This window comes from Barbus barbus, assembly GCF_936440315.1.
Source record: "Barbus barbus genome assembly, chromosome: 25".
Taxonomy (NCBI): domain Eukaryota; kingdom Metazoa; phylum Chordata; class Actinopteri; order Cypriniformes; family Cyprinidae; genus Barbus; species Barbus barbus.
In genome coordinates, this window is record NC_136753.1 from 22,057,613 (window position 1) to 22,172,895 (window position 115,283).

At 36.5% G+C, this 115,283-nt stretch overlaps 6 protein-coding genes and 2 pseudogenes across 13 annotated transcripts in view; 5 read left to right on the forward strand and 3 right to left on the reverse strand.

The window, feature by feature from the left end:
* The first annotated feature begins 11,696 nt into the window (after nt 1-11,696).
* Nucleotides 11,697-20,122, forward strand: LOC306844427 (ectonucleoside triphosphate diphosphohydrolase 8-like). Of its 2 annotated transcripts, XM_079376545.1 has the most exons (10): nt 11,697-11,909; nt 12,182-12,316; nt 14,245-14,362; nt 14,650-14,800; nt 14,973-15,132; nt 16,372-16,602; nt 16,764-17,030; nt 17,963-18,073; nt 18,509-18,643; nt 19,174-20,122. In XM_079376545.1, the coding sequence occupies exons 2-10, from the start codon at nt 12,191-12,193 to the stop codon at nt 19,366-19,368; spliced, it is 1,494 nt and encodes a 497-aa protein (XP_079232671.1). In that variant the 5' UTR covers nt 11,697-11,909; nt 12,182-12,190; the 3' UTR covers nt 19,369-20,122. The 2 variants fall into 2 exon arrangements, with proteins under 2 accessions (XP_079232671.1, XP_079232670.1); XM_079376544.1 differs by lacking the exon at nt 11,697-11,909 and having other exon boundaries at nt 11,980-12,316; nt 19,174-19,798.
* Nucleotides 17,569-47,813, reverse strand: LOC306844412 (uncharacterized protein). 2 transcript variants are annotated; one of them, XM_079376512.1, is made up of 11 exons: nt 47,656-47,813; nt 22,040-46,947; nt 21,863-21,933; nt 21,664-21,773; nt 21,461-21,577; nt 20,996-21,077; nt 20,802-20,916; nt 20,606-20,704; nt 20,437-20,513; nt 20,214-20,336; nt 17,569-18,237 (listed from the first exon to the last, which is right to left on the reverse strand). In XM_079376512.1, exons 2-10 carry the CDS (start codon nt 46,943-46,945, stop codon nt 20,252-20,254), a joined length of 25,662 nt encoding a protein of 8,553 aa, XP_079232638.1. In that variant the 5' UTR covers nt 46,946-46,947; nt 47,656-47,813; the 3' UTR covers nt 17,569-18,237; nt 20,214-20,251. The 2 variants fall into 2 exon arrangements, with proteins under 2 accessions (XP_079232638.1, XP_079232637.1); XM_079376511.1 differs by lacking the exon at nt 17,569-18,237 and having other exon boundaries at nt 19,682-20,336.
* Nucleotides 47,814-47,983: 170 nt separating this feature from the next.
* On the reverse strand, nt 47,984-52,337 carry LOC306844443 (serine/arginine-rich splicing factor 3-like). The gene is made up of 7 exons (XM_079376578.1): nt 52,065-52,337; nt 51,570-51,615; nt 51,226-51,436; nt 50,387-50,521; nt 49,198-49,236; nt 48,931-49,005; nt 47,984-48,845 (listed from the first exon to the last, which is right to left on the reverse strand). The coding sequence occupies exons 2-7, from the start codon at nt 51,574-51,576 to the stop codon at nt 48,818-48,820; spliced, it is 495 nt and encodes a 164-aa protein (XP_079232704.1). The 5' UTR covers nt 51,577-51,615; nt 52,065-52,337; the 3' UTR covers nt 47,984-48,817.
* Nucleotides 52,338-55,132: 2,795 nt separating this feature from the next.
* LOC306844429 (peptidyl-prolyl cis-trans isomerase FKBP5-like) lies at nt 55,133-67,718 on the forward strand. Of its 4 annotated transcripts, none has more exons than XM_079376550.1 (11): nt 55,133-55,290; nt 60,677-60,809; nt 61,322-61,466; nt 62,858-63,000; nt 63,351-63,465; nt 63,583-63,739; nt 63,971-64,061; nt 64,786-64,869; nt 65,198-65,383; nt 65,471-65,710; nt 66,603-67,718. In XM_079376550.1, exons 2-11 carry the CDS (start codon nt 60,693-60,695, stop codon nt 66,693-66,695), a joined length of 1,371 nt encoding a protein of 456 aa, XP_079232676.1. In that variant the 5' UTR covers nt 55,133-55,290; nt 60,677-60,692; the 3' UTR covers nt 66,696-67,718. The 4 variants fall into 4 exon arrangements, with proteins under 4 accessions (XP_079232676.1, XP_079232674.1, XP_079232675.1 ...); XM_079376548.1 differs by lacking the exon at nt 55,133-55,290 and adding an exon at nt 58,074-58,292; XM_079376549.1 differs by lacking the exon at nt 55,133-55,290 and adding an exon at nt 58,109-58,292 and having other exon boundaries at nt 60,677-60,800.
* A 746-nt stretch (nt 67,719-68,464) lies between these two features.
* LOC306844423 (sodium- and chloride-dependent GABA transporter 2-like) lies at nt 68,465-81,847 on the reverse strand. The gene is made up of 16 exons (XM_079376539.1): nt 81,638-81,847; nt 81,402-81,507; nt 77,791-77,990; nt 77,523-77,657; nt 76,334-76,474; nt 76,160-76,247; nt 72,937-73,069; nt 72,622-72,756; nt 71,896-71,999; nt 71,365-71,489; nt 71,167-71,279; nt 70,771-70,908; nt 70,514-70,616; nt 69,987-70,087; nt 69,663-69,833; nt 68,465-69,574 (listed from the first exon to the last, which is right to left on the reverse strand). The coding sequence occupies exons 2-16, from the start codon at nt 81,422-81,424 to the stop codon at nt 69,503-69,505; spliced, it is 1,782 nt and encodes a 593-aa protein (XP_079232665.1). The 5' UTR covers nt 81,425-81,507; nt 81,638-81,847; the 3' UTR covers nt 68,465-69,502.
* A 2,696-nt stretch (nt 81,848-84,543) lies between these two features.
* Nucleotides 84,544-90,093, forward strand: LOC306845282 (sodium- and chloride-dependent GABA transporter 2-like; annotated as a pseudogene). Its single transcript, XR_013785996.1, has 14 exons — nt 84,544-84,733; nt 86,045-86,179; nt 86,656-86,796; nt 86,876-86,957; nt 87,115-87,247; nt 87,532-87,663; nt 87,753-87,856; nt 87,965-88,089; nt 88,380-88,492; nt 88,586-88,723; nt 88,843-88,945; nt 89,172-89,272; nt 89,589-89,759; nt 89,938-90,093. The product of XR_013785996.1 is annotated as a sodium- and chloride-dependent GABA transporter 2-like (transcript).
* A 16,057-nt stretch (nt 90,094-106,150) lies between these two features.
* LOC306845236 (green-sensitive opsin-3-like) lies at nt 106,151-108,028 on the forward strand (annotated as a pseudogene). Its single transcript has 3 exons — nt 106,151-106,994; nt 107,220-107,385; nt 107,470-108,028. The product of its transcript is annotated as a green-sensitive opsin-3-like (transcript).
* A 5,980-nt stretch (nt 108,029-114,008) lies between these two features.
* LOC306845235 (green-sensitive opsin-4) overlaps nt 114,009-115,283 on the forward strand; it is a 2,757-nt gene continuing 1,482 nt past the window's right edge. Inside the window, exons 1-2 of the mRNA XM_079377918.1 lie at nt 114,009-114,476; nt 114,621-114,789. Of these exons, the coding sequence (XP_079234044.1) occupies nt 114,116-114,476; nt 114,621-114,789 (530 nt within the window). The 5' untranslated portion in view covers nt 114,009-114,115. The remainder of the gene's footprint in view (nt 114,477-114,620; nt 114,790-115,283) is intronic.

Below are 115,283 nucleotides of genomic sequence, written 5' to 3' on the forward strand. Positions count from 1 at the left end.
AAATTTTTTTTTTTTACCGGCCATGAAATTCTTTTTTGCAAAAACAGGCAGTTATTACTACTACAATAAATAAACATATTTACAATGTTTTTAATTTGTCCTTCACTTTACTTACAAGAAAAAAACAACAAACAGATTTATTGATTTATCTTTTTTTTTGTCCTAAAAAAGTTGAGTTTCTTGTCCATGTTTTCGGCAAACGGAGCAGTCAGTTGTGTTACTCCTGTTTCAGACATATGTACTCAGTTTGCAGTGCGTATGTGATGCATTTTTTTCCCGTCAGCCATGTTAACGGATTAGGGCAGGGCTATTCGATTAGCCTCATTTGAGGGCCGGATTATCAAACTGAAAATTTGAACGGGGCCAAGGGGGTGGGGGCCATCCCGATCTCTTTCTGGGGGACCTATAAAATTAGAAATTAAATTGAAATTTAACATTTAAAATTGATAAAAAGTTAACATTAGTGATCACACATTTCTCTGTAATTAATCATATAATTTCACATAGAACCTCCAAATTAATGTAGAAACAACATAAAGATAGAATATTTTAAATATGTTTTTAATGCCATCTTTTTACAAAGTAGCCTATTATTAATGAAGCATTAATACCAATACTGCTACTGGTGTCAATATAAAAGTCATTTTATATCAATTTTACTTATTAATTATAGCCATTCAACATTACAGTTTAATTGAAAGCCATTATTTTTAACATTTAATAGGCTCTGACATATTAAGTGATTTTAAAACAATCGTCACATAAACTATAAATTGTATATGCATAAACTATACAGATTAATCTTTATTCAGCTACAAAAGTTAATTAACGACTAAAGCAGTCGAGTGATTTCTCTTTTTCTTTTGTTCTTTGATTCACATTAATGACAGACTTCAGCAGGTTTCACTTTAAAAGCAGCATTGTCTCTTTAAAACCTGATGCGCATGACGCGGATCTGACACATTTGCGATTTTCTTTACGGTCATTTAAGACTTTATAACTCATTTAAGACTACGTTTACGAGGTAACGCACAGGTTTCAAACTATAGCCTACTTCACTGCACCGTTCAGGCGGCGTAAGCCCAGGTATGTGTCACCAAATTCTCGGGTTATGAAGAATAAAGAAGGGAAAAGTTAATCTTCCGAAATGAAGCAGTACTATCTTCTCAGGCAAAAGTTATTATAACCGTGACTAGGGACAAGCTGGCCATCACACTGCTCTGGAGCTAGAGCTTTAGAGTTAGAGCTTTTAACAGTTTTTCCCTGTATACAGTATACGGGAACTTACTGTTAACCTTTTAAAAGTTTTTTTTTCCGTAGCGTTTTTACAAAATTTTACATTTAAAATTACACTTATTTTTTACAGTGTAGTTTTTGTAGAAAGACTAATATACTGTATATGCACATACATACTGTTATTTTTTATCATATTATTATCATACACAGTAATGGTCTTTCTTTTCTTCTATTTCATATTGCTTTTGCTCTTTCATTTTTAAATGCCCTCTGTAGCCACAGCAGCTTGAAGTTTTCCACTAAGGAAAATGATTCAACAAAAACATCCAAACTAATTATTCAGTGGAATGGAAATGAAGCTTTGAAATTTTATTTTGTTGGAATAAATGTATTTAAATATGTTCCTGGAAGAGGAAGAAGCTTCTTCCTTATGAAATGTGCTATACAAATAAAACTGCATTGAATTGTTTGAAATGAAAATAAGTATACTGTATATCGTGTGATGTAATACTGTGTACACATACACCAGTTCAACCTTTTCTTCTTGTTTTACCAAATAGGGAACACCGGAGCAAATGCCCTCACAAGAAACTCTTTCAAAGATCTCTTTTTATAATTCTAGAGCTCTAAAAAGAGGTATGCAATTGTTTTCATCCCATTTTTGGCGTACAAATGCATTGAAGTTACATAACAAATCTGTCACCATCCAAAACCACAAATATGTGACAAAGTATAATGACCTTTAATCTGATAATGCCCTTTATTTGCTTAGAATCATTGCATAATATGTCATATAGGGTGGAGAATTTTACAGACCAACTCAGTTGAATTGCTGAATGTGACTAATTAAGAAAATAGTTACAGCAAATAACAAGTCAGAAAAAAGTCACCAGTCATTCTACTTGTGACTGCTGATTTTGCTGCTCATAATGGACTGAAGTGAACATCATGTGGCTCAAGCAATGAGTCTCAATCCTGTGTCACGGTACACACATGATTATCAAACAGATATTTATGTGCCTGCCATTTACTGCTATTACTTATCTCTATTGTTTGCAGGCTTAACTGTTCAAAATGTGAACTTCTGAACACATAAGGGAGTGAACAACAGGTGCGATTGCGTGATTGAGAACAACCTCTTATTGACAGCTGAAGGTATTCATACCAGATTTAAGTGGTGATTTATGATACGCCCTGACCGAACCTTGTCTTTTTTCTCACTAATTTAAAATTGAGCGTGACCATGAGCAATTAGTTTTCTTTGTGTGGAAATACATGGTTAGCTGCAAATCCCTCAATCAGGATGCTGAGGTGATTAAGCTAAAATGACACACGAGAGTGTTTGTCACACGTGTTCTGAATCGAATCGGCCATTTCCATAGCAATGCACAGTTAAAGAGTTTGTTTATGCTAGTAATGTGGTTTCCACTGTAGATTATGCAACACTATTTAGTATTAACAAGTTGTTTATCAGCATGAATATTACCAGCATATTGGTTGTTTATTAGTACAGTTATTATTGAGACATGGGACAAAACATGTCCAGCAAGTGTAACTGCTATTAGGTTTAAAAATATTAAAAAATATTTTCAATTGTAAATATTATGGGGATTAATAATAGAATGTATTTAACACAAGTATCTAAAACAGTGTGTTCACAGAGAAGGGTTCAATCATTCATATGCTATAAAATGGATAAAATTGTTTGTTTTTGTAATGATGAAAAAGAGTTTGTCTTATGAAAAGCAACACTTAATAATGTCTCATATCAAAGCAAGGTAGTTTTTCAGTGACACATGCATGTTTCATAAGGTTTCAAAGTTGTGTCCCCACTTTTTGTCAACACCGTCAGACACTTATTAAAATGTAATAAAATCAGGGAATATCAGGGGCAGCTGTCACTCTAAAGGACCCCTCGCCACAGTCCTCTGCAGAGTAAATAACTGTCAGACAGGCTCTGGTCAGTTTTATAGTTTTAGAATATTTTAAATCCTAATGTTAATATTTCCTGGTCACAATCATGATATGTCAACACCATCTTCTAATTTCTGAGGAAATTATTTGAAATATTTAGATCATTTTATTCTCCTGAAGCAGGTTCCATTAGCATCTAGCGTCAACAGAAAAAACGAAATGGCTACTACATGAACTCTATTTGTTTTGTGAAAGAAATGCCAAATTTGTCAACACCATCAGATGTCACCACCGTCAGATTTTGTGTTCCAAAAATACTTAAATGTGACTCTAGAATAAAAGCTTTATGAACAATAAGATACTCACTGTTTGTTGTGTTTGTTTTAATACAGTAATTGATTGATTCAATGTATTTGATAGTTAAAATGAATAGAAATTCAGGTTTTCATCACCACTGTCAGATGTGTCACCTCCGTCAGAGATTAGATTAGATTAGATTCAACTTTATTGTCATTTATGCAGAGTACAAGTACAGAGCTAATGAAATGCAGTTAGCATCTAACCAGAAGTGCAAGAATATAGTGTTTTATATACATATAAGTGCAGAGTAAGTGAAGATATGATTTACAGAATGTACAGTGGAATTGCTATATACAGTATTGAGCAGAGTATATACAGAATATAAATAGGAATGCAATGTAGGGATTGTATGTACATTATGAACAGAGCAATGTAGATTATATAGATTACAGATTATATATACACATTATGAACAGCAGAAACGTGAGAACAGTGTTAATAAATAAATACAGCTGGATGAGTGTGCAAAGTATTGATAGAACAATGTATTCTATGCAAAATAGCAGTAGTGCAATATTTTATAGAAATAGTTTACTGTGCTTTGTACAGTAACAACTTTAGACAGTTTATATTGTAATAACTTTAACAATGTGCAGTCTGTGCAAAATATGAGTAGTGCAAATGTATGTGTGTAAAGTACTGTGACCAGTGCAGTAATAAGCAGGTGCAGGTTAGATTGGTGGTGTGGCGTTCAGAAGTGTTACAGCCTCGGGGAAGAAGCTCTTCCTGAGCTTACTAGTGCGAGAGAGCGTAGGCACCTGTAACGCCTGCCGGATGGAAGGAGGGTGAAAAGTCCATGGTTGGGGTGAGAGGCATCCTTGATGATGTTTCTTGCCCTGCCCAGACAGCGCTTATGATAAATGTTCTCAATGGAAGTTAACTGGGTGCCGGTGATCCGTTGAGCAGTTTTCACCACCCGCTGGAGTGCTTTGCGGTCAGATGCGGAGCAATTGCTGTACCATACTGAGATGCAGTTCGTGAGTATGCTTTCAATGGTACAGCGGTAGAATTCCACAAGGATCCTGGGATTCAGGTGAACTTTCTTAAGACTCCTTAAGAAGTTCTTTTTGACCAGAGTGGAAGTGTTATGGGACCAGGTGAGGTCATCAGAGATGTGGATGCCAAGGAACTTGAAACTCGACACACGCTCCACTACAGCTCCGTTGATGTAGATGGGTGTGTGCAGGGGCGTAGATTACGCGGGGGACGCGGGGGACGTGTCCCCCCCACTTTTTATAAAAAGTAAATTCGTCCCCCGCAATTTTTCATTGGACAGTTGTGTTCTCGATATGTTGAGGTTTTAATGGAGCAATGTATAGACCATTTCACGGACGTAAACAATAACAAAGGCGTTGGAGCGCTACTGCGCATGTCTGGTCCTGAAGCATTTCCGGTAGCGCCATTTTAAAATCTCAGATCTATAAAAACCTATAACTAGCGCAAGCGCATCCCTTTTAAGCCTAGCGAAAACGCAAGTTAGGTATTTAAAAAAAAGAATAATAATAATTACCCTTTAAATATGACAGAGAACATTAAAAGTACTGTTCCGGACGGCTCTGATTGATGCTGTGTGCGTGTACACGAGAGATGGCGTTAAACGCGTATCGCAGTCTGGATGCTTACAATTAACTCCTCAGAAGTTGGGATCATTTGTTTGTACGATGGATGACATCAGTCTTATGTTCGGTTAAACTGAAGCAAGACAAACAGTGTTACTTACGATCTTATCTTGGTGTGTGCTAAGATGTCAGGGGAGGTTTTTGGTGGACATTGCACTTGCATTGCTGGGTCAGTCTGTATGTCTACGCGTTCATTTTTATTTGTACAGCGCTTTTCACAATACATATCGTTTCACTGCAGCTTTACTGAACATGAATGTTTATTACAATGCTAAATGAATGCTAATAAACTAAGCACTACATCCCATTATTACTGATTTCAATCGTTTTATAATGTGTGCTTAGTGTGGTCAAGTTTGTTGCTGTGGAACAGTGCGAGAATGCTCTATCTGAGCCATCATGTGGTCATAAATAAACAAGATGAATGCAGTTCAGTGCTGACTACCGTGTTTTGCATAAACCTTTATTAGGTTTTTTTTTTTTAGATAAAGTATAGCCTACATGCAGATTAATAAATGCACACACACGAGTTTATATGTGGGTATGTATGTTTTTATGCACATTTACTGTAAACACACATACAGGTAAAAAGTGTGGCCACTATTAATGTTTTTGAAATAAGTCTCCAATGCTCATCAAGCCTGCATTTAATTGATCAAAAATATAGACAAAAACAGTAATATTTTGAAATATTACAAATTAAAATAATGGTTTTCTATTTTAATATGCTTTAAAGTGTAATTTATTTCTGTGATCTGCAGCTGTATTTTCAGCATCATTTCTCCAGTCTTCAGTGTCACATGATCTTCAGAAATCATAATAATATACTGATTTATAATCAATATTGGAAACAGTTGTGCTGCTTAACATGTTTATAAACTGAGATAATTTTAGTATTCTTTGAATAAAAGAACCGCATTTATTTGTAATATAAATGTTTTGTAACAACATGCACTACTGTTCAAAAGTTTGGGGTCAGTATTTATTTTATTTTTTAAGAATATGAATACATTTATTCATAATTTTTTTTATTGATTTTAAAAAGACACTGTTAGAAAAGACTTCTATAATTTTGAAAATTCCTGTCTGGATTTAATTAATCAATCCTGTATAAAGCATCACAGGTTCCAGAAAAAAATATTAAGCAGCACAATTGTTTCCAACACTGACACGAACCAAATATCAAATCAGCACATTAGAATGATCTCTGAAGGATCATGTGACACTTAAGACTGGAGTAAAGGCTGATCAAAATCCAGCTTTGCATCACAGAAATATAATGAATATTAAAACAGAAAACCGTTTGACAATATTACTGATTTTGTCATAATTTCATCATTGTCAACATCATTTTGTTAAAATAATGTGTCCAGACATTTGACCAGTACTGCATATAAACAAAAGACAGAGACTGTTTCCAGCATATTTATTAACATGTGATCAATATCAAAAGCAGCAGGCTGACCATGAGCAGCTTTGAGTACTACATTACATTTCATCCTCAAGTTCTCAAACACATCTGGGTGTTCATATGGTCACATGTGGTTTGGCACTGTCCTGTCTCCCTGTAGCACTCACTGTCTTAGCTGTCTTACATTACAGATGATGGCTTTCCTAAAGACAAAAGTAGAAAAACAATTATTTTATTTAATGCACAACATTTACAAATAATACTATTATTGTTTAATACATCAGTACATGTTGGAATTAACATTAGACAAGCATAAGTGATGACAAATGTTTACCGTTAGCTTTTGTAAACTACTGCAGTTAACCGTTTCACTATTCAACATTCAAGTGTAGAGAATACATTTCTATAATGTGTTACTCACTGCATTTATCTGCTTACAAGATAGCTAGACAACTAATGAGAACTCATATTTATTTTTTATAGCCTACATAACGCTTGCAATAAAACAGAAATAAAAGCTTGGCCTTTTTCACTTAAAAAGAATCAAAACGCCAGGCGCATATGTAAACAATGACGAAAACAAAATGCTGCATCATACTTGAAGAGTTAACGTAAATAAATACAAAGAATTAGATGGAAAAAACAAGAGCTTGTCCTTACCTCAATGGAAATGTGCGCTGTATATCCTAGTTGCTAGTGTCTATTCTGCTTCTTCACTGCTGCAATCCAGGCGCGTTTCTCGGGCATCTAACCCTTTAATTTCCGATTATTTATAAATTAATGTTAGTTCGAGCCCAGCGGGAGCACCCAACCACCGAACTACAAGGATCTAATTTTAATTTCTACATTTTAAACAGCAGGATTAAATAAATTAATCGCAATCCCACTGTGTATCAAGCGCCTGCCGCCATTGTTTTGAACACTAACCGGAAACGTCCGTGGACCAAAGACGTCACTTCCTTATACCGCCGAATATCCGTTGAAATGGTCTATATAAATGCAGAATGATTTAAAATTCAAAGAGACAAGATATACATGACGTTTACGTTTCCATGGCAATCAGTCACTCAGTTTGTGACGTCACGACATACCCAGGCTCGCGCTGTATGCATCATTCATTAGAGGTCGCGATGAGTTCAAAGCGGCAAGAAACTCTTCACTCCTTTTTTACGAAAAAGTGAAGCAGCGTAAGTTGTCATGTGGTATCCGAATAGTGTTGCACAATGTTGAGTGACTCTGCCTATTGATCTTGTTAAATAATTAGCAAGTTTTGATGTTCATTATATGAAAAAAAAGCTGCCTGGACAAACATGCACTTATTTATTTTCAGTGTATTTTTCCGTAACTCTTTTGTAACGTCTTTTATTTTAACACGTATGTATATTATTAGAACCCTTCAAATAAGAATAAAGATAATGTTGAACTGAGATTTTACAGCGTTTGCAGCATTGTGACACTCTGCCAAATCTACATGATGTATTTCAATCAAGTATGCAAGCACTGATCTGATACAGGACCGATTTTAATTTAGGGCTGCTCTGTCATTATTGCACTAATTTTACTTTTTTATGTGTTGTCAAGAATGAACAAGAAACAGTCAGCCTAGGTTTGTTAGCAGAAGCAGGATGACACACAAGAAAAACACACTTCACAGGTGAGAAGAACTGATAGAGTGGCTTTTAACACCTGGCTGGTTTTACATGGTATAAAATATATTAATACGCAAGCGTTTGTAGGATTATATATGGACCAATCATAGAAAACACATAATTAGTCAAATATAGAAAAATAAAAAATAACATTAGTATGATGAACAACTTCTCAGCTATCATTTTTAACTACAGTAGGTAATTATTAGCTTGCATATTGGTTGTTTATTAGCACTTAAGAACATATTAATTCTGTATTCTTCATGACCATATTCTGCATCCCATAATCCTAAACTTAACTACAACAACTACCTTACAAGCTATTAATAAGCAGTAAATGAAGAGTTTATTGAGGCAAAAGTCATAGTTAATAGTGAATATGTGTTTATCATTCTAAAGTGTTAAAATAATTTAGGATACAAATTATTGGTTATTGTCCAGCAGTGTACTTAATGTGTTATTTTCTTCTGTATGTCACTATTCCCTGTATGTAGATGTTTCAAACACTACTTTATTTGCTATAGACAGAGGCAGAAGTGAATTCAGAGTTGAGAGGGAATGAGGCAGAAAGTTTCAGTGACGCTTCAGAGGTAAAGATTATTTACAGCATTGTCTATGATAAGATATTTCTTTTAACATTGGTGGTGATGGCGCAGTGGATAAGACACATGCCTTTGGTGTGAGAGATCTGTGAGACACCAATGTGTCCCTGAGCAAGACACTTAACCCCTAGTTGCTCCAGAGGCGTGCGACCTCTGACATATATAGCAGTTGTAAGTCGCTTTGGATAAAAGCGTCAGAGAAAGAAAAAAAAAAAAAAAAACATAGACTAATCAGACTAATGTATAATAGAACAGAACAGAATAAAGAAGAATGTGAATGTGCAAGTATCCATTACTGTGTGCCATGTACTCTACATACAACACACATAAAATACAATCTGAAATATGTAAACAATAGTACCCTTATAAGGACATCTTTGTAACTTATACTCAAAAAGGTACCAATATGTACCGTAATGTACAACTATGAAAATTTTTGGGGTAAATAAGGTACAAAGATGTGCTTTTAAGCGTACTGTCCCAGTGACAAGCTGTTGTATTTCTTTCTTTCTTTCTTTTTTCTCTCTTTCTTTCCTTCTGTTTTATAATCATATATAATAATATAATCATAAAGCATATTAAGCAAAAAGGTATGATTAAAAATAAAACCTGTCAATTAGACAAGGGTTAATAAAAAAAAAAAAAAAAAACAACAACAAAAAAAACAGGTATAACACTAGACATTCCGCCCCCCCCCACTTTTGAAATGATGGCTACGCCCTTGGGTGTGTGTGCATGACTCCTAGTCCGCCTGAAGTCCACAATGATCTCCTTTGTCTTCTGGGTGTTTAGTTGTAGATTATTGGTGGCACACCACACAGCCAGGTGCTGCACCTCATCCCTGTAGGCTGACTCATCGTCATCCTTGATCAGACCTACCACCGTGGTGTCATCTGCAAATTTGATTATGGTGTTGGAGCCATAAACAGGAACACAGTCATGGGTGAAGAGGGAGTACAAGAGAGGGCTCAGTACGCAGCCCTGTGGCACGCCGGTGTTCAGGGTGATGATGGAGGAGGAGAGGTTATCTAACTTGACGGACTGAGGTCTGTTAGTCAGAAAATCTAGAATCCAATTGCAGATGGGTGTGCTGATTCCAAGCTGGCTGAGCTTGGAGATCAGCTTGGAGGGGATTACAGTATTGAATGCAGAACTGAAATCTATGAACAGCATTCTCACATGTGTGTTTTGACTGTCCAGGTGGGTGAGGGCAGAGTGAAGCGCTGTTGAGATGGCGTCCTCTGTTGACCTATTGTGGCGATAGGCAAATTGGAATGGGTCCAGTGTAGCAGGGAGACAGGATTTTAGGTGGGATGCAACCAGTTTCTCAAAACACTTGGCAATGATGGGGGTGAGTGCAACAGGACGGAAGTCATTAGGGACCGAGGCAGTGGAGTGTTTCGGTACTGGTACGATGGTGGAGGTTTTGAAGATAGTGGGGACAGTTGTTTGGGCCAGGGACAGATTGAAAATGTCCGTGAAGACCCCAGCTAGCTGCTCCGCACAGGCTTTAAGCACACGACCAGGTATTCCGTCAGGGCCAGCTGCCTTCCGTGCATTCACCTTACGCAGAGTGGAGTAAACATCTGATGTGGAGAGAGTGAGAGGCAGTTCACTGGGTTGATGCTCAGCTTTGAGTGAGATCTCCTTATTATTTTGATCAAAACGAGCATAAAAGTGATTGAGCTCGTCTGGGAGGGAGGCAGAGCTGGAGGGGGGCACAGAGTTAGGTGGTTTGTAATTTGTGATAGATTGTATGCCTTGCCACATACGCCGGGGGTCTGAAGAGTTGAAGTGTTCTTCAATCAATAGAGGAATATTTTGGTAATATTTCATTATGATATTTTATATATGTTGAGGAATTGTTGGTCACATGTAAAAGTGTAATCTATCTGCTAACATGAGAATGTGTTTTGAAATGTTAAAAACATATTGAATGCTATTAAAGATAAAGTTGAAATTATATTACACAGTCCAAGGTAAAAAAGCACATTTTGTTAAAAAATTGGGAGGTTGTATCAAAGCATACCTCAGTAGCTTAGTACATTTAAGATACACAAATCCAGTCATATCATCAATCATAAGTCCAGTATTTTATAACATAAAGTTATTTTGAAAATTGTTTCTACTTGTGTGTTTCGAATATCATGAAAATATAATCTTTTGAGCCCTCTTTTGAATAAAGATCTTTATTTTTCTGGTGTTTTCACAGAAAAAAAAATCTTTGGTTTAGCAGTAAAGCACAAAAATAGTTAATAACTAAGTTGAAAAGATGAGGTTTGAAAATAATAAATAATATATATATAACAGATAAACATACTTCATTAGAAATACTGGCTTCATGTTACTGATTTGCAGTGTATGCTGAGTCAATTTGCTTCAACTTCACTCAAGTTTACTCAACTCTCTTGTTATTTTAAATAATTACTTAAACTTTTCTGTTTTAAACATGTTTATTCTAAGTCTAAATATCATATTTTAACCAGATTCCCTAACATTGTGAAAGAGGTTCATCCAGTAACAATATTCTAAAAATGGTAATAGTAAATAAATAAAAAATAATGGTGCTTTTCAGTAAAATCCGTCTGTGTGAATTTGTGAGTGCTCTATCTACACTGTTAAACCAAGGACTTTAACACAACAGAGTCAAAGAGAGATTGGTTATTAAGTAACAGATGTTATTGGTGAATGAGGTTAGTGCATGCTTTCAGTTCTATTCAGATAAAGTTGTTTATCAGTTCCCACGTATCAGAGGACATCCCGTCAAATTCTTGAAGAAAACTTCCTGAAAATGATTCAACTTGTGACGTAAAAATAAGAGAGAAAATTTGGTCCAATGAAGCGTTAAGGTTGTAAACCTCAGGGTGTGTGTGTGTCTGAGTGTAGTGTTGTACCTAGTAACTGTGTGAAAGAGGAAACGTTAGTGGATGTGTTATGAATGTGTGTAATGAGCTGAAGATATGCTGGGGAAGTGGGAGTGTAACTTCAGTTCTCAGAGATCTGGGCTGGAGTGAAGGTGTGGCGGTATCAACATAACTGACTTCTAGATACGGGCACGTATAGCTACAGTGTGTTCAATAAGAAAGTTCATCCGAACAGGTAAAGCAAAGGGAAGAAGGTAAGACACTTGCTTTCTATCTGTTCTGTTACTTTTATGTGTCTCTACCTGCCAATCAGCTTTAAAACGACACAGATTAATTGAAGATCTCGGTTAATAATTGATTCTCTTGAACTTGTATAACTTATAGACTTGAATAAGCATGTGAAGTGTACACAAAGCTATGACAAATTAATGTGTCTATGTGACGGCTTAACTTTGGCATGCATACAATGAACTTCATATATTTGTGGATCATCCTTGTAGTGCTTATTTGTTTTGTTTTTGGACAGATTGCAGATATGGCAATTCAGATGAAAGCTTTATTGCTGGGTGCTGCATTGGCAGCCGTAGCTTGTACAGCCCTCATCGCTTTGGTTCTTTCTCTTGCTGATCATCAGACTTTGGCTGAGCCATACTCAACACAGGTGCAAAGATGTTTAACATGATGTGCTTTTGTATAGATTTTAATGTGAGGAGTGTGTTTGGCTGTAAAAGTTGAAATACTCATGAATATTTTTCATGTCTGATTGCACAGTTTGTTTATTAAAAGTTGACATTTAAACCTGCATCCGTGAATGCATAGTTCCTATGTGTCATCACATGCACTAGTGATAACATTTTGGCTTCACACAATGTGTCTATTTGTAAGATATTCATGAGTAGAATTTAGAATGTTTTAAGGGCGTACATTTAACTCATATTATTAATAATTTACAATAGAAAATGTTTAAAAACAAACATAAAAAATAACAGTAACACTTTACCACTAACTATACATGTTATCATTTTCAAGTTGCTATTAATGTATTAGTATTTGTTGAAATTAGCATGAACCTAAAGTTATAAATTCGGTAACACTTTACAATGAGGTTCCATTTGTTAACATTAGTTAACTATATTTGTTAACATGAACTAACAATCAATGATAAATTATTTTAATGCATTTATTAATCTCAGTTAATGCTAATTTCAACATCCAATGTATCTGTTAATATTAGTTAATTGACATGAACTAACAATAAACCTTTGTCTTTTTATTAATTAATGTTTAACAATAATAAATACTGTAACAAATATATTGTACATTGTAGTTGAAGAATTAACTTAATCATTAACTATTCAGACCTTACTGTAAAGTGTTAGCATAAATTCTGTAAAAGTATTGTTCATTATTACTTATTGATATCTAATGCATTAACTAATGTTAATAAATGAATCCTCATTGTAATGTGTTTCCAAAATAACTATATGAAGTTACTATATGTGACCCTAGATCACAAAACCATTTTTTGAAATTGAGATGTATACATCATCTGAAAGCTGAATAAATAAGCTGTATGAATGGTTTGTTAGGATTGGACAATATTTGGCTGAGATACAAATATTTGAAAATCTGGAATCTGAGGGTGCAAAAAAAAAAAAAATCAAAATACTGAGAAAACTGCCTTTAAAGTTGTTCAAATGAAGTTCTTAGCAATGCATATTACTAATCAAACATTACGTTTTAATATATTTACGGTAGAAAATGTACAAAATATCTTCATGGAACATGATCTATACTTAATATCCTAATGAATTTTGGCATAAAAGAAAAATCTATAATTTTGACCCATACAATGTATTTTTGGTTATTGCTACAAATAAGCACAAAAGCGACTTAAGACTGGTTTTGTGGTCCAGGGTCACATATGAAGTTACTTTAACTATATGAAGAAAATCTCTAATGAGGTATATGTCAAACATCACCTGAATACACCAGAAAACAGATCTCATAGCATTCGATTGTCAAGAAAGTGTTAACAGAATTGTGAACTGATGCCGATATCTATGGACTTTTATGGTGAACTGTTAGTTTTTATTGTTGGCGTTTTATTCAATTTTAAGAAGAAGAAAAAAAATAACATTTAGATATCAATCTACATATGTGATGGACATCGGTTATGATAATCTTTGGTATATCTCCTTTGAATGCATCTTTAGTAAAACAGCTCCATATTTAACAAAACACATACAAAAGACTTGAACCCAAAATGATCTAACCTGTTTTACAGAATAGATTGTTGTGCATAACCCCATTATGTATTTCACACATTATTATGTAGCCTATGTCCCACAAAACAATGGTAAAAAACTTGACAAATATGTACTTATATCATTTAGGACCACAATTATACCAAACAACAAAATAAATTCTATACAATTCCTCAACTCAAACTATTTTCATTAATCCTATGGTATAATATAAATACAATAAAACATTTTCTCTCAGGAAGTGTGTGTTTCTCTCAGCAAAGCACACCCACTAAGTCAAGTTTCGTCTAAATTTATAGAACTCTTTGTTTGACTTCCTCAGTATGGGATTGTGTTTGATGCCGGCTCCACTCATACGGCCCTTTTCCTGTACCAGTGGCTGGGGAACAAAGAGAACAACACTGGAATAGTCTCTCAGAAACAGAGCTGCGATGTGGATGGTGAGTACAGTGCTGGAAACTTGACCAGCTCTCTGTTCTGTAACTTTATAACACTTTACAGTGATTAGATGTTGTATTAGGCATCAAAGCTGAATCTAATGCATTTACTCAATAGTACTGCATTTACTTTAGGTTTTTCAAGGAACACAGCACAGTTTTAACAGGGCCATCACAAAAATTTGGTCTATAAACAGTTTTTTTTTTTAATAGCTGAGACTCCTGCCCTCTGTGCCAAATGAGAACGCTATACTCATGTTTAAACTGTCAAAACACTTTTATGTTTTTAGGTGATGGCATATCTAGCTATGTCCAGAACCCTCCAGCAGCTGGAGAAATTCTTAAGAAATGCTTGGATGTTGCTAAGGCAGCAGTACCCGAAAGACAGCGGAAAACTACACCTGTGTACCTAGGTGCCACTGCTGGCATGCGGCTTCTTAGGTGATTTATCAACAACTGACTGATGTGTCATATAAATGGAACAATATTTGGCTATATTTGCTAAATATATGGCAAATGTTGGCTATATTTTACATAGATTTTGAAATGATCTTCCTAAGTAGTGTTTTGACTGAGACAACATAACTCTATTAAATGAGCATTGGTTTCACAGCTTACAGAACAAAAGTGTAGCAGATAGCATCCTCGTAGAGGTCACCAAAACAATCCAAAGTTATCCATTTGATTTCCGAGGGGCCAGAATACTCTCTGGAATGGAGGAGGGGGCTTATGGCTGGATCACCATCAATTATCTCTTGGAAAGTCTAATTAAGGTGACTAATGGCATTCCAGCATTGATTAAATTGGGATCAACTGCCTGTTAATGCAGAGTTTTCAAACGTAAAGAACAGTTCTTTTTTTTTTTTACACATTTATTAATTTATTCAAAAAACAAATACAATCCTAATAGACCATGAACTTGCTTGTATAATGAATTCATAAGTTCTCATTTCAATATATAATATTTACTAGCATTTCTGTCTATAGTATTTAATATTTACTTATATTTTTCTACTTTTGAAAACATTAAAAAAATTATTATAAGACACACACACACACGCGCGCGCGCACACGCGCGCACACACACACACACGTATGATTGTTTTGCTATACTTGTGAGGACTTTCATAGACTTCTATTGTTTTTATACTGACCTAACAATATTTTATATTGCCCTACACCAACCCTACCCCTAAACTTAGCCCTCACAGGAGACTTTTTGCATTTTTACATTTTAAGATAAACTTAATTTAGTATTTTTAATAATTTATTTCTCGGCCAAATGTTCTCACAAAGTCAAAAGTCTCAGGCTTTACTATCCTTGTGGGGACATCTGGTCCTCACAAGTATAGTAAATCACACACACACACACACACACGTTTGTTTTTGTGAAAAGTGGGGACATCCCATAGGCATAATGGTTTTTATACTGTACAAACTGTATGTGCTATTGTCCTACACCTAAACTTAGCCCTCACAGGAGACTGTGCATTTCTACTTTCCCCCAAAAAACTCACTCTGTATGATTTATAAGCGTTTTTTAAAGTGGGGACATGGGTCAATGTCCTGAAAAGTCACCTTCACCTTGTAATATCTGTGTCATACCTGTGTCATTATACAAATTTATGTCCTCATTTGTCACAAAAATGCGCGCACACACACACACACACACACACATTTACTAATTTAGTTTTAATTTTTGTATCTACTTTTACAAACTGTTAAAAATCATTACAATGTTTATACATGTGTATAGGAAAATAGTTAGTTACTTAAAATAAATAAATCCATACAAAAATAAAACCATCATCAATGCAACATCAATGCCACAAAGTTATTACCTAATCATTTCTTTATTTGTCATTCTTTCAAAGGCTATTGAACGATGGAAGCTGTAATGCTATATTCATTCTTGCCTTGACTCGATTAGTTCAATCAATCAGCAGTAGAAATGATACCTAATCACGCTTAATGACTGTATCCTGTATGTCAACACTTTTTTTCCCTTGCAGCACACATTTGAGGGTCAGTGGATCCACCCTAAAGCAGGAAAGATCATTGGAGCTCTAGATCTTGGTGGCTCATCAACGCAGATCTCATTCACCCCAAAAGACCCAGTGAAAAACCCAGCTTCAGCTTTTAATCTCCAGCTCTATGGGTACAATTATGAGGTGTACACACAGAGCTACTTGTGCTACGGCAAGGACCAGGCTTTGAGGAAACTTCAGGTCTACCTTCACAAGGTTGGTTTTTAAAGGGTTCACTTACATAATTCAATAGATTATAGGTTTTACCATACTAGTTTTAGCACAATGCATTTACTATATGTAGGTTTGAAAAGAAAGTGTCCAGTAAAAATACAGACACAGCTGAATGTCTGATATGGTGTCTTTGCTTTATCTAGACTGCTGGACCATCATCTATTATCAGTCACCCATGCTACTACGTTGGATATAACATCAATGTTACTTTGGGTGACCTCTACAACTCCCCTTGTGTGGTCAAACCAAACAATTTTAACCCCACGTCTATAGTCAATTTCTCAGGAACGGGTAATTCATCCCTCTGTCTTTCTCTAATGGAGAACATTGTTAACCTCACCGACTGTGCATTTTCACCAGAATGTGGCTTCAATGGTGCCTATCAGCCTCCGGTCAATGGCGAATTCTTTGTGAGTGTTTCTTACTTTATCAAATCATTTTTATTAATTACTAGTAGCATTGGATTTCAGTTAGAAGAAAATAGAGAGGGAGATATGCAGTTAGTTAAACAAAAAACATTTTTCTTATGTATTTTACATGGCCCAATGTGGACATGGAAAAACACAAACACTGCAACAAAATTTTATATACATTGCATAATTTCTGCCACACCATAAGAATTAATATTTTACCTAGGTTGTGAATATGAATTAAATATCTTAAAGGGATAGTTCACCCAAAAATGAAAATTTTGGCATCATTTACACAGCCTCATGTCGTTCCATAGTTTTTCATAGTATTTCTTTGCCTACTATGGAAGTAAGTGGGGACCAACAACTATTTGGTTCTTCAAAAGTCTTCAAAATACCTTCTTTTGTGTTCAACATAAGAAAGAAAAATATACGGGTTTGGAACAACACGAGGGCGAGTAAATGATGACAAAATTTTCATTTTTTGGGTAAACTTTTCCTTTAAGTGATGTAATAAAAGTACTGTGCATCATGAAATAATGTCAAGAAATATATTTATACTAGCGGACTGCACACACAAAGAACACAGGTTTCAATGTAACCAGTTTATATCAATTCTCGAACAAATGACTCTTAAGAGTCAGTTCTTTTTTTTTTTTTAATCATGAAAAATAAAGTCTGATTTCTGACAGAATGATTCTTATTAGGTAACTAAATGAATAACTAAAAAAAATGAGTCATCACTCTGACAAATCCTTTACTCGTCTGAATCTATCAGATCGTTTACTGAATCAAAGCATGCTGAAGCAGCCTACAAGTTACTATTTTAAATAATGTTCACATCAAAATCATCCTCTACTATCCTTTTTGTCTTAATTCCTGTTTCCATGTCTCATAATAAGTCTAACAGCTATATTTAATGTCCATCTCAGGCTTTTTCTGCATACTTTTACACCTTTGAGTTCCTTGGACTTGTCCCAAAAGCTCCCCTGACCCGGGTTCTTTCCACTATTGACACTCACTGCAACAAAACCTGGACCACTGTGAGTCCACAATTACTATTACATTTGACATTTTATAGTAACAAGCCTGGTGAGATGAGAAGTGATCAAGTGAATCACAATATGATTACACGTATCCACCTTATTTTTCAACATGGAAGTAAACAGTTTTCTGTGAATGGGCGAGACTTCCAGCCCATTAGCCGCTGTAGGGAAATAATGATAAGAACAATAACATGCATTAAATTAAGATTACACATTAAAATAATATGGTAAGACACACCAGTTTGCAATATCAAGCAGCAAAACCAGCGGTTTTGAACAGATAAAAATAGCTTGAAGCAAAATCAGACACATTTCATTTACAAATGGCCATGCCCACTCTAGGTGGATAGTATATTTGATAATGTTGGTATATTCTTAAATCCATGTTCATGACTTTTTTTCTGCATTTTTCTCCGTTATTTCGTTCTGCAGCTTACTGCTGAAAATCCAAACATCAAGGCAAAATACCTAAAAGATTATTGTGCTTCTGCTCATTATATTATGACTGTTCTCCTGAAAGGATACAAGTTCAACAACACATGGGATCAAATCTCTTTTGAGAAACAGGTAAGGAACAGTTTCATCTCTTTAAATCCTTCCTTTGCCGTAATGAAGCTGTTCAGTAATATGAATATATAAATTTCATGCCTACAGATCAATCACTTCCTTATTTAACAAATTGAATATGGATACTTAGTGATTCATCGAGACTATAATTTAACCCCAGGTTACTTGTATTGCTCAAGAACACAGTGGAAGTAGATCATAAACTGAAATCATGTGCTCAACCTGATATAAATCAATATATCAGACGACCTCTGCTCCAGCAGTATGAGGAAACCTGTTACTTCTGGGAATCTCCCCGTACACTCCCCGTTTTAACTTAAAATAATTTGTTACCCCGCTGACTTAAAATTTTTAGTTTAGGCAACTTGAAATGTTAAGTTACTCAATGTTAATTTAAGGGACAACTGGAATATTTTAGTTGACTAAAGTCAGCAGGGTAACAAATTATTTTAAATTTTTACAGTGTATATGGCTTTTCACTCAGTATGATGTGGGGATTTGTACTCATATTTATTGTATGTTGGTTACAGGTAGCAGACACAGATGTTGGTTGGACATTGGGCTACATGCTGAACCTGACCAACATGATTCCTTCTGAACGGACCAGAGCGGTGACAGGGGTGCCACACAGTCAATGGGCAGCTCAGATTTTCTTCATCGTATTTGCTCTCTTCCTCAGTCTGCTTATTATAGTCACCCTGTCTGTCTGTGATCTAAGCCACTGAGTTGTGTATCATGAGTGTGTGTGTGTATCCGTGAATATTTATTGCTTATATTTCAGACAACAGATATGACGATCGATAAGCAACTCGAGATGAGACCTCACAAACAAGGAAATAATCTATGCATTCTGACATTAGGGTGACAAAATGAGATGGGATCTCCTTTGTTTTTCTATACCATTCTATACAATTTCTAGCTAAATTTAGCTTTTTGTGAGTTATTTAAGTAGTGTCTTGTTTTTAAGGCTGACTAGTACCTCAATGATTTAGTCTGTGCTAACTAATAATTCATGAAACTGAGTTACAGAGATTTTTTCATTCATTCATAAACTCTTAAATTGTAAGAGTATAGTTTGTTTTATTTGTTTGTATTCATTTTCACTTCCACTTAGCACTTAAAGCACTTAACAGACATTAAATAAATGTATAATTATATTATTACGTGTGAAACCATTATTGTATTTTGTACATATTTATAAAATACAGAAATGACATTCTTCTTAAGCAACAATATATAAGCAGCTTATTTTTTGCCTTTGCTTTTTACAAAGTGTTTGTTCATTACCTTCAAAACTGTAGGGTTGGTAAGATTTTTTTTAAATGTAAAGTCACATAAAAAGTCATTTTTATATAAAATAAACATTTTTTAAAGTTTTATTTATTCCTGTAAGGGGAAAGCTTAATTTATGGAAACTGTTTTAAACTATTTTTTTTTTTCAGGATTCCTTGATAAACAGAAAATAAAAAAACACTTATTTATAACAGTTTGTAACTGTTCTTTACTGTCACTTTTGATCAATTTAATGCATACTTGCTGAATAATATCTGCAAAAAAATATCTTACTAACCCAATGGTCATGCATGTTGTGTGTGTGGGAGTGTGTTTTCAACAGCAACCAGATTTCTTCTGTGCTGGTTCTCTTCTCAGCGTTGTGTGTTTCTCCTTCTGTGACTTGCGCTGCACTAACAACCTAGTAGCAACAAAAAATGAGTCTTTGTGCATGGACAGAAAACACACATATTTAACAAATAATAATTGGTGTGATGGGTTTTGTTCATTTTGAGTCTTACTCTGCAAGACTTCTCATGGATTCTGACACATTCGCCCCAGTTGCAGCACTGCACTCCATGAAATGTATGTTATACTCCTAATGAAGGGAAAATACAACCAAACTTTTAGTAGAAATAAACTTAAGCAAAACAATTAGACAGTACTTTTGGGGTCACAATGAACTCTTACTCCGGCTAGATCCACCCCTTCCTGAATCTGGACTTCACGCTTTACTGCATCATTTTTGTTTCCAAGCAACATCATGATGACATCATCAGGGGCCCTTTCCTGTGTAACATTGTCATAATACAATTTAGGGAAGGGGACGTTTCCATATATTTTGACTAAAATATAAGGAAAATGAAGAAATGAAAACATAAGCTACCCGAGCTTGAGAGATCCAATCTCGTACAGAAATAAAACTCTTTGAACATGCGATTTCATACATGAGCAGAATCCCATCAGCCCTGTGAAACACTTGTGTGGTGATGCTGTGAAACCTTAGAAAGATTTTTTGGAATTAAATAACACCAACAAACATCTTTTTCCATCATGTATTATTTTGTTCTGAGGTCTTACCTCTCTTGACCTGCTGTGTCCCATATTTGCAGTTTAACAGTTCTGTCAGGCAGCGCAACAGTCTGTACACAGGTGTCAACACCTAGGTGCAAAAGAGTATTTACTATCTATGATACGCAAGTTTTTAACAAAGTATATAATATAAAATTTAACATATATAATATAGCTTTTAAAAAAACTAGTTATTCTCTTTGATAAATGCACACATTTATACACTTGGAACTGATCATTATAATTAGGCTGCATTTTTTCATCCTAAAAATTATTTCTATACAGTAAATATGTATCTTAACACTTTTTGCACTACTATTCCATTACTGTTAATACTGTGCAGTATTTTTGACCAGAGCATAATTTTGTCCAGTAATTTTCTCAAAAACATAAAAAAATCTTGCTGACCCAAATTTTTGAATGATAGTGTATAGCTGCTTTAGCATACAAGACTGCCTCCATCGCAACACTCACCAATAGTGGAGCAGTAATCCTCAGTGAACTGGCCTTCATGGAAGCGTCTTATGAAGGAAGTCTTTCCCACACAGCTGTTTCCAACCATGACAACATTAAACTGAACTACTTCGGTATCTGAAACCATATGACAGAGTTTGTGTTTAGATGAGTATTAAACTTTTAGGTATAATTACATGACGATATTTTATCACTTTACTCACTCCTGTTCTTTAAATTTACTGTCTGCTTAGCTCCAGTGGTATCATGTTTTATGATATGGTCTAAAGAAACGAGACCAGCACCGGTGCCTTTTGGAGCAGCTTCTTCATTTCTGGAGAAGGAAAAAGAGAAAAATAAAAAAGTTCAATTATTTTCTTATAACAAAGACATAAAGAACTCCTATATAGCTCTGTGTCATACTTGGCTTCCATGTTCCTCTGCTCAGCAGCTGGTTGATTCTCTGGTTGTAAGGTGAGGCACGGATCACAAACCTTAACAAAACAGACATTCGTTAGTGATTTAAAGTAAATACAATTTCCATTAAAAGTACAAAATATACAAAATATAAGGACATTTTCTAAATGAAGAGATACATACTGCTAAGTCATGACTGTGCAGCTTGTCCTTGACCTCAGAGCTGTGATCTCCATCTTCTAAATCATTCCCAAAATCAGAATCAGCCAATCTACCAAGGCCTTGTTTGCCCTTATTAGCACGTCTGGACCCAAACTTCCTTTTAGTTGATGGAGATGTCTTTTCTTGGCTAACAGGGTTAGTGCTCTCTTCCAGCTGATTACTACTTGTGTGTGCACTAGAGACATCGAGATACTCTTTATTCAGTTTGTTTTCAGAAATATTATGCACTACAGACACCTCAACTCTTTCAAGGTTCTTCTTTTCTTGCTTATTTGCCTTTGAGTTCTTATCTATCTCCCCATTTTCTTTGTCTTCAGCCTCTCTTTCTGCTTTGAGCTGCTGTCTGGGATTTTTGCGTGTTGAACCCATTTTTCTTCTTCTTCCCTCTGGTGAGTTGGGTTCACTGTGAGCTGATGGCATTGGCTCAAGAGATTTGATTTCTGAGTTTTCTGGCATATTGAGATCAGGAGCATTGGATAAGTCATCTGGGTTTGGCTCTTTGATGATTAATTCCGAATCACAACTCGATGAACTTTGAGATGTCTTATTTAATGCTCTCTCTATCTCACTGAGAAGTGAATCCTCTGACTGATTAGAGTAACTGTGAGTTATTTGTTGTCCTACATTTTCTCTTACTAAGCTCATTTCAGAGTCCTGTGACATCTGCAGATTTGTGTCTTCAGTTTCTATGACCTCATATCCATCTCTTTTTCTTTGCATTTTTCCTTCTCTGAGATTCTTCCGAGTCGAACCCATCTTTCTTCTCTTCTCAGTGGTCAGAGTCTCTGACTGTGGATGTTTGGTAACATCAGCATTTACTAACTGATTATCACATATCTGAAGGGTATTTTCAGGTGTTTCAGGCACTGTTGGTCTAGAACTGTGAAGATGATCATTTTCAACTTTTAAATGAGTTGCACTAATGATCATTTCTGATTCAAGACCTGTGGTACTGACTGAAGACACTTCCTTGGACTGACTGATGCTTAATGCTTCTTCCAAATCATCTGCTGCTTTCGTAGACTCTCTATCCTCTGCCACACCAAGTACATCTTCATTATCGGACATATTTTTCCCATGCATTGCTTGAGGATTTCTCCGGGTTGAGCCCATCTTTCGCCTCTTTTCTTGGGTGGCAGGTATTTTTTGAGAGTTGTTTTCATGAACATCATCCTGAGTGGCTCTTAGTTCTTGTGTGTTTTCAGTTTGTTCAGGCTCTGACACGATCTGATGAGCATTTTCGTGACTAACTGTCAAGAAAAAACTGTCGTTTGTCTCCTTATGGAGATGAATTGCCTCACTCAGACTATTACTGTCATTTCCAGTATTGTCCATCCCATTTTCCTCACTCACCTTAGATAGGTCATGGATATTCTGAGAAAGTTCTTTCACTCCATTTTCTGGTTCAGGGAACATGTTTGAAGGAGCCATTGGATGAGAAAATTCAACTGGGAAGTTTTGTTCAACCTCTTCATCAAATTCAGTTTTTCTTGCACTAGTTTCTAAATGTCGTTCTGTATCCTGTTCCTGTGTCATTCCTTCACTATCTCCATCCATCTTTTTGAATTCTGCAATTCTTCCCTGCCCTTTGTTCCCTCTGAGCGTCTTACGTGTTGACCCCATTTTTCGTTTTTGAACAACTGGATTCAAGTTTGGTTGATCTTCTCTATGAGACTCTTTAGGAATGACACTTTGTTTAGGATGTAAGTATGTGTCAACATCTCCCAGTAGAAGGTCTGAAACCATTTCAGCAGCAATATTTGAAGAACATTCAAATTCTATCGACAGTTCGTGATTTATAGTAGAGTTTGGATCGTTTTGTTCTGAGTTTTCTGCCTGCAAATCTGATTTACAAACAATATCCTGAATGTCATGGCCTTCTTTATCAGCAGATGAACTGAACAGTTGCTGATGTATAAGAGATCCTGTAATGGCTTCTTCAAGTGTTAATTTCTCCTCTGACTTTGTGGTCTCATCATCAATTGTTGTATTTTCAGTTTCTCCCTCTTTCTCTTCAACCTCCTCTTCATTTACCATCCTCTTCCCTCTCTTCCGAGTTGATCCCATTTTTCTCTTCTGCTTAGACTTTTTGGAGACTGGATTCATTTCAACCACCTCTGTTGGAGGAACATCATTAGATGACACATGAATCTGGGTTTCCTCCATAAACAGAGCATCAGACACGACCACATCAGAAAGATTATTACTATATCTCACAAAATCTGCAGTTCTTTCTTGGAACTCTAATAAATGTGAGGCAGTGTAATCCTGTGATGGACCAGTTTGTGTTTGAGATGCATCTGATCTTTGTTCCAAATCATCACATAGCTCCTGCACTGGCATGTCCACTGTCTTCGTGGTCTTTCTCTCCTCATCTTCAACATCTCTTATATTAATAATTTCTTGTGTCACATTGTGATCAACCACTTTATCCCGGTTTTGAATTTCTGAGTGTGTTTCTGTGTCTTCCTCTTCTGACACTCCTTCACTATCTTCATTATTTTCCTTGGATTCTACTCTCTCTTTTCTTTGTTCTTTGTTCCCTCTGAGAGGTCTACGAGTTGAGCCCATTTTCCGCTTATGAACGTTAAGACTCAATTTTGAGTGTACTTCGTCTCCATGAAGATTTTCAGGAATGATGTTGGGAACACTTTGTTTGGAAATTGTGTCTGTTTTTCCTGAAATTTCATTCTCAGCAATTTCAGATATCAGTGCTTCCGGTTTTGCATCAGTGGAAGTGTAATTTTGAATAAAATCTGACTCTGGAGTCATATTACTCTCCACTATAACTGCATCTCCAATAAACTGTCTGTCTAAAGCACTAGCTGCACAGAAGTTCTCTTCTGTTGATTCTCCTTCAAATGTTGGCGAGTAAATTGTTTTGTTTTCTGAGTGTGATTCTGTGTCTGCCTCTTCTGGTGCTCTTTCAACATCTCCAGTATTTTCCTGGGACCCTGCATGGATTTTTGTGATGGTTTGAGATTCTGAAATGTCACCGATACTCACTTCAGTATATCTGGATTCATCTGGACTGGGTTCATTATCCAAATTGAAGATTTCTTTTTCATCATGACCTTTTCTAAGTCCTTTATTCCCTTTGAGAGGTCTACGTGTTGAACCCATTTTTCTCTTGTGAATAACTGGACTTGATTTTGAGTGTGTCTCTTCTCTGTGAGAATCTGCAGAAATGATGCTGATGTCACTTTGTTCAGGAATTGTGTCTGTTTCTCCTGAAACTTCTTTCTCAGCATTTTTAGATACTTTCAGTGCTTCCATGTGTGCATCAGGAGACGTTTGAAGAAAATCAGACTCAGTAGTCATATGACTCTCCACTGTATCTGTATCTCCAATTACTTCTACTTCTCTAATTAACATCACACTAACATCCTGGATGTTCTCTTCTGTTCCTTCTGCTTCACTGGTTGCTAAGTCAAATGTTTTGTTCTGTGAGTCAATTTCTAATTGTAAGTCTTTGTCTTCCTCTGCTGCCACTCTTTCAGCATCTCCAGTATTTTCCTGGGACCCTTCATCAATTTTTGTGAGGGTTTGTGATTCTGTGATGTGACAGATACTTATTGCAGTGGATTCCTCAGACACTAAATCTGAACTACATGATGACTGCAGGAGAGCAGATTCAGACCCTTCAACAAGACCAACATCATTCTTCTCACATATTTCCATCTCCTGTTCTTTAACTCCATCTTTTGTGCTTTGTAATGTAGATTCATCTGGACTGGGTTCATCCTCCAAACTAATTGTTTCTTTCTCTGCATTGATCACACTGTCACTATCAAGTGTCTCAATTGCACCATGATGTTCTATTTCTTTTCTTTGTCCTTTGTTCCCTCTGAGAGGTCTACGTGTTGAGCCCATTTTTCTCTTGTGAGTAACTGTGAATTTTGAGTGTGCCTCCTCTTTCTGAGTATCTTCAGGAATGATTTTGGTGTCACTTTGCTTGGGAATTTCATCTGTTTCTTCTAGAACGTCATGCACAGGATTGTCAGATACTTTTATTGCTTCCAGTTTTGCTTCAGAGGAAGTGTTATTTTGAATCAAATCTGACTCAGTAGTCATATTACTCTCCACTATAATTGCATCTCCAATAAACTCGACTTCTCTGACTAAAACGCTAGTTTTACACATGTTTTCTTCTGTTGCTTCTCCTTCAAATACTGAGTCAAACGTTTTGTTTTCTGAGTGTGATTCTGTGTCTCCCTCTGCTGGCACTCTTTCAACATCTCCAGTATTTTCCTGGTACCCTGCATGGATTTTTGTGAGGGTTTGAGATTCTGAAATGTCACCGATACTCACTTCAGTATATCTGGATTCATCTGGACTGGGTTCATTATCCAAATTGAAGATTTCTTTTTCATCATCTTTTCTTCGTCCTTTATTCCCTTTGAGAGGTCTACGAGTTGAGCCCATTTTTCTCTTGTGAATAACTGGACTTGATTTTGAGTGTGTCTCTTCTCTGTGAGAATCTGCAGGAATGATGCTGATGTCACTTTGTTCAGGAATTGTGTCTGTTTCTCCTGAAACTTCTTTCTCTGCATCTTTAGATACTTTCAGTGCTTCCATGTGTGCATCAGGAGACGTTTGAAGGAAATCAGACTCAGTAGTCATATTAGTCTCCACTGTATCTGTATCTCCAATAACTTCTACTTCTCTAATTAATGTCACACTAAGATCCTGGATGTTATCTTCTGTTCCTTCTGCTTCACTGGTTGCTAAGTCAAATGTTTTGTTCTGTGAGTCAATTTCTAATTTTAAGTCTTTGTCTTCCTCTGCTGCCACTCTTTCAGCATCTCCAGTATTTTCATGGGACTCTTCATCAATTTTTGTGAGGGTTTGAGATTCTGAAATGTCACCGATACTCACTTCAGTATATCTAGATTCATCTGGACTGGGTTCATTATCCAAATTGAAGATTTCTTTTTCATCATCTTTTCTTTGTCCTGTATTCCCTTTGAGAGGTCTACGAGTTGAACCCATTTTTCTCTTGTGAATAACTGGACTTGATTTTGAGTGTGTCTCTTCTCTGTGAGAATCTGCAGGAATGATGCTGATGTCACTTTGTTCAGGAATTGTGTCTGTCTGTCTTGATCCTTCAGTGACATCATCTTGCACAAGAAGGACAGAATCCATCACAGCAGAAACACTCGCTGTGTTTTTAGCATCATTTAAAGTGTCATTTTGAAGCAAATCTGACTCTATAGTCATATTACTGTCCGCTATAACCGTATCTACAGTAAACTCATCTTCTCTGACTGAAACACTAGCTTCACAGATGGTATCTTCTGTTCTTTCTGCTTCAGATGTTAAGTCAGTCATTTTGTTTTGTGGTTGAATTTCTGATTGCGAATTTGTGAGTGCATCACTTAAATATTCACTATCAGAATTTTCAGATACTTTCAACGTTTCTTTGTTTGCATCAGAAGTCTGATGAAAATCTGATTCAGTAGTCATATTACTGCCCACAGTATCTCCAATAACTTCAACTTCTCTGACTTCAACTTCTCCTTCAAATGCTGTTGAGTCAAACACTTTGTTTTCTGAGTGTGATTCTGTGTCTGCCTCTTCTGGTGCTCTTTCAACATCTCCAGTATTTTCCTGGTACCCTGCATGGATTTTTGTGATGGTTTGAGATTCTGAAATGTCACAGATACTCACTTCAGTATATCTGGATTCATCTGGACTGGGTTCATTATCCAAATTGAAGATTTCTTTTTCATCATGACCTTTTCTAAGTCCTTTATTCCCTTTGAGAGGTCTACGAGTTGAGCCCATTTTTCTCTTGTGAATAACTGGACTTGATTTTGAGTGTGTCTCTTCTCTGTGAGAATCTGCAGGAATGATGCTGATGCCACTTTGTTCAGGAATTGTGTCTGTTTCTCCTGAAACTTCTTTCTCTGCATTTTTAGATACTTTCAGTGCTTCCATGTGTGCATCAGGAGACATTTGAAGAAAATCAGACTCAGTAGTCATATTAGTCTCCACTGTATCTGTATCTCCAATAACTTCAGCTTCTCTGATCAACGTCACACTAACATCCTGGATGTTCTCTTCTGTTCCTTCTGCTTCACTGGTTGCTAAGTCAAATGTTTTGTTCTGTGAGTCAATTTCTAATTGTAAGTCTTTGTCTTCCTCTGCTGCCACTCTTTCAGCATCTCCAGTATTTTCCTGGGACCCTTCATCAATTTTTGTGAGGGTTTGTGATTCTGTGATGTGACAGATACTTATTGCAGTGGATTCCTCAGACACTAAATCTGAACTACATGATGACTGCAGGAGAGCAGATTCAGACCCTTCAACAAGACCAACATCATTCTTCTCACATATTTCCATCTCCTGTTCTTTAACTCCATCTTTTGTGCTTTGTAATGTAGATTCATCTGGACTGGGTTCATCCTCCAAACTAATTGTTTCTTTCTCTGCATTGATCACACTGTCACTATCAAGTGTCTCAATTGCACCATGATGTTCTATTTCTTTTCTTTGTCCTTTGTTCCCTCTGAGAGGTCTACGTGTTGAGCCCATTTTTCTCTTGTGAGTAACTGTGAATTTTGAGTGTGCCTCCTCTTTCTGAGTATCTTCAGGAATGATTTTGGTGTCACTTTGCTTGGGAATTTCATCTGTTTCTTCTAGAACGTCATGCACAGGATTGTCAGATACTTTTATTGCTTCCAGTTTTGCTTCAGAGGAAGTGTTATTTTGAATCAAATCTGACTCAGTAGTCATATTACTCTCCATTATAATTGCATCTCCAATAAACTCGACTTCTCTGACTAAAACGCTAGCTTTACATATGTTTTCTTCTGTTGCTTCTCCTTCAAATACTGAGTCAAACGTTTTGTTTTCTGAGTGTGATTCTGTGTCTCCCTCTGCTGGCACTCTTTCAACATCTCCAGTATTTTCCTGGTACCCTGCATGGATTTTTGTGAGGGTTTGAGATTCTGAAATGTCACCGATACTCACTTCAGTATATCTGGATTCATCTGGACTGGGTTCATTATCCAAATTGAAGATTTCTTTTTCATCATCTTTTCTTCGTCCTTTATTCCCTTTGAGAGGTCTACGAGTTGAGCCCATTTTTCTCTTGTGAATAACTGGACTTGATTTTGAGTGTGTCTCTTCTCTGTGTGAATCTGCAGAAATGATGCTGATGTCACTTTGTTCAGGAATTGTGTCTGTTTCTCCTGAAACTTCTTTCTCTGCATCTTTAGATACTTTCAGTGCTTCCATGTGTGCATCAGGAGACATTTGAAGAAAATCAGACTCAGTAGTCATATTAGTCTCCACTGTATCTGTATCTCCAATAACTTCTACTTCTCTAATTAATGTCACACTAACATCCTGGATGTTCTCTTCTGTTCCTTCTGCTTCACTGGTTGCTAAGTCAAATGTTTTGTTCTGTGAGTCAATTTCTAATTGTAAGTCTTTGTCTTCCTCTGCTGCCATTCTTTCAGCATCTCCAGTATTTTCTTGGGATACTTCATCAATTTTTGTGAGGGTTTGTGATTCTGTGATGTGACAGATACTTATTGGAGTGGATTCCTCAGACACTAAATCTGAACTACATGATGACTGCAGGAGAGCAGATTCAGACCCTTCAACAGGACCAACATCATTCTTCTCACATATTTCCATCTCCTGTTCTTTAACTCCATCTTTTGTGCTTTGTAATGTAGATTCATCTGGACTGGGTTCATCCTCCAAACTAATTGTTTCTTTCTCTGCATTGATCACACTGTCACTATCAAGTGTCTCAATTGCACCATGATGTTCTATTTCGTTTCTTTGTCCTTTGTTCGCTCTGAGAGGTCTACGTGTTGAGCCCATTTTTCTCTTGTGAGTAACTGTGAATTTTGAGTGTGCCTCCTCTTTCTGAGTATCTTCAGGAATGATTGTGGTGTCACTTTGCTTGGCAATTTCATCTGTTTCTTCTAGAACATCATGCACAGGATTGTCAGATACTTTTATTGCTTCCAGTTTTGCTTCAGAGGAAGTGTTATTTTGAATCAAATCTGACTCAGTAGTCATATTACTCTCAATTATAATTGCATCTTCAATAAACTCAACTTCTCTGACTAAAACGCTAGCTTTACATATGTTTTCTTCTGTTGCTTCTCCTTCAAATACTGAGTCAAACGTTTTGTTTTCTGAGTGTGATTCTGTGTCTCCCTCTGCTGGCACTCTTTCAACATCTCCAGTATTTTCCTGGTACCCTGCATGGATTTTTGTGAGGGTTTGAGATTCTGAAATGTCACCGATACTCACTTCAGTATATCTAGATTCATCTGGACTGGGTTCATTATCCAAATTGAAGATTTCTTTTTCATCATCTTTTCTTTGTCCTTTATTCCCTTTGAGAGGTCTACGAGTTGAACCCATTTTTCTCTTGTGAATAACTGGACTTGATTTTGAGTGTGTCTCTTCTCTGTGAGAATCTGCAGGAATGATGCTGATGTCACTTTGTTCAGGAATTGTGTCTGTTTCTCCTGAAACTTCTTTCTCTGCATTTTTAGATACTTTCAGTGCTTCCATGTGTGCATCAGGAGACGTTTGAAGAAAATCAGACTCAGTAGTCATATTAGTCTCCACTGTATCTGTATCTCCAATAACTTCAGCTTCTCTGATCAACGTCACACTAACATCCTGGATGTTATCTTCTGTTCCTTCTGCTTCACTGGTTGCTAAGTCAAATGTTTTGTTCTGTGAGTCAATTTCTAATTGTAAGTCTTTGTCTTCCTCTGCTGCCATTCTTTCAGCATCTCCAGTATTTTCTTGGGATACTTCATAAATTTTTGTGAGGGTTTGTGATTCTGTGATGTGACAGATACTTACTGCAGTGGATTCCTCAAACACTAAATCTGAACTACATGGTGACTGCAGAAGAGCAGATTCAGACCCTTCAACAAGACCGACATCATTCTTCTCACATATTTCCATCTCCTGTTCTTTAGCTACATCTTTTAAACTTAGTAATGTAGATTCATCTGAACTGGGTTCATCCTCCAAACTAATTGTTTCTTTCTCTGCATTGATCACACTGTCACTATCAAGTGTCTCATTTTCTTCATGATGTTCTAATTGTTTACTTTGTCCTTTGTTGCCTCTCACAGGTCTACGTGTTGAGCCCATTTTTCGCTTGTGAACAATTGGACTTGATATTGAGTGTGCCTCCTCCCCATGAGAATCTCCAGGAATGATGCTGATGTCACTTTGCTCAGGAAACGTGTCTGTCTGTCTTGATCCTTCAGTGACATCATCTTGCACAAGAAGGACAGAATCCGTCACAGAAGAAACACTCTCTGTGTTTTTAGCATCATTTAAAGTGTCATTTTGAAGCAAATCTGACTCTATAGTCATATTACTGTCCGCTATAACCGTATCTACAGTAAACTCTTCTTCTCTGACTGAAACACTAGCTTCACAGATGGTATCTTCTGTTCTTTCTGCTTCAGATGTTAAGTCAGTCATTTTGTTTTGTGGTTGAATTTCTGATTGCGAATTTGTGAGTGCATCACTTAAATATTCACTATCAGAATTTTCAGATACTTTCAACGTTTCTTTGTTTGCATCAGAAGTCTTATGAAAATCTGATTCAGTAGTCATATTACTGCCCACAGTATCTCCAATAACTTCAACTTCTCCTTCAAATGCTGTTGAGTCAAACACTTTGTTTTCTGAGTGTGATTCTGTGTCTCCCTCTGCTGGCACTCTTTCAACATCTCCAGTATTTTCCTGGTACCCTGCATGGATTTTTGTGAGGGTTTGAGATTCTGAAATGTCACCGATACTCACTTCAGTATATCTGGATTCATCTGGACTGGGTTCATTATCCAAATTGAAGATTTCTTTTTCATCATCTTTTCTTCGTCCTTTATTCCCTTTGAGAGGTCTACGAGTTGAACCCATCTTTCTCTTGTGAATAACTGGACTTGATTTTGAGTGTGTCTCTTCTCTGTGTGAATCTGCAGAAATGATGCTGATGTCACTTTGTTCAGGAATTGTGTCTGTTTCTCCTGAAACTTCTTTCTCTGCATTTTTAGATACTTTCAGTGCTTCCATGTGTGCATCAGGAGACGTTTGAAGAAAATCAGACTCAGTAGTCATATTAGTCTCCACTGTATCTGTATCTCCAATAACTTCTACTTCTCTAATTAACGTCACACTAACATCCTGGATGTTCTCTTCTGTTCCTTCTGCTTCACTGGTTGCTAAGTCAAATGTTTTGTTCTGTGAGTCAGTTTCTAATTGTAAGTCTTTGTCTTCCTCTGCTGCCATTCTTTCAGCATCTCCAGTATTTTCTTGGGATACTTCATCAATTTTTGTGAGGGTTTGTGATTCTGTGATGTGACAGATACTTATTGCAGTGGATTCCTCAGACACTAAATCTGAACTACATGGTGACTGCAGAAGAGCAGATTCAGACCCTTCAACAGGACCAACATCATTCTTCTCACATATTTCCATCTCCTGTTCTTTAGCTACATCTTTTAAACTTAGTAATGTAGATTCATCTGAACTGGGTTCATCCTCCAAACTAATTGTTTCTTTCTCTGCATTGATCACACTGTCACTATCAAGTGTCTCAATTGCACCATGATGTTCTATTTCTTTTCTTTGTCCTTTGTTCCCTCTGAGAGGTCTACGTGTTGAGCCCATTTTTCTCTTGTGAGTAACTGTGAATTTTGAGTGTGCCTCCTCTTTCTGAGTATCTTCAGGAATGATTGTGGTGTCACTTTGCTTGGGAATTTCATCTGTTTCTTCTAGAACGTCATGCACAGGATTGTCAGATACTTTTATTGCTTCCAGTTTTGCTTCAGAGGAAGTGTTATTTTGAATCAAATCTGACTCAGTAGTCATATTACTCTCCACTATAATTGCATCCCCAATAAACTCAACTTCTCTGACTAAAACGCTAGTTTTACACATGTTTTCTTCTGTTGCTTCTCCTTCAAATACTGAGTCAAACGTTTTGTTTTCTGAGTGTGATTCTGTGTCTCCCTCTGCTGGCACTCTTTCAACATCTCCAGTATTTTCCTGGGACCCTGCATGGATTTTTGTGATGGTTTGAGATTCTGAAATGTCACCGATACTCACTTCAGTATATCTGGATTCATCTGGACTGGGTTCATTATCCAAATTGAAGATTTCTTTTTCATCATCTTTTCTTTGTCCTGTATTTCCTTTGAGAGGTCTACGAGTTGAACCCATTTTTCTCTTGTGAATAACTGGACTTGATTTTGAGTGTGTCTCTTCTCTGTGAGAATCTGCAGGAATGATGCTGATGTCACTTTGCTCAGGAAACGTGTCTGTCTGTCTTGATCCTTCAGTGACATCATCTTGCACAAGAAGGACAGAATCCGTCACAGAAGAAACACTCTCTGTGTTTTTAGCATCATTTAAAGTGTCATTTTGAAGCAAATCTGACTCTATAGTCATATTACTGTCCGCTATAACCGTATCTACAGTAAACTCATCTTCTCTGACTGAAACACTAGCTTCACAGATGATATCTTCTGTTCTTTCTGCTTCAGATGTTAAGTCAGTCATTTTGTTTTGTGGTTGAATTTCTGATTGCGAATTTGTGAGTGCATCACTTAAATATTCACTATCAGAATTTTCAGATACTTTCAACGTTTCTTTGTTTGCATCAGAAGTCTTATGAAAATCTGATTCAGTAGTCATATTACTGCCCACAGTATCTCCAATAACTTCAACTTCTCTGACTTCAACTTCTCCTTCAAATGCTGTCGAGTCAAACACTTTGTTTTCTGAGTGTGATTCTGTGTCTCCCTCTGCTGGTGCTATATCAACATCTCCAATATTTTCATGGGACCCTGCATGAATTTTTGTGATGGTTTGAGATTCTGAAATGTCACCGATACTCAATTCATATCTGGATTCATCTGGACTGGGTTCATCATCCAAACTGAAGATTTCTTTTTCATGATGATCTTTTCTTTGTCCTGTATTCCCTTTGAGAGGTCTACGAGTTGAACCCATTTTTCTCTTGTGAATAACTGGACTTGATTTTGAGTGTGTCTCTTCTCTGTGAGAATCTGCAGGAATGATGCTGATGTCACTTTGTTCAGGAATTGTGTCTGTTTCTCCTGAAACTTCTTTCTCTGCATTTTTAGATACTTTCAGTGCTTCCATGTGTGCATCAGGAGACATTTGAAGAAAATCAGACTCAGTAGTCATATTAGTCTCCACTGTATCTGTATCTCCAATAACTTCAGCTTCTCTGATCAACGTCACACTAACATCCTGGATGTTATCTTCTGTTCCTTCTGCTTCACTGGTTGCTAAGTCAAATGTTTTGTTCTGTGAGTCAGTTTCTAATTGTAAGTCTTTGTCTTCCTCTGCTGCCACTCTTTCAGCATCTCCAGTATTTTCCTGGGACCCTTCATCAATTTTTGTGAGGGTTTGTGATTCTGTGATGTGACAGATACTTATTGCAGTGGATTCCTCAGACACTAAATCTGAACTACATGATGACTGCAGGAGAGCAGATTCAGACCCTTCAACAAGACCAACATCATTCTTCTCACATATTTCCATCTCCTGTTCTTTAGCTACATCTTTTAAACTTAGTAATGTAGATTCATCTGGACTGGGTTCATCCTCCAAACTAATTGTTTCTTTCTCTGCATTGATCACACTGTCACTATCAAGTGTCTCATTTTCTTCATGATGTTCTAATTGTTTACTTTGTCCTTTGTTGCCTCTCACAGGTCCACGTGTTGAGCCCATTTTTCGCTTGTGAACAATTGGACTTGATATTGAGTGTGCCTCCTCCCCATGAGAATCTCCAGGAATGATGCTGATGTCACTTTGCTCAGGAAACGTGTCTGTCTGTCTTGATCCTTCAGTGACATCATCTTGCACAAGAAGGACAGAATCCGTCACAGAAGAAACACTCTCTGTGTTTTTAGCATCATTTAAAGTGTAATTTTGAAGCAAATCTGACTCTATAGTCATATTACTGTCCGCTATAACCGTATCTACAGTAAACTCTTCTTCTCTGACTGAAACACTAGCTTCACAGATGGTATCTTCTGTTCTTTCTGCTTCAGATGTTAAGTCAGTCATTTTGTTTTGTGGTTGAATTTCTGATTGCGAATTTGTGAGTGCATCACTTAAATATTCACTATAAGAATTTTCAGATACTTTCAACGTTTCTTTGTTTGCATCAGAAGTCTTATGAAAATCTGATTCAGTAGTCATATTACTGCCCACAGTATCTCCAATAACTTCAACTTCTCTGACTTCAACTTCTCCTTCAAACGCTGTTGAGTCAAACACTTTGTTTTCTGAGTGTGATTCTGTGTCTCCCTCTGCTGGTGCTATATCAACATCTCCAATATTTTCATGGGACCCTGCATGAATTTTTGTGATGGTTTGAGATTCTGAAATGTCACCGATACTCAATTCATATCTGGATTCATCTGGACTGGGTTCATCATCCAAACTGAAGATTTCTTTTTCATTATGATCTTTTCTTCGTCCTTTATTCCCTTTGAGAGGTCTACGAGTTGAGCCCATTTTTCTCTTGTGAATAACTGGACTTGATTTTGAGTGTGTCTCTTCTCTGTGAGAATCTGCAGCAATGATGCTGATGTCACTTTGTTCAGGAATTGTGTCTGTTTCTCCTGAAACTTTTTTCTCGGCATTTTTAGATACTTTCAGTGCTTCCATGTGTGCATCAGGAGGCGTTTGAAGAAAATCAGACTCAGTAGTCATATTAGTCTCCACTGTATCTGTATCTCCAATAACTTCTACTTCTCTAATTAACGTCACACTAAAGTCCTGGATGTTCTCTTCTGTTCCTTCTGCTTCACTGGTTGCTAAGTCAAATGTTTTGTTCTGTGAGTCAGTTTCTAATTGTAAGCCTTTGTTTCCCTCTGCTGCCACTCTTTCAGCATCTCCAGTATTTTCCTGGGACTCTTCATCAATTTTTGTGAGGGTTTGTGATTCTGTGATGTGACAGATACTTATTGCAGTGGATTCCTCAGACACTAAATCTGAACTACATGATGACTGCAGAAGAGCAGATTCAGACCCTTCAACAGGACCAACATCATTCTTCTCACATATTTCCATCTCCTGTTCTTTAACTCCATCTTTTGTGCTTTGTAATGTAGATTCATCTGGACTGGGTTCATCCTCCAAACTAATTGTTTCTTTCTCTGCATTGATCACACTGTCACTATCAAGTGTCTCAATTGCACCATGATGTTCTATTTCTTTTCTTTGTCCTTTGTTCCCTCTGAGAGGTCTACGTGTTGAGCCCATTTTTCTCTTGTGAGTAACTGTGAATTTTGAGTGTGCCTCCTCTTTCTGAGTATCTTCAGGAATGATTTTGGTGTCACTTTGCTTGGGAATTTCATCTGTTTCTTCTAGAACGTCATGCACAGGATTGTCAGATACTTTTATTGCTTCCAGTTTTGCTTCAGAGGAAGTGTTATTTTGAATCAAATCTGACTCAGTAGTCTTATTACTCTCCACTATAATTGCATCTCCAATAAACTCGACTTCTCTGACTAAAACGCTAGTTTTACACATGTTTTCTTCTGTTGCTTCTCCTTCAAATACTGAGTCAAACGTTTTGTTTTCTGAGTGTGATTCTGTGTCTCCCTCTGCTGGCACTCTTTCAACATCTCCAGTATTTTCCTGGTACCCTGCATGGATTTTTGTGAGGGTTTGAGATTCTGAAATGTCACCGATACTCACTTCAGTATATCTGGATTCATCTGGACTGGGTTCATTATCCAAATTGAAGATTTCTTTTTCATCATCTTTTCTTCGTCCTTTATTCCCTTTGAGAGGTCTACGAGTTGAGCCCATTTTTCTCTTGTGAATAACTGGACTTGATTTTGAGTGTGTCTCTTCTCTGTGAGAATCTGCAGGAATGATGCTGATGTCACTTTGTTCAGGAATTGTGTCTGTTTCTCCTGAAACTTCTTTCTCTGCATCTTTAGATACTTTCAGTGCTTCCATGTGTGCATCAGGAGACGTTTGAAGGAAATCAGACTCAGTAGTCATATTAGTCTCCACTGTATCTGTATCTCCAATAACTTCTACTTCTCTAATTAATGTCACACTAACATCCTGGATGTTATCTTCTGTTCCTTCTGCTTCACTGGTTGCTAAGTCAAATGTTTTGTTCTGTGAGTCAATTTCTAATTTTAAGTCTTTGTCTTCCTCTGCTGCCACTCTTTCAGCATCTCCAGTATTTTCCTGGGACTCTTCATCAATTTTTGTGAGGGTTTGAGATTCTGAAATATCACCGATACTCACTTCAGTATATCTAGATTCATCTGGACTGGGTTCATTATCCAAATTGAAGATTTCTTTTTCATCATCTTTTCTTTGTCCTGTATTCCCTTTGAGAGGTCTACGAGTTGAACCCATTTTTCTCTTGTGAATAACTGGACTTGATTTTGAGTGTGTCTCTTCTCTGTGAGAATCTGCAGAAATGATGCTGATGTCACTTTGTTCAGGAATTGTGTCTGTCTGTCTTGATCCTTCAGTGACATCATCTTGCACAAGAAGGACAGAATCCATCACAGAAGAAACACTCTCTGTGTTTTTAGCATCATTTAAAGTGTCATTTTGAAGCAAATCTGACTCTATAGTCATATTACTGTCCGCTATAACCGTATCTACAGTAAACTCATCTTCTCTGACTGAAACACTAGCTTCACAGATGGTATCTTCTGTTCTTTCTGCTTCAGATGTTAAGTCAGTCATTTTGTTTTGTGGTTGAATTTCTGATTGCGAATTTGTGAGTGCATCACTTAAATATTCACTATCAGAATTTTCAGATACTTTCAACGTTTCTTTGTTTGCATCAGAAGTCTGATGAAAATCTGATTCAGTAGTCATATTACTGCCCACAGTATCTCCAATAACTTCAACTTCTCTGACTTCAACTTCTCCTTCAAATGCTGTTGAGTCAAACACTTTGTTTTCTGAGTGTGATTCTGTGTCTGCCTCTTCTGGTGCTCTTTCAACATCTCCAGTATTTTCCTGGTACCCTGCATGGATTTTTGTGATGGTTTGAGATTCTGAAATGTCACCGATACTCACTTCAGTATATCTGGATTCATCTGGACTGGGTTCATTATCCAAATTGAAGATTTCTTTTTCATGATGACCTTTTCTAAGTCCTTTATTCCCTTTGAGAGGTCTACGTGTTGAACCCATTTTTCTCTTGTGAATAACTGGACTTGATTTTGAGTGTGTCTCTTCTCTGTGAGAATCTGCAGGAATGATGCTGATGTCACTTTGTTCAGGAATTGTGTCTGTTTCTCCTGAAACTTCTTTCTCAGCATTTTTAGATACTTTCAGTGCTTCCATGTGTGCATCAGGAGACGTTTGAAGAAAATCAGACTCAGTAGTCATATGACTCTCCACTGTATCTGTATCTCCAATTACTTCTACTTCTCTAATTAATGTCACACTAACATCCTGGATGTTCTCTTCTGTTCCTTCTGCTTCACTGGTTGCTAAGTCAAATGTTTTGTTCTGTGAGTCAATTTCTAATTGTAAGTCTTTGTCTTCCTCTGCTGCCACTCTTTCAGCATCTCCAGTATTTTCCTGGGACCCTTCATCAATTTTTGTGAGGGTTTGTGATTCTGTGATGTGACAGATACTTATTGCAGTGGATTCCTCAGACACTAAATCTGAACTACATGATGACTGCAGGAGAGCAGATTCAGACCCTTCAACAAGACCAACATCATTCTTCTCACATATTTCCATCTCCTGTTCTTTAACTCCATCTTTTGTGCTTTGTAATGTAGATTCATCTGGACTGGGTTCATCCTCCAAACTAATTGTTTCTTTCTCTGCATTGATCACACTGTCACTATCAAGTGTCTCAATTGCACCATGATGTTCTATTTCTTTTCTTTGTCCTTTGTTCCCTCTGAGAGGTCTACGTGTTGAGCCCATTTTTCTCTTGTGAGTAACTGTGAATTTTGAATGTGCCTCCTCTTTCTGAGTATCTTCAGGAATGATTTTGGTGTCACTTTGCTTGGGAATTTCATCTGTTTCTTCTAGAACGTCATGCACAGGATTGTCAGATACTTTTATTGCTTCCAGTTTTGCTTCAGAGGAAGTGTTATTTTGAATCAAATCTGACTCAGTAGTCATATTACTCTCCACTATAATTGCATCTCCAATAAACTCGACTTCTCTGACTAAAACGCTAGCTTTACACATGTTTTCTTCTGTTGCTTCTCCTTCAAATACTGAGTCAAACGTTTTGTTTTCTGAGTGTGATTCTGTGTCTCCCTCTGCTGGCACTCTTTCAACATCTCCAGTATTTTCCTGGTACCCTGCATGGATTTTTGTGAGGGTTTGAGATTCTGAAATGTCACCGATACTCACTTCAGTATATCTGGATTCATCTGGACTGGGTTCATTATCCAAATTGAAGATTTCTTTTTCATCATCTTTTCTTCGTCCTTTATTCCCTTTGAGAGGTCTACGAGTTGAGCCCATTTTTCTCTTGTGAATAACTGGACTTGATTTTGAGTGTGTCTCTTCTCTGTGTGAATCTGCAGAAATGATGCTGATGTCACTTTGTTCAGGAATTGTGTCTGTTTCTCCTGAAACTTCTTTCTCTGCATCTTTAGATACTTTCAGTGCTTCCATGTGTGCATCAGGAGACATTTGAAGAAAATCAGACTCAGTAGTCATATTAGTCTCCACTGTATCTGTATCTCCAATAACTTCTACTTCTCTAATTAATGTCACACTAACATCCTGGATGTTCTCTTCTGTTCCTTCTGCTTCACTGGTTGCTAAGTCAAATGTTTTGTTCTGTGAGTCAATTTCTAATTGTAAGTCTTTGTCTTCCTCTGCTGCCACTCTTTCAGCATCTCCAGTATTTTCCTGGGACCCTTCATCAATTTTTGTGAGGGTTTGTGATTCTGTGATGTGACAGATACTTATTGCAGTGGATTCCTCAGACACTAAATCTGAACTACATGATGACTGCAGGAGAGCAGATTCAGACCCTTCAACAAGACCAACATCATTCTTCTCACATATTTCCATCTCCTGTTCTTTAACTCCATCTTTTGTGCTTTGTAATGTAGATTCATCTGGACTGGGTTCATCCTCCAAACTAATTGTTTCTTTCTCTGCATTGATCACACTGTCACTATCAAGTGTCTCAATTGCACCATGATGTTCTATTTCTTTTCTTTGTCCTTTGTTCCCTCTGAGAGGTCTACGTGTTGAGCCCATTTTTCTCTTGTGAGTAACTGTGAATTTTGAGTGTGCCTCCTCTTTCTGAGTATCTTCAGGAATGATTTTGGTGTCACTTTGCTTGGGAATTTCATCTGTTTCTTCTAGAACGTCATGCACAGGATTGTCAGATACTTTTATTGCTTCCAGTTTTGCTTCAGAGGAAGTGTTATTTTGAATCAAATCTGACTCAGTAGTCATATTACTCTCCACTATAATTGCATCTCCAATAAACTCGACTTCTCTGACTAAAACGCTAGCTTTACACATGTTTTCTTCTGTTGCTTCTCCTTCAAATACTGAGTCAAACGTTTTGTTTTCTGAGTGTGATTCTGTGTCTCCCTCTGCTGGCACTCTTTCAACATCTCCAGTATTTTCCTGGGACCCTGCATGGATTTTTGTGATGGTTTGAGATTCTGAAATGTCACCGATACTCACTTCAGTATATCTGGATTCATCTGGACTGGGTTCATTATCCAAATTGAAGATTTCTTTTTCATCATCTTTTCTTTGTCCTGTATTTCCTTTGAGAGGTCTACGAGTTGAACCCATTTTTCTCTTGTGAATAACTGGACTTGATTTTGAGTGTGTCTCTTCTCTGTGAGAATCTGCAGGAATGATGCTGATGTCACTTTGCTCAGGAAACGTGTCTGTCTGTCTTGATCCTTCAGTGACATCATCTTGCACAAGAAGGACAGAATCCGTCACAGAAGAAACACTCTCTGTGTTTTTAGCATCATTCAAAGTGTAATTTTGAAGCAAATCTGACTCTATAGTCATATTACTGTCCGCTATAACCGTATCTACAGTAAACTCATCTTCTCTGACTGAAACACTAGCTTCACAGATGGTATCTTCTGTTCTTTCTGCTTCAGATGTTAAGTCAGTCATTTTGTTTTGTGGTTGAATTTCTGATTGCGAATTTGTGAGTGCATCACTTAAATATTCACTATCAGAATTTTCAGATACTTTCAACGTTTCTTTGTTTGCATCAGAAGTCTTATGAAAATCTGATTCAGTAGTCATATTACTGCCCACAGTATCTCCAATAACTTCAACTTCTCTGACTTCAACTTCTCCTTCAAATGCTGTCGAGTCAAACACTTTGTTTTCTGAGTGTGATTCTGTGTCTCCCTCTGCTGGTGCTATATCAACATCTCCAATATTTTCATGGGACCCTGCATGAATTTTTGTGATGGTTTGAGATTCTGAAATGTCACCGATACTCAATTCATATCTGGATTCATCTGGACTGGGTTCATCATCCAAACTGAAGATTTCTTTTTCATGATGATCTTTTCTTTGTCCTGTATTCCCTTTGAGAGGTCTACGAGTTGAACCCATTTTTCTCTTGTGAATAACTGGACTTGATTTTGAGTGTGTCTCTTCTCTGTGAGAATCTGCAGGAATGATGCTGATGTCACTTTGTTCAGGAATTGTGTCTGTTTCTCCTGAAACTTCTTTCTCTGCATTTTTAGATACTTTCAGTGCTTCCATGTGTGCATCAGGAGACATTTGAAGAAAATCAGACTCAGTAGTCATATTAGTCTCCACTGTATCTGTATCTCCAATAACTTCAGCTTCTCTGATCAACGTCACACTAACATCCTGGATGTTATCTTCTGTTCCTTCTGCTTCACTGGTTGCTAAGTCAAATGTTTTGTTCTGTGAGTCAGTTTCTAATTGTAAGCCTTTGTCTTCCTCTGCTGCCACTCTTTCAGCATCTCCAGTATTTTCTTGGGATACTTCATCAATTTTTGTGAGGGTTTGTGATTCTGTGATGTGACAGATACTTATTGCAGTGGATTCCTCAGACACTAAATCTGAACTACATGGTGACTGCAGAAGAGCAGATTCAGACCCTTCAACAAGACCAACATCATTCTTCTCACATATTTCCATCTCCTGTTCTTTAGCTACATCTTTTAAACTTAGTAATGTAGATTCATCTGGACTGGGTTCATCCTCCAAACTAATTGTTTCTTTCTCTGCATTGATCACACTGTCACTATCAAGTGTCTCATTTTCTTCATGATGTTCTAATTGTTTACTTTGTCCTTTGTTGCCTCTCACAGGTCTACGTGTTGAGCCCATTTTTCGCTTGTGAACAATTGGACTTGATATTGAGTGTGCCTCCTCCCCATGAGAATCTCCAGGAATGATGCTGATGTCACTTTGCTCAGGAAACGTGTCTGTCTGTCTTGATCCTTCAGTGACATCATCTTGCACAAGAAGGACAGAATCCGTCACAGAAGAAACACTCTCTGTGCTTTTAGCATCATTTAAAGTGTCATTTTGAAGCAAATCTGACTCTATAGTCATATTACTGTCCGCTATAACCGTATCTACAGTAAACTCATCTTCTCTGACTGAAACACTAGCTTCACAGATGGTATCTTCTGTTCTTTCTGCTTCAGATGTTAAGTCAGTCATTTTGTTTTGTGGTTGAATTTCTGATTGCGAATTTGTGAGTGCATCACTTAAATATTCACTATCAGAATTTTCAGATACTTTCAACGTTTCTTTGTTTGCATCAGAAGTCTTATGAAAATCTGATTCAGTAGTCATATTACTGCCCACAGTATCTCCAATAACTTCAACTTCTCTGACTTCAACTTCTCCTTCAAACGCTGTTGAGTCAAACACTTTGTTTTCTGAGTGTGATTCTGTGTCTCCCTCTGCTGGTGCTATATCTCCAATATTTTCATGGGACCTTGCATGAATTTTTGTGATGGTTTGAGATTCTGAAATGTCACCGATACTCAATTCATATCTGGATTCATCTGGACTGGGTTCATCATCCAAACTGAAGATTTCTTTTTCATTATGATCTTTTCTTCGTCCTTTATTCCCTTTGAGAGGTCTACGAGTTGAGCCCATTTTTCTCTTGTGAATAACTGGACTTGATTTTGAGTGTGTCTCTTCTCTGTGAGAATCTGCAGGAATGATGCTGATGTCACTTTGTTCAGGAATTGTGTCTGTTTCTCCTGAAACTTTTTTCTCGGCATTTTTAGATACTTTCAGTGCTTCCATGTGTGCATCAGGAGACGTTTGAAGAAAATCAGACTCAGTAGTCATATTAGTCTCCACTGTATCTGTATCTCCAATAACTTCTACTTCTCTAATTAACGTCACACTAAAGTCCTGGATGTTCTCTTCTGTTCCTTCTGCTTCACTGGTTGCTAAGTCAAATGTTTTGTTCTGTGAGTCAGTTTCTAATTGTAAGCCTTTGTTTCCCTCTGCTGCCACTCTTTCAGCATCTCCAGTATTTTCCTGGGACTCTTCATCAATTTTTGTGAGGGTTTGAGATTCTGAAATGTCACCGATACTCACTTCAGTATATCTGGATTCATCTGGACTGGGTTCATTATCCAAATTGAAGATTTCTTTTTCATCATCTTTTCTTTGTCCTGTATTCCCTTTGAGAGGTCTACGAGTTGAACCCATTTTTCTCTTGTGAATAACTGGACTTGATTTTGAGTGTGTCTCTTCTCTGTGAGAATCTGCAGAAATGATGCTGATGTCACTTTGTTCAGGAATTGTGTCTGTTTCTCCTGAAACTTCTTTCTCTGCATTTTTAGATACTTTCAGTGCTTCTATGTGTGCATCAGGAGACGTTTGAAGGAAATCAGACTCAGTAGTCATATTAGTCTCCACTGTATCTGTATCTCCAATAACTTCTACTTCTCTAATTAATGTCACACTAACATCCTGGATGTTCTCTTCTGTTCCTTCTGCTTCACTGGTTGCTAAGTCAAATGTTTTGTTCTGTGAGTCAGTTTCTAATTGTAAGTCTTTGTTTCCCTCTGCGGTCACTCTTTCAGCATCTCCAGTATTTTCCTGGGACTCTTCATCAATTTTTGTGAGGGTTTGTGATTCTGTGATGTGACAGATACTTATTGCAGTGGATTCCTCAGACACTAAATCTGAACTACATGATGACTGCAGGAGAGCAGATTCAGACCCTTCAACAAGACCAACATCATTCTTCCCACATATTTCCATCTGCTTTTCTTCAGCTCCGTCTTTTAAGCTTTGTAATGTAGATTCATCTGGACTGGGTTCACTCTCCAGTCTGAAAGTTTCTTTCTCTACATTGATCATATCTTCACTGTCAAGTGTCTCATTTTCATCATGATGTTTTATTTCTTTTCTTTGACCTTTTTTCCCTTTGAGAGGTCTTCGAGCTGAGCCCATTTTTCGCTTGTGAACAATTGGACTTGATTTTGCGTGTGCCTCCTCTCCATGAAAAACTTCAGGAACAATGTTGATGTCACTTTGCTTGAGAATTGTTTCTCCTGAAACTTCTTTTTCAGCATTTTCAGATACGTTCAATGCTTCCTTGTGTGCATCAGGAGAACTCTGAAGAAAATCTGACTCAGCAGTCATATTATGCTCCACTGTATTTCCAATAACTTTGTTTTCTCTGACTGAAACACTGGCACTATTGACATTCTCTTCTGTTCCATCTGCTTCACTGTTTGTTGAGTCAAATGTTTTGTTCTGTGCTTCAATTTCTAAATGTAGGTCTGCCTCTCCCACATCTAATGTCAGGACTGGTGCTGCATCCATCTCCTTAATTCCATATGTTGCTTCACTTCTCTCATTGCCTCTATCAAAAGCTGCATTCTCTGATTCTACACTGAAAAGTATTTCTTCCTTTTCACTTTTCTCATCATTTCCATGCAAGTCATATCCTCCTTTATCAGGAGATTGCATAAACAGTTGTTTGTGAGCGTGAGATCCTCTATCTGTTGCTGAGTCTTCAAAACTAATCATTTCCTCTGACTTTGAGGTCACATCATTAACTGCAGTATTCTCAGTCTGTTTTTTGTCTTTTCTAACCTCCTCATTTTCTAGCATCTTCCCAGCATCATCTTGTGGTGGACTGTGTGTTAGAGATATATTTGATGAATAATACTCTTGTCCTTGCTCCTTATTTTCAGTTGAAATATCACATGGTTTCTGGTGTGAAATCCAAATGGTCTCTGTGCTTGTTTCAACATCTTTTTCATTATCTCTTACATCCATTATTATTTGTGTTACATTGTGATCTCTTACTTCACCCTGGTCTGTCATTTCAAATGCATATTCTGTTTCAGATCCTCTTTCATCCCTCATATTCTCATTTTCTCTCGTTGCTAAACTGTGGGTATCTTCATCTTCTTCCGTAATAGACAATAAATCAGTCAGAGTATCACGTGTTACTGAAGCAACATTACAAACATTATTTTCTTGTTTCATTTCTATACGAATCTCTTGCCTTTCTTCAACTGCATCCCTCATCTCATGTGGTAAATTGGTTGTTGTGGGTTCAGCATGGCTAATATTAGACACAGGCATATCAAAACTTCTACTTCCTCCCACTATGTGTTGAACCATAGAGCAATCAGAGTTATTATCTGGAGTAGCTATGTCATGTTGACTTAATGAAGATTCTTGATCCTGCAACGCAAGTTCCTCTAATTGTGGTTCCTCTTTCTGCTTTAGAACCACCTTCTTGGCTTCTTTTCTTGTATCAGACATATGTTGGTCTTTATCACTTAAATGACTTCCTGCTTCTTTCAAAACTTTTAGAACATCAAAATCTTCAGTGTGTGAACCAAAATTAAAATCCAAGTCCTCGTTCAGTAATGGAGTCCTATGGTGGCTAAACGTTTCAGGTAGGGGCTTTTCTGAATCAACAAGGGGAAAAGCAACTGATTGGTTCATAGTTTCAGTTCCAGCCGAAACATCAGGCACCTTCAGCTCAGCTCTATCAGCCAATAGAGACTGACTTAAAAGCAAAGCTGATTTTGTGTGGGACGATGGATCATCTCTTGCCACATCATCCCATGTTTGCGCCATCTCTTCTGACATTTTCAACTTTGCTTCGCCCATGACTTCTTCTTTACTTTCATTCTCTGTCATGTTTCGTGAATGTTCTTGCACACCTACATTTTCAGCTACTGTGACAGCGATAGAATGGACAGATGGCCCCATAGCCTCGTCTATAGGCACATCACTTACTACCTCATATGAATGAGAGGTTATTTCTTGATGGTGGATTGTATCTTTTTCTTTATTTTCTGAAACTGCAAACATAAGAGTTGTTACAGACTCCTTTCCAAAACCAGAACTTTTGGTCTGAAGGGATAAATCAGAAGGAAAACTTGATTGTTCTTCTTCTGTTAGAGAAGCATGTTGTTCCTCAGTGGTTGATGTGCTTGTTTGAGTTACATATTCTTCATCTAACTCTTCAGTGGTCCTCACGTCATGAAGTTTTCCCTCACCTTTAAACGTACCAGTACTCTTGCGAGTTGAACCCATTTTTCTTTTCCGTTCTGGCAGTTCAGTCTTCATGGGTGAATCCTTGTGACCCCTTGCATGTGGAGGACATTCTAAGGCAGATGTTTGTTGTTCAATACTTGAGCTTGGTGGATGATCAAACTGGGTTGCACTGATGGCATGAAATTCATCTCGCCCAACCTCAGACTCTGCAGTTTGCTGAAACCTATCATCATCATCATCATCTTTCTCTGCATTTCTGTTAAGACCTTTAGGACCTCGTCGTGATGAACCAAGCCTCTGGTTCTTCTTGGAATTTCTGCCTGACATGGCTGTTAATGTTCATATGATGAGACAAATAATGGGGATAAGTCATTTTTGACACTTAGGAACATGATTAAAAAGGAAACCAGAGAGTATTAGTGATGCAAAATTTATATGACTCATACTAACTGTCATGCATGTGCTCTCAAATCATTGATTCCATTTGTGATGGTACGTAATGACAGTGAAAATCAGATCACCCTAGCAAGCTGTTTCATACAGGCTACTAATATACTAGATAGATTATAAGGTCAAGAGTTTTATATATATATAGTAAATGTGTTTATCAAAAACATGACACTTGCCATCAAACATTTAATTTGTCATCATGCCACTATACGTTACATCTCCCGTATAGATGTGTAATGACAGCATGCTTCCATCCATCCCAACACGCTGATTATTTATTACAATTACTTAAAACTTTAAAAAAAAAAGTGCAAATACACATTGTTGGACGGATGAAGGTTCTGTTATGACATTATCAGAAGAAAAAAACCCAAAATGATTGCGAGACCAAATCTTTACTCAGATGAACACAATGTTAATCAACGTGACTAAGTAATCCAATGTTAATATGAATAATTTGAGGATGAAACCACATAATTTGCATGTAAAACTTTGCATTTCCAAATGCAAAATGACAGAGCGTAAATGTAAGATGTGCCCCCTACAACTTATGACACTAGGAAAGTACCATGATAAACTGACGTTACCTTCCGGTGCCCCTTTCAAGGATCCTTCCACTTCGCAGTCTTGGGGGTTTTAACAGAGCACAAAGCTGAACAGTTTGAGATGCGTGTTTCTCTTTTGAAGGAGGCTGAGCTCATGTAGCTTCCTTTTCGCTGCTACCCTCAACTTCCTGTGTTGTTGACTCACATTGCATTGTAAGTTAAGTGTGAACGTGAAGTACATATTTCATGAAGAGAGCTGCTAATTGTTCTTGCAGTGCGAAAGACAAACAATTTTTTATCTTTCCAATTTTTTGATAGCACAGTATAAGTGCATGTTTGAACGGAGTAAAAAAAATTATTTTATTTTTTTAGCTTTTTGACAAACATTTCGCAAGCATGCCCAAAACAAAAAACAAAGCCCTCTGCTGGCCCTTTAGTGCACATTTTAAAGCTTACTAATGCAATCCAATAGTCCATGATGTAATTTAAAACACAAAATGCTGTATGAGTCAAGTGAACCAAAATAGGTCCATAGTAAGCAGCATTTTATTTTTTCACCTTGAAATGCCTTTCTTCAAAAAAGCCTTTAGAATAAGGTTTACCATTTGTTAACTCATGAACAGCATTATAGGTTAGTTAATTCATAAATCTATTGTTCATTACTAATTCATGTTTGTTTACAATACATTGTTTATTCAACTAGAAATAAAGCATTAGTGCATGAAAAAAAAAAATCTACATAAAAATGGCTAGTTTATGATACCTAATATCAATACATATGCAAATGAATTTAATCTTACAGTAAAAGGGTTACCAAACTTTTTAATGCAAGTAACATTTGAACTAATCAGTGTGAAATGTAGACAAAAGTCATACAGTGAATACATAAGAAACGTTTAATGGAAGTACAAACAAAAAAAAGTATACAAAATCGGTTTCAAATGACCATCTAAGTCAGACTTGAGTTATTCCAATCTGCCCAAAACCCAAAGAGCATAAAATTACATTCAGGCATTTAGGCAGGATGAAACCATTGCTACCCATTAAGCACAGATATCTTAAGTAAGAAAAGGATACTCAGAACACTATGGGGAAGACACATTTTTTGCCGTTGGGGGCAAAAAAATAAATAAAAAAAATACGGTTTCCAATCATCCTAATTTGTTGAGGAGGAGCGCACAGACATGCTTTCTCTGAACATTCCTCACTTCCGACCATTGGAACGTGAACGACTGAAAAGAAATCAGACAAATTCCATGAGCATTTCTAATTACTCCAGCTGTGCCATTACACAACTACTCACAAATGTAAACCTACCTGCGTGATCTTGAGAAAGACCTTGAAGGTTTATAGTTTCTATCGCGGGACAAAGACCTCTCTCTTTTCCTCTCTCTGGAAAGGGACCAATAAAAACCAAGCAAACATGCATGAATGTGTTATAGATACCTCATTACTAAGGAGCTGTAAGATGAGAGGCAAAGTTACAGTTTATATTCATAAGAACAATAAAAAATGAAAATGGAAATGTGGTTTTGGAGTTGACATTAGTTGCAGAAGGGTTATAAAAACATTTAAGCAACTCACCTGCTCCGACTACGACTAAAGCTCCGCCTCCTAGGAGACCTATATGCAGATGCAAGAAATACTGACAAGTCAGGGGTCAATATGGTCAAAAAAAATTCATGATGCATGAAGCATCACGAAATAGTGATTGTTTTGGAGAAGATACCAATTAGCTTTCAATGAAGGTCTTATGAATCCCAATATGGGTCAAACAATTTTCAAAACAACTATCTATAAGAAGTGCCTGTTCCAGATTCATTTGCCAAATCTTTGAGAATAGATCAAAAAAAGTTTCAGTATGAAAACTACTGAAGGGATGTAAATGTATTGTTTTGAAAAAAACAAAAATGTCACTCTTTGGATTTTGTCTCATACTTATTAACACCACGAAAAAGGTTATATCTAAAATCACCAAATAAACAAAATTCAATGTCATTAAGCGGGAGGAAAAGGCATTAACTTACTATTTTGTTTTCAACAAGCTAGTTATGATGCAGTGAAGCTGAGTGCTGGTCAGGAGGGCATAATTTGCGGGGAGATTTTGCCAGATGGTTGCTAGATGTTAAACAGCTATACAGTAGGTGGCTGAAGATGTCAGTTAGATGAGGATTGCTGAGGACATGTTGTCATGTAGACATTTGGGGAGGGGCATAAGACCCGTTGATTGGTTGTAAGTGTGGCGTGGCTGGTTTTGCCGATCAGGTTAACGTTGGAGGAGGTGAAGGAGCCTGAGAGAGAGGCATGCTCAGGAACCAATGGGCTGGTGGCCATGCTTGGATCATGTGAGCTGATTGGTGTACGCTGGTCACATGATGCTGAAAGAGGGCTAGTTGACTGACTCAGAGGTAGATGAGTAGAGGCTTGGTGATGTCTCTGAAAGGGGGGGTGGGGTGGTCAGCTTCATTAATATAAATAGAAAAATGACATAAAACCCAAACAAAAGAGAAGATTCTTTGGAAATCTACTACAATTCAAGTTAATGAATATCCCTGAGCAACAACTCAATGCACTCGTTGGTTAACCAATCCGAAGGCTGAAAACTGATCAGTGCAAGGAGAGTATGGGGAAGGTTTCAAGCAGCTTGGCCGAATTTATGAAAAGATGCTGGTCTTGTCAGTCTCCACACCTAGGCTCATCGCTCAGCCCATAACTAAGCTGTGAAAGGGTTAAGACATCTAGACTCCCTTGAGAGCAGAACAAGAAACCATACCGGCGTCTAAGGGGTGGGCTGCGGTGTCTATAATCATCACGTGGGCGGCGATTCCAAGAAGGGGGTGGTCCTCGATACCTTGACCGTTTTTCACCACTGGACATTTCAACTTGCACACGACAACCACACAGTGTTCTGAAACAGACAAACATGGGGTTATAATAGTTTACAGAAAGAGCACATTTCTAGAGCATACAGAACAACCACAAACCAAGTACACAAAGTAACAAACAGCTGTTGCGGTTGATGACATTGATTTAAATAGCATATAAAACTCAGTGTTATTTATATAATTTATATACTATTATAGCTTTTTAATACTTTGAATTACATGTTTATTTTTTTAGTTTTCATTTTAATTTGCTACATTAGCGTTTTTGCCATTTATTAGTTAAATTATTACTTTATTACTAAATTATTAATTAGTTGATTGTCTATATAATTTTTTTTATTTAGTTTAGTTCTTTAATATTTAAACTAAATGAACATGAGAAATGTTGCCTTAGCTGAAATAAATTTAAGTTTATTAATATTTCATTGTATTTAAATTATTATATTTTCCATTTTATTTCAAGTAATATTTTCATTCTTCTGTATCAAGACACTAAAATGATCAAAAGTTGCCTTGGCAACTAGATGAATTTTTTTTTTTTTAAATTTCGATGAAACAATTTATGATCTTAGTTTACAATAATAACCCTGATACAACTACTTGCATTTTTGGATAGTTTCCATCAAAAACACAAGATGCAATTCTGCAATCCTTTGCTTAATTAGGATAATCTAATCTGCAGGATAATGGCTGTTCCAGAGGACTGAATTTAAATAGATGTTCTTACCTTCCGTCAAGCTCCCTCACAGCATCGGTTGCATCTCTGGGGTCCTCAAACTCCACAAACGCAAAGCCGGGAGGATTTCTTGCCACCCATACACTCCTCAGTGGACCATAATAGCCAAATGCTCTCTCCAACTCCGTTTTATTACCACTGTTGCCCAAATTGCCAACATAGACCTTACAATCCAGCGGGCAGTCCCGGGTTAGGGAAGGGTCTGTAGGGGAAAAAACTGTTTAGTTTCAAGTATTATCATCACTCTACATTTCCTAGGTCTACCCCACCTCTTTTAACACACTAAAATGGATCATAGCTGGAATGGGTATTAAAAGAATGGAATAAAGACTCACCTCCCATATCTAAACCAATCCCAAACTCAGTTGCACACCTAAAAAGCTGCAAGAAATTAAACATAAGCACAGAGACTATGAATATGCAATTAAACTGGATGATAGAAGCCTAAATTGTCAGTTGAGTTACATTTAAAAGCTGCAATACGTAACAACCAAAACTGTTACTAAAGAGACTTAAAATTGACTTTGGAAACAATGAAAACACTAGCATGCAACACTGGATTACTCAAAGGATTTATAAAATCATTTATTATTTTATAGGAAACATACAAGCGTCAGTAAAACTATTTATAGTACACCAATGTTTAAACATTTAAAGTCTAATTAAAAGTAATACGAGCAGATATTACACACTAACTGTATGTACCAAGCTAACAGGCTAACCACGCAAGAAGAGGCATATCAAACTGATTTAAATAAGCCAATTCGACTCCATTATAAGCTACATGCACATTATACAGTTATTAAATAATGTATGCTTATTTTTATTACCGGTAAATCTGCTGTGTTTGCGTTAGCGAAATCGAAAACGCGCCACTGCAGTTAAACACCGCGATGCTAGCTCGCTAAAACGACGGCAGGGCCTCGCGAGCAAATCTAAATGTAAAGCACTTCCGGTTATCATCAACAACACGGACGTCGAAAGAGAAGAGCCCTTACGCCTAAAAATATCGCAAGGGCGCTACATTTCTGCTCTAAATCAGCCATCACACACATAAGACAAGGATATTTGAAGGCTGTAAATATTTGAATAATTCACATCTCAGTGTCTAAAGGATGAAATTTGACGAATAGGTTCAGCACAGTTATAAATAACACACCTTAGCCTAACTTTTCGTTCCTTCTATAATGAATGAACTTTTCCTTCTATCTCAGGTCTGCTTCGTAGGACACTGAACAATGTTTTCATTAGTTGTTAGCATTAACAAATTAATTATATCTTTTTATTAATACGTTAAATACTTTCGTGTATAGGTAGGCTATGTATAGGCCTGCTACTTGTTTTGATATTTTCTATAGCTTATATTTTACATGTACAATGTATATAATTATATATAATGTATGTATATAAATGTAATATATACATTTTTTGGAAACAATAAAAAAAATGGAATAAAATATAAATGAGGCCTATACAAAAGTAAATTAGTATTACTGTTATTTTGTTACTTTTGGTGATATGAGATGTAATATGCGCAACAAATATCACAACCCCTTTGATTAGCAAAATAAGGGGTCATATATGTGTCAGACCCTCAATAACTATTTTAGGCTAAATCTTGGGGGCAATAGTTCAGCCCTTGTTCTGGGAGTGTTATGTAACACAGTTACCTTGTATTAAAATAAAGAGCATTACGCTGACTGGCTTTATTTTTGTCTCACTGGGCAGATCAGTATGTTTACATCTTCATCAGCCGTATCATACTCCAACTCTTCTGGGGTTTTGTCATTTGTATTAATTGCGGTCTGAACAAAAAGAGCATCCCTCTGAGAAAACAATATATATTTTCCTCATTCTTATGTTAGGCTATTTGTATGCAAGACAATGTGAATTTGTTACCACACACGACACAGAATGTTTTTTTACGCCCAGATTAGTACTGCACATTCTGTTCTGTTTTGCTTCCTGATGACTGGTTAGCCTCCCATGAACCCGCCCTCTCACTCTCTATAAAAGCAAGATATACATATACTCTGAAGCACACACACACACACACACACACACACACACACTTTTTGTGGTTTGTGTGGCTTCATCAAAATGTTGATCAGTTAGGCTTAGACTCACACACAATTAAACGAAACTGATACTAAATTACATGGACTTAATGGAAAGTACATTTTAATACAATTACTGCAAAGTTCATACATCTTACAGTTAGGTGATGTTATACATTTACACATAACCATAAGAACTTTACATTCTAATATCTGTTAAATGTTATTCTTCTGGTCTAGTTTGAAATGCAAACATGCATTGTAGATGATGAATCAGGTTAGCTTTTATAAATCTTTGTGAAAACATTTGAACAGATTAAAGACTGCATTTAAAAAAATCTTACATTGACTTACATTGATAGACCGTATATTGTGAATCAATGAATTGTGATTTATCTCATCTGATTTGCTTACATATCTACTGTATTTAGCATATAGTGCAAAACAGCAAGTGTCAACATGTCAAAATGAATTTTTAGCAGAGTCTTCAGTGTCAGATGATTTAAAATATATTAAAATAGAAAACAGTTCTTTTAAATTGTAATAATATTTCACAATAATACTGTTTTACTGTACTTTTGATCAAATAAATGCAGCTTTGGTATGCATAAGAGACTTATTTTAAAAACATTTAAAAAATCTTATTTTTTTCCAAACTTTTGACTAGTAGTAATCATATTATTTCTATGTATAGTTTGCATAGTACCACTTTTACATTCATAGAATACACAGATGACCTACTAAATTGATCAAAATATGCAATACAACAGAGCACACTGTGTAGAAAACTGTCCCACAATGCAATGCGTGGACTTGGCCTTCCATTTCCTGTGTGACAAATGAACCAGAAATAATATCAGCTCAATATCAGTTGACTCATTTCTAAACTGAAATGATAAAAGTTAATGAAAATTTAATTACAAGCTTAAAACAAATGTAAAGCTCTAGGCATCACTAACATTAATCATGATAAACGTTATCTAAAACGTCAAATAACATCTGTTTTGCATTTATAATTATTATAATTTTTTTTGTTACAGTCTGAGTATAGTTTGAGAGTTTGCAATGCTTTACAGGAGTGAGTGGTCACTGTTGAGCTCTTTTGCCACTAATTACATTTATAATTCAATATAGCAACAAATTCTCTGATTTGTGGATTGCTTCTCTGGATTAGGCACAGTTCTTCACTCGGAATTTGGCAAATAAACATTTTTTTTTCAAATAAAGTTGAAATCACATTTGTGCCCTGTAGAAAAAGATATATCAAGGCTTAATCTCCCAGTTTATGGTATGTGGTTTATTTAAAACCTGTTAGTTTATGGAGAAAATTAATAGGATTTTTACCTCCTGAACTCTTCTATTAGGCTGTATCACACTAAGAAGACAAGACACGTTGTAAAAAGATGCATAATTTAATATACATAGAATCAAAGTAAAAAAATTAAAAGAAAAAGAAATGTTAATTATTTTACCAATTGAAACTACTTCCGTTGGGATATGAACATCTTGTTTTTTTTCTTCTTCGGTTCTTTATTACCCACACTCTCAATGACACACATCAGATTTATTAGTTCTTGCCTACAATGTCCTGTTATTGGCGACATAAATACATGTGGTTCCTTCCTTAGAATGCTGGTACATAGAAGGTCATTACCTCTCGCTTTGTCCTATGCCAAAAAGCAGGTCCGTGTATTCAGGCGAATAAAGACACTGACACATGCCATGTTAATTCCACTTCCCAGACGTTTGTATTAAATGTAAGCTGCATGCTAAAAACAGACGACGCGTGCGCGCAAGACCAGGTTTGTTAAGTTCAGTACCGCTTCTTACCTCCGTTGCGCAGATGAGTCAGTCAACAGAGCCTCTGCCGCACGTGCCACTGTGAACTAGAACATTTAGTTCTTGACGCGCGGACTTATTGATCTGACAAACCTGGGGAAAAACGAGCAGGATTTTTCTCTTGACAGTAACCAAAAAATCGACATTATTTGGCGACAAGGTGATACTACTATAATCACTCCTTATTGCATGCTATTCCTTACAATAGTTTCCATCCACAATAATCCTCATGTCCTGTCTGAAAATATGTTGTTTAATGTTTGGATACCATTGCATAGATTGTGGACCCATAAATGCTTCTTATGATTATGAAAGAGAAAGATGAAAATGAATGTAGAAACTAATGATATGGATGGTCATCTAGATGTAGATTAAATGACAAAATAGGAAAAAATGTGAACAAACTGACCATTGACCATTTGTTTGTGTTTTGCATCACCAAACAGATTATTCATATCCTCTCTTAAACATCTGTTAATGTTGGATGAATCACTTTGCTGTAAGAAATAATCAGTGTGTCCTTTCAGGAAGGGGTGTGAAAAGTATAAGTATAAGTATAAATAATATGACGAAATTTTATTCAATTAAATGGATCTAACTAAAAGTGGTTAGCTTAAACATGTAAGGCCCTAGAACACACCAGATGTTAATTGAAGTGAATTGAAATCAGTATCTTAAGACCTGTTACTCGACATATTTGAAATATTTCTAAAACTATGTGCTCTGCAGATGATGGAAAAGTGCATATAAGTGCATTATACGTATATTTAGAAAAATGTATACATATTTTTGACATACTAGCACATCATTAAATTGTGCCTCTGATATTAAAGTATATAATTTACACTTTTTGATGATTCGACACATTAATTATTTAGCAACTAATTCAAATCTTACATAAGAAACAGGATTTACAGTATGCAAATTACGGTATCAAGTCGTGGTGGTATATTGCTATTCATTACTTGCTCTTTAAATGCTTTTTTTTAACAAATTGAGAGATTTCAAACCACAAACCACAGATGTTCTTGATAGATCTAAACCTTAACCAAAAATATTACTTTAGCACATTAATGAGGTACATTTATTAAAGTACTTTATAACCCTCTGATAACAATTCCAGTACCTGATATTTATTTTATTCAAGCAACTGTTTATGATCCATACTGAAAAAAACCTAGATTTATAAATGTACAAAGTGTTCATTTAAAAGAGTATAAGTTTCTTTTATGTAAATGAAACCATGTCGGCCTGTTCACCCTTTGACAAAAGAATACTTTAATCATATTCTGAATGTCATCACCACTAAGCCCACTTTTAGTAAAGAAAAATTTAATTTCTTTTACAACTTGTCCCCACTTGGACCTTGTTGGCAGTGACATATTGCTCTGAATCCTTGAATGCCCTGCACTTGTTTGCTTGTACCATCCGCACTGAGTAGTTTCACATTATAAGTAAGCTCTGTCGCAGATCCCTGCTGCTAAGATACCAAACTGAGGCAGCGTTTTGTTCTACTCTCTTCCATTCTTGAGTACTCAAGTGTCCTGCCTGGATAAACTTGGAAAAGCTGCAGGCCTGTTGATATGATATTAAAGAAATACAATTTCAATTAATTACATTTTGGGCACATTTGTAAATGTGTGTATTCTAAAATGTATATCAAAATTACCAATCAATCAGATAAATGAACTAAATAGCATTTCTCTGTGTGATTTTGATATACTGAATCTGCAGAATCTTTAATAACTTTAACCTCTTAAACAGATTTCATCATGTTCCTGAATTAACTATCCATCTGAAATTATTATCTAAAAAACAGGCTTGAAAAGGGAAATCAATCCCCTTAAATCCAGACAATCATGCATGCCACCTATTGTGTTCCTGCTGACACCTCTTGTTGCCCTAGTGAGTCAGGAACATTTTGTAACAGTTCCAGTCTATAGACGCTTTTAAGGCAGGTAACATGTTGCCAGTGCTGCTGTTATTTAATATTTGGCATGCTAACTTGAAAGGCTGTGTTTGATTTCAACATATTCACTTGGCATAGAATTATTCTGTGAAGAAATTAAATCTTTAAAACATGATGCATCGAAGATGCTGCTTCGCTTTAAATGTCTAGTTTTACAAACTTAACACAGAATAGACAATGTATCATCTTAAACAGAAAACAGTAAAACCTGTTAACTATAAGTTACCTTACAGTAAAAAATGGATTGCAATAAATGTAATTTTACTGTAAAATGCTATGTAAAATGTATGGAAGCAAAAAGTACTAGTATGTGATTTATCTACAAAAAGTATCATTTACAGTAACATTTTGTTAAAATTACAGTAACAACGTTCCCAGAGGTCCTTGCAGGAGACTTTACATTTTTAAATATTTTATTGAAATAATGAAGTTTCTAATATTATATGTAGGTGATATTTATATTACATTTATGTAATTTCATTAATGTTTAGGCTTCTTGCATTATTTAATGTCATGTATCAAGTGTCACACCCTGATGGTGTTTTGTAGGCATGACAAATGACAAATTCTGATGAGCATTAATTCATTTTCATTTCATCACCTGTAGTATTATGGTGGTTATGTAATCCAAAAATACCATCCAAACGTCTACCTTAAAATTCTTTCAGCTGTCAACTTTATCGCAAACAGATTTTTTTTTTTTAAGAATGCAATGCTTTTGATCATTTTAAACTTCTACGTTTTAAAACATAATTTAGTCGTGTTATTTTTTTCCTGTGGTTGTACATGCTGTTCCAAACTTGAGCTGTTCAGTCAGCACACAACGAGTTACGGGTCAGGGTGTCTACTAGGACACTGTGTTCTCATCAGCGCGAGCTACAGTACAGCCGGAACATTGTGTTACTTAGTGGACAGTTTCCAAGGCCTGCCCTTTATTTTTACACTACACCCCCCGCGTTTACTCCTCCTCCTTTAGTCTCATTGCATTTTCCCCGTCCAAATGTCTCGCAGAGGCGTATCGTGTTGATGATTATTAGTGTGTAGAAGCATAAAATACTGCTCTCGCGCTGAGAGGGTGGGCTCATTCCTCTTTAAGGCACAGGTTGTATTCGCCGGTAAGACAAACTGAAGTTGCATACGGACGGATATATGGTCAAACACATGAGAGGAATGAGCAACAACAGGGAAACATTGTAAGTCTTTATTTTAAGCTTGTTTTGTATTCTTTATCCATCACTTAATCTACCTTTTACATTTAAATCAGCTTTCTAAATGTGGTCACTAGTAAAGAGAAAGGCTGTTTTCTCACGGTGGTGTGCTTTACCTACAAATTCAAGTAAAATAGCGCGCTCAATTTAATTACACACGTCATTTAACTTGCTTTTTGTCTGCAAATAATGAACCACTTGTCCAAAACGTGGCCTTATATTTGAATTAAAATAAAGAGTAAATACTATTGTTGGAAAGAAACTGTAGCTATAATCTTATTTGCATTTGGGTTTCACAGCGTGTTGTTGCATCTGAGATGTATGGAAAATTGTACGAAACAGAGAGTCTGTGAAGCACCGCTTTCAATTACGATACTAGAGAACTCCTTGAATTTATATGCATTTAAATGGCCCTCTTATGTTACATTTTATAATCCTTTATATTGTATACACACTTTTGCTTACTCTTTCACAGACTCTCTTTCTCATTAATCCATCTTAAGGACAGATGTTCTTGGTGTTTATAATGTAGAGATGATAAATATGTTTGTGGATTGAAAATGTGTTTTCTGCCTTTGCCTTCTTTATTTTGAGATGTGCTGGGAATTTAGTCATTTTATGTCATTTCATGACCCTGACTAAGCGTTGTACCACTGGCCAGATGCCGCTCATACATGTTGTGTTTAACTGCGGACGGTATGTTCAAGGATGGAATGAGTCAACTGTCGCTGAACGCTCATCTTTGTTACAGGAATGCCTGTTGCAATCTCACCACACTGCGGACATCTGAGACGGAGCTCCAATAAGGGCTTAGAAAAGTCAAAACGAGTCGGTCACAGGAGAGAAAGACTTAGGGACAGTTGGCTGGAAAAGCATAAATAGATAACCAGGCACTGAGACAAACACAGGTGACAAACAGTCAAAGACAGACTGCTTGGTAGTGGGACAGACTACAAGTGGAGATATAGACAGATGAGTGCGCCTTGAATAAAATGAGTGAAAATCAAGAACAATTTAAGTTATGAAATGCAACAAGTGGTGAAGTACATGCCAAAATCTGGCTTTTATGCAAGCATTCATCATCGTTACATCTTATGGCTGATTTTTAAGGAACATCTATTAGAGGAACTTCATAACATTTGATTCTGAGAAACTGTTAAAAAGGATTGGGGTGATTAATTTACCTAGCCCAAATTTTTAACATTTAAAATGGAAAAATTCATGCCAACAAAACCAGAGAACTTTTTAATTCTAAGATGTTTAACTTACTTACATCCACCTCCTTCATCTTGGGTTTTCAGAATAAATCGTGCTCAAAGAACGATATGTTTCCACAGCAATGATGTGTCAGTCAGGATGGTAGCAGACTATATTAGATGTGTCTTCTGCGAGTCAAATAGCCTGGACTGTCAGTTTTTTCTCTGCTGTATTACCATTCCAAGACATAAGCCCTAAAATGATATGCAGAGAGGTGAATATTTGTATTAATGAATATATTATACTTTCAGTGCTAAAAGATGTTAGTTATTCATTGATCAGTTTGGCACACAGCAGTTCCAAAAAAAAAAAACAGACATAGATTTTTTTTTTTTTTTTATTGTTATCTTTATTTAGGTATGTGCTGCTATATCTGCTGTTATGCATTCATTGGACTTTCCTTGAAATTTATTTGCTTCCTGTAGCCTTCAGCTTGTGTGTGTGTGTGTAGATAAAAATGAATGTCTTTGATTGAAAGCCTTGAGTGATTGTAGTATCTCACCGCCTAAAGTAAAGTGGACTGGACTGAATGTTCCCTTCTCTGTTCTGTTTTGTTTCCCTGTCTTTTTACTAGGTTTACTGACATAAATCTCACAAGACATCCTTCTCTAGAATCTGAATTTGTGCCAGGAATTCTGAATAAAAGGAACATAGTGTTCCGCCACACACGTTCAAAAGCTTTGGTGTACATTTAAATAAAAATACCCCAAAACTCTACATGCATCTGCTTCTATACACACACACACACACACACACATACAGACAGGTAACAACTGACAATTTCTAGAAACAAAAACAAAACAATTAAGGCAATCTTTAAAAAAAATGACACAAACACAAAGATTTGAGCATATGTGCACCCTTGCATTTTAGTTTCTTATGCATATTTGAGTGCATAACTAAAGGTTTCATAACTTTCAAGGTTTGATCATTAATGAAAAAAGAAGCCAGCATCACAAAAGAAGGATTACAAAATATTTTTCTATGAAAATGCCCCCCAAGCAATATGTGGAAATTTGAATGTGAACATTTGCATTTGTCTAAAGATAGCAGTGCCTTATATTATAATTAGCTAAAATTTAAAGGTAAATATTGTGTTTTTATTTTTTTAGGGGAACACGGGTATATATGAGTGGTGAGATGTCATCTTTAGAGGATATATTTTCCACTAACCAGTGCCCAACTGATGTCTTCACCTCCCAAGGCACTGATATCAGTCCAAACGGTGACCATGGAGTATGTAAGGTATTCCAGTCATTAGTAACTCTATCACAGCTGTTTACAAATTCTGCATTTTTCCTGTAGTCATGAATGATACAGTGGGTCCAAAAATCTGCAACCACTAGTGAAATTTTAAAATAAAGTTCAACTGAAAAAAAAACAGGATGTCATTAGAATGTTCCAAAGAACACTGTGTCACTTAAAAATTGCTTATTGTTTATTTGCAGATTTAAATGAAAAAAAGGACTTTAGGCTTCCACTATCATTTGAATCTGCTAAAGTGATACTATCATATAAATTTGATACTATCAAAAGCTTCCATAATTTGCTGATACATTTGACATCCCCTTGTTCATGTATGCTTGTGCTGTTGATTCAAGGAGCATAGTGCTTTATTGAAGTGGACTTGAGAGAGTTAGTAAAAACTTGACTTAAATCAGTGGATTTTGTTTCAGAATGATCTGCCGTTAACTTCAAATAATTATGAGGTTGTGTAATGATGGATTGTTAACGTTTTCTTCCCTGCGTCTCTAAAGATTGTGAAACAGCATGGTGTGGAAGGGGAAAAGCCGATGATTGGGGACAGGGTGTCCGTCCACTACACTGGCAGACTCCTAAATGGCAAGAAGTTTGACTCCAGTCTAGACCGCAAAGAGCCTTTTGTTTTCAATGTGGGAAAAGGTAATATATTTGATAGATTTATTTTTTAGACTCAATTTTATCATTTTACAAATTTAAAGTGTTATTGAAACAAATTCTATGTTGAAAGAGGGCCTTTGCTGAAAGAAATCCAGTGTGACAAATGGATACGCAGAAAGATAATTTTATGTGCTATGCTATTTTATATATATTTCACATTCATTAATCATAATATGGCCCATTATGCAGTGTGTAAATATTTGGCTCAGCTTGATTTAGTTGTGGACGGTGGTTCCACGCATTCGGTTTTTGATGGATTTGCTTAACCTTAAATTAAACTCCCAACTCTACTCAAATAACTTGTTTAGTAGAAAACCGAACTGAACTAAGTAAACCCTAATAAAATTAGACATTAGTCACATTAATCACTCCTGTGGTTAACTGCTAGCTAGCAATAGCGCAGCAATTGCTTTTCCAGTGAAGCAACATGCATCATGCGCTTCATGTAACGGTCCACATTCTAAGTAGATCTCCACTCCTCTCCACATAAGAGGAACTCTTCTAAATATCAACGTTAAAGGACATGAAACATTTTTTCATCTCAAAAACACTTCATTTTAACATTTACCCATCCAGTCCCATGCATCCTTATGCAGTTTTAGCAAGGAAACTTTAAATTAATAATAAACTTTATTTATTATTATTATCACTATACTACTAAAATTCGTTATTATTAAAAAAATTAACTTCAAAATAAATTATTTATGTAGTGCCAACACAAATACATTAAGCTTTTATTTCGCTCTTTAAATTCACTTCAAATAAAAGCTTTAGATGTTTATTTGGATTACGTTAATTGAGAAAGGAGCAAATCAAATATAATTTTAAAGTCTTGTAATAGATCACAGAAGTTTATTTAAAAAGAATAAAAACAGAAAATCTAAACAATATTTTTTATTATTTGAACTGCACATGCAAATAGTTTATATTATACTGACATGTCTGTGATTTTAAATGGAATGATTATACAACCTGCCAGTTTCATTGTACAATTCTCACTAAAGAGCAAGGCTGAAATTCCTGTTTAATGATATTTGCGGTTGCATTTTTAAAGGGGTGTAATTGCTGGTGTTGTTTAGACATGTGGTGCCTCCCTTATTATCTGCTGTTTTATTCTCAGAGAAACTATTTGTATTTGATCTTAAAGGGTATTGACACAAATCATTAACTATGAAAATTAGACAAACATTTTATTTTGAGTGTCTGTGGATTATGAAGTTTTATGAATACAACCGTTTATTTATAATAAGTAATATATTTGCTTATAATTGAACAATATAACAAGTATTGTTATACTTTTATTTAGGCTACTTATAAGTTTTTTCTAGAATGACAAAAGCATTAAATTCATGAAGTCTGGTTGATTCACACAGGTCAGGTCATCAAGGCATGGGACATTGGGGTGTGTTCCATGCAGAAAGGAGAGGTGTGCTTGATGCTCTGTAAGCCTGAATACGCATACGGTTCAGCTGGCAGCCCCTCAAAGGTTCCTCCCAATGCCACACTTGTGTTTGAGGTAGGAACATCAAACACTTAAATAGCCTACACATTCATGGATGAATTGTGAAAATATCTTATGCATATGCATATGCATATATATAAATGCATTATTGTTGTTTCTTCAAACTTTCGGTGGACATTTAAAAAAAAAAACTTTTATTTTTAAATTGACTTTTAATGTGACTTTAAACTGACAAAAAGAAAAAAGGAAATAAAAATCATCCACTGAGACATAAAAGTGTCAGAAACATTGTTATTTTTGTCTCTCTGTGATATATAAAATGCTAGACCCAGAACACAAAAAGCCTCTTTTCGTATAAGCTTGTTATCTTTAAAAGTACAAATGGTTCTGCTTCCCACAATTAGATTGAGCTGCTGAGCTTCAGAGGGGAGGAGCTTACAGAAGATGGTGGGGTCATGAGGAGAATAAAGGTCAAAGGCGAAGGCTATAACAATCCTAACGAAGGGGCCACAGTACATGGTACGTCTTGAGAATTTTGAATGTTCAGAATGTGGTTGTTATTCATAGAAAATGCATTCACATGATCACTGCCCCTTTTGGATACACTATTAATGCTGTCTGGTTTCTGTTCCACAGTACACTTGGAGGGGTGGTGTGGAGGTCGCTTATTTGATTCTCGAGATGTCACCTTTGTAGTGGGTGAATCAGAGGACGTGGGTGTTCCTTTGGGAGTGGACAGGGCCATGGAGAAAATCCAAAAGGGGGAATGCTGTTTATTATACCTAAAGCCCAAGTAAGACTGGCTTTTAATAGTTACTGTATTTACTATATATTGTTTAGTAAGGGTTAATATAATATAATAGCAACCCAGATTCAGCCATGTGTAAACGAATATAAAATATTTCCATGCCCAGTATCTGCATATAACAAAGCCATTAACCAACCATAACGCTGATATCTCACATACTCTTTTCTTTTTATATATAACTATCCCCATCTTACACAGTCTATGTTATGCTTTCAGATACGGCTATGGCAAAGAGGGGAAAAAAGAATATGACATTGGATCAAATGCAGAACTACTGTATGAAGTAACACTGAAAGACTTTGAAAAGGTGAGATATTTAATTTTTTAACCCAAAGTATTTAGTCCAAAAGCTTTCTGTTGTTCAGAATGCAGTGGGGTTCAGAAATTGAAGTCCACTAATAATACTTGAAACAATCCATTACCATTATATATAGCATCCATTGTTTTTCCATTACAACTTATTTTGCATTTCCATTATATAACAAGTTATATAACATCTTTTTGTACAAAGGAGCTCACATAGTCGATGTCAAATTAGCTTATTTTATTAGCAACCAACACATTGCTTATTTTTAAATTCTATTTTCAGGGTTTCGATGTGATTTTAGCACTGTGGTACCTACTGTGTGTGTGTATTTATCTCCTTTAAAGTATTCAATTATTGTTTTATTTTATTAATATGGAATAAAAAAACAGGATTTAAAATATTCATGTTAAAAATTTAGGCTATGTTTTTGAACAATCATATCTTTGAAATACTTAAAATATTTCAGGATTATATATCTTTAAATACTTTTAAACTGCTCATTTTTAACCCACTGTCTGTGTGTGTGTATGACGGATAGATCGATATTTATTTATACATTTATGTAAATGTGCAGTTTTGTTACATTAATATGAAATTTAATAAGCAGGGTTAAAAAATGTAGTTAAAAATCCCAAAATATAGTTAAGGTGCGCCCTCTAATGGTAATGGAGAGAATTAGCAGAAAATCTAGAAAGCCTAACAACACCTCATATTGTTTCCCCAGGCCAAAGAATCCTGGGAAATGGACCTTCAAGAAAAACTGGAACGTGCTGTTTTAGTCAAACAAAAAGGGACACAGTATTTCAAGGTTTGCCTCTATTTTTGTCTTTGGTACAGAGTCGTTACTGAGCTTGCCTTCTGAGTTGTTGTTTTTTATTTGATTGTAGACAAGCATCCTGCATTTTGTTTTTGCTTTTGTAACAGAGAATATATAAAAGCAATAACTAGTTATTAGTAATATTAATATCATATATGGAAAATGACTGACTTGATTTTACTACAAATAAACACTCATTCTAAAAATGTTACAAATTTTATTCTATTGGATATTTTATAGTTTTTCATTTGAGTTCAAAAGCTACGGTCATGTTTTGACAGTCAGGCAATTGACAGTATTCTTTATACTGTGCATTCAGGCTGGACGGTACAACTATGCTGTAATTCAGTATCAGCAGATTGTTAACTGGTTAGAGATGGAGTGTGGTGCAGGAAAAGAGCAGCAACAAGCCATCCAGGACCACCTATTAGTGGCCCATTTGAATCTTGCCCTGTGCTTTCTGCGATTGCACGAGTACTCCCAAACGGTGGAGAACTGCAACAAGGTAGACTCAAATAGCAGTGAACAAAAATATCATCTATGTGTTTCAAAGCAATTTCTCTTACTGTGTCTTACTGGTTGTCATTACTAGGTTATGGAGCTGGACCCAGAAAATGAGAAAGCTCTTTATCGGTGTGGTGAAGCACGCCTGTTGCGCAACGAGTTTAGCATGGCCTTAATGGACTTCAAGCAAGTTTTGCAAGTCAACTCCTTCAACCGCGCTGCCCGCAGCCAGATTGCCGTCTGTCAGCGCAAGATTCGTGAGCACCATGAGCGCGACAAGAAGATTTATGCAAACATGTTCCAGAGGTTTGCTGAACACGATGCTAAGGTATGTCACCTATCACACTGGCCAGATGGAAAAGTTTATTCTTGACAAATTCACTCGTTGCAGTTTCAGGAATGCAGCATTAGGAAGTGCTTAATTCTTCACTTGAAGAAACAATGCCCTTGGTTGTACTCAACAAATCTAAACACATTCAAAAACACTAATACAGCTGAGGCTCAGACATAATCTAAAGCTTATTGACATTTTAACATACAGTATTAGTCAGGTTAACAAATAAAATCAAATGTAATTTTTTGTGTTTGAAGTAATTTGACATTTTTCAAGAAATTAAGCCTCATGTTATGGCATTCCATGAGTTATGGCATATGGCATTTTCATTGCATGCTCTTTTGCATGCAATGAAAGTAATGGTGACCATTTTGTCCAAAAATTATAAAAAAAACATAGAAGGAAATTAAATTATGACAGTATGACTTGTTTTGCTATATTCAGAGTCTTCTGACTATATTCAAAGTTGTTACTGACTAAGAATCTTCCCTTTTTGCTGTAGCTCTTCCTATATGAAATGGTAATTAATAATAATAAATAATCAATCAGTAATAATTATGTGTAAGTGTATAGCAAAATCACCATAGTAAAATTTGTGTACATAATTGTTAATTAAATGTTTTTTATGGTACTTTATATGTATTATTTAACAATATATCAACAATATGTATTATATATATATATATATATATATATAAAAATTGGAAATGAAATGAAAAATGGAAAATGAAAAGTAAGCATTTTATTTTAGAGATTAAATCTAGCTTTGATTATTTTCATTTGTGGGCAAACTACAATTCTTTTTAATAATTGATATCTTTATTGTTTTAACCTCTCTGAAAACACTACTAGTTTCAGCATTTAAAAATGTTGTTTTTGTTTGTAGGTGGGTCAATTAAAAAGGAAAAAAGAAGAGATTGGAATTTCAGATCAGAAGCAGGGACTTAAGAGACCTTGTCTCAGTCAGGACGGCTCCTAAAACTCCAGACGCTATTCAGGAGGCCCAAGCAAGGAGGTCAGGCTGTGGGGATGGCCGGTCCATCTTCGATTGCGTCATGAAAGAGGCAATGGGTAGAGCTGTGGATGAGCCCTATATACACCTTGACCTCGGACCTCATTATCGCTCAGACTGAAAACAAATGCTGGGAAAGATTCACATCATTTATAGACATTGAGGAGCTGCAGACCTTAATAACATTCCTACAACAACAACAACAAAAACCAAAGCGCAGAATTCTATGACCACCTGTAAACCTGTACGGTGCACGCCTCGGCTATCAGAAAGGCATTCATCCGCGGCATTAATGCAAAAGCATTATAGACTTGAATACAACCTAGTACCTTACCATGTACTGTACTGTATTCAGTGTAATTGCATTGACTTTGTGCATTATCAGATTAGGAGTTTAAGTTTGCAGTGGAGGGGTGTGTAATGGGGCTTGATTTTATTTGTACTATATTTGTATAAGTATGTCTGATATTTAGATTCAAGTGACCATAGTGGGTAGCTGGACCTAAAAGTGCAATCCTCCCTTTGGGGAAAAACCTATTTTGCGACTCTGCCAGCTGTATTCTTTGAGGAGTCGCGGCAGGCCCACATTCACAAACACACTTTTGAGAGGCTTGTGCATGCTTCTTTACTGCATCCTGGGAGCGTCCTCGATTTGGGACTGTATTTTACAATATCTGCAGGTTAGTTTGGAACCCGCTAGATATACTTGACTGAAGTTCAATAGCTATATTTTTGAGCTGAGTTTCCATTACAGTTTAAAGCTCAAATGCTTTTTAGATGAAACTTTTGACATGATAGGAATATTTCAAAGAACTGTTGTCTTAAAACCCACTTGTTTATTTGATCAAATACTAACTAGTGTGGTTTGCATGTTTTTTAGTATGTTCCCCATGTTTCAGACAGTTTCAATAATATTAATAATAAATGGTTTGTAAACCTTTTTTCTGTTTACAATTTGATGCATTACAGCAGGCCTGTCAATAAATATTCAAAGAAAAATGTTTAAGTGTTCTGTGTTTTTGTAGTTGTTTGCACTCAATGTCTGACGTTAGACATTTACACACATGAACATGCTTTTCAGAAATATGTACACTTAACCGTTTGAAACTTTTGGGTTAGTAAGATTTTTTTAAAACTTTTTTTTAATACTTTTATTTACAAGGACCCGTTAAATTGACAAAAATATAGGCCGTTAAGACATTACGTTACAAAGATTTCAAATACAGTAAATGCTGTTCTTTCAAACTTTATTTTTATATGAAAAACTATTTAGCAGCTCAACGTTGCTAATAATAATAAAGTTTCTTGAGCACCAAATCAGCATATTAGAATGATTTCTAAAGGATCTTGTGACAGAAGACTGGAATAATGGCTGCTGAAAATTCATCACAGAAGTGAATTAGATTGTAAAACATTAGTATAAAAGTTAATATTACAACATTTAGTTGTAATATTTTTAACTTTTTATTGTGTGTGTGTGTATATATGTATAATGTGTGTATGAAACTTTCTTTATGGTAATAGTAAATGAAGTTTATCATAGAAGCAGCTAGAGGGACCTTTTACGCCACAGCTGGGACAAAGCACCTCTGGAAAAACTGCAAGTGATGTGTAAATCTAGGGGCAATAGTTAAATGTTAAAGAATTGTCACTATATATATATACTTTAAAATTGCTAAATATTTTGTACAATTTAAGTAAAAGACATTTCAAAATAACCACTTTAGCAAACAGTGTAGAAATTTTCTGTTTATTTAATCACTTTAATCACATCCATTCCCCGGAAAACAATGTTTATCAGTGCAAATGGCTTGGATGCTTCCGAACAATCTTTAAAGCACAAACAAGCTGCTGTCACCAACATATTTCAACCAGCAATCATTTTCAGTCATTCGACTGTTGATTTGAACAGAGCATTTATTAGAACATTAACCACTGGCCTTTCTAGAGCATCAATTGTAAAAATGTACATAAGCTTAAATGACCTATAGATATTCCCTTAAATTACACATTTTACCAAAAACACATTGTAGAATATAGAATTGTACAGCAGATTTAAGTAGCAAAATATGGATCTATTACAAATGTTGTAATATTTGTAATATAATAACCCCCAACATAATTTACTTTCTGTAACACTTTTCTTAAAACACCAGCACTCGACTATAGACACAAAACAGCAAGTTTTGCATGATTGACACATAAAAACATAAATAAAAATTTACTATTCTAAAATACTGTTTCAAATTTTGATAGAAATTAACCAAACGTGCCTTGTACTTCTTTTACAAGGCATACAGTTTGTTATAGTGAGCTGCTCTGGTTAGTCTCTCTAACTCCTCATCCAACGTTTTTTAATCATATACCAACTGTAATGAACATTGGTCCATCCAAAATGGGGCTGGTCCACTCATGATAAACTTTTTTTTTTTTTTTTTTTTTAATCTTTTTCAGAAAAACTGATATCTTGTGAATGTTTATGATACAGTAAGTTGCTGACGCGATCACACTTAAGAATGACGTCAAACTGAGTTTTCCTCAGATACAGCTGAACGTGGAAGTTGAGCTTATTTTTCATTTCCAGTTTAATTCCACATTTAGTTGCTTGCATTTGAGGATCTAAACAGTAAAGTACAGTTTGTGCCTTCTTAAGATCTCATGTGTATCTTCAAATGCATTACTGATATCAAAAGTTGTTCAAAATACAGCCCAAGGATGTTCCCCCCCCGATGTTTCTCTATCAGTCATGGGACATGTTGTACTGTCTGTTGGGGTCACAGGGTTTCTTTTTGTCTTCCTAATGTCAAAGGCAGATCGCTTGCTGGAGTGCAAAGGACACGCAGTCTCTAAAAAAATGTGAAAGCATATAGATGCAAGTTCAGTGCTTTGAACATGGCTTAGTGTTGTTTTCTGTTAAATCACACATAGAATTACCTGCTTCAGTGTACCAGGAGTGATAAGGATGACATAGATCATCCATATGGGAACCATCAGTGTCGAGGAGAGGGTGAACCACCAGCCAACAGCATAACCCCACCATGGGTATTCAAATGTGTTGTTAAACTTTAGAGGAGTGAATTTGACCAAAGAGAAGACAAATGTGCCCTAAAGAAGCAAAAGACATGTATTGAATTAATGCTGAACGCATAATAAAGAGCTCTGAGGTTCATAAATAAAATTATGACTTTGGTGGAGAACTAGAATATCACTGCATTATTTGTCTAATGTGACCAGTGAATGAGTAAATCATGCACTTACTATACACACGACAGGAGTGATATATTTCCAACAGTATATCATTAGTGTCAAAGGACGATAACCGATCATGTCTACAATATTTTCATACAGACGATCAGCACCTGAAAAAACCAGAGAGATTGGAATCAGAGGTCTTAGAGGAGATCATACACAAAACAATAAGGATGAAGAGACCAGGTAAATTACCTGCGCATATTAAAAGACTGTTTACCAGTTTTATGCTCAGTTCTTATTGTTTATGACACATGACCAAACTTTACTATAAACACGATGCTGAAGTATGGTGGTGGCTTTGCTAGAAAATCATGGCTAACAACACAAAAGCTGCAGGTTTTACATAAAGGTGACTGTAGCACCACTAGTGTCCTTGAAGAAGACACTTAATGCACCAATTAGTCTGGTAGAGTTGTAGTTTAGCATATTAGAAAAGCTGTGCGATCTTTGAAAAACCTGCATTAAGTTAACAAATGATGATCAAATATTGGATCTTCTGTGTTCTTAAGTGCTGATTCAGTATTATTACTCACCATAAAACCAGCCAATACAGATTGACTGTGCAATGGCAAATAGGAGGAGGGTCATTCCACTGCAGGAATAGTAATCAAATAATTGGAAGATATACAGGCCACCCTATTGAATCAATGCAAAAAAAAGATCACATTGATCAGATTTTTACATTAGTCATTAAGCGGCCTAATTTAGACAGATAAAAACAATGATCAAACATTCAAATTGATTGAAAACAAAATAAATCCACAGAAATGACTAAATTATGAACAATCACCTCGGTTACCATCAGGAGGCCAATGAGGAAGCAGCCCACACAAATGAGGAGGAGGAAGAGTTTACGACGATGTCCTTGGAGGAAGAAGTCGGAGTTCATGTCTGTTATGGCTGTCATGAGAGATTCCAAACCCACAAACTGAAAAAGAGAATGTTTTGTGCAGTGTTTTGTTTTTAATGTAGTATTGCCATGAAAAAGTTACATAACACCTTTACTGCAAATATACTGCATGCACAAAAATCACGAACAAAGAGTATTTTTTAACAGGATATAGTATATAATATATGAATATATCTGCTATGCTAAATAGCTTCATCTAGGCAGTAGTTAATAAAAAAAACTGAAATTTTCACACAGTCAAACACATCATGTACTTGAGAGATGATGTGCTCTCACCTCACTGTCAAGCCCCAGCAGAATAATCATGAGGAAGAAACATACGGACCACAGCTGAGACAGAGGCATCATAGCTACAGCTCGTGGATATGCAATGAAGGCCAAACCAGGACCTGGCAAAACAAGTAAATTGAGACTTAATGTGTTGGAAATGGCATAAAGGACATCGCATAAAGCAGACACTGTTGTTTAAGTTACCTGAATCTGCTACCATTGAGATATCGACCCCCTGTTCGAAGGCCATGAAGCCCAAAACTGAAAAGATGGCAAAGCCAGCTACAAAACTGGTTCCGCTATTCAGGAGGCACAGGTAAATACAATCTCTACAAGCAGAAATGCAAAGCATGCTGTCAAAACCCCATCACAGCGAATGTAATGTTCGACTGCATAATGTACTTCAGTTATTTAATCCTGCATATATACAGATAAGAACTTCGATCGCAGGGATCTCCAACCCTGCTCCTGGAGAGCTACTGTCCTGCAGATTTCAGTTCCAACCCTGCTCCAACACACCTGTCTGAAATGAACAAGTAGCCTTGAAGACCTTGATTAGCTGGTTCGGGTGTGTTTGATTGGGGTTGAAGCTTAAATCTGTAGGACGTAGATCTCCAGGAGCAGGGTTGGAGACAACTGGTTCTATCGCCTCCACAAATACTTCTAAACGCACATATATTGATTTAAATGTAAACTGAATTGAATGCGTTTTCTCATAACAATGGATTTGCTTACTTGTAGCAGTTGTTGTTGTATTTATTGTAGCTTCCCAAAGCTGTAAGGCACCCAATGCAGAGAGCGTAAGAGTAAAAAATTTGTGTTCCAGCATCCATCCATACCTAAAGACAAGAGAAGGAAAGTTCACAACTACGGACCAATCCATTAGGTATTTAGCAATACATGACACATGAAGGGTCTGGTTTGGTAACACTCAGAAACATCCAATTTATGTTTCTGAATGATTTGGTTTCGCTGATGATTCGTTATTTCAAAAGATTGATCAGTTGTCCAAATCATTTTTACTAACTTGTGTTTACTATAAGCTCCAAGTATTTTTGTGTCACTGGCTGATAAAACAATAGTCTTGTACTGTTATAGTGGCACTGACAGATGTGGATGTATCTTCACATAGCTAAAAGAAAGACACTATTCACCAGAAAATCTGTTATTAATTTATTCCTCAACTGAAGATGTCTAATGATAAACTCGCAAAATAGGAAAGGTAAATGAGTAACATTAGACTGTTCGTGTGATCTCAATATTGCGGCAATCATGAAAGGGGAACTAGTTTTTCTAGGCCACTGATTTGACTGGTTTGATGGTCATGTGAGTGTACATCATAGTAAACAAACGTACTGACCAAAGTCCTATTCATTTCTTTAGTTGCAAGTGTCTTTAAGCGGAAAAGTGCTTAATCATCTACTGCCATCACCACTCATATGAGACTTTAGATTTGCCTACCTGTGGGTCTGTAAGGCGTGCTGGGTTTGGGTAAAGGTAGAATGTGATGCCATCAATGGCTCCAGGCAACGTAACACCTCGAATCAGAAGCACCAGCAGCATAACATATGGAAATGTAGCAGTGAAATACACAACCTGAAAAATAAAAGACAAGGGAACTCTCGTTTTGAAATCCAGCGTACCTGATTTAAATCCATGTAAACAGTATTAACTGGACTATGTCAATAATCAAACAGCCTACATGAGAACTGAGGTAACATACAGCCAGGTAACAACTCCACTGAGCCTGAAAGTGCCTTCTCAGTTAGTTCTCACCTTGCCTGTGGACTTCACTCCTTTCCAAACACAGAAGTAGCAAATGATCCAGGCCAGCAGGAGACACAGAGCCAGCTCCCATCTCAAACTGCCCAGCTCATTCACACTTCCAGTTATATTCAATACTCGCCTCCTACAAAATACATTTTATGTAATTCTCATAACTTTTTCCAAATTCATGTATCAACAATAATTACACTTGCATTTAGTATTACAACACTTTTGGTATTTAAAGGGATAGTTCATCCAAAAATGAAAATTACCCCATGATTTACTCATCCTCAAGGCATCCTAGGTGTATATGACTTTCTTTTGTCAGATGAACACAAACGGTGTTATATTAAAAATTGTCCTTGCTCTTCCAAGCTTTATAACGGCAGTGAATAGTGGTTGAAATTTTGAAGCAAAAAGTGCATCCTTCCATCATAAAAAGTGCTAGACAGCTATGGGGGGGGGGGGGGGGGGGGGGGGGGGCCTTCACTTTGGAAGGCGTTCTGAAGTGAATTGATGCATTTGTGTAAGAGAAATATCAACATTTATAACTTATAAACCGTTGTCTCTAGCTTTCGCTAACTGATGTACTCACGTTTGCGAGAGAGTGGCGTTCCAACGGATGACGTAGAATGTAGGCATAGCGCAAGCTCCGGTGAAAAGTGACGAATGCGGAAGCGCAGAGGAAAGAGAGCAAAACAAAACACTGGTTACGAATTAGAAGTACAAAACGAGGATTTGTAAAGAAAAATGTTGGAGGATTTCGATATAAGCCAAGAGGATACTGGTTTTCCTTTGCTGTAAACTAAACTTAGTTCTCGAGAGACTCATATTCTCACCAGAGCTTACGCTACGCCTGCGTCATCCGTTGGAACACCACTCTTTAATGAATGCGCGTACGACAGTTAGCAGGAGCTAGAGATTTCAGTTATAAAATGTTTTAAATATGGATATTTTTTCTTACACAATCACATCATTTCAGAAGGTCTTTATTAAACCCCTCGAGCCATGTGGAGCACTTTTTTTTGATGGAAGGATGCACTTTATTTTGTTTCAAAATCTCAAACACCATTCACTGCCATTATAAAGCTTGGAAGAGCTAGGGCATTTTTAAAATAAATCAGATGGTATTTGTCTGAAAGAAGAAAGTCATATAAACCTAGTATGGCTTGACGGTGAGTAAATGATGGGGTAATTTTAATTTATGGGTGAACTATCACTTTAAATTAATTCTAATTGCACTACTTTAACTTTAAATTATTATAAATGTGATTTTCATATAAGAAGCACATATTGCTCACCATAATAAAAGGGGTCATATGACATTGCTAAAAAGAATATTATCTTGTGTATTTAGTATAATGCAATGTGCTTATGTGGTTTAAGGTAAAAAAAAAAAACATTATTTTCCACATACTGTACATTATTGTTGCTCCTCTATGCTCCGCCTTTCTGAAACACGTCGATTTTTACAAAGCTCATCGTTCTGAGAAGCGAGGTGTGCTCTGATTGGCCAGCTATCCAGTGAGTTGTGATTGGCCGAATACCTCAAGCGTGTGACGGAAATGTTACGCCCCTTACCGTACTCTGATAACGTGTCCCGGCACGATGACACAAAAACAATAAAACCCAAAATAAATGAGGCATTTGTTGCATACATTGGGGAAATAATTACTGATTATGTATTATCGCATTAATGTTTGCCTACAGAACCAACCAACTTAACTAAATTCATTACTTCAGACTTATGTGCCCTAGAATGTGAACGACACATTATTGTGCCATCCCAAAGAGGTACAAAATCACTTTCACAGACTTTTTCATTAACTGTTCCCATCTGGTGGAATGACCTGCCCAACTCAATCCGAGCAGCTGAATCCTTACGCATCTTCAAGAAAAGGCTAAAAACACATCTCTTCCATCTTTACTTGACCCTCTAACTCTAGCACTCTCTATTCTAATCTAATTTTATCTATTGGTCTTCTTTTTATATAACCCCCCCCCCCCCCCCCCCACACACACACACACACATTTTACCCTCTATCAATTGCATATTTATTCTCTAACTGCTAGCTTTTCTTGTAAAACTAACACTAGCTTTCTTTTTCTATTCTATCTACTTGTTTCTTTAAAAAGAAGAAAAAAAAAAAAACTTTCTACATGTACTGCGTTAGGCTAACCAAGACTTGTAATAGCACTTGCATGTTGTTGCTCTTTTGTTGGTTTTGATTGCTTCTATTGTCCTCATTTGTAAGTCGCTTTGGATAAAAGCGTCTGCTAAATGACTAAATGTAATGTAAATGTAAATGATTATAATGACTTATACGGTCTTTTTACGCGTTGTGTTGCATCATGCCACGTAAACATTACCATGTCTGCATTTGTGATCGGAGAAACGACAAACAAGCGCTACTCTACACTGCTCAAAACTCACGTTTGAATCGTCAGTGGCAAATTCTTTAAATAAGAAAACATACTTACAGGCTGTCGGAAGTGCCAGACTGTCCTTGTAAAGTTGGAATTGCCCCACTTTATAGAAACAGTCTTTGTGCAAGCCAGCATTGTAGGCTACTCTTCCAGGTTCAGGAAATAGTCCTCTGTAAAATGTGCTGCACACACTCGAATATTTGGGTTGAACTGTTCTGGAACAGTGTTGTAAATACAACTTATCCACTGATTTCTAGTTGTGTCCTCTTTTGGAAGCACAAACAAAGTAGTTTCGCTTTCACAACGTGTCACACAGTGTCTCCACGACATGGCGCCGGCAGCAGCAACAGTACTACAGGGAGAATAATAGTTCTGCCTTCTTTCTTTGCGTATACATTTGGGCGGTGTTTTGCAAATCTTCCCACACCGTGACGTAGACATGTGGGGGCGTGTTTAAATGAGCCATTTTAGGAGGGCGTGGACAAGTCTTAACTTTTATAAAGAATATCTCTTTGGGTTTGAGACTTTAGTCTTTGCAACTTTAGGGATCTTATCTATGCATGAACAGCTTGTAACACTCCAAAGAGAAAGGAAAACTTGAAATCGCATCATGTGACCCCTTTAATTATTATAGCAGAGCATAAGTGGAAAGTTTTATATTCAATATAGAACCTTCAGTCCTGAACCTCACCGTGAATTCCTGAAAGGCACTAAACGTTTAAGCTTTTATTAATTTAATTAATACTTATTTTAAACAACCAAACAAACTAATACTAACTAACATTTGGGGGTTTTATAAACTTACTCCCAAAATTCTTTAACAGGCGATGATACATTTTCCATAAAGCTCAGGTTTCTTGTTCCTCCAATTCGGTCAAACTCAACACAGTTCTCTGAAAGGATGAAGGGAATAGTTGTTTCTAAAAAGCATGATCTATTGAAAAACTAAAAAGACTTTCACACTAGTTTTAGAACATACCTGAATTCCACCAGTTCCTGCAGCTAGCCCATGGCAGTTCACCACTAAAAGAAGAGAAGAGATAGAAGAAAGCCCAGGCCAAAATGACGATGTAGTAGGCACTGGAATAGAAGACAACCACCTGACTCCCATAACCCAGACCTAAAGAAAAGCAAGCCAAAACAATGAACCCCTTTCAGGATTCTTTTGCTGACAATAACAGATCAGTCGGTGTTTGATGTTTATCTTAAATGTGTTGGAGAGATCCATATTACATACTGTCATGCAAGTAAAAGTTCAATAATTATTTATTTAACAATTTGATTAATTATGAATTAACAAAATCTTTGAACATGAAACTAATTTAATTTATGACTATTGCTTGACTTGGAATTACAAATCACAAAATTACTAAATGAATTATTTATAGGTGACTTATTTTGGGATTTGGGAATAAGATTGAGAAATGAAAGGCAGGAGTGGAGGCTGAGAGCAAAAAGCTTTTTGACCTTATTTGAATGAACAGTTTTTTTGTTTTTGTTCTATTTTTGAAGCTTAACTTTGGATAAGTAATAAAATTTTTTGTGGATTATTATTGTATTTTGTAAAAGAAAAAACCCAAATTTCTCACAAAGTGGGTGCTTTAATTTAGATTTTTTTTGCATAAAACACATAATTTCATACAGGTTTATTACAAGTATTAAATTATTACTAGATTATATATTTATTTTACAAAAAGTAAAAGTAATTGCTTCAGAAAACTACTTAAAACTGGGTAATTCAACAAGACTTTAAGTAATGAGTGCGGTTTTCATCCTGACATTTTCCGTAAATATGGAGTCATGAGATGATACTTCAAGAAACCAAAAGCAAAACAAATTTTGAAAGCATAAATAGAGGATGCTGACCCATTAGAAAAGGAATACGTTCATAAGTTATTTAAACATACTCATATGATGAACTTTATTAAATTGCGGTTAGTACAAAAGTACCTTAATAATTAAAAGTATGCACACAAACAGGAAGCTTCTCACATTTCAGACCAATATTGTTTACTATTGATGTGTGCTGGGTGTCTACTAAACCACTAATCTACACAACATGTTTACTACACAGTACACGAGTCTAATTTTACAGCACTGTGGTGGACATACAACATTTACTCTATTGTAGATTAACAATGACATTAAAGTGAAGAATGAAAACTCACCTTCAAATAGTGGGCAGATCTTCCTCCAACAGGTAACAGAGCCTTGGCTGGTGTACTGACCCAAAGCAGTCTCCATAAGAAAAAGAGGAATGCCGCAGGCAAACAGAAAGACCACATATGGAATGAAAAACACTCCTAAAAACAGAAAAACGTATAATAGTACAGTATAAGACACAAGGCCAAAAAAATAAAAATAGATAAATAAACATTGAACTGGTTCTACTGGATTTTAAATAGAGCAGTAATATAGTAAAACCATAGAACAAACCTCCTCCATTCTTGTAACACAGATATGGAAATCTCCACACATTTCCCAAACCAATGATCTGGCCAGCAACAGCTAAGATAAACTCCACTTTGCTGGACCACTGGCCTCTTACTCGGGTTTTAATGCCTGTGTCGATTCTTTCTGAATCAGGATAAGCCAGTTTAAACTGCAAATCTGGATCATGCTGCATTTCCATGACACTGCAAAAAAAAAAAAAAAAGCAAACATCTGTCAAAACATTGATGGAAGAGAAGCACAAACAAAGTTTAGAACAGAGCTGTTAACTGTGAAACATGCAACGGTAACTCAAAAACAGCAACGAGTCTTTGTTCAGTACCATCTGGTTGTTCCAGCTCTTACACCAGCAGTGAAATAATGATCTTCAAAGTTAGAACAAGTTTCCACTTTTCCAAAGCAGTGTGACAGACATTGACCACAGCTTTGTGGCTTGTCTTCACTTTCTGCATTCACCTTTTAGTGTGATATAGCTAGATACGAACATACTTGCCACAATGGATTTTACTAGAGACATTTATTGAAACAACAGATTCTATTATCGAAACAATAAACGATTTTCCATTTAGATTTTAGATTCCATTTAGATTTTCCATTAAAGTTGGGCATAAACTTTGGAAGAATACACTCAAATGTTCTTATACAGTCAAAATTCACAGCTATATTTAAATGCATTTGTCACTGTTTGTATATTATGTCAAAATAGCTTCTTCAGTTACCTTTGAAGACCATACCATTCTTATTTAATACAAACTAAATGTTGGCCCAGACATATAGCCTTGCGTGTCTATAAACAAAAACGGTCACACTTTAGAATAGTTGTTAACACTTGTTAACTATTAACTGTGGCTTTTCCCTAAATAAATTCTTAAATTGCTGCTTATTAATAGTTAGTATGGTAGTTGTTAAGTTTAGGTATTGGGTAGGATTAGGGATGTAGAATAAGGTCATGTAGAATAAGGCATTAATATTTTTTTATTTTATTTATTTTTTGCATGTTTGTCACACTTTAAGGTTTCAGATCATCAAACAAATTTAAATATTAATCAAAAATAACAAGTAAACACAACATGCAGTTTTTGAATTAAGTTTTTTTATTATGAAGGGAAAACAAAATCCAAACCCACATTGCCCTGTGTGAAAAAGTGCTTGCCCCCTAAACCTAATAACTGGTTGGGCCACCCTTTGCAGCAACTGCAATCAAGCGTTAGCGATAACTTGCAATGAGTCGGTTACAGCGCTGTGGAGGAATTTTGGCCCACTCATCTTGGCAGAATTGTTGTAAATCAGCCACATTGGAGGGTTTTCGAGCATGAACCGCCTTTTTAAGGTCATGCCACAGCATCTCAATAGGATTCAGGTCAGGACTTTGACTAGGCCACTCCAAAGTCTTCCTTTTGTTTTTCTTCAGCCGTTCAGAGGTGGATTTGCTGGTGTGTTTTGGATCATTGTCCTGCTGCAGAACCCAAGTTCGCTGCAGCTTGAGGTCACAAACAGATGGCCGGACATTGTCCTTCAGGATTTTTTGGTAGACAGCTGAATTCATGGTTCCATTTATCACAGTAAGTCTTCCAGGTCCTGAAGCAGCAAAACAGCCCCAGACCATCACACTACCACCACCATATTTTACTGTTGGTATGATGTTCTTTTTCTGAAATGCTGTGTTACTTTTACGCCAGATGTAATGGGACACACACACCTTCCAAAAAGTTCAACTTTTGTCTCGTCAGTCCACAGAGTATTTTCCCAAAAGTCGTGGGGATCATCAAGATGTTTTCTGGCAAAACTGAGACGAGCCTTTATGTTCTTTTTGCTCAGCAGCGGTTTTTGTCTTGGAACTCTGCCATGCAGGCCATTTTTGCCCAGTCTCTTTCTTATGGTGGAGTCATGAACACTGACCTTAACTGAGGCAAGTGAGGCCTGCAGTTCTTTAGATGTTGTTGTGGGGTCTTTTGTGACCTCTTGGATGAGTCGTCGCTGCGCTCTTGGGGTAATTTTGGTCGGCCGGCCACGCCTGGGAAGGTTCACCACTGTTCCATGTTTTCGCCATTTGTGGATAATGGCTCTCACTGTGGTTCGCTGGAGTCCCAAAGCTTTAGAAATGGCTTTATAACCTTTTCCAGACTGTTAGATCTCAATTACTTTCTTTCTTATTATTTCTTTGGATCTCAACATGATGTGTAGATTTTGAGGATCTTTTGGTCTACTTCGCTTTGTCAGGCAAGTCCTATTTAAGTGATTTCTTGTTTGCGAACAGGTGTGGCAGTAATCAGGCCTGGGTGGCTAGAGAAACTGAACTCAGGTGTGATAAACCACAGTTATGTTTTAACTTAAAAAGGGCAAACACTTTTTCACACAGGGCCATGTGGGTTTGGATTTTGTTTTCCCTTCATAAAAAAAAAACCTTTCATTTAAAAACTGCATGTTGTGTTTACTTGTGTTATCTTTGATTAATATTTAAATTTGTTTGATGATCTGAAACATTAAAGTGTGACAAACATGCAATAAAATAAAAAATCAGGAAGGGGGCCAACACTTTTTCACACCACTGTATATATATATAATAAAAAAAGAATGTAAATTTTCAAGACATTTCTCACTATTAACTAGTTTTTGAAATAATCATTTGTTAAGCTAAAATAATGTCACACTGGTGATCTTAATTTTCCGTTATACTGCCAAATGGTCATGTGGATAAAATGTTCTTGGTGAAAAAAAGACAATATAAGTCTTGACAGCCTGTATTAAACACATTTGACATACATGCTCAACATCATTGCAAATTTTATGTGTAAGGTATTGCTCTAAGTAAATTCAAAAGTTTATTAAATTAGCAATTTAAACAAACAACCAAAAAAGCCTTCTATGAAGTCTTTTCGGTCTATGTTTTTATTTGTTTAGGTGGTATAACTGTTTGGAGATTGTAAAAAAAGAAAAGTTGTTTGTATTTGGCACAATTTATTATTTCTTTATGAAAAAAAACAGTGAAACCACTTCGTTTTAAAATATTACTAGTAGAACAAATAATTAATAATAAAAATATCCGCCAAATCAAAGTCAGTAACACAAGCCATGATTTTTTTTGTCATGTGACAAAAGAGGACCCCTTCAGACCCTCAGGACTGTGTTTCAAGGTCATTTATTAATCAATTATTATAATTATTTACCTTTTAAAGAAAAGGCATCTTAGGTCAAATGGAAAAACATTAAAAAATGTCTTGTATGTGACTACAATTTAAAAATAAATATAAAAATGAATGCTTTATTTTTAAATATATTTTGAAAACTAAAAAAAAAACATGAATTTGTAAAAAATTATAAAGTAATAATAAAAAAGTATAAAACCTACATGAATACAAATATTACATTCCTGTGATACAATACTTTCATTTTATTGTGACAGGTAGCATGTTAACTAGGATGAGGCAGGTTAAACAAAAAGTCATACGTATTCATTTGTTAAATAACCTGTCTGTATATGTTTAATTATAACCACAAGCAGTTCCTGAAGCAACATTGACGCACGAACTATAAAATCGTCACGGAGCAGAGACACTGTCCCTGATGATCTGCATACAGAGAAGGAGGAAACTCACTCAGTTATTGCGCTTTTGTTCATGACCTTTGGCCTACATTCAGCAGCCGAACACTAGTGCTCTTCAACCCACGCTGAGGAGACGCCGGGTGCCAAGTGAAATACTTCTATAAACAAAAGCCAGATAGAAAACGGTTCAACTACGCAGTTAATCTCAGCGCTCACTTGCACCTCTTCAGTAAATCAGAAAGCAGTGGAAACAAAGTAGACCGATAACAAAAGCTATAGAGCTGTTACCTGATGGAGGCGACTGGTCAAAAGTTCAGGAAGTCTACCGCATTTACATCGGCCATGAAGTTACGCTTAATTCAGAGTGATTCGGTCGTTATAATACAGTCGCTGAAGCCCACCCCTCTCACACTCTCCTCCTCTCGTAGAGGGAAACGAGTCCATACAGAACCGAGAGTGTAGAATCACATGCGTTTGTATTTGACCGTGTGAGTGTGTGTCTTAAGGCGGGGCTTATATCTCAGAAGCGTGTATAGCAATAAATGACTACGTTTCTAAATACGTTCATCTTGTCATTTTTATTGCCAAATTGCGAAATATCTGTTACTTACATTAAATCATAAGGGGTAACCCTCACTTAACACGAATAAACAACTCTGTTTTATAATCTGTTATCATTTTTATTCATGCATCCAGCAATAATTACGCAATGTTATTCGAGCACGATGTGTTATATATTTTTTGTATATTATTTCTTCCGCAAAAGAAAATAGTTGCAAAAGAAGCAAAGCATCAAACTTTTGGTCACCAAGCAACGCAGAGCTTCATCTGGTCTGGAGCACGGTGTGTGAATGGAACGGAGCGATTGATTTCCTCTCCAACGTTCTGAAAATCAGTCGCAGGAGCTCCACTCCGGGTTTTCCATTTTTCATTTACGGCAGAAACCTGTTTAGACAGAGGTCCACAGTCGTGTCTAGTTAGTAAACCTGGTTCTGGGAAAGGTAGCAGGGAAAAATGCCTATTATAATCAATCATACACATAAACAATACATCTGTAATACAATCATGCAAATAAGCAATACAGTTCTTTCTCTGAACTTGTCATTATTTTGGTTTTCAAGGCTCCTATCAAGCCGGTGGCTAGCTACAAGCGTAAATTTTATGATGTTTTGACAGCAGCAGCAAATAAGTACGAGGGTTACCGGCTAGGTGGAATTTATTTTTAGAAACATGTTGGTTGTTTCTAAACATGTATTATGCAGGAGATCGTCTGCAAACGAGACAACGTGAGTCAGTGTATGTTTGAAAATAGAGAGCTAATTTAGCAAAGGAGTCGATCAAATTTACTGACGAATTTCAATAGCCCCTCACAGCAGGGGGCGGGGTTGGATCCACATCTAGGGGGGTGAAGATGGGTGGGTTTAGGGATCAGGGGGTGGAGATGGGTAGGTTTAGGTAAATGTAAGGTGGGAGCAGTTGGATCTAGATCCAACCACACTCCCTGGATCTTGTGTTCTGCAGTGAGGACCATCTCACGAATTTCGATGGGAAAACGCAATTCTCATAAATCGACCACAAGAGGACACTGTTGCATTTGTAAATGGCGTTTTCACAAACCGTGTACGGCTGCGATGCATTCAAAGTACTGCGTGATACTGAAATATTCCCAGATTTTTACCAATAACAATTCTATTTTTCCTTAATCATTGTTCAAAATGGAACTAATTGTGACCAGTATTCCAGCATCTGTTTTCCACCTAGATTTATTTAGGCCAAAATGTGTTTCATTTTGCTGAGTTCTACAAGCACTCAAATGAGTAGCTCTGGAGGATTATGATGAGAGAATGGCAAATGGACTGTGCAGCAATTACACATTGCTTAATGAAGCACAAACAGGACATTTGATTCAGGTATTTCAGCATTCTTTCTTTTCTGAATGCATTTGACAATGCAAATGGCATGGTGTCCAGTTAGCAGTTATTCAACTTTAGAGGAAACTGTGCTGCACTTATTGCAAAATTGTCAGACAGGCTCAAAGATGGATAGATCTAGAAACAGCCAGAGAGAGTTGTAGGGTGAGAGAAAGAAACCCACTGGTTGTCAGTTACTCCACTGATAAGACATTTCTGTTTTATCTCTGAAAAACAGTATAAAACAGGGGGACACACAAAACACAAACACTTTCTGATCATGGCATAGTCTTGTTTACTTCTGAAAAGCAGAGAACACTAAACCTGGTTTTAGACCAACAGTCCTAGTTCAGGAGCGCTTGAAGCCGGTTTGGCCACTCCTCAGGCATTCTCTTTGAGGACATTATTTTGAACTGCTAACCTAGATACAGACACTACATAAAAGAGACAAGACGGATTCTTAACAAATCAAAGGTATATTTTGATTACTCTTTTGTCACATTATTACATAACACTTTCTTGTAGTGAAACAGCAGATGTACTGTAGTTTTACAAAAAAGAGGCATGGTTTCAGCTGTACATTCAAAGTAAAACCATGCCCACAACAGGTAAGAACTTATGAATTTTCATCCAATTCCATTTTAAGCATATGTGCATCAGTTGTCATTAGCTGTAAGTCAATTGTAGTTTTGAGCTGATTTGCTTTTTAATATACAAATGTGACTTGTTGTATTTTTAAAGATAAGAATAACATGTAACATTTCAGATTTTTAACATCTGATTGTGGTGACAGGTGTAGAAGCACATAATTTCTGAATAATATATTAAAGAAAAAAACTCCATAAAACAGCATACTAATATAAAAGTAATAACAGACTTAAATTCACTGCAGTAAAAATGAAGAAGTGCAAATTTATTTTTTTACTTCAGTATCATACAATGTAGTATGTGCAATTTTAAGGCTGATGAGAGTATTAAAGAGGAAACGTGGACAAAACATTACATTTATGTATAATAAAATATCCAATTGTGGACACATATTCCAATAGACAACACCTGCTCTATCGTTAGTTTGTTGTGAGGTAAAGCATGTGAGAAAAAAACATGTGCCGTCATGCGCAGCTGTTTGCAGAGACTATTGATGTTATCATTTGCTACAGATGAGGTCGTGGGGCCCAAATCTACCCCAGACACATATGGGCCCATTCTTCATTATGCCTTAAATATGTTACATGACAGATATTTGGATATATAATGTATATTTATCAACCCATTATTAGCATCATGGAGCATAGCTCAAGGCCAGGTGTGAAGTTAAACCTCATGAATGGTGCCCTAGTGCAGGCCAGACCTAAACCCCAGGCCAGAGAGCAGTGGGCTAATAAGTTGGAGTTTCTCTTGGCGGTGGTAGGGCACATCATTGGCCTGGGAAATGTGTGGAGGTTTCCTTACTTGTGCTACAAGAATGGAGGGGGTGAGTGCAAATTTATATTTAATCTTGTTTTATGGTGTTTACAGTAAGTTCCTGAGTTATCGTATGTTCTTAATATAAAATAATATTTTATCTTAAAACAGTTCCAAAGTCTCAGATACCCAGAAGATCAAATATACTGCCTTTTAGATATTAGAATGGCTTTTCTGTGGTGGTTTGTTATAATTTAAATATTTTGGGATATGAGTATCAGTGTCTACGGGCTTAAGATCAGGGCCAGACATTCTGTGTTTTTAGTATAAAATATCCACACAAACACTGATCTGGTGCTGTTTCTCTAGGGAAAAAACAGCCCAATGAGGGTATGGACGAAGTTATATAACTGTGAGCTCACATTTGTATGAAGATTTACAAGAACCTCAGTGGTATGAATACATAAACAAGTGTGCTGTTTTAAAAAAAAAATATATATTTTTATATATATATGTATATATTTATATACAGTGTAACACAATGTTAATGGGATGCATCTGGCTTAAAATATGTTGCAGAGTATCTTATTAATGTACACTACTGCTCCGAGTTTAGGGTCAATTTTTTTTTTTATATGAATAATTTTATTCAGCAAAGTCAGAGTAAACTGAGATAATATATACACACATACATATCTCACGGTTTCCACAAACATATTAATCAGCTGTTTTCAACGTAGATAATAATAATAATAATAAATATTTCTCAAGCACCAAATCAGCACATTAAAATTATTATTATTGACACTGAAGACTGGCGTAATAACTTTGAATATATTACATTTTAAAATATATAAATTATTATTTTAATATTTTTACAATATTACCGGTTTTACTGAATTTTTTTGATCAAAAAAAAAAACAAAACATAGTGACCCCAAACCTGTGAACAGTAGTATATGTATATGCATTGTATACATATACTACAATGTTGTCATGCTTACATTGCAAAATTAAATACAAATTTAATTATTAATATAAATAAATAATTAATTAAAATGATCATGGTTGAGGGTCATATTATACTTAAATATACATGCTTTAGAATGGGTTGATATGGTATAATATGTTATTTTTTAACATGTTGTTTTGTCATATGAATTACTTTGAATTCAAACAATAATTTGCTTTGGATCATTTCTTCTTTTTAGACCTTTTTATTTTCTTTATGGGGAGAGCTAATACTGACTGAATACACTTTTCATAGTGTTTTGGTGTGTATTGCTGGAGTTTTGATACGTATATTGTTTATTGTATATTGCATATTGTATTTTGATATGTATAAGATTGCTATGTATTGATAAATCATTCTGTCATATAGGGGCATTTTTTGTGCCATATGTGCTGTTTCTCTTCACCTGTGGGATTCCACTTTTCTTTTTGGAGACCTTGCTCGGTCAGTTCACCAGTCAGGGTGGAATTACGTGCTGGAGGAAGATCTGCCCACTATTTGAAGGTGAACAATGATCTCAGTCTCACACGGTCACACGCATTTCAACCAGTTCACACGCTCACATGCCACAGCTTGTATTTCTCACGCTGAGAAGTAAGGATAACCTGTCCCGTTAATTGCTGTACATTTGGCTCATATGTTTTTTATTTTTGATACATTTGTATCTTTGAAATATATCAAACAATTTATTTTATTTGGATGAATTTGTTTCTTTTATCAGATTTACCAGTTGTTGTCATTTCTATTTGTGTTGTGGTCAATTATGAACAATAGGTCAAATTTAACTGCTAGCAAAAAATTGAGAGAATTGGTGCCGAGGGGCCACTGCTGCAGATATTTGAGTGGCTCCTCCCCAAACAGATGTAATCTCACTCCAAACGTTTGATAGAACTTGAGAGCCCTGAGCTTATATACAGTGACTTTTCAATGTGAATGTATTACAGCTTTAGTACTTTGCTACTTTTTATTCATATTCACAGGTCTCGGTTATGGTAGTCAGGTCGTTGTCCTCTATACTGGAGTCTATTACATCATAATTCTTGCTTGGGCTTTCCTTTACCTCTTTACATCCTTCAGTTCAGAGTTGCCATGGGCGAGCTGCAACAACTACTGGAACACAGGTATCTCACATATAACACAGTGTGAATTATTATAATATTGGGATATGTCATTTGAATAATCATTGCCACCTTTATTTAGACAACTGCAAAGAGTTCAGCAAAAGCAACATCACTGAATATTCTCCAGAGAAAAGCACGTCTCCTGTTATTGAGTTTTGGGAGTAAGTTGTTGAAAATAACACCCCATTAAACTGGATACATGTTTATTAGAATTACGCAATTAAGGCAAAACAGGCTAACAAAAATCATCCAACTAATTAAAATGATTCTCAATAAAGGTTGTAAAACAGAATGTGATTCCATATTTTTTGCCTACAGGAGAAGAATTTTGGGCTTGTCCGAGGGAATAGAACAGATTGGTAATGTCAGATGGGACTTGGCACTCTGTCTCCTGCTGGCCTGGATCATCTGCTACTTCTGTGTGTGGAAGGGAGTGAAGTCCACAGGCAAGGTGAGAAATTTGTTAAACTTTTTAACAATATGTATCACAAAGTGAATGGTAAGTTATGAGCTGGAAGTGGAATGTGTTTACAGTTTTGCTTGTTGCGTGTTGTACTTCATGTCATCTATATGCTAATATCCTTTGTATGTATATGTGTGTGTATATATATATATATATATATATATATGCAATAAGACCCAAGAAGCCATGGTTTACAGTGAATTTATAACAGCTAAGGGGCGTTGTTAGGCACGACATGAAGCGGAGCTGAATGGTCTTCCTCTTATTTTCAGGTGGTCTACTTCACTGCTACTTTTCCCTATTTAATGTTGGTAGTGCTGCTGGTCCGTGGACTTACTCTCCCTGGAGCAAAAAATGGCACATTCTACCTCTACCCTGATCCAACACGTCTCACAGACCCACAGGCACTGAGCTGCTCTCTTTTGCCCTTTATTCACTGAAAATATTGGCATTTTGGGATTTTTTTTTTTTTAAACATTATTTGATGTTTTAGGTTTGGATGGATGCAGGTAGTCAGATATTTTACTCTTATGGAGTTTGTACAGGGGTACTGACTGCTTTGGGAAGCTACAACAAATATGAGAACAACTGTTACAGGTACTTTAGAATATCTAATATCACACTTTCCACATCAATAGTTTATTTATTTCAAATTGCACTAACATAAAAAAAAAAACATGTTGTCTTTTACCATTTGTCTTTCAGAGACTGCGTGTACTTGTGTCTGCTCAACAGCTTAACTAGCTTTGTGGCTGGTTTTGCTATATTTTCAGTCCTGGGCTTCATGGCAGAGGAACAGGGAATGGATATTTCGATGGTTGCAGAGTCAGGTAAAAATTATATGTAAGGCTTAAGGTCTCTTAAAGCAAGTGGAAGTTATTATATCATAAAATAAGCATACAGAAACATAAAAAAATCATGTTATGTCAGAGATCTGGGTATAGTTACTGCAAAATGAAGCAATGCTTTTGGTTACATAGTTGTACTGCTGAAATCATACACAAATAGACTTTTTTTTGTGCACTTTTGTTTTTAAACCCTGCCATTCATATTACATGTAGTGATTAGGTTGTATCACTGGGCAGGGAGGGATTCGTTTAATGAGTTTTGTTTGTGGCAGGTCCTGGTTTGGCGTTCATCGCTTACCCCCGTGCTGTAGCTATGATGCCCTTGCCTCAGTTATGGGCAATCTTCTTCTTTATCATGATCATATTCCTGGGACTGGATAGTGAGGTAAATACAGGAAGCAATACAGAGGATTTTTCTATATTTAATTCATTATATCATAGTATGAATACGCTAAAGCTTTTTCTATTAATGTATCAGTTTGTGGATCATGAAGCCCTGGTAACGGCCATCTCGGATATGTATCCTTCCTTCTTCCAAACTGGACATCGCCGTAAATTTCTGCTCCTCTTCATAAGTGCTGTCAGCTTCCTTGTTGGTCTGCTAATGGTAACAGAGGTGAGAGTCACAAATGAAAACACAAAGATGGTTGTTTGAAAAAAATCCCCCAAACCCCACACATCTGCAGTACCTGTAACTTCTGTCTGCAATTTTTTGTTTTTCTGTTTCACTCTCAGGGTGGCCTGTATGTCTTCCAGCTTTTTGACTATTACGCCTGTAGTGGAATGACTCTTCTTACTTTTGCTATACTTCAGTCCATCTGTGTTGGATGGGTATATGGTAAATCATTTATTTGACTGTAAAGAACAAGCAAAGTGCAGATAAATGTACACAAGTGGTACATGTTTTCATTTGCAACTTGACCCCTGTTGAGATTTTTATAGAACAACAGTGCATGTAAGTCAAAAGTGCACTCAATTCTTAGCACATTAAAAGCGAGTTGAACAGAAAGCAGTGTGATACAATGATTTCCAGTGTAATTTCGAGTTTTTGAGTTTTATTTCAGGTGCAGACCGTCTCTATGATAGCATTGAGGATATGATTGGATATCGGCCCTGGCCCTACATGAAGTGCTGCTGGCAATATCTAACACCAGCAATATGCACAGTGAGTTTCATTTAAATCCCTTGCAATCTATTTCTGTGGCTTTTTAAAACCAACAAATGTGTCATTTTTTATTTTCATATTGTAACCACACACTATCCTCAGAGCAGTACATAGGGGTAGGAGGAGGTTTGCCTGCCACCTGTGAGTCTGTGTCTGACACCTGTCATTTGTGTCTGTCTTTACACTGACAGCACTTCAAAACACAAGAAAGTCCTTCTCCTATTCTGAGACTTTGTGCGTTGATTCAGTGAGTCAAAGCATACCAAACTAACTGATGGCTCCCCATTGCTCATCATTCTCTTTCCCGTCTATTCAGGGAACATTTATCTTCTCCTTAGTTAAATACACCCCTCTGAAGTTCAACAATGTGTATGAGTACCCCTGGTGGGGTTATGCGATTGGTGGCTTCTTCACCCTTTCCTCCACCCTACTAGTTCCACTGTGGATTATTTATTTGGTTGGCATCACTCCAGGGTCTATGCGACAGGTACGCTCGTAAACAATTTCACTGAAATTTATATCGCATATATGCTTTCAGATATACTTTAACATCGCATATATACATTATGTATGCATTTAATTATTTAAAACAATGATCATGTTATTTGTAATTTTCGAAATGATTAACCCTGTGCATCATTTTTAAAAATCATTTCTCATATCAGAGAGTAAGAGCCTTGTGTACTCCTGCTGAAGATCTGCCAGATCCTAAACGCCCAAAAGAGAAGCTAAACACTGTTACGTTTGAGACATTTACAGACCTACTGACTTTATGAACTGTTCATACACCCAACTCATTACCTCACAGAGGCATTGTCTGATTGTCCACCATTTAGCCTTGTTTTTGTCCTCCTGATCTGTGACAAATGTTGTTAACCCATTGTCTTTTGACTGGCATTGTAATGAACCAGGGCTGTAACCACCATAGAGAGTGAGGGGGAAAAGTCTACCCCAATAATTAGAAATGACCACATTGTCCCCTCCCCAGAATTTGAAATTGCACTCCATTACACAGCGCTCTGTTTGTTGTTAGAATGACTAAATGGTATTTAAAAGGTATTTTTGTAACTTAACTGTAAGTTACATTTTTAGTCTTGTCTGCCGCAGCGTTCAACAGTGCTTGTGAGTGTCAGAATGACCAATCAAATTTAAGTGAAACAAACTACAAATTTTTCCCTCAAATTTAACCAGTTTGAATGGAAAATATATCATTTAAATGATTTGAGTAATTCCTAACAGAATGTAACGAGAGCAGAAACATTTTGCATTTTCAAAATATTAGCCATACAAATAAGAGTGAATGTGTGTATAATTACAATTTTCTTCTAATAATGATATTAGAAAATTAGATAATTTTCTAATAATACAAAATGATTACATCTCAACTAGAATTTACTTCACTGTTCTGTTTATATATGGTTACGGCTTTATGATGAACATCATGTGATGCTTAAGTATTGAAATATTCATCAAAGCAACAGTTTTTTAATTGATCATACAGTTACATGATGTAGTTCATATGGAGAATAAATTCATATATATGTGTTTAAAATGAATTGACAGGACAAGGCTTGTTTGCTTTTTATAAATGCATTGAAGTGTTACAACAAAAAGAGCCTTGAAGGCCACTTGTTACGATTTCAGCTTTTCTCTTGAGAGTGGAGTGTGTTTGTCTGACATGTAAACAAATTGTATAAAATGTGAAAATTACAAATGAGAGTTGTTAGTATACAACTGTTCAAAAATGAAGCTCAACTATTGTTATTTCTGTGTTCGTTTATTTTTTACAAGATGAATTTTTTTAAACAATTGTATTATTTTTAGTTTTATGTCAATTTAATTCAGTAAATTAGACAAATTAATGACAAAAGATTTTGAGACACTTTCCTAGACTAACACGCAAGATCGCCATCTGCTGGGTAATGGCATTACAGCAAAGACATTGACTTCTCAATCAACCCACATAGACGTTTAAACATAATGTTTATGTTTAATGTTCATAAGCTCAAACAGAAAAGGTTAATCAAAATCTGACTTCAGATGGAGAGTCATGAACCTTCACATTCCCAGAACACATGAATGGAACTGTTTTCTTTTTTCTTTTGGTTAAAAATAAATAAATTTAAATAAAAAAATAAAATTGTCAGTATAATATTTGCAGAATGTCTACACTACCATTCAAAAGTTTTGGGTCAGTGAGATTTTAATTTATTTTAATTTAATAAAAAAATATTTTAAGAAAAATACATGAATTCAGCAAGGATGCATTCAGTTGATCAAAAATTACAGTAAAGGCTTTTAAATTATAACATATTTGATAAAATATTTTATATAAAATATAAAAATGTATCATGGTTTGCACAAAATATTAAGCAGCACAATATTGGTGTTTTTATTATTTATCAAATAGATGCAGCCTTCATGAGTATAAAAAAAAACAAATTAGATAACACACTTTATTAGAATATTAGTAGACTGTCTGCTTAATATCTGCTAACACATCATATATTGTTCCCTCAAAAGATATTCTACTGACTATAAGTAACTTTTTGCAAGTACATGTCAACATGCAAGTTGACATGTAGTTGCAAAGTTACTTCGAGTTATTTGAATGTCAATTTTAAAACTGCCAAATGTCAAAATCTTATAGCGACCCCACATTTTTGAACTGTAGTGTGTGTGCAGAAATCAAAGTGTTGGATTTTAATACACAGTTATGTATTGTGACCCAAGAGTATTGTGATAGTTCAGTTCAGGGGGCTTGCTTGAATGTCCTTTTGGGCTGATATGTGGGCAATAGTGGGTAAATGTGACCACAGCCCCATAATGAGATCAGGAAAAGCTTGTCCAGCTTCTAAGTGAAGGTGACTAAACAGGGTGATTAGATGGCCCCAAACCAATCTGAGATTAAAGGACTTTTCCTCAATCCAGCACAAATTGCTTCCAGCTTTTCTCATTTGACACATAACATTTTTAAAAATAAAAAAATAAAAGTGTTAATATTTAGGAGTTCATAGTTTTCTGCAAAATATAGACACAATGACCCCAAAAGCAGTTGGACACATCAGCCATACTTAAAAAATGTCTGAATGTCATTGCAGTAGATAACAAAATGTCAAAGCAAGTGGCATCTACCAAAATACATTTTGAACATTATACTTCATTTCAAACCTATTAAACTCCTTTTTACGATTTGTCTGTAAAATAACTCACACCTTCTTTGATATTTTATCAGATTTAATGACATTCATATATTGATGCATGTGTGATTTAAATATGTTAAATTTAAATTTACAGGCCACTGTAAATAATATGGGTAAATAGGAATGTTTGTAGACCGATGAATTGATTGATTTATTTATTTTTCATTGTATGTAGGTTTTTGTACTGTAGCACTATTACAAAATAAATTCTAAGAAATGTTAGTATTTTTGCAAGACTATTAAAATGATAGTTCAGGCAAAAATGAAAATGTTGCCATCAAAATACTGACCTTTATGTCATTCCAAACCTGTATGACGTTCCTCCTTCTGTGGAACAAAAAAGAAGGTCATACAGGTTTGGAACAGCAACAATGGTGAATAAATAATAAAAGAAAGAAGGAATGTTCATTTTTGCCTGAACTGTCCCTTTAATATAAATGTGTATATGTGTCAGTTTACAGTTACATCATCAAACAGGCACATGATGTAAGGTATGCACATTAAACTGGGCCATTAGGGTAATTGCATATAGACTGGACGCTGACCTGGTTTGAATCTAGTGCCTGGCACAACTTCCTGTTCATGATGGTGGCGTCCTTGCAGAGTCGGATCTGTGATAAGCCCTTGAGCGCTAAAATGCCAAACACACTGTTTAGAGGCTAATCCCTATTAAGTGACGTGTGACTTTTTACATTCTCTTCACACCTTTAACCTCCCACGCCGATTTGCTTCTCACCTACACCTAACTATCCTTTTCTAACAGTTTTGCTAAACTCATTTCCATTTCTCATCTGCAAGAAGATGAAAAAGCTTTCAAAGCAACAAATGTCCCAAATACTATACGAGTCATTCAATATCAGCTAATAGTTTAGAATCAGTCAATTTTTTTTTTTTTTAATCTTTTTGAAAGAAACGATTTTGAGTGGTACCAAAAAAAAAAAAAAATGCTGCTCTTGTACACTTTCTTTTCATCAAAGAATTCTGGGACAAAATTGTATCATGGTTTTTACAAAAATATTAAGCAGCACAACTGTTTAATATAGGTAATTATGTTTCTTGAGCACCAAATCAGCATATTAGAATGACTTCTGAAGGATCTTGTGACACTGAAGACTGGAGTAATGACTGATAAAAATTCAGTCTGGCCACCACAAGAATAACTTACATTATAAAATTTGTTAAAATGGAAAACAGTTATTTTAAATGGTCATATTTAATGATATTACAGTTTTTACTGTATATTTGATCATATAAATGCAGCCTAACTGATAGCATAACACTAAAAGCTAATAACATAAAATCTTAGAATGGTAGTGCGTGTAAGTTTTGTATAATACAGAAATTATTTTTTCAGCACTATGTGTGCTGTTTTATTTGGTGTGGTATACGAGGGGTATTTTGGGGGAAAGTGTGAATAAATTGTGGAACCTCTCCAGACTTCATCGCAATCACGATTAAGTTTAGGCTGGCATCCAGGTTTTGAAAAAAAAAAAAAGGCTTTGGATTTGGCTTACATGTCAGCACTGATGCCAACGTTTGTCCATAACTGTAATGCATCCAAACATAAACTGAGAAGTTTTATATAGAATGTTTCATCAACATCTACTAACAATGACTTATTATGCAATAAAATGTGTTTGCCTTTTAAAAATGGATCACAATATTCAACAGAGCAATTTGGAAAAAAAAATAGCTCATTCTGTTTGTATCTAGTGTAATTGAAATCTGAAAGTATAGTGGTTTCAGACATTAGCATATAGTTTTGCATTTTGTCTTCAATTATCACTTTTAATTGACTTTAAACCACGCACATTATGGATCAGAAACTGTTTGATAGTTTCTGATTAGCTAAGATAAGTGATAGAGAAAAATTATATTGAATGAATAAGTATGAAACATTATTAGGCTTGCTGGGAAAACCAGTGAAGATGTACCATAAATTTAACAACATCTAGGACAGCATCTAGGTCAAGCTTTTTGGGTTACATTTTTTATTATTATTTTAGAAACATTGGTAACATTGGTAGCACATTCTTTCAAACTTAATTATTAAAACAAGATATTTATTTAATTACATAAAATCTATGAATTCTTCACTTGAATGATGGTGTGGATGGTGTGCTTTCTGGAGGACATTTCTTCAGTCAGGGGAGCAGATGCCATGTGCATGCTTTGGTTTGGCTCTGGTCCTTCATCATGAGAAAGGCTTTGCTATTGCGTAGAAGGTGTGAATCCAATCAGGCAGGATTGGGGCATTAGGAGAGGATGCAAACAGCAATGGTGTTAACAGCTTGTCAGGGCCTTTTTGTGCCTGTAATGGGATAATCACAAGCTACTTGTGGCTGAAAATCCTCCTTGAAGGTGTTGACACAATTCAGAGATGTTAATCTGACAGATGGGACAGGCGCTTTCCTGCTTGTCCACACTTATGTCCTGCTTAAGCGCGAAACTCATTTTCTTTAATTGTGACCTTTAAAAGTCATATACGTTTAATATGCAAATGCAGTGAAGAATGTGGATTTCTCAATTTGTAGAAAAATGTATAAATATATCCGTTATTTTTTTTTCAAGAACGTAAGGGGAGACACTGCAGGCAAAAACACTGGTTTTTCATGCACCTGTCAAGTTTGAGATTTTGGGCTTTTTGGTTTTTCATAAAGTGTAAGTGGAAAGAAAACATCAAAATGACACTGTTAAGTGTTTCTTTTATATCACTATTTATATATTTAATATGTTAAACATATATTTAATATGTTAAAAGTGTGTACAGTGCCGTGAAAAGGTTTTTGCCCCCTTGCTGTTTTTTTCTTTTTAATTTTTTGCATGTCACACTTAGATTCATATCATCAAATTAATTTTAATATTACACAAACTCCAGACTCCAGCGAACCACGGTCAGAGCCATTATCCACAAATGGAGAGAACTTGTAACAGTGGTGAATCTTCCCAGGAGTGGCTGGCCTACCAAAATTACTCCAAGAGCGCAACGATGACTCATCCAGGAGGTCATAAAAAACCCAGAACAACATCTAAAGAACTGCAGGCCTCACTTTCCTCACTTGCCTCAATTAAGGTCAGTGTTCATGATTCAACAATAAGAAAGAGACTGGGCAAAAATGGCATCCATGGGAGAGTTCCAAGGCAAAAGCCATTGCTGACCGAAAAGAATGAACATCCCCAAGATGTTTGGGCGAATATTCTGTGGAGACAAAAAGTTGGACTTTTTGGAAGGTGCGTGTCCCGTTACATCTGGTGTAAAACCAACACAGCATTTCATAAAAAGAACATCATACCAACAGTCAAACATGGCGGTGGGAGTGTGATGGTCTGAGGCTGCTTTGCAGCTTCAGGGCCTGGACGCCTGCCATAATTGATGGAACCATGAATTCTGCACTCAGAATCAGAAGACATTCAAAATCCTGAATGTCTGGCCATCAGTTTGTGACCTCAAGCTCAAGGGTTATGCAGCAGGACAAGGATCTCAAAAACAACAGCGAGTCCACCTCTGAATGGCTCAAGAAAAACTAAATTAAGGTTTTAGAGCGGCCAAATCAAAGTCCGGACTTAAATCCGATTGAGATGCTATAGCATGAATTTATACAGTCCATTCATGCTCGAAAACCCTCCAGTGTGGCTGAATTAAAACAGTTATGCAAAGAAGAGTGGGCCAGAATCCTCCACTGCGATGTGAAAGACTCATCGCCAGTTAACGCAAATGCTTGACTGCAGTTATTGCTGCAAAGATGGCACAACCAGTTATTAGATTTAGGGGGCAATTACTTTTTCACATACGGCCAGGCAGGTTTGGACAGCTTTTTTCCCTTAATAAATGAAATCATTATTTCAAAACTGCATCTTGTATTTACTTGGGTTATCATTGTGTGATATTAAAATTAGTTTGATCTGAATCATTCAAGTGTGACAAATAAGACAAGAGCTGATAAAATGTAAAAACTGTAACTTGAATTCAATGTAAGTCGCTTTGGATAAAAGTGTCTGCTAAATGCATAAATGTAAATGTAAATATGCAAAACATAAAAAAAAAAAAAAAAAAAAAACTTTTTCACACCACTGTAAAATAAATCTTGCAGGTAGCCTGATCATTACCAAGGTTTTCAAAACAAATCATACACCAGCAAAGAATTTCAGTTTTGAACTATTTTAACATCCTTGCGTCAATATTTGTCAGCATGACAGACATCTTTACTAATTGTTTAATTCAGTAATAGCCAATTAGAAAGTCATTTTGCCAAGCAAAGTGATGTGAAAGTTTTGGCAAAGAAGAGCTTCTGTTAATTCCCCTGTGATATTATTTCACTATTTAATTTTCCTACTAACCTCACTGACTTGTACACACACAGTTTCACTCAGGCTGATCAGCTTCTTTTAAGCATGCATGTCGAATAAACATTTTCACATAAAATGTCAAACGTGTGTTAATGTTGATTTTAATAGTGTATTTTTCATTTAAAGACATTGCATTAATAATATTTAACTAAATAAAATTATAAATACAGCTTTGGTTAGCAAAAGTGATGCATAAAATAAAAAACTTTTGAATGGTAGTGTATGTAAAGTTTGGTATATTTAAAATAATGTCTATCTTAATTTTAAGAGCGTATTTTCAATATTTAAATGCAGACATTGAGTCATGTGCCGGCTCAAGTCAGCTGATCTTTTTAGGGGTGAAACCACCTTATTCAGTGTGACAACAGTTAAAGGGTGTTCCAGCACTTGTTTAAATGTAGAGTAGTGCACCTAAATTTGTTAAAAGTATTGTTTGAAGCAGTGATCCACACCAAAACAGATGGCACTTACAATTAAGTAAATTGCTGACATCTTAAACCAACGTTTACAAACATCAAATCACTCAGATGATTTTTCCAGTAAACCTAGAAAAACGTTTATAAAAACTTTTATCCATAATGTCTTATTTAAGGTGACCAGTGCCATTCATTAATCAGTATTTACTTTGGATTTATATAAGACATTATTTGAAAGTAAAGGAACTTTCCAGGACCCTGTGATGGACTAGCCATCTGTCCAGGGTGTTTCCCATGCCTGCGGACCAAGATGCTTGGATAGACTCCAGCATCCCTGTGACCTTACAGAGGACAAGTGGTTTGAAGAATGACTGGTGGATTGATGGATGGATAGACTGGACTTTTCAGGTGATTTTGCAAATATAACTCAACATTTACAATACTAAATATCAAGAATGTAGGATAAAATCATTATCAAGATTTGGTTATTAACTTCACTTCCACTAGTCAGTTTAATATATATGAAAAGGGTCCAAAATCTTAAAGGGATAGTTCACCCAAAAAACGAAAATTCTGCCATTAATTACTCACCCTCATGTCCTTCCAAAACCATAAGACCTTTGTTTATCTTCGGAACACAAATTAAACACAAAAATATTTTTGAGTTTTTTAAGAGTTTTCTGACCCTGCATTGACAGCAACGCAACTACCACGTTCAAGGCCCAAAAAGGTAGTAAGCACATCCTGTGACATCAGTGGTTCAACCGTGATAATGGCATGAGGGTAAGTAATTAATGACAGAATTTTAATTTTTGGGTGAACTATTCCTTTAAATGAAACCATGTTAAAATAATATGAAAATTATTTAATTTTAGTGAAGGTACTGAGTCACACAACACCAACATAAAGAGAAATGACAGATGTCTGCAGATTGCACGTGATGCAGATAAATCACCACCTCCATGCTATTTGAAGAGCAAATGTAATTTGTTGCCCTTTGTAATGGGCTGTAACATGTTGAATTGGATTACAATTAAAATACATCCCAAGAGATAGACCAGGGAAGGAGCCAAAGGAAGTACTGCCACATGGACTAGACTGCTACTTGCAAAATGATGATCATTAGTTTCTGAACCGCCACAGGTCTGCATTAAATTAGACATATTACTTTATGGCTCAATATTAATTTCTTCCCTTTGAAATTGTAAATAAAGAAATTGTAATGTTTAGATTCTGTTTCTTTTTTCTTCTTCAAATTTAGCCAAACAAAGTGATAATATGGTTGAATAAGTGTAACATCAGTAAATAAGGAAACAATCCAATTTCTTTTTTTTTTGGCAGAAATGTGCATTAAAGAAGATGCATTGATTTGGATAAGCTGTTTACACACATTAAGCACCAACTGGAGAATTACATCTTGCCAGTTGCTATTTTACCCAGAAGCCACTGCATACCATTTCATTAGTCAAACAATAGATGATTGGCTAAAAAGAGAGAGCAAAGGGTGTGGGTCAGAAAATTCACTGGAATTGGATAATTAGATCTATTACCTCTGCTAGGGAATTGTACTTCAGCCAGAAGTCATTGGTTAAGTATATTAGCTCAGTCAACACAAAGTCTAATTTCATTGCTGCAGATCTCTGATATTTTAAAGCTACTAGGAATAGCTGTACAAATCCAATGCACAGAATAAATAAGTTAAGAGTTTGTGTAAAAACTTGTATTTATTCTTAGGCAAGCTGAGGGATCAATTCATGTACATTCAATACAAATAACACATAATCTGCACCTATATCTGTGTAATAATAAAAGGCGAATATGGTTATATATTATAATGATATATTCATTAGGAGTCCACAATAGACCAGAAAGTAAAAGTCTTTATTGGCACTTGTCCCTTTGACCTGACCTTGATTTTGTGAGCATACCTTCTGAGTGATTTTGGCAATGATTTAGGGAAGGAAGGTTAGTGTGTTAAAACAATTCACTATCAATAACGTAAAGTAGATAATTAGATCTAAGCTATTATTCTTGTCACAGATTGCACTTTGGCCAGACGTCTTGATGTAAGGGATTTAGCACACTGCTATGGCCTTTGGAGACAACTGTAGCCTTATTATTATTATTTTTAAATACTGTATATCTTGTCAATCATTTTAGATTAAATAAAAAAAAAACTTAAATCTTTGCTACTTTAGGTCAAATAGAAGAGCATGCACTAGCAGTGGTCATAGGTCCTAGGCAATAACACAAGCTGATTACATGATTAGTGCAGTTTATACCAATGGTTTGATTAACGCATACACTGATCAGCCACAACATTAAAGTCACTAACAAGTTAAGCTAACATCGGCGCCGATAGCCTCTATTCCTGTTATCTCTCCACTGTCCTCTCAAAATAAAAGGCACAAAAGCCCATAAATATAACCTAGAAAAAAGTTAAGTCAATAACATTAATTATATTATTAAGATGGTGACTGTCAAGGTACTGTACATTAGGCAGCAAATGAAAAGTCAATTCTTGAATTTCATGTGTTGAAAGCAGGAAAATGTTCCTGTGTTCTGCTGGAAAATTGTATACCTTGGCATTCATGTGTTTGTTACTTTGAAATGTACAAACCCGATTCCAAAAAAGTTGGGACACTGTACAAATTGTGAATAAAAACAGAATACAATGATGTGGAAGTTTCAAGTTTCAATATTTTATTCAGAATACAACATAGATGACATATCAAATGTTTAAACTGAGAAAATGTATAATTTTAAGGGAAAAATAAGTTTATTTTAAATTTCATGGCATCAACACATCTCAAAAAAGTTGGGACAAGGCCATGTTTACCACTGTGTGGCATCCCCTCTTCTTTTTATAACAGTCTGCAAACGTCTGGGGACTGAGGAGACAAGTTGCTCAAGTTTAGGAATAGGAATGTTGTCCCATTCTTTTCTAATACAGGCTTCTAGTTGCTCAACTGTCTTAGGTCTTCTTTGTCGCATCTTCCTCTTTATGATGCGCCAAATGTTTTCTATGGGTGAAAGATCTGGACTGCAGGCTGGCCATTTCAGTACCCGGATCCTCCTTCTACGCAGCCATGATGTTGTAATTGATGCAGTATGTGGTCTGGCATTGTCATGTTGGAAAATGCAAGGTCTTCCCTGAAAGAGACAACGTCTGGATGGGAGCATATGTTGTTCTAGAACTTGGATATACCTTTCAGCATTGATGGTGCCTTTCCAGATGTGTAAGCTGCCCATGCCACACGCACTCATGCAACCCCATACCATCAGAGATGCAGGCTTCTGAACTGAGCGCTGATAACAACTTGGGTTGTCCTTGTCCTCTTTAGTCCGGATGACATGGCGTCCCAATTGTCCAAAAAGAACTTCAAATTTTGATTCGTCTGACCACAGAACAGTTTTCCACTTTGCCACAGTCCATTTTAAATAAGCCTTGGCCCAGAGAAAACGCCTGCGCTTCTGGATCATGTTTAGATTTGGCTTCTTTTTTGACCTATAGAGTTTTAGCTGGCAACGGCGAATGGCACGGTGGATTGTGTTCACCGACAATGTTTTCTGGAAGTATTCTTGAGCCCATGTTGTGATTTCCATTACAGTAGCATTCCTGTATGTGATGCAGTGCCGTCTAAGGGCCCGAAGATCACGGGCATCCAGTATGGTTTTCCGGCCTTGACCCTTACGCACAGAGATTGTTCCAGATTCTCTGAATCTTTGGATGATATTATGCACTGTAGATGATTCAAACTCTTTGCAATTTTTCTCTGAGAAACTCCTTTATGATATTGCTCCACTATTTTTCGCCGCAGCATTGGGGGAATTGGTGATCCTCTTGCCATCTTTACTTCTGAGAGACACTGCCACTCTGAGAGGATCTTTTTATACCCAATCATGTTGCCAATTGACCTAATAAATTGCAAATTGGTCCTCCAGCTGTTCCTTATATGTACATTTAACTTTTCCGGCCTCTTATTGCTACCTGTCCCAACTTTTTTGGAATGTGTAGCTCTCATGAAATCCAAAATGAGCCAATATTTGGCATGACATTTCAAAATGTCTCACTTTCAACATTTGATATGTTATCTATATTCTATTGTGAATAAAATATAAGTTTATGAGATTTGTAAATTATTGCATTCCTTTTTTATTCGTAATTTGTACAGTGTCCCAACTTCTTTGGAATCGGGTTTGTACTTAAACTACTTAAAAATGGTTGAAGACCATGTACACCTCGTCATGGCAATGGTGTTCCCTGATGGCAGTGGTCTCTTTCAGCAGGATAATGCACCCTGCTATACTACAAAAATGGTTAAGGAATGTTTTAAGGAGCTTGACAAAAAGTTCAAGGTGTTGTCTTCACTTCCAAATTCCCCAGATCTCCAATGTCCGATTGAGCATCTATTGGATGTGTTGGATCAACCAATCTGATCAATAGAGATCTCACCTCACAGCTTGCAGGACTTATAGGATCTGCTGCTAATGTCTTGGTGCCAGAAACCACAGGACACCATCAGTGGTTCTGTGAAGTCAATGCCTCCGCCAAATTTATAAAAACATTGATTTCATGAGAATGCATACTATGTGTTAAGTTGATAGGAATATGCACAGATGTGTAGTACTTGTTTACATAATGACATTGCCACCTACTTGTCTGGCATGAAAAAATACTGCATGTTTAGTCGTTTTCGCAGATCCGTGTGAACAGGAATCATTTTGACAATGTCTGTATGCAAAACTTTTTAAAAATGCAAAAAATATACATCTTAGGTGTATATGACTTTCCTCATTCAGACAAATACAATCAGAGTTATAGTAAAAAAATGTCCTGACTTTTCCAAGCTTTAGATTTTGCAGCTAAATAAACTGTGCCCATCCATCTTAAAAATATTCTCCACATGGCTCTGGGGGTTTAAAAAAGACCTTCTTAAATGAAGAAATGTATTTGTTTAAGAAAAATATCCATATTTGCAGCTTTATAAAACTGTAATCTCTAGCTTTCACTAGCTGTTGTACGCACATTCACGAGAGAGTGGCATTCCAGCCGATAACATATAGGACATGGGTGTAACGTAAGCTGTGGTGAGAACATGATAGTCTTGCGAGAACCAAGTTTTTTGTGAGCACTTTTTTTTCTTGCTTCAAATTTGGACCACCATTCACTGTAATTATTAAGCTTAAAAGACCCAGGACATTTTTTTTTTAAATAACTTTGATTGTATTCGTCTGAAAGAAGAAAGTCATGTACACCTAGGATAGCTTGGGGGTGAGCAAATCATGGAGTAATTTTTCAAATTTTGGGTGAACTATCCCTTTAAGATACACTGCTATGCTGATGACACTCAACTCTACCTCTCATTCCATCCTGATGATCCGAAGATAGCTGCTCGCATCTCAGCTTATCTAACAGACATTTCTTGCTGGATGAAGGACCATCACCTTCAACTCAACCTTGCCAAGACAGAACTGCTTGTGGTTCCAGCAAACCCATCGTTTCATCACAATTTCACCATCCAGTTGGGCACATCAACCATAACTCCTTCAAAAACAGCCAGAAACCTTGGAGTTGTGACTGATGATCAGCTGACTTTCTCAGACCACATTGCTAAAACTGCCCAGCCCTGCAGATTTGCTTTATTCAATATCAAGAAGATCAGGCCCTTTCTTTCAGAACATGCTTCACAACTCCTTGTTCAAGTTCTTGTTCTGTCCAGGATGGACTATTGCAATGCTCTCTTGGCAGGTCTTCCAGCCAGTTCTATCAAACCTTTACAATTAATCCAAAATGCCGCTGCAAGATTAATCTTTAATGAGCCGAAAAGAATGCACGTCACACCTCTGTTTATCAATTTGCACTGGCTACCAATAGCTGCTCGCATAAAATTCAAGGCATTGATGTTTGCCTACAAAACCACCACTGCCTCTGCTCCTCTTTATTGTGCCATCCCAACGAGGCATAAAATCACTTTCACAGACTTTTGAATTAAATATTCCCTCCTGGTGGAATGACCTGCCCAACTTAATCTGAGCAGCTGAATCCTTTGCCATCTTCAAAAATCGGCTAAAAATATATCTCTTCCATTCTTATTTGACCCTCTAACTCTAGCACTCTCTATTTTAATTATATTCTTAAAAACAAGAAAGCCTGCAAACAGTTTGCTGAAGACAAGCAGACTAAGGGCATGGATTACTGGAACCATGTCCTGTGGTCTGATGACACCAAGATAAACTTATTTTGTTCAGATGGTGTCAAGCGTGTGTGGTGGCAACCAGGTGAGGAGTACAAAGACAAGTGTGTATGCCTACAGTCAAGCATGGTGGTTGGAGTGTCATGGTCTGGGGCTGCATGAGTGCTGCCGGCACTAGGGTGCTACAGTTCATGTACTGTGACATACTGAAGCAGAGACTGGGCCGCAGGGCAGTATTCCAACATGATAACGACCCCAAACACACCTCCAAGACGACCACTGCCTTGCTAAAGAAGCTGAGGGTAAAGGTGATGGACTGGCCGAGCATGTCTCCAGACCTAAACCCTATTGAGCATCTGTTGGGCATCCTCAAACAGAAGGCGGAGGAGCGCAAGGTCTCTAACATCCACCAGCTCCGTGATGCCGTCATGGAGGAGTGTAAGATGACTCCAGTGGCAACCTGTGAAGCTCTGGTGAACTCCATGCCCAAGAGGGTTAAGGCAGTGCTGGAAAATAATGGTGGCCACACAAAATATTGACACTTTGGGCCCAATTTGGACATTTTCACTTAGGGGTTTACTCACTTTTGTGGCCAGCGGTTTAGACATTAATGGCTGTGTGTTGAGTTATTTTGAGGGGACAGCAAATTTACACTGTTATACAAGCTGCACACTCACTACTTTACATTGTAGCATTGTGTCATTTCTTCAGTGTTGTCACATGAAAAGATATAATAAAATATTTACAAAAATGTGAGGGGTGTACTTAGTTCTGTGAGATACTGTAATTTAAAAAAAAACCTTGCTACGTGTACTATGTTAAGCTAACTGAGACTTGTTATAGAACTTGCATATCATTGCTCTTTTGTTGATTTTGATTGCTTCCATTGTCCTCATTTGCAAGTTGTTTTGGATAAAAGCATCTTCTAAATGACTAAATGTAAATGTAAGATGAGTGGTATGCGGTAGAGGCCTTAAAGACAGTCAGATAGATGCTGCACTGCCAGAAAGGTCTGTATACTCTAGAGTACTTTGATTCAACTCTATCCACTGCCAGCAGAGTTTTAACCAGGAGGCTTAAGCTTATTACCACCTTGCTTGAAACCAGTGTTAGGGAAGCTAATTCCAAAGATACCTAAACACTCACTGATATGATACTGAGAGAACAGGTGTCTATACCATGAAGATGGTTTAGTTGGTTAGCCAGGTAAGGTTCGGGTTAGGTTGTGCCAACCTAGGGTTTTAGGGACCATGAAAGTGGCTTGGATTTTAGTGGTGTTCATCGCCTTAGAAACTACAGGCAAACTCACACTACAGGACTGTACAACACATTTAAGACAACCTGTTTTTTTCTGGTGCTCACACTACACCACAAGGTTTCTTGTCATCTCTGCACAAACTGAGAGAACAGGTGTCTATACCAGTACTATTCTCCAGTCTATACCAGTTCCGAAGATGAATGGAGGTCTTACGGGTTTGGAACGACATGAGGGTGAGTAATTAATGACTAAATTTTAATTTTGGGGTGGAGTAACCCTTTAACTAAATATTTAGCTGAAGCACCTTCCAGTCTCAGGCCTTTTTTGTTTGATGCGACACGCTTTGTTCATCAGCATTTGTCAATTTTCTGCCATTCTTCTCCTCACCTCTTCACCTCTCAAGCTGTCAGGTTGGATGGGGGCAGATGCACATTTTCAGGTTTCCACTATTTCCAATATTTGGTTGGATTCAATCCCAGGCTGTGACTGGACCACTCAAGGACATTCATGGAGTTGTCTATAAGCCACTCTTGCTGTATTCTTAGGGTTCTTAGTTCATCAGACTAGATAATATTGTTTCTCACTGTCTGAGGGTCCTTTAGGTGCTCTTTTGCAAACTTCAAGTGTGTTTTCATGTGTCTTCACTGAGGAGGATTGAGTTTGGCCACACTGCCATAAAGCCCAGATCAGTGGAGTGTTGTAGTGATGTTAGTCCTTCTGTAGGTTTCTCCTAGTGTGCTCAAGTTGCCCTTAACTTAAAATAACCTAATTGTTATCTTGTTTACTTGCTTTAACTTGTAACATTAAAGGGTAATGCAAAAGTAAACACTCTAGATATTGCAAAGAGTCTGATGGCCTTCAGTTGGACTTTCAAATGCTTTCAATTCTAGCCTAATTAAAGTTCAGTAAAACAACGCTAACAAATATACTCAACTATTCTCCAATGAATGTGGTTAATGAGATACCACCTTAATATTCAAAGTTTTAATTCCATCAAAGTTTGTTTTGCTTAAGTATCTTCTTATAACATCATATAAAGGGAACATGCCCAGCAAAATTCACCTTGATGTTGTTGATGTTTGCAATCAATCCAACAGGTTGAGAAGTAATATGCTGTTGCAACAAAGCAGGTACAATGTGGGCTGCCAGCTCATTGTTTTGGGTTGAGAGGATCATATGACTGTTACATAACTAGTATTCCAATTTCCCTAGGCCACGCTACAAGGCGAAAACAGTGTTTCCAAATTTATTCACTTGGGAGAGCGTCTTCAAAAAAATTGAAGTTTTCACTGTACAAAAAGCTGTCTCAGTATTTCTGGTTGCACTCATATTGCTGGTTACAGCTCAACGCAAGAAACAGCCACTCGACTACAATTTAGTCAACTCAGCACAATTGTGGTCATCTGTGGATTCAGTTTCTTTCTACTCCTCATGCGTTGGAGTCCTCAAGTCTGTCCACCAGCAAAACAGAAATGTCTTTGGTTCCTCCAGCTTGAACGCATTCCAGTTGGTTAATATCTACAAAATATTCTCAAAGTTACCTCTTTGATCTTAGGAGCTTTTGGGAAGGTATAAAAACAGGTACCTGCATGGGGATATCCACTTTTGCAGGTGTCCTCTTGGCAAATTTGCTATACCGCTGCTCATGGCTCCTCCACAACAGAATGATCAGCACTGAGGGACACAACTTCTACATCCCCATGTCCAACAGGAGAGGGCTAGTGAGGAGTCCTTATGAGTATCCGCAGTATTATCTAGCTGAACCGTGGCAATTTAAGGTGCTTGCACTCTACATGTTCTTCCTCATCTGTTTTGGATTACCTATCAATGGCCTTACATTGGTGGCTACAGCTCAACATAAAAAGCTTCGGCAACCTCTCAACTTCATTTTAGTCAACCTGGCTGTGGCTGGAACCATCATGGTTTGTTTTGGATTCACAGTCACTTTCTACACAGCAATTAATGGCTACTTTTCTCTTGGACCAACTGGTTGCGCAATTGAAGGCTTCATGGCCACACTTGGAGGTGAGGGAAATTATAATACTGTATGTTTTAGGACTGGTTTGATCACTTATGTTTAGCTGTACTATAATTTGGATGCAACTGATCTCACTATTTTATTTACTTCACAGGGCAAATTGCCCTTTGGTCACTTGTGGTGCTGGCCATTGAGAGATACATAGTGGTCTGCAAGCCTATGGGTAGTTTTAAATTCTCAAACAACCACGCTTTGGCAGGAATCGGATTTACGTGGATAATGGCCATGTCATGTGCAACTCCTCCTTTGGTTGGGTGGTCCAGGTCAGTCTAATAATACACCAACTTTCAATTAGTGGCAGTAAAAGTAAAGATGAACACACTGAAGTTTTGTACATTTTAGTGCTTTTTCATTCTTAGTAATTTTGCTAGATTTCAAATGAATTGTTTTTTTTTTTTTTTGTAAAATTACACAATTTTCTAAATGTTGTTTTTAAATGAGAGAAAAGCACACTAAATTTCCTAAAATCAGGTGCATTTCTTTAACAGATTTATCCCTGAGGGAATGCAGTGCTCATGTGGACCAGACTACTACACCCTGAATCCTGATTACAACAATGAATCATATGTTGTCTACATGTTCGTCTGCCATTTTATATGTCCAGTCACCATCATTTTCTTCACCTATGGACGGCTTGTGTGCACAGTCAAGGCGGTATGAAATTTCAAATGAAATGTAAATTCCCAGTTACTGGAATAATGTTCAAATGACAATGCCTTGGTTATTTCACTTTCTTAGGCTGCAGCTCAACAGCAGGACTCAGCATCTACTCAGAAAGCTGAGAGGGAAGTGACAAAAATGGTCATCCTGATGGTGTTGGGTTTCCTGGTTGCTTGGACCCCTTATGCCAGTGTTGCTGCCTGGGTCTTCTTTAATAGGGGAGCAGCTTTCAGCGCCCAGTTCATGGCTGTTCCCTCCTTTTTCTCAAAGAGCTCATCCATATTTAATCCTATCATTTATGTGCTGCTAAACAAGCAGGTAAATCACATCAGAATTGCACGAATGAAAAGGGAAGGGAGTGGTGTGTGGTCAAGTATGGTGACCCATACTCGGAATTTGTGCTCTGCATTTAACCCATCCAAGTGTACACACAGTAGTGAACATACACCCGGAGCAGTGGGCAGCCATTGCTGCGGCACCAGGGGAGCAGTTGGGGGTTTGGTGCCTTGCTCAAGGGTCTCACCTCAGTCGTGGTATTGAGGGTGGAGAGAGTGTTGGTTGTTCACTCCCCCACCTACAATCCCTGCCGGACCTGAGACTCGAACCCACGACCTTCGGGTTACAAGTCCAACTCTCTATCCATTAGGCCACAACTGCATTCCATTTCCTCTGCTCCCCCCAGTTATTAAAAAAGTGGCAAGTCTTCAAAAATGTACTAAGTGAAACATTGTTCTTTACAGTGCCGGAGCTGCATGCTGACCACTCTTTTCTGCGGAAAGAACCCTCTTGGAGATGATGAGTCCTCAGCTGTGTCCACCAGCAAGACAGAGGTGTCCTCTGTATCTCCAGCATAGACTTTCAAACTTCTCACAGATTATGTTCTTTTAGTCATTGACCAATCTGGGCATCTTAAAAAAAGAAGAGAAAAAAATTCATTAGTTGATGCATCTCAAATTGTTGTGTTCATTATGACTATTAAACTGGTGAACCCACAAATATTTGTTAAATAATAAAAGGCTTTTTGGGTTTAATGGGTCATCAGTGAACTTTTTTATGAACTGGTAGGCTAGCATTTATATCTATGGTCTAAAATGTGTATATATTTTGTACATAATGAAAAAGAATATATGGATAGAAATAAATATTTGCATTGACAGTGTCTTTGGTTTCATTATTTGGTTTCACCCCCCACCCCCCCACACACACAATACTGCAACTGAATAAAAAGGTTTACCTTAGTTAAGCATTAGCATATTGTGCACATTCTATTTTTAATTCAAGACACAATCCATATAATAGAATACAAACAAATCCACCCTACATTAAATCTGAAACAACTCTTTCAGGAAGATAACTCTCTGCAACAAGGACAACTGCTGTTTGCAATATTGGTAACACTGAGCTTTTACATATTCCAGTTATAGTACCTATGCCTATGCCCAAAGGCTCATTGGCTAATTGGGGGGTTTTAATTAAATCTCTAGTTTCAATAAAGTTTACAAACTGTAGAAAATTTACAAATCTACAGTTCCTTGATCATATTGTGTTTTGAATGGTAGACCAAGTATGAAATAGTAAAAGCACATTTTGCTATTGTGACATTAGAACAGGGTTTGGTTAACGCAATGCCTAATGTCATTATTTCAGAATAACTGAACAAGCAGAAATAATTTTTGTGGTAATCAATCTTATGCCACAAATGCAGTTGGTTGAACATATAACTTGTAGGCTACTGAATCCAGAATATTCAGTTTTGTAGCAATGTGATCTATTTTAATAAGATGTTCACATCAGCATTTCTCTTATCATTCTGACTGCCTAAATATCTTAAAGTGGTGTCCCTCTACTTTACAACAGTTCAAATATACTTTAAATACCAATAAATCATAAAATATTTGCACGTTTGTATTCTGTAGGGTAAACACAATATGTGCACTGTTAATAGTTACATTTTTTGTTTTAAAATACATATTTAATTGAGTTTTAGAGATAGCATTTGTAACAAAATATGGATGTTCCCGCCATACCACAGAGAGGTATCATGGAATGTAATTGCTACAATATAACATTTTTAACACAAATAAAGTGGTTATATTGTGAACATAGATTTTATTTAACATGTTATTAAATTGTTTTAAAAAATACATATTTTGTTTAATTTAAGAAAAAAATTGTGTCCCCCAAATTCATGTCTGTGGTGTTACAACAATGGACGTAGCCCCTTTAAGAAAAGGGAGGATTCTATTCCTCATGTGTGTAAATGTCACTGCAGGTGCTGGTTTGATCTGAGGGGTGCATGGGGAGTACATTCTTTCTTATTAATTTTCATAAAGTTAGCTAAATTTCTGACAATTTCATGTGTCGCACTTTATTACTGTCTGTGGTGTTATGTTGATAACTTGCAGATTGGACTTGATCAAAATTGTGATAAATACATACTTATTAATATTTCTAAAATGTCCCCTGATCTTGAAATCATCATGATGGCAGCCTCCATTTGAGAAAAGTCAGTATTTAGGCTGATTCTGGTAACACCACAGAGCCTATAGTAACTTGCAATATAAAGTCTGTAGTGTTACTTCAAAAATGACATAGATATAAGTGGCTGTGTCACAAGTGTTTGATTGAAATTATTTAAAAATCAAAATGTTCTTAAGCTTTCATTTGAATGGATATAGCATATTACACTAATTTTTAAATGCATAGCAATATATTTTATTATAAAAAAAACAAACAAGCATTTTTACAAATTCTGCCTCTCATTTGCCACCCCAATTGAAGAATGACCCATTTATGATGCTCAGAAAAAGCACTATTGGCCAGACACAAGAGCAGAGATAAACAGATGCAACTCCAGCACTTCTCTCTCAGTCAGAGCAAACACAGGTGAAAGGTCAACAGCACCTTGACAAGTGGTCAAATAATGTTACCGTTAGTCAAATTACCTTGTGGAATCCAATAAGCAAGAATATCGCAATATCGCTCATGCAGCAACGTCACAAGATCAAGGTCCGTGATTAATAACGTTTTGGACAATTTGCTGTTAGACTTAGGAACATAGGCTAAAACTTTAAAGGCTTTATTTTGGACGTCAGTCAAAACTGTAGCCGATTACAACTTCCGGTGATTATGCTGCGCGCGTCCGTCTGGCTTCCACCTCGGAGCTGTATGTTTGTATTTTGTCTCGTTGTTTTACTTTGATTTCGCACGCTCATAAATATGACGTTCTTGGATCTCAACAGACTGTCGTTTGTGTTCGCGGTGTTCTTTGTCCCCCTGCCTGTCTGACGGTGTTTGCGGCGCAGTTGCTTTGGACGGCGCGGCTGCATCTTTGACGGGCGGATTTCATATTAGTGTGGTGGTTGTCTACGTCGTCCTGTGTTCCCGTTTGTAGTCCTGCTCGTCTTGGCTTTGTGGAATGGGAGACAAGTGGAGACAAGGATGCCCTCACTTTACACCGGATTAGACTACTGTCATCTTTACGGCTAATTTCATTTGGATTTTGGGTTAGACATATGCTGTTCCATGTTCTCAGTCGGACCTATGCGTTTGACTCAGATTTTTCAGAATTTGTGTGATGTTTGATATACATGCTGATTTTATTGTTTTGATTCTATGCCTGCTGTCGCCCGTAAAACGCTTTGAGCCCTAGAAAAGCGCTGTAGAAATTGTAGAAATTGCTACATGTAGCTACTATATGTCCAGCTCCTATTCATCCCAAAATAAAAATAAAGAAAAATAAAATGTTTTGCTGTTTTTATAGATAGTTTGCATTTTGATAATTTCACTTTCACATTATATCAATGCGTCGGTTACCAGGTTCACAAATAAAGGTCTGAAAGATTTGACTGTCAAGTGCTGAACACCTTAAGTATTTGCACCAATGTACCACAGCCAGTGCAGATCCAGAATAGTTTTGTTAGGGGTTAGCCTATACTAAAGATGGTTTCATAAATCTGAAGGGGTGCTAAATAAATTAGGGGGAGACCAGGTATGGCTGTAACATGGGGAGAGTTGTAGCAGCACCATTTCCACCTATGAGGGATAAATCCTGCGATAATTTCATTAATTACCCACTTCCCCCTAATCTTATATGAATGGTTGTCAAGGCTGTAAATAGAAATAGCAAACTTTATAAAGAAAAAAACTGATTTTGGTGTAAGAATTGATTTTTTTTGACCAAAACTATATTTTGCTTAGTATTTAACCCGTTGCAGATTAAATCATATAGCCTAATTTACATTAGAATAAATAGTAGATTCTGAGGCCAAATGTGATTCATTTTTAAACTGCTGGATTGACAGGGGTGGGGTAAATTGTAACACAATTTAGCATTCTCTTACATAGAACTGAGAACTTTCATCTTGTCTATATGGAACTTTTTTGGCAGCTCAAAGCCGAAGGAAGTGTGGGTAAAATGTGCCCTATGAAATTTTTGGAACCACCAAGCTGCATTCTAGGGATAAAAACATTGGTTTGACACCATTGTGAATCTGACTATGAAAATTCATACATAGACACAATCTCTCGCACAAATGTACACATTTTTTTTTAGATCTACATGTTCCTTACCTCGGTACACTGCAGTTGAGTGTTCAGTAAACATAAATACTGTTAAGGAGGTTTGTTCTAGTAGTCTAATTCACACACACACACACGCACACACTCCTGCATCGAACAGAAAGTGGATTGGATGTGGTCATTCATAGAAATACATTTTTTGTATTGTTCTTTTAGATTGTTTCAATAAACGTGTTTGATGCAAACTTTATGAGGTGGCTGCTGTATTTGCTTCTTTTGTCTAACTGTTACAACTTAACACACCCCAGTGTGTGTTACAACCTATCCCAGCAGAGGGGTAGATTGTAACAAAGGCACTCCATGTATTTGACATCAACTTGTAAGGGCTGTGATATTCTTGCAGAGGTTTGAATTGGTGCCTCTTGTAGTGAACAAATGTGGGTGCTTTGTATAAAAGTTTGAGCACTCTAGCTCAAAAATCCAGCGAGTTACAGATACTGCAACAAAAAGTGTTACAACCCCAGTCTCCCCCCTATACAACCAAGTTGTACAGACCCAATCAACACCACACAACTTTACTTACAGCATATCCCCAAAGTCACATTCATACATTTTTCTTTCTAAGCTAACTCATGGCTACATCTACTGCCCTCTACTATTTCAGTTTTGCATCTAAAAATGAAAACAGACAAATATAACGTGCTCCATAATGAGAACTTAAAAATAGTTGGTTGGGAAAATGTTCGAAGTGTGCAGAGATGAGATGTTTATGATGATTTACCATAAACAAAGAGTTTATGGTTCTGATATACTTCCAGATGTTATTTTATAACTTTGAAAACTTTCAATTTAAAATGTGCAAAACACTTAGAATAAGAATAGGATCAATTATAAAAAGCGTTAGCCTACTGATAAAGCCTGATAAACAGCTGCGCTGTTTATTGATATTGAAACAATATCGCATTTATAGGAGCATCGATTGTTTACAAAAGTGAATCAGAGTTGAATCCCTTAACTGCATGAATTTCTTTAACGGCATTTTGCAAACATGTGCCAACACTTCTTTTCACGAACGATAAGGTGACCTTTGCAGCCTCCACGCTAAATATATATATATATATATTTATATATTTGACCAAATTTGCCATATCTTTTCAACAATTTCCATGACTTTTACAACGTTTTACTTTTATTGGATGAGCATCAAATTCTGTCATTATCTTACTTACCCTTAATGCCTTTGAAAACCGGTAGTTTTTCTCGGTGCTAATTTCCATACACTTATCCATAAAGTGTAGACTTTACTTCTACCGAGTGTCCGACAGCCTCAGGGTCATCGCTCCGACACACAGCGCAATGTGTTCCGAGTTCAAAGCCTCGTGGTGCACTTTCTCTTTGTGTTTCTCTCTACTACTTCGTTTCCTGTTCATTATATCCACTATATGCCTACTATCTAACAAAGACAGACTCTATTAAATAATTAAAATAGATAAATAAGTAGCCTAATAAAAGTATAATAAAAATGATATATAACGTGAATTATATAAGTCTTATGAAGTCAAATTGTAACTTATGTAAGGAGCAGACAGACAATAAATTCATTTAACCTATTCTCATTCAAAGAATTTTAAATTGTATAAACAATTGTATATGCTGGTTATTATTATTAATGAAAATTTAAAACATTATAGAATTTTATGCAGGTGGAGGTTCTGTCCACCCAAGTCCCACCCTACACAGCCACAGCTGTGACAGATGCAAAAGTTTAATATTGAAATAAAATGCAAATCAGTGGTGACTTTTTGTGTTATTTTAATATGATAATGACTGGACTACATCAGAAAACAATCACATTTCAATTACATTTTATCCTTGAAATAAATACAGCTTTGTTTATACTCACTTCCCAATATTGTGGCCTAATTTTATGATCCTAAAAAGTTAAAAGAACTTCCGAAGATCCAAAGCTTTACTGGCTGATTAGCCCAAAAGTGATTATGTCTGCTCTTATCATTCAAATCCCACATTGTAACACCCTCCCTATCTTACGCTCCTGGATTTATCCCTTATAAGGAACCTTAGAGGGATATATAAACACTCCTGATGCATCATTGCAAGTAAAGAGCAGGTGAAGAGCAGCCACTCAGCTGTACCATAGCAGCAGATTTCACCCTTTATCCCTCTGGATCGCTAGTGGACAAAGATGAACGGCACTGAGGGAAATAACTTCTATGTCCCCTTGTCCAACAGGACAGGGCTAGTGAGGAGTCCTTATGAGTATCCGCAGTATTATCTAGCTGAACCGTGGCAGTTTAAGTTGCTTGCCATCTACATATTCTTCCTCATGTGCTTGGGTCTACCCATCAATCTCCTTACATTGGTGGTTACAGCTCAACATAAAAAGCTTCGGCAACCTCTCAACTTTATTTTGGTCAACCTGGCTGTGGCTGGAACCATCATGGTTTGTTTTGGATTCACGGTCACTTTCTACACAGCAATTAACGGCTACTTTGTTCTTGGACCAACTGGCTGTGCGGTCGAGGGCTTCATGGCTACACTTGGAGGTGAGGGAAACTGTGATCTTTTTGTTTTATTTTGACTGGTGTGAGGAATTCTTGAAGTGAATGTCAAAGTATAATGGACTGCAATTTGGTAAAACTTACCTTTGTAGGGGAGTTCATGCATGTTCTATTTTATTTGCTACACAGGTGAAGTTGCCCTTTGGTCACTTGTGGTGCTGGCCATTGAAAGATACATTGTGGTCTGCAAACCAATGGGTAGTTTCAAATTCTCTTCCAGCCATGCTTTTGCAGGAATTGCATTTACATGGGTAATGGCCATGGCATGTGCAGCTCCCCCTTTGCTTGGCTGGTCCAGGTTGGTCTAATAAGACATTATTCAATCAATTTGCTATCCAAACATTTCAGTTGAACATGAGGTATTTTCAAAAGCAACACGTCAGGTTTACCAATACGTAGAAATACAATATTGGTTTACTTTTAATTTAAAAGGGGAAGTCGTGGCCTAATGGTTGGAGAGTCGGACTCGTAATCAAAAGGTTGCGGGTTCGAGTCCCCGGCCGGCAGGGATTGTAGGTGGGGGGAGTGAATGTACAGCGCTCTCTCCACCCTCAATACCACGACTGAGGTGCCCTTGAGCAAGGCACCGAACCCCCACTGCTCCGTGTGTGTGTGTGTGTGTGTGTGTGTGTGTGTGTGTGTGCGTGCGCGCATTTGTTCACTACTCACTGCTGTGTGTGTGCACTTGGATGGGTTAAACGCAGAGCACCAATTTCGAGTATGGGTCACCATACTTGACAATACGTCACGACTTGACTTAAAGCAGCAAATAAGGTTTTTTTCCAGTTAAAC

Coding starts and splice junctions, on each gene's coding strand:
- LOC306844427 (XM_079376544.1), top strand. CDS start 12,113: ATGCATACAATGAACTTCATATATTTGTGGATCATCCTTGTAGTGCTT. Junction 12,317..14,244: donor CTGAGCCATACTCAACACAG/GTGCAAAGATGT, acceptor TGACTTCCTCAG/TATGGGATTGTGTTTGATGC. Junction 14,801..14,972: donor GCTGGCATGCGGCTTCTTAG/GTGATTTATCAA, acceptor TTGGTTTCACAG/CTTACAGAACAAAAGTGTAG.
- LOC306844443 (XM_079376578.1), bottom strand. Junction 50,522..51,225: donor GTGAGGGAGCTTGACGGAAG/GTAAGAACATCT, acceptor TGTCTGTTTCAG/AACACTGTGTGGTTGTCGTG. Junction 48,846..48,930: donor TCTTTCTCAAGATCACGCAG/GTAGGTTTACAT, acceptor ATTTCTTTTCAG/TCGTTCACGTTCCAATGGTC.
- LOC306844412 (XM_079376512.1), bottom strand. CDS start 46,945: ATGTCAGGCAGAAATTCCAAGAAGAACCAGAGGCTTGGTTCATCACGA. Junction 21,774..21,862: donor CAGAGGAACATGGAAGCCAA/GTATGACACAGA, acceptor TTCCTTCTCCAG/AAATGAAGAAGCTGCTCCAA. Junction 21,578..21,663: donor AGTAAATTTAAAGAACAGGA/GTGAGTAAAGTG, acceptor ATATGGTTTCAG/ATACCGAAGTAGTTCAGTTT.
- LOC306844429 (XM_079376548.1), top strand. CDS start 58,249: ATGGTCAAACACATGAGAGGAATGAGCAACAACAGGGAAACATT. Junction 58,293..60,676: donor AGCAACAACAGGGAAACATT/GTAAGTCTTTAT, acceptor TTATTTTTTTAG/GGGAACACGGGTATATATGA. Junction 63,001..63,350: donor ATGCCACACTTGTGTTTGAG/GTAGGAACATCA, acceptor TCCCACAATTAG/ATTGAGCTGCTGAGCTTCAG.
- LOC306844423 (XM_079376539.1), bottom strand. CDS start 81,424: ATGAACAAAAGCGCAATAACTGA. Junction 72,000..72,621: donor CACGCCTTACAGACCCACAG/GTAGGCAAATCT, acceptor TCTTGTCTTTAG/GTATGGATGGATGCTGGAAC. Junction 69,834..69,986: donor TCACTCCTGTCGTGTGTATA/GTAAGTGCATGA, acceptor TTGCTTCTTTAG/GGCACATTTGTCTTCTCTTT.